The sequence below is a fragment of the Epinephelus lanceolatus genome, chromosome 4, assembly GCF_041903045.1.
Source record: "Epinephelus lanceolatus isolate andai-2023 chromosome 4, ASM4190304v1, whole genome shotgun sequence".
Lineage (NCBI taxonomy): Eukaryota > Metazoa > Chordata > Actinopteri > Perciformes > Serranidae > Epinephelus > Epinephelus lanceolatus.
Window position 1 is genome coordinate 38,056,036 of NC_135737.1, and position 141,252 is coordinate 38,197,287.

General features: G+C 41.7%; 3 protein-coding genes across 8 annotated transcripts; 2 read left to right on the forward strand and 1 right to left on the reverse strand.

Annotated features, from left to right (window-relative positions):
* The first annotated feature begins 16,520 nt into the window (after nucleotides 1-16,520).
* Nucleotides 16,521-51,017, forward strand: fli1 (Fli-1 proto-oncogene, ETS transcription factor). Of its 6 annotated transcripts, none has more exons than XM_033631212.2 (10): nucleotides 16,521-16,715; nucleotides 18,525-18,636; nucleotides 28,944-29,155; nucleotides 29,477-29,628; nucleotides 30,673-30,876; nucleotides 39,088-39,156; nucleotides 45,849-45,908; nucleotides 46,785-46,844; nucleotides 47,519-47,566; nucleotides 47,739-51,017. In XM_033631212.2, the coding sequence occupies exons 2-10, from the start codon at nucleotides 18,571-18,573 to the stop codon at nucleotides 48,266-48,268; spliced, it is 1,401 nt and encodes a 466-aa protein (XP_033487103.1). In that variant the 5' UTR covers nucleotides 16,521-16,715; nucleotides 18,525-18,570; the 3' UTR covers nucleotides 48,269-51,017. The 6 variants fall into 6 exon arrangements, with proteins under 6 accessions (XP_033487103.1, XP_033487102.1, XP_033487104.1 ...); XM_033631211.2 differs by having other exon boundaries at nucleotides 16,524-16,715; nucleotides 29,474-29,628; XM_033631213.2 differs by having other exon boundaries at nucleotides 16,525-16,715; nucleotides 18,525-18,609; nucleotides 29,474-29,628.
* Nucleotides 51,018-52,907: 1,890 nt separating this feature from the next.
* On the reverse strand, nucleotides 52,908-60,175 carry LOC117260144 (ATP-sensitive inward rectifier potassium channel 1). Its single transcript, XM_033632045.2, has 2 exons — nucleotides 60,058-60,175; nucleotides 52,908-54,927 (listed from the first exon to the last, which is right to left on the reverse strand). The coding sequence occupies exon 2, from the start codon at nucleotides 54,907-54,909 to the stop codon at nucleotides 53,788-53,790; it is 1,122 nt and encodes a 373-aa protein (XP_033487936.1). The 5' UTR covers nucleotides 54,910-54,927; nucleotides 60,058-60,175; the 3' UTR covers nucleotides 52,908-53,787.
* A 13,666-nt stretch (nucleotides 60,176-73,841) lies between these two features.
* kcnj5 (potassium inwardly rectifying channel subfamily J member 5) lies at nucleotides 73,842-104,227 on the forward strand. The gene is made up of 4 exons (XM_033632226.2): nucleotides 73,842-74,016; nucleotides 89,096-89,178; nucleotides 91,381-92,254; nucleotides 101,839-104,227. The coding sequence occupies exons 2-4, from the start codon at nucleotides 89,116-89,118 to the stop codon at nucleotides 102,222-102,224; spliced, it is 1,323 nt and encodes a 440-aa protein (XP_033488117.1). The 5' UTR covers nucleotides 73,842-74,016; nucleotides 89,096-89,115; the 3' UTR covers nucleotides 102,225-104,227.
* The last annotated feature ends 37,025 nt before the right edge of the window (nucleotides 104,228-141,252 follow it).

Below are 141,252 nucleotides of genomic sequence, written 5' to 3' on the forward strand. Positions count from 1 at the left end.
GTGTGATGATAATGACAATGGCTGATCTTCCTGTGATGTTGTCATCTGTGGAAAAAAAAAACCCCATCTGCGCCTGTATGTGTGTTACATCAGGCAGAGGTTTGTTTTAAACATCATTTGTTAAAACATATGCGTCAATCACTTTTAAATAAATATCTCCTGGCATCCCTGCATGGTGAACCTCTGAAATCTGGCACCAAACAAAGCTAGGACGAAGCATTTGAAGAACTGTCGCCGTCAAGTCAATTTGTTTCAGGTCTCGCCAGAACGCACCTGAGAAGCATCTGCTCCTTGAATATTTATTTACTGTACATCACTGACTATCATATCATCCTCCAGCTCATAACTCCTAAGCCCAACCAACAGCCAGTGCATGTGGGACACTGATTAAAGCTATGACAGAAAACGTTGACCACTCTTCTGCGAAATGAGAAGTTCCCCCTGGTACGACGTAAGATCTACATCCACCTGCTCTGATAGGGGTTGGTGATAACCAGGTAAGAGTGTGAAGGGTTATCTATTTGCTTATTTATCGCTTTATTTGTTTATTTATTTCCATGCTGCAAGGTCGCAAGCTTTCCGCTGCATTGCTACCTAATAGCATAGAGTGCAGTCTGTCTCTCCTTCTCTCTATCAGCTTAACACTCAACACTTGCGAGTCATCTGAAACACCTTGTGACTCCATGATAATTCTGTGACCCCAGTGCAGCATTTGTTTGAATTAGAAAGTGCACGGTTCAATCCTCCTGACAGCCACAGCTCTTAACAGTAAATCTTAAAAGTCTCAGAGTAAGGAGGTGTGTGTGTGCGTGTGTGTGTTGTGTAAGAGTGTGTGTGTGTGTGTGTGTGTGTGTGTGTGTGTGTGTGAAGAGCTGAGGAGGGGTGGGTGTGGGGGTCAAGTCCAAGGTGAGAGGCGTGAAGAAGAACCATAAGGGGCTCAGTGGCAGGCAGCCTGCATTTTCTCAAGACCTCGTCTGAATCCCTCGCCGCTCTGTGGGCCTCAGCACCCCGGGCCCCCAGGGGACACAGATGGGCAACACGTCGAGGGCAAAAGGCGAGGGTATGACTTATTGCCATGTGGAGAGAAAAGCACAGGACGCGCCCCTGTGATGGGACCAAATTGAATAAAAGCAGGGGGGATGAATGCGATCCAGATCTTCAGCCGGTGCCCCGGCAATGCTGTTTCAGTTAGCTGGCTCACCAGTTCAAAGGCGAGGCCCTCGATACACTTCTGCTCCGCATGAAGCCACTATCATCACGTTGGCCCCTTGCCTTTCACCTCCCCATTATGGTACCACCTTTTTCCGATCAGAGCCTCCATCTATGTGCTGGCTGCGCTCATGTTTTGCATTAAACAGATAGTGAACGCCTTGCCATCGCCACCAGTAAAAGCCATCAGTCAAAAAGGGCTGCGGGGGTTTATGGTCTTCACCATAACTCGCTTAAAGTCTTACAATGTTCTCGTAGTTTACATCAGCTCTGAATTAAACAGATATGGTTCCATTTCTACCTGTATATCTGGAATATTTAAAGAAATATCTAGCAGTGGGGACTGCAGCTGAAGCTTCTCCAATGTGCCAAGCTTGAACTTCCAGTTAGAATTCCTTTAGTGTTTATTGTTCAGGAGGTTTTTAAGGAGCCAAATCATCCACAAGGGTCTCTTCCTTTCTACAATAAATGGACCAGGGGTCTCATTTATAAAACAATGCGTAGGATCCATACTGAAAATGTATGTACAGACAAAAGCCAAAAATGGCGTGCACCAAAAATATTCGACAATTGATACATTCAGGCTTCCACCCCACCATCTGCATTGCCAAGTTCCCGCCTTCAAAATGTTCGTAAGCATGGGTCAAAGCTTCTCCCATTAAATCTGTTTTTATAGATCACAACTTTTATGTGGGAAGTTGTGTACACCTCTTTCTAGTCTCGTTTTAAATGAGACCCCGGGTGATTAAAGCAGGTAAAAACACTGAAGCCGAAGTATCCGCGGAGGTCCCTTCCTCTCTACAACAAATGGAACTAGTGATTTAAACAGGTAAAAACAGTGAATCAAACAGTTTTGTGTTAAAAACCAGTGGTTTTCTGACTCTGTTTGTCTCGTCACAGATAACTACAGTGGCCGACTTGAAAACGCAAATGGCCCGATCTAGAACCAGTGTTTGATTTGTCCATTCTGGGCTACTGTAGACTCCAAGAACAACTCATTCAACGGCTCATTCTAAGGTAATTCAAACAAGATAATTCTTATATTAATATACGCAAAAGAAAACACACTTTTTATATTATATCCCATTTCTACCAGTGTATCCCTCTAAATCCTGCACACTGGAGCTTTAAAACAATGCTTGATGAAATTATCCTCCGTACTTCATTTTTGTCATATTTAACAGTGTCACATTCCTCAGCTAAAACCACAAAGTGTTTAAAATCTGGACCATAAAACCTAAACTCTGAAAGGTGACAGAACGTTTTCATGACAGGTTCATTCTCTACCTTGAAAGATACAGTATCTGGAGTCACGCAGGGGTCATATTGCTTATCCTTGCCATCTGTTCAGAAGTGACAATCCCACCATACACTGCTGCATTCAAACCCCATCTCAGATTACAGGAACATCTCAAAGTAAACACTGAAAAAAAGGATAAATAATTTGATGCTTGAGTTTGTTTTACGTCCGACCCAAAAGGAGCAAATATGCTTTGAGACATTAGTTCTGTAATTCCACCAATTTTTTTTTTTTTTTTCGTAGATGAAACACCAGTAATAATAAATGGGACTGTCCTGTAGCCCTTATGTTGTCTTTATCTTGGAACATTTGATGGATTTCTGTCAGCCAAATGCTTTATTTAAATCAGCACACCAAACCATACTGCTGTCTGTCCTCCACTGGTTTCCTGCGCCTTGATGAGCAGCTCCAGACTGTGAATCCTTTTGTCTCATTTTCTCATTTTGGATCTTCCAAAGATAGCGCTGACAGGTGATATTAATGGTCTTTTATTAGCATCGTCCTGATTGCTACAGATTTTTGGAAGCAAGAGAAAGAGGGAAAGAGCAAGAGAGAGTAAAAAAAGAAAGGAGAGAGAGAGAGAAAATGGAAGTCCTCCGCCCACCGCTTCTCACAGGAGATCGCCTCTCTCTTTGATAGCCTGCCCGAATCTGTTCCCCCCATAGAAACTGCCCTGCAGATGTTGTTGCTGTATGCTGACTACAAAGAAGGAGCCCTTTATGAGAAGAACATCTATTTTGGGCCTCAGTGTTTCCGAGCTGTGGTGCTCAGTGAGAGAAGCACGGGCCTAATCTATGTGCCGCTGAAAACTTTGTTTTATTCCCTGCCCATGGTATTTTTAGATTAAAGCCCAGTTCTAATGAATAAAGTGAGGATGTAATATTTTATGACAGTATCAATATGCCATCACCGCGGTGGGCTTGGGCCTGAAAAAGCCAGCGTTGCTATTGGCATCGGCAGAGAGAAAGAGGGGGAATATGGGGCAGTAACCTCGGTGAAATAAAGAACATGGAGAGGCCTTTGTGTCAAGCCTGACTAGATTCATTTAAAAGTGTATGTGGTTAGGACTCTCACCCTCTCCCACAGAACCGTGACTTTGTTGCACTGTTGACTGTGAGGCAAAGGTCTTAGGGGCAATATTAGCTTTTAATATTATCTTTAATTAAAGCACCAATCCCTCAGCCAAGTTGTCCAAACAGTCCTAAATAGACCCTGTAAATCAGACAAACATCCTCAATATTTGATGGGTCGAGAGTGTGCACTATAGCCTCCAGATGGTTTGTGTTTCTCAAGCGTTTCACAAGGGATGGTACGGGACAGCGATCTTCTGTTCCGAGTGTGCCTCTTGACAGAACGAGTTCCTCCAAACCACATGCTGAGTCGCTGGATTTCTGCCTAGGTCGCTCTCCCTCTCCTTTTCTTTTCTATCTCCTCTGTGTGTGGGTTTATCTGTAGGCTATGTGTGTGCATATGCTGTAGCTTTTTGTCAGTCAATGTTGTGTTTAATTAATGGCATGCCCACGACCAACTGATTCCGCCATTGAAACGAACACATTTAGCATTTTGTGCAAAAAGCCAGCAGAGCGCACAGGACAGCGAGCAGTGACAGATCCTGGATTTGCATAATTTTACATCATACTTCAAAGACTGAGAGAACAAGTGTCCTTTTCATACAATCTTTAATAAGTGTAAAGCTAATGTTGCTTGGCAAAACAACGCCCTTACGCTGATCCTTTATGAGTAAAAAAAAAAGATGAGTGTAGCAAGATGAAAGGAAAAAGCAGGACGAAGAGGGAGGGAGAGAACGAGATGCTGAGTCCAACATGCCCCGGTTGATAAGCAGCTGGACTGGCGCCAGAATACTCCCCCCAAAACATACTCACAAACACCCCACCCAGTGGCCAGCTTGACCCCCTCCTCACCACGTCCACACACACACACACACACACACACACACACACACCACCACCACTCCAGTGACGTCTGCCGCTCGCTATTCCTCTTCATTAGAGTTCCAGAACGAGATGCTTGTCATGTAATTAGCAGAGGAGGTTTTCTGAATGCCTGTGTAACACACGCTCTCATTAGAGGAGTGAGAGAAGGCTGGAGTGAGAGCGGAGAGGTGGAGAGGCAGGCCTGGGAGGCAAGTCGAGGGAGAGCAATCAGTGAGACAGATGGGGAGAGAGAAAGACGGGGGGTGGACACAGAGAGGGAGCATGCCAGAGAAAAGTGTTGATACCAGCAGAAAAAACTAACATGATGAGGGGCGAGATTTTTGAGTTGAGTGCGCCAACTAGGGACGTGAGTGACAACTACTTGGTCTGGACAAAATTATAACGACTTACCTCAGTCAACTGGCAAGCTCATCAATATTCAGAAAATTTGGAACAGGCATTCAAGCTAGCCTTCGCCCGGTTTTCCTGCAGTGTCATCAGATTTAAATGTGATGATTAATGAGAAAAGTGAACGGAGATAAAAGGACATAATAAATATAATGCATCTGCTGTAATACTCTGGCTATTTTCTACAAAGAGCTGAAGATGATTTTAGTAGTTTTCATCCATTAGGCGGCATACACCTCTTACAGTCACAATGATTACAGCTCTTTAATCTGAGTTCACTTTATGTGAGAAATAATTAAGGACCTGTTTGAGGACCTTGTAGTATTTCAGTATTTCCCCAGTCACTTGTTGCGAGAAAGAGGTATCATTAGCTCCACTTCACCCCCGTTGTGTTCACACTGATAACAACATCAGCGCGCTAGTAGACCTGTCGGCTTTGTTCAGTTCATCCAGCCGGTGATGAGGTGTGTGGTTCAGGCAGCAGAGGAGGGCTTATCAGGGTGATGAGAGTGAAGAAGGAGCTGCTTGTCAGTGACTGGTTTTCAACAGAGCCTGCATTGTGTCCAGTGTCTGGTCTCCTTCCCTGCCTTACACACTTCTATTTCAACATTACCTCCCTACCGCCAGACCTGGATCATTAAATGTCTAAAAATATATCTTATGATTTATTTTTTAACCCACCAAGGTGACAGATGGGTGGCACTAACTTTGAGTAAATCTAAAGAAAATATTACCAAGTCCAAGTTCCAATTCTGAAACAAATGCTACAAGCTGTATTTACCTGACCCACGTCTGCACATGGTGCCATGCTATTGTTCCGACAGCCCAAAATTCTGAAGCCCCATTTGTCTGAAAAATGTTCCACTGGACTGAAAGACCATTTGTCTAAAAGCCCATTATCCCCAAAACAAACTGCCATTTCTCTGAAGTCCCGTTTCTCCAAAACATACACACACCCTGCATTTAGTCTTAGAGTGGCATTTGAGCCCCTGATCCCAGCTCTTTTCGCCGACCCTTCAGGCTGTTTGGCAGCAGCGTTAGAGCCACCAAAACCATATGTTTTTCACTGCCCCGTCCCTGTTTTTATAGCAACTTCTGTGCCACCAAATGTGGGTGTTTAAAGCCAAAACATGATCTTTTCCTAACCGTGACCAAGTGGATTTTGTACCTAAACCTTACCACACATCTATCACAGTGTTGTTGACAAATGTAGAGTATTTGTGATTTACAGAAGTGTACAACTCAAACATGTTTTTCTGGTGGTTTTTCAGTTCAATGGGACTTGCACGAATAGGGCCTCAGAACTTTGGGCTGTCAGCACAGTGGGCAGTACCTGTATTCCCAGCAGTTTAGAAAAGTTATTCTCACAAAGCGACACCTCAAGACGTTTCTAAGACACTTTTACATATAAGTAAACGTTTCCTCCAAAATTGCATGACTGGCATTTAGTACAAACTTGTTGGTAACTTTTTATTTAATGAAACCTGTATCTTTAAAGTCTTGTCATGCCATCATATAGCCTACTATTTACAAAAAAAATGTCTCTCCCCTAGATCATCTAACATGGTCCATATAATGTGTGATTCTACTCACCATAAATCCAGCAGTGTGTGCTTGTTTGCTCACTGGCATCCTTTCTCAGTAGTCAGATGTCACTGGTAGCTGTTTAACTTTCCCAGTTTAACAAAGAAGTTTAGCTCAGCATTTTGCACAAATGTACAAAATTCATGAGTATGCTACAAACATTGTGTCCTCTGCACGAGCATGTTTGTGTAACAAGAAGAAACAGCAACCTGGAGACTTCTGACTTTCTTTAGCAGCTCTTTTCTTTTCTCTACACCTCATCAGCTTCACAACAACACTTCCTTGCTCTTAACTCACATGTGACTGAAGTAACCAATCAGAAGCTAGGAGGACTTATGGTGCGTTCGTTTTGTACTCGGAGGTCGGAAATTCCCAGTTCCCAGTCGGAAGTTTAAACTCGAACGCACCCTGAGCTCGGATTTCCAACTCGGAAATTCAAGATGGCTGCCGGTCACATACATAGTGAGTAACCACTCTGCTAAAGTACTGTTTATAGCAATTTTATCTTATTTGTTTTACATTAGGTCAGCCTCATCTGCGGCTTTCATCAGTTGGAGTGCACGATGGTTTTGAAGCTGTCTATATTCCGAAAGTGCAAGGGCAACAAAGGCTTTCTTGCCGGCGTCCATGTTTTTTTCTGACTTTTCCACCATTGTCAACTAGAATGCAAAAACTGTTGTCAACTCGGAGGTGATGTCATTCCCACTTCTGACATCCGAATACAAAAGGAACGCAGCATTAGACTGAGGTGACTGTGAGGAAAACCACAAGGTAGATTCAGCCTGTTATTGTAACTGTTTTAAACTTGCTGCTGAAAATATTTAAACATGTAAATATGTAAATAGTTAACTGTGTAAACATTGTACATGTGTTTTACTGCATTAACTCAAATATATGAATTAACTTAACATCAAAAGTTCCATGAGAGCATGTCGAGGTCTGAAGGCCCTGCCACACCAAGCTGACGGTTGCCATCGGTCAAAGTTGGGCAGTTCGTCAGCGTCTGCTGACCTGGATGGTGCGGTGTGTGCCCCTCGTTGACCCCTGTAAGCTTTTTGTTGGCTGATTCAACATGTTGATTTGCTGTTGGCAATAGCTGAGCCCATCGGTGAATGAAATCTCTCTGATTTGCAGTTCAGCTCAGTGTGTGAGACAAGAAATGGAAGTAAGGAAAGTAATCAAAGGGCTAAAGTGAAGTCAAGGTAAGGCTCTTCTTCTTTAGCCACTGAGCTATTAAGCAGAAATATTTCATGATGGTTTGTGTCACTGTTCACTGGCGCACAGAAAATACGCTACATTCTTTCAGTATTGTGATTGTGTTGTTGATGTGCTAACTGGCTAACTAATGTCAAGATGGTTTTCCGGTTTCCTTTTTTGAATGAGAATAACAGACTTCCGCTATCTGCTGGTGTGGACAGATATTTCCTCTCATGCATGCACAGAACGTATACTGGTTAACCGCTGGCTGTAATCTTTGTGGTGTGTTCATGGGCACCTTTTTTGGCTGAGACACTGCAATGTCACGCAACGCAGCAATGAGCCGTTATCACCGCTAGTTCTCTGGTTTGGTGCGTCTGGGCCTTGAAAGTACTGGAGAGGACAATCACAGACTCCAGGGAAATCCATATCAGATCCAAGGGACTCAGGCCTTCCCAGTGAAGAGAAAGTTTTTGTTTTGATGTATTAGATAAATTTAATCATGCAAGTTCTCCAGAAACATAGGAAAATATGCTTGACACATTTTGTCACACTGTTGTTTCTGCTAATTGTGGGCACAGTTTCTGTTCTATGCAGCAGAGCAGAGCTGAGGGCTGACCCAAATTTCTGGGTCATCAGAAGACCCTGAAATATAAAATAAAGATAAAGATCAAGGATTGAAGCCCTCTGGTGATGTGAGCTTCTGTCTTGAATTTCTAGTTTCTAGTTTCTTATCTGCAGATGGATGACCAGCTACTGAACCTCTGTGCAGCAGATGTGTTTTACAGCATGAGATACAACAAGTTGATGCAGCACTGATGTAGAAGATGGGTTAAAAACAAAGTCTACTGCCATTTGCTGTTTTTTTTTTGTCTCCCATGGACTTTCTCTTCTAGTATGACTTGCCAGTAGCTACCCTGAAGGTCTATTGTGGAGAACCAGGCAGAGCCCAACAGAATTAGTGCAGGAGGAGCAGGTGTAGCTCGAAATGGTTTAAAGTAGTTCCCTTTAGGAGTCTTCCACCAGTTATGTGTCATCAATGTAGGATATTGCACAACCAAAGTAAACTCAAGTGGTGGCAGATCACACTGACTACTTGCTAGCTTTTATTCTTGTGTTACGGATATTTGGTTTAAACAAAAAAAACTAGCATTGGCCAGCTATTAATTAGACAACTGCACGCTCTTTTATTCTGATGAGTTCTCACTTGACTTCTCCATTGTTGCCTTCTCAGTCCTCTCTGTCCAGCCCGTAGAGTATGACAAAATTACTAATATGGTCACAGTTTTACACTTCAAACCTGCTACTTTGTGGTTCCAGCTGGAAACCAACTTTTCAGGTTCCGAACCAATTTAATTAACTCGTTCCATGTTGGTGGAAATGGGGTATCACTGTTAGTTAGCAAAGACACATCACAGCAGGCAGCCACCTCATGTCCTTTTGGGTAATAGAGGAATTTTCATGTCCCACAGTTGCAATATTTTGTTTTTGGGAATAGAGAGGGCATGGTGTTTTCCCAGAAAATCCCAACGTAATATGAATATCTGGCAAGCACCTCTGAGAACTTCCTGCTGCCACACATGTTTTTCCGAGTCTGATTCAAATGGGTTACTTGCTTAGTATGTCCAGGCACTGTGAATCAACTGAACGAGCTGGCACAGAGGAGACAGGCGGTCATGGGGTGTTTTTTTTCAAGGCTGGATGAGGGTTTTGAAAATCTTTGCATAAAAATGAAGCCAGAGTGAGGAGCTTGACATCAGTTGGCCTAGGACCAATCATAGCTACCTTCTCAGTAGGTAGACCCCATGTTCTCTTTACCCATCTTATCAATTTTTGATTGTGTGGTTGGGTCCAAGCTGGCAGCAAAGCATCAGAATTTTTCACCATCTAATGCATTGTGGTCACAGTTGGGGAACGGTTTCTACAAGACGGGTGATGTCTGCACTCTACACATCCAAACTTTACGAGGGCAAGCATTTATAAGGAAGGAAAGTCAGGGTGTACTTTGGCCCAAAAGGTTCTCTGATGTTCTACTTTACTAAATCATAGTCTCTCTGGGCTAAAGGAGAGGAAAGCTGTGCCAAAACAGAAATGCAGCTTCAAGTAGGCAAGTAGGGAGGATGGAGTCCATCAACGCAGACAAATCTGCATCAGGTCAAGTCATAGCCTGCACTGCCACGTCGATACACAGCGATAACTGTCTCTTTGGGGTCTAGATTGAGATTCTGTCTCCTCCACTTTCACTCCCTCTCTATCTTCCACCATCTTTGTCTCTGTCTCACACTCATGCGCAAGCAGCCACGCAATCTCTGGCCCATCTCTCATCACCACTCTCTGGCAGGGTGGTGTTTCTTTGTTTCTCCTCAACTTTTCACTCCCGGTCTCATGCACCGATTCCCATTTCCAACCGCCAGCCGCCCCGACTCACCCACACCTCACTCACCTCTACTCCCACTCCCACCTCTTACTGTGCAGATACAGGGTTATTTTTAGAGTTCAGTTGATGGTTTAAGGATGTTAAGTCCACATTGTACCATGGACTTTCGGGGAGGAAACAGGCTGTTTCTCTTTTTGCCCCCTATAACCTCCATTTCATTTCCTTCCCTGCATCCTCTCTTTCCTTCTCCGAAGCCCTCTCTGCAAAACACCCCCTTACTAACACACTTTTTTTTTTTCTCCCATACCCTAGCCTCAGCCTCTCTCTAACCACCCGATCATCGACACAACACCACACCACCGCCATGCTCTCACCTCCCTCCTCACACCTACACAATTCTCTAATTTTCTCGTTCGCCTTCTCGTCTTCTTTCTCTCACTTCCTAGCAGTGAGCTGTTTTTCTTCCTCTACATGCAATCTGGGCCTGCCATCATTCAGAATGCTCACCCACTCCGCTGTCTGTCTATGGATGGAAGATGCTTTCAGTATGGCACCTCACAGTGCTGTGTTACCGAGCATTGCATTATACAGTTTGTGATGTACAGAACATCCCCCCCAAAAAAGAGTGCACGCACAATACTGTATACAAGAGTGGTTAAATTTAGATTCGACTTCCAGGCTGTAAATGCAACTCTGGTTTTGCACAATTTTCAATGGATGTGCTAATTTCTGCCAAGTTTTAAATAGCTTGAATTAAAGATATGTATTAGAAGGTCTCAATACAGGAATCCTAAAGGTCCAAATCAAATGACCTCATGGGAACTATTATTTTGTTTAACTTGAGACTGTTACAGTCAGTGTAAAGGCTCCAGGGAGCTGATACAGTAAAGATGACGATGCCCAAATTTCATATTTTAGCAAGTTTTCGTCATTGATTCACTCAGAGGTTTGAAACTTACTGAGAAAAGTTTGAAGCACAAGCCTGACATGGCACACTTCTGCTATCACACTTGTTTCACAGCTCAACTCTGCCCTCTATCACTGGATCTCTGCAATGCAGATACAGTACATTATAAAGCATCATGTTTAGCAGTAGCATGACACAAGCCAAAACTAAATGTCTGCTTGGCTTTGAATTAAAAAACATAATCCTGTTGTGAAATTTTGATGGGATTTTTGGACATTTTTCAGTTTCTGTCACTTTGCCAAATTGAAACACAAATCTCTGTGCATTCTTTCCCCAAAACACTACCTGACATATAGTTTAATCTGTTAAGGTCTCCTGTCAGAATGCAGTCAGAGAGCTGGCACGGCCACCTACTGGCTTCTGTGCGTCTCACCAGCCATCTCAAATAGCCCTCACCATATGTTAACACTTTACTCCCCAAATATACCCATGATGACAGCGTTGCTCTGTCTCTTTAAGACCCGGCGTGGAATGCTGTGGTTTTGCCTAGGCGTTTGGGGTAGTGCCCTCACCCACACATAAACACAACCCTAAAAGTGACTGTGACTCACTCTCCTTCTCACTGCTCTTCCCTACTTTCATTCTCAGATGCCTCCTTATCCTCGTCCGCTCGGGTGAGGATGTTTCTTGTGTTGTTTTGGCAGCTTGGACTTACATTCTGCTTCAGTTGAGCTTTAAAAAAAAAACAACAATGTCCTATCCTCCTCCTGGCTGGCTCTGAGTCAGAGCACGGCAGCATGCGTATGTTTCCTGTTTCACATGTTTGTTTGTGCCACAGGTGAAATGGGAGGGTGCTGTTGTTGTCTTTGGCCTCAGTAACCCCACAAAGCTTTTTTAAGCTTCAGATGGTCCAGAATAGCAAACAAACATCTTATCTCAAAGATATTTGTATACAGTATGTCTTTGGATGAATCACAGCTACAGGTATCCTAATGCAAACTAATGTTGAAAAATGGTTTCTCTATAGTCCTAAACACTTATTAAAAATGAATCACCTTAGCTAATTTACACAAAAAAAGGTTGATGATCACAGCCTGTTCATAATGTCTCCCATTCTAAACAAAAGGGTACCAGAGTCCTCAATGAGCCGCTTCTAGCTTGAGCCAGAGAGCCCTCAAGTGGTAAGAGTTGGCATTAGCTTTCCCTATGAATAGGATCAATAGGCAAGCTCCCTTTATTAGATCCAGATTTGACCGTCTGAAGGCACAGATGAATGATTTTTGTAGTCTGGTGAGCAGCCCACATCGAGTTCAGCCTGTCAGACATGTCTGGGGGGACGTGGGGGAGGAATAGAGAGACGCGGGCCTCAAAAGCCTTGAGAATGCGGGACAGGGGTAAACCCTAAACCTGAGAGCTCAGCCCGGGCTAGCAGCCTTCCAGGGAACAACACTTTTCTTATTGAGCCAGCGGGCCAGACCCAAATGAGAGGTGACAGCATATTCATTTCACTCAGTGTTTTTCTTTAAGGGCTTTTTAAAATGCTGCTGAATGATGAGCGGTCAGTGGATTTATAGTTCAGGGGATGATTTAGGCTTTCTAAATGGCACTGCTTTCCTCCTGCTCTGCTTTTTTCCACAGGAGCAGTCATTTTCAGGGGCTTTATTTCAGCTCCATGTTGTTCATGTAGGGATGACTCCCCCTGGCAACCGAGATTGATTTAAAATGTAAAGTGAGCACCTTGTTTCCCATGCCCAGTCTGGACTACAGGCAGGGTGTGTCCACACTCACAGCTGAATTGACACAAGATAAGTGGTCTGGGAAATCCATGTATACACCCTGCAGAAAAGAGAGATTCACAGTATTTTGTAACGTTGTGAAAAGTGAATATATGGCCACACACTGTAGATGCATAAAGCACAGACACACACACTAACCACTGACCTAAATACACTCTTTGCACTTGATTAACTGCATACCAGAACATATTATATATAATGATAACATGCATTTTGTCTCGACACCACATGTCCCTTCCACAAACATCCACTCTCCCAAGCTCTCATCTCCCACAACCCCTGAGGGCAAGAATACCAAGACTGAACAGATGAGGTCACACAGTGGACGTATCAGTGGTTAGCTCTGGACCTGATGAGTGGCAACACATCAGGAGGCATTGGGAGGTCGTTAATTTATAGGGATGCTATTACCTTCATAAATGCTTGCCTCATAAAATGACTGCCTTGCTTTAATTTAATACTTCCCCTTGCTAATTATCACCACACACACACACACACAAGTGGACTGCTGTCTGCACTCTGTGTGAGCTATTTTCAATGGACAGGCAGAGTTCTGATAAGTTTCTTTGAATTTTGTTGTTGGGAAGTGTTAAGTAAAGTTGGGAAAAACATCCCAAAACCCTTTTTATTATTCTCCTTGCAACAAAATAAGTTTGTCATATGTGTCAAGAGGGGTGTCACAGTTGTGTTATTATGACTATCATGGAATACATGTCCTTGGTTACATCTTTCAAACTGTAATTAAACATGTAAAAATGATACAAATATCAAAGAGAGAAAACTTCTTTTGAACATGAGCCCTGTTCTTACATGCTGTTCCATGTCTGCCCCATGACTGCCTGGAAGCTTGCGTGAAAAGATTTGATACTCTGCCCTGCCTTCCCTGGTGCCACACTGCCATTTTCTCTCTCCCCAAGGAGTAACAAAAAAAGTGGGGCTGGAATGGGACCGATCTCCATCTCCAGATCATCTCTCGGTAGCCCCTTCGACTAAATAAATAACTCATTACAGTTCAGAGTAAGGAGCTTCATTTACTCTAGGCGATGTAATCGCAGATGTCTGTATGTTGCCCACATCATCTCAAATACAAGTGTTTTTGGTAGAGTCCCAAGAGAAGGAGCTCTGAAATGTTAACATACCAGCGAGGAAAGACTGGCAGAGGACTGCATATGGGAAGCTGTTGATGGCAGATTGTTTGGCCTCGCTGCGCAGGAGGATTAAGTTTGCTTTATAAGTACAGAAGGAGATTCTGTTTACAACAAAATAAAGGCAAATGCATGCTAAATAATCACGCAAAACAATTGTTAGGGATTCTGGTGTAAGCCTTTTGCAAGACACATTATCACCTCACGGCCACATTCCACATTTTAATGTCAATACCATGGCAAAAAACAAGAAGTCCTGGATGGTGCAAGGCTTGATGAAACAACCAGACAGAGGCATTTGCAAATATATTGTTTTTTTTCACCACATTAAAAAGCACAAGACAGAGTGTTACCACACAGGACAAAGCAATCAGGGCCAGAACATTTAGACAGTTACAGCAGATCTATCCAACAACATCTGATAACTGACATGCTATTGACCGGGTTCACATTGGTCCTTTGTGAATTTGAGGGCCAAAAAAAAGGCCTTGATTGTTTTTGAAAACAGAAAAAACAGACATGGGTCACTGAAAGTGCTTAAATTAATACTTTTTTTGTCAATTAGAAATTCAAGATATTATGCAGCACAGTTAAGAAGTGTTTATACAAACAAGCCTATCTCTTTTTTAATTATTGTGAGCGTCTGTAAAGCCTGCTGCTTTTTATTGTGAAACACTCTCAGCGATTAACCTTGATCCATGTCTCAAAGTGTGCAGTGTTTGGTCCTGGAATTTGGAAGAATTAGGCCTGGAAAGTCATTGAAAAGCCATGGAATTAGGTGTGTAAGATGGTTGCTGCTATCTGAGGTTACACAAGTGCTAATAATGAAACTGCAAATATTAATTAACTTAGTTTAGGTCTAGTACTGCAGCCACACAACAGTGGATGCTATTTTCAAACAGTTATATCCAAATGCCTGACTCTTCTTTGTCTTGTCAGTGCTGATTTTAACAACCCCTGATTTCCGCTCATTCTAAATTCCTTTTACTGAAATAGATCTAACCTAATAAGTGATGCCATCAATGCTTATGGCACATTTAAGAGTGAATTCTGGTGGAAAATCTTGTGAGGTTCCCCTTTAAAAGCTGGCTTTGGGTAAATGGTGACACTTAACTGTGTCTGTGTCCCTTAAAAAAATAGTTTTAATATCAGCTAATATGATACAACATAATATATTTCTTTTCTTTTTTTTCTCGAGCATTTAATAGTCGCTGTTCAAATGTGTTAGAAAACTTCTTCTACTGTATCCTGAGGAAGGCAACACAGCAGGCGCATGAATGCCATTTTTCAGTAAAACGGATGTTGGGATATCCGTCCATTGTTTCGTGCTGGGAACACTATTATCAATGTTGTTGTTTTTAATCATTGCATTAGGAAGCCGTGCCACAAACAGAAGGTCTAGCCGGTGATGAAAGACGACCTTTTTACCAGATGCCCCCCCCCCCCCCCCCCCCGCCCCCCCCCAAACACTGTAAAAAAAAAAAAAAAAAGTGAAGTCAGTCAGTGTAATATTTCTTCTTAGGGCTGTGCTGTTTTTATAAGTGATTGTTTTACATAATGGAGTGTCGTTAGGCTATTTGATTTCTGCCAAACGTTTCCAGACCTTTTTGTTATGGCTTTACCTCAGTGCTTGACAGAAAATATCACATGATACAAAGTAATCATGTGCAAGAAAAATGCATCTTTTTTTTATAGTGGATCCTTGCTACAATAGGCCTAAACCTCACACTGATCTTCTGCATGTCTTGTAGGCTCTCCAATGCAAAGAGAAAAAGTTCCAGGGGCTACTTCTCTGTTTCACTTTGGTTGCTCTGCGTGAAATAGCGACCTTGATGAGGCTATAAAACGCCATGGTTGGGCGACTTTCCTCACCGTGAATTGCCCCACATCCTTTGAGGGCGACTCTTGGTCGAAGATGAGGGCGAGCAATGTAAAGGAAATGAAGTTAGTGAAGTGAGTGGGGTCAACTGAGCAGGAAAAGGCAGAGGAACTCGTGCTGCTGGTTGTATTCCTGCGGGAACTGTCACCATGAGGACAGACAGGAACACGAGTGAACATTGCAGAGAGTGTCCTGAGTGGATGCTGCTGGTGACTATTAAAATGTATTGTGCTGGGTTAAAGTCACTACAAATGTGTGTTTTCATCATCAGTGTAACCGACGGAAATGATGGTTCATTGTGCATGTAGAGGTGTGAATATTAGGGAGATGTGTTTTCTAGAAACGCCTCACATCAAGTTAGATCCTTATGATATGGTATTTGTCAGTTACAGTGTTTTCTGTAAGGGCTCATTTGCAGAAGGAAAGTGATAGAAAGTGCAATCACATTTCTTGGATCAAAATTTGTTTTGCAATAATGTTTGTGGTGCATTTGAGGTTCTCTCACTGTACACAGAGCAGTCTACCCACATACACCACCGCTGCTAAGATTTTTTTTGCAGTGTTGCGCATGAACTTAATCACAAATTAAAGTTAGTAACTGTTTTTTAAAAATCTGCAAAAAAAATCTGAAAATCTATTTTACTTTTTTCCACGCACTTTGCTCCACCAAAAAAACTTTTAAAAGCAGATTTATGACGCTCTTTCTCTCTCTCTGCTTTCCCCTATTTCATGCTTCAGTGGCCTCACACGGCAGGCAAGGGGAGGTTTTCTCTCGCTGCTCATTGGTCGCAGGTCTCCCCATCTCAGCCAACATTTCCATTCATACACCCGGCGCTCCTTTTCAGCCCCTTTTCAAAATAACTCACTGTCATCATCATTGGAAAACGGCGTTGCTTGGACGGGACTAATTATTTAGAAATTGACGGAGGGGTGTTTAGATCGAAAATTAAAGACCAAACAACCGACACACGAACGACAGGTGAGTGAGAAAAATACCGTCGTGTTTGCTCAGGATCTGCTCAGGCAAACTCTGCAGGGTTTGGTGTGCATGCAGGAGGACAGTAAATCATTTCCACTTGTTTTATTGCTTTTGTTTATGCGCAGTCACATTGTAAAAAAAACTATTTGCACCTCAATCGTTTCGGAATGACTCCGATGGTGAAATGAAACTGCAGCCTCCATCTCAGTCAGTCTTGCTGTTAATGTTTGTCTTATTGCATCAGACTTGTTTTGTGAAGTTTTACTTTATTTAAGGTGAGTTATGTGTGAGTTTTGCAATCGAAAATACTGCACTTTTGTCAACTCACCTCTGCAGAATGGCTATCCATGTAGGTGCTTAAGGGTATATGTGAGGAGAAAAAAATGCAGTGCGTATTAGCAGAAAATCAGTTGGCTCTCGTTTATGATGGATAACAGCAAGGTAAGATGCTTAAAATGTAACACTAGAGGGGTCCCGGCCCACGGGGCTGTCTCGGAGGGAGGTTCACGCCGTTATTCACCAGTCCTCCTCTGCTTAATTGGCTGCAGATGCGGTATCCTATGCTCCTTCTACCGCGTAAGAAATTGGATGCATTTGGGGAACTTTATGAGGCGAGCCTTGCATTTGCTGCCTGCAGGAGCCGAGAAGACAAAAAAAAAACATTGGTCCTCTACAAGTATTTAAACCGTGCCACGTTCATATATAACCCCCTCTTCCTTGGCTAATTTATCATGTGGCAGGAATTTAGTGAAAAAAAACGCGCTGCAAAAAAAAAAATAGTAGTGCTATTAAAGTCTTAATCGTGTGTAGGAAGGTAGAAGTCCCTCTGTGTTTTTTAATGTTTCATTTTTCCATTTTTTTGTTGAATTCCGCTGTCAGGTATTGGCTTCAGATCACAAGAACGCGTGATCTGCATCCGCCACTAATTACGCTCAAATGCAGAGTGGGCTCATGATTGTATATTTATAATCCTAGCAGGTCAGAGCACACATGCTACTGAGCAGGAGAATGATGTCCCGTGGGCACTGTTAAGATATGTTGAACTTTAAGTGATGCGTCCTCATTGCCAATATAGAGGTCCATATACGCTCATGTTCTTTATCACAGCCATTTGTGATGGTATATACCACCGCCTTCCTAATAATTGCACAGGGAGGGAAGGGCTAAAGACACCGTCCTCTAAGTGCCCTTTCACCCCAGACTTTGTAAGCTGCACTTATTAAAGCGAAAAGTGTTTCAATATGTGGTAAGCTTTAGGGGAAAACGTGATGGGGGTTGGGATGGGGCCCTCTTCTTCTTCTTCTTCTTCTGCGTCTTGCTGCCCAGCTCCTATTGGGCGACTTGGAGTCATTCATCCATGTTGCCAGTAGGTTAGTAGTGGTGTAGAAGTTGGTGTTGTTAATGTACTGACAGCAGTAATTAAAACCTACCCGTATCTAATACCTGTGACCACTCTGGAGAAAAATGAGGCCGCTATGGATGAATCAAAGGATCATGTGTGCAGTCAGACATACAGGAGGGGGGCATTAAGCAAATTTGACTTGCCCTTTATTTTGGTGGAAGTGGTAACCCATATGTGGAAGTTCACAAAACCCACGGTTGGCTACTTTGTGGGTGTTTGCTGTGCGGCAGGTAGCTGTCAGGTGTTAATTGAGGTCTTGATGACAACAAGGAAATGTATTTAAGAGGTATTTTACGCATACAATTTAAGCAGACTTTCATTAAAATAATACATGTACAAATTAAATTACATATAATAATAATAATAATAATAATAATAATAATAATAATATTTTTTTCTTTTCTTAGGGCCCATTGGACACTGAGCACCCTTGGGCCTGTCTGTCAAGTAGACATGTTTCAAACTGTCCCTGACACGTCGTCTTACGTCAAGGTAAGACACCACCGTCTCTTCGATCAGGTAATGTTGGAGGGACAAACTTTGGGGTCCTTTCATTATTTTTTCAATCAGGTTGTGAGTGTCAAGTGCAACAATTCAGTTTTATTCTGAGTGTTTAAAGCAGTTATAAGTGTATTTTATTATTTGCATTAGACTCAAGTTGAATTAAATGTTTGGGTGATTTTATAAAAGAAAAATAAAAAGGACTTTCTTCTTGCAAAATTATATTACAAGTTCAACACCTGTAGCTTTACGCAGATGCCAGGCTTGTTGCATTTGATTACCACCTTCTTACTTTCTCCTCTAGTTGAGAATGTCTGCATGTTTATGCTGTAAAATCACTTGCTGAAATGTGGCTCTGCTGTGGTCGACCTGAGGTGCCAAACTCGACTTCTGTCGATCTCTTTGTCTTCAAAAAATGCTGCTGTTATGGCTCATTATTATGTCTGACGTCATGAATCTGTCCCCCTGTCTCTCCGCTCCCTCTCCCTCTCTGCAGTCCAGAGAATGTAAATAAAGCAAACAGCGCACATCTGGTTTTCACATTAAAAAAAAAAAAACCTGCATGGCGTCACATATGGCGCAGCGTGAATACCTGCAACTGCTACATATCACAGGCACTGAAACTATTAAATATTTTATATAAAACCATATATGACTACACGGTGTGTAATGTCAAGTTCAATGTGCACTTTTCTCGCAGTTGTGTCAGTTAATTTGGCTGCATGACGTTTACTCACATCCATCATCATAATGCTCTGACTGCTCGGATTGTGCCTCATTAAAATGAGCCATTGTGCAGAGGCGGGCTTTGGTAATATCTTCATAATCAAGGTATTTTTCCAGGGGGTGACTTGTTAATGTTTTGAAGACTTATTTGCCCTTTGAATAAGGGCTCTTTTCATCCAGCCACAGCGTTTGTGCCACTGCAGAGAGACTCGGCGTTTCAGGGGCTCAGAACAATTCCTGATTTGTTGTGAGAGAGTTGAATAGCGCGGAATGTTTGAGGAGAAAATATGCTTTTCAATGCGTCTTTCTGCTCCCTAAAGAAAGTCAGGATGTCAGTGAGGGACAAACAGAGGTATGGAAGGAGTTAACCTTTAATTTGACCGTGTTTGCATCTCACAGCTGCTTTGACTTGCTCGGGAGAGGCACACTAACTTATTTCTGTTTCTTCTGATTCCAATAATGTTATTTTTTTATTATGCCCGGATTCGGGGTTAGCGTGTATGTTTTGCGTGCAAGTGCTGCACTCACTGGCTCACTCACACTCAGGGAGATATTGGTCAGAATGTGGCACGCCTCAATACAAAATTTAAAGAAATATTCCTCATTCAAGCGAATCCACGGCCCAACATTTGGTTTTGTTTGGTTAAGGCCAGGCGAGACTGGAACTCTCCAATAAAAATAAATCTCAAATTAATTATGGCCTAGAGCGAGGGGCCAGACAGTTCGTGCTTATATGTGCTGCAGACTCCACTTTTTGCCCTCAGTATTTTGACTCGGGCTGTCTTTTAGCCGAGGGAGTAGGGATGATGTGAATACAAGTCTGCTGTCTAATAAACAGAGAAGTTAGCAGGCTCATGTTGACTGGGACTATTTCTTTTTTGGAATAACATTCCGCTGAAAAGTTTCTCACAACACTCACTGGAGCAATTTCCCACCTCAGCTCTGATCACATGGATTGCTCATGTGCAGCCTTAAAGACTGCACTATAAAAATATTTTTTAGAAAGTGCAAGGAAAATATCACATGTTTGTTTACCTGTTTTAAGAAAGTGTCAGCACCTTGGCATGAAACAATGCACTCAACACACTGTTAAGATAAAGTGCCTGATTAAAGAAGCCTCTTAAAGTTTATGCCCCCCTTTATATCCCCCCATTTGACAGATTGTTTTCACTTGTTAGGCCTTAAAATGCTTCACTTTGTCTCATTATCCATATACACTGAATCTTTGCGATCTTTCTATATGCTAAGAAAGAAAGGCTGGGCCTAACAATTGCAATGCTGCTGAACATAAACTCTGTATAGTGTCCGCCCACCTCTGGCTGGTTGCCCCAGCGGAGAGACAGAGGAGCTACTGGCTCGTGGTGTAAGGAAGAAATGTCTGGCTGTCTAGTTCCAGCGTCAAGCCAGATGTTCTGTGGTTCACTGTGTAAACCAACTTGCATCTGTTTATTGGCCTTCCAAAATGTTTGTTACCGCTGTATTCATTATGGTCTTGGTAGGTCCTGGACCCCCAGTCTTCCTAATGCGCCCTGTGAGTGGGGTGGCAGGTATTTTAATGCAGAGAGGCAGAGATCTTGTCTGAGGCGAGCTGCTGGCGAGATGGTGTTTGATTAGAAAATCAGACTTCTCAGGGAAAAACATGAGGGTTTTGTGTCATTTGAAAAGCATCCTGGAAATTTGCAGGAGTGTTTCATAACACTGCATTTAAATTATTTACTCAACCAAAACTAAGTTTGGAAGTTAAAACCTGATGACATAAATCCAAAGACGCACATTATGGTATATAACTAAGAAAGAATGGGGTGTTTTTAAGAGATGTGGTTCTATTACAGGTCATAAATCCCTGTATGGTGAATCACCAGCTTGAGGGCACATCTTAAACACCTCTTTAATTTGCCACCAGTTTCCCTAAAATAAAATGCATATATGAAAACCTCAGACACTGGAATGTATAGAGAGAGAGGGAGAAAAAAAAGAAACCAAACCAGTCACTGAAGAGTTAAACAAGGTGTCTCCCTTAATTACACGAGTCTGAACTGGCCTCAGGCAGGAGAAGCCTTGACCCTTAGCAGGATCCAGATGTGGTGGTCCCTAGGGTGGGGGCCCTCAGCCCCACCAGACCCCCAAGTCGAAAGCAGACAGGCCGGCCCTGCTGTCAGTCGCTGCGGCGGCGCAGTTTCTGTTTGGCCACTTTCATGACAGCACTTCAACACTGCAAGAAATATTCACCATCACCAAGGGCGTAGGTTTTGATTCAACATTTGGGGGGGACATAGAAGAATTTGGGAGTTTTGGGGTTCCTCCATCAAGAAATCATGAGAACAAACACTAAATTTCCTGCAATCTGGTGAATTTTACGCATCATATTTTGCATTTTCTACATTAATTTATCATGTAAATGTCTTTAATTTCATCTGCTACCATCACGTTTTTATGGGGGTACATGTTCTAAATATATTGAGGGGTGCATGCCCCCTGCCTTCTCCAGAAATCCTCATCTATTGTCATCGCCATTTCAATTAAATTATATTCTAAACATGACAAATACTGGTAGTATCATGCAAAGTAAAGTCGTTTCTGATCAAATGATTTTCTCAATACTGCTGGAATGATCGGTATTACTCTGAGGAAGGCTACTCAAGCTTGATAAAAATCTTTGAAACAATTGACATAATACAATCTGGGTTAAAGTAGATTTGCTTCAAATCTCTAAATCTAACTTGATAACCAGATTTGTTTTATTTGTCTTCAAGAAAAAATGACACTGAAATGCAGAATGTGCTGTAAAAAAATGGAAGTTTCTTGCAGTGTTATTGGTCTGCTCACGTTCAGAGCTGGCTCCATGTCCCGCATCTGCACTGAAATTATGCTTGAATTGATGAGGGCAATTTCATAGGGCAGACGAAAAGAAAAAAAACTATGTGGGGGTGGGGATTAGGGGATTTCTTTCTTTCTTTTCTTTTTTTAGAGCTCGAGCGAGTAGGAGGAAAGGAGTGAATAACAATAGCAAACTCAATAATGAAACCGATAACAAAAATAATAATATTTATTTTCTGCAGTCCTCCTTTTCAAATGTGGCTTTGTTGACGCAGGCTGCGTTTCATCCATTCAGTCCTGCGCGGAACAGCAGACGCACACGTGTAGAGCAGACCCTCAGACTGTAGTGCGGTTAGGAGCTGAATGCTTGGCTTTTATTAATGGTGTCTCAGGAAAACTTCACAGAGAACTGTAACAAAAAAGACAAGGTTGCAACAGCTCCTGCCATAGGTGTTCAGGTTTCTCTCCTGCTCTGATTTAGAGCTCCATCAGCAAGTCCGAGAGAAACATCTGTCCACATTCAAAGATAAACTTTATTTCACGTATCACTTTCACTATGAAATATAGGATAAAAGAGAGAATAGGCTGATTTACAGAGTGATGGAGGCATGGCCAGATGCAAGCCCGAAGTGTGTAGGCGTGAACCAAAAGCGCTCTAAAACACTGGATCACATAACTTAAGAGTGTCCTGCGACAAAGCTCAGACCCGAAAACCCTCAGTTAAATGTGTGCAGAAATATTCATAAATCGGACAAATAGTAAACTCTTCCACGCCATCTGTGACACTACTGGGAAAGCAAAACACACAAGCCTATTCTACAACAGGCTACACAGCAATGGCTGTGCACAACGCAGGCAGTCATCCTGTAAATATTTCCGAGCAGAAAAACATAACAGTGGAGCGAACACTCAATTGTTTTCCCTGCTTATCTCTCTGGGACAGTATCCTGCTTTTTTGAAGGCAGGGCTTTCGGTGACACACAGCTTCCTTCGCAACCTTCTCAACAGTGGTGACTTCACTTCCCAAATTTAGAGGAAAGAAAAAACTCAATCCGGTAAAAGTGTCTCTTTCTCTCCGCCACATACCGGGGGCTGGAATTAATTCAGGAGCGTGTCATGTTTGGGATATTGTCGGGGTCCGCTGAAAATTGCGCAAAATGGACGGAACTATTAAGGTAAGGGTGGAGAACGGGGTGTATGAGTTTGTGGGAGACTGCTTTTTCGGAGTTGCGCCTCCTTTTTTTAAGCAATGGGTTGAAATGCCCCTGTGTGTCGGTCTGTGAGCTGGGACCTCCAATCTGACGACGATGAGCGGCTTTTTTCTCTCGGTCTGAACGCGGTAACCAGATTTCCTTCTTTTTCCCCTTTCTTTGAAAGAATCCACTCTCTTTTTTTTTTCAATAAGCCGCCTGGTTGTGAGGACACGCTACGGTGTGGATTCAAGGCTAAATCAGAGTCACGCTTTGGATTTTGTGGACCAAGCGCACAATTACGCACGTCTGGAAAGGCAAAAAGGAGTGGCTTTTTATTTCAAACAACCAGCTGTTGTAACTTGTATATAGGTATAGGTAATCCACGAGTTCAACGTTTTTGGTTTAGTCTGGGCAGCGGGGATTGAGCAATAGCCCATGACTGGATGTACCGCTGGATACGATGTGTCGAGCTGCGCAACAGCAGTGTGGCACATCGCCCGGCTCGGTCCGAAGATCCTGTCGTGGGTCAAAAAGTATGGTGGTTTGGTATTTACACAAGAAATGATATCTCTGTCTTTCATCGTTGCTGTTGGTTATTGTAACGTCTCTCCCTCCGTCGCACAGAGAGTTTTGTCAAAGTGTAAGAAAAGCTGTCATTTAGTAACTTCATGCGGTAACTGCTCAGTTTGCAACACTTAAAACCCACAGACTTCACAATGATACCTTGGCTCGCTTTTTGTGTAGTTACACAACTATTTTGAAACGGTATGTTGGTAGTCAAGAGCGCTGGTCTACATTAGCTTTGGCTACTGGCTCCCGACAGTCAAATTCCAGATGCATTATGGCTGCAGCCACCAGATGTTGAATGGCAAGTCCCTGTTAGTTCACCCTGCGACGCGTTCAGTCTGTGTCCTCCGGTTAACAAGTGTAAGCTCGGAACAATGCAGCGTCTGCATTTGCTCTTATTGTTGCTGAAAAGTAAAACGACATGTTTTCTTTTGGAAATTTAAAGTGGCGGGTTTGTGGCGGCTGGGTGTGGTGTGAGTTTGGGGAGAGTGTAAACGTTGGCCAGACTAAAAAATGTCAGGCTGCATATAGTCACTTAAATCCCGTCATTCAGCGCTCACAGCGCTGTGATTGTTTTGTTATATATCGGGGATGAAAGCCACGCTGCAGGAGGACATTAATGTCCCAGCCTGGATGTTTTTAACAAAGCAAGAAGTTTTGACAATTAATGTAATCATAATTGAATCCTTGGGTGTAAATGACTGGCTGCTAGCTGCATTCATGCTCGGTAAAAGAAAGGAAGGGCTCTCTAGCCATGAGAGCTTCCTGCTGCACACAATCTTTTCCTGACAGGTTTCCTCTTCCTCCTTAAACAAAAGACAGGAATGCCCCCCTCTGGGTGGCTCCTAATGGCTGTGTGTGAACGCCAAACAATCACACGTGTAGTCTGGATGTGGAGCTATTGCATGAATCCAGTGTGCTCCAGACGCGTCGTGACGCATTTGGAGAGATAGACGTGGTTGATGTAAACAGAACAGAGGTGGCTCCCAGCAGGTGTCACACTCACACAATGCTTATAATAGTGCCTGTAGTTTAACAGCTGAGTTATGTTTTAATTGATGTTTTTTCCCCTTGGCTGTACAGAAAGATATATTACAAAAATAGAATTTGGATCCTCCTTATGCTTTCAAAAATGTTTTTAAAAACTAAATAATGTTTTTTTAGGCAGAATTTTCAGGGTGTATGTTTAGATATGGTCCTCTGGGGGGAATTAATCTAGATTGTTTAAGAGTGGAGAGTTATCTGTGGACATTGTGAGACAGACAGAAAACAGAGAGACAGAGTGTAACTGTGTAGCTCTCGCGGGCAGCATGTGTGTGTTCCCTGCAGATACTGGAAAGAAAACATAGGCAGTGGTCTGTCATCCTTTCAGCTTCTCTTCACGAGAGTGGTGTGATCCTATTTTTAAAAACCCTCTGCAATCTTGATAGGCACACACCACTTGCCAATCATGGTTTCTATTGCACAGGCTGATATGTCACTGTAAATATAACGTGCAACAGTCTTAATAGCTCAGTAAGTCCTTATCGGGCTGTAATGAGACATTCCCTCACTCTTCTACACTTTATCATCCGCAGACGAGCTGGTGTGCTCTGCTCAGATAGTGAGTCCTGCTGCCAAATTTCAGACTATGATGGATCCACTGATGAAATCACTGGAAAATCTAATTCTGGCGAGATGGTTAAATGCTCTGGAGAGGTTCAGCTTCTTTTTTTTTATCCACCCATTAACCTGAGGAGCAGTGCCTTATTGAAGTGGTACATATAAAAGTTGTTAAAAGACAAAGTTGACTAACTGAAGACAAATTAAACAAGATATTCCTCTTGTTTAAGAATAAGTTTGGCTTTTCAATCCATTCCTCACATTAATACAGTTAAACAGAAGTTAGGTGCCTTTTATTCCAGGGTGTCTGCAAGCTGTCAACTCTTTGTATCTACACTTTATGTTGTGTGGACACAGACAGTAGTGGGTCTGTGGTATTACAACAGAGGGCACTATAGTGCAACTACAAATTAAAACCTTTTTTTTCCACTGCAAAGGTCGCCATAACCTGAGATGATACACAGCAAAGGCCTCACATGCCACTTTCTTACATCAGTTTTTATGCACAGCGTCTGCGATGGTTTCAAATATTATTTAGAGTGATTTCAACTTTAGTAATTAAGGAAATGTGCAGATTGAGTGGCTGCTAATCAGCACCAAAGTATGCATGGTTCAATATTAGGACAATTCTTACTATAGAGATAATCCTGTTATTTATAATGAAATAAATGTATATGCAATTCTATTCATATTTCTTGTTTGAGAACTCAGATTTACTCAAAGCATGCAGCATCATTTCTTCTCTTTACATAGATAATTTCAAAGTTAAATCAAGAGTCATTTGGTTTGTGTTTATAGTGTATGAAGCAGCTATATCTGCTGTAAAGATAGCCAGGCTGTGATTATTGTATTTAAAGGAAATTAAATGTTAACTTAAAGGAAAGTCAGTCAAAATGGAGTTGGTGAAAGAGCATTCTTGCCGTTCATGGTGACCGTAGTGTTTTAGTGTATGCGCACATTGTCACAGTCAACCTCTAGCTGTATAAATGAAACCTTGTGCCACAACAGAGACATTTATCATCCAAATAGGGATAAGTGAAAATGCTCAACTTGCATGAAATGTCTTTGAATGGAATGATACTGAAGTTATGTGAGATCACGAGGATTTAGCTTTCATAAAAGCAACATTCTAGAGAATGCAAACGGCTACATGTTGGAAATACTGATCAATGAATATCAAGTAGCATTTTCCCCCTGAAGCAGATATGTGGCATTTTGGAATGAAATAATTCAGTCCTGGGGAATTAGACACGTCTCGGTCTAAGCTGTGCCATCAGATCCTATCAGATCCAGATGTGCATCAGACCCGAGCCTAATCCCCAGCAGAAGCATATGACTGTAACGATTTCACTTGATATTCTGACTTGCTTATTGTTTTTTTCTTTATTTGTTTGTTTGATTGTTGTTCACAATGATGGATGGAGCAATTATAACAAAGCCTGACTGCCATTGTGTGCCAGCTGAACGTTGCCTGGCAGCGCTCTGAGATGGTGACATTGCCCGACTCTGTTCACTGTCCAACACTAAGCTGTGACATCTGTGTGTTAAAATGTAACTCACCAGGTACACAACCCATGCTTTACTTTCAAGACATTACACGTGGAGCATGTTGGAAACCACGTAATATCTTGGCCAGCCGCGAGTTTCTGCGTTTGTTTTCTTTAATAAACTTACATTGCTCCAGCTGAGCCACAGCAGAGGGGTCAGTGTAGCCGTGACCCCCCCTGCTTCTGTTGGGTCTTCAGCTGTGGAGGGAAGCCTGACGCTCAGACAAGACAGACACATCAGGGCATGACGGGGGACTTTTAGGTCTAATGAAGGAAGATGATAGGTGAGAGAAAATCATCACACAAACAGGAATATGGAAAATTTAGTGCAGAATATTTTCATTACAGTCAACGAGAGAATCTGAGACGCTATTTTCAGTTTTATTTGTGAACCTGTGGGTCATTACTGGTGGAACCGCTGTGCGTGTTGACTGATAATGTCAGTAACCTAGTGCCCTGTTGGCGCCCAAGCCTTCAACTCTGTCTTACTCCACTGCGGGCATGTTTGAAGTCACCCTAACATCAACAGGAAGCTACAGTTGCTACGTGGGCTGTGTACACAAACTACTTAGGATGCCAGACTGCGATATAACCCATAACTGCACATAATTGCTGTAAACAAAAAAATACACAAGAGATTGAAAATTTGACATCACAAGTTTCCGGGTAGTGTCAAATGAAAGACTGGAGTTGCATCTGCTCATGTTTGAGCATTTGTTTTTATAATTCTTTATACAATGACTATGTCTCACCACTTGAAATGGTTTGGACATTTTGGAGAATACGCCTTTTTGCTTTCTTACCAAGAGTCTGTAAAATATTAAACTACAGCCACCAGATGGTTAGCTTAGCATAGGGAAACAGCCCTGTGTTGATATAATATGATAATGTGTTAATTAGTGAGTTTTAGAGCTGTTGGTAGGTGTATTTTGTTCCAGTTGGATGGAGCCAGGTTAGCTGTTTCCACCTGCCTCCAGGCTTTATGCTAAGCTAAGCTAACCATTTGCCGGCTGTAGTCTTACTTGAAAGGAATGACCTACCCTCCCAAATAGCCACTTGTATATCAGATTCTCACCCCTCGTTATGTTAAAGAAAACTTTGTGAGAAAGTTTTCGATGAATTAAATATCACAATCTCTCAAAATACTCCTGCAGTATAATCTCATTTATCTAGTTGTATGCTCAGTGCTTCCTAAACAGGCGACTCTTTCTGATGGCAAACTGAATGGAAAGTGAAACTTTATCTATGCTCTCTTCAGAGCCAGACTCCATTGATGAAAACAGTAATTTTACCTCACTGAACACAGGAGCTGCCGGTGTACCTCTGCCTCAATCAGCCAATTTGTTTCTGCTACTGTGTGACTTTGGCGTTTCAAAGGGTGCATTCAGATTCATCAAAGTCACACAATAGCACCAACAAACCACTGATGGAGGCAGTGGTAAACCAGCAGGTCCTGTGTTTTAGTGAGGTAAAATTGATGTTTTTGTCAATGGAGTCTGGCTCTGGCTGGAGATTATACTTCACACGTTGTGTGAGAGTGTTTTGATATAGTTTTACTGTTGTTAAAAGTGGTAGTGTATGAATTAAAGTTATCAAGGACAAGGACTCACAAATCTAGCATAATACAGGGTGAGTAATTGAAATACAAACGGTCATTTGGAGGGTGAAGTGCTCCTATAAAGCGACACTTAAGTGTGGTATGAATCTTCTTATCTAACTCCCTGAAACAAAGCAAATAAGCCTATTTCCCAAAATATCAAATTAGGCTATTTCTTAAAAATGTATTTTAGTTAGGATGGCCTATGTACGATTTATTCGGAGTTTGCTCGCATTACCAATTTGCGTACCAATTATTCACTCCTTCCACCTACAGGAGGCGCTATCAGTGGTGAGTGAAGACCAGTCCCTATTTGAGCCTCCGTACGCTGCTGCTGCCCCTCTCCCCAAGACAGATATGACTGCATCTGGCACACAGGACTACGGCCAGACCCACAAAATCAACCCCTTGCCCCCACAGCAGGAGTGGATCAACCAACCAGTGCGGGTCAACGTCAAGAGAGAATATGAGCACATGAATGGATCCAGGTATGGCATGACAACCACTTCCTGTCTCTTGTATTTTTTTAGTGTTCAGTCAGTTTTTATGTATCGTTTTTAGGTGTATTAGACATTTAGTGTTTATCACTACAGCTGCTCCTATAAATGTTGTCATTTGTCTTTCAACAAAATGTTTCTTTACCACATCTGACTTTCACTTTTTGCCTGTAATGCTAGATAAACTTGGCCAGCGCAGGGCTTGAAAATCCCCTGCCAAAGTCAATGAGTGGAAAAGAAAACCAACAACACCCAATTTATCTGCTGATAATATTTTTACAACTTTCTTGTATGTGTGTGTTTGTGCAGCAGGGAGTCTCCAGTGGACTGCAGTGTGGGTAAATGCAATAAGCTTGTGGGGGGTACCGACGGGTCTCAGATGAACTATGGAACCTACATGGATGAGAAGAATGCCCCTCCCCCAAACATGACCACCAATGAGCGGAGAGTCATTGTACCAGCAGGTATGTAATAATAATGAGCAAACATATCTGACATGAGATGGAGGAGGTGGATAAGGTTGAGTGTGTCGTAAAACAGTGTATCTGAATATTTACTGCATATTTATACAGGTGCTAATTGTCCTAGGTGTTTCTTTGTGCTGCTGCTGTTGCGATTACAGACAGAATCACTGTTCTGTTTTGGTATAATTTTGCCAATGCTGTAAATTTTTTATGAGTCCCATTTCTATTTAGCTGGTTTGTGGGGTAAAGCATTGTTCCAACGTTTTACATCACTCATGGGAGCACAGCTGAATGCGTGCAGGTAGTGATGTCTGTTTTCCTGCCAGACCTTTATATTTCTTCACTGTTTACACAATTCTGAACTTTCAGAATGTGAAATAACACAGTTCACAGACTAACAAGTGCAGTTTCGGGGTTAGAGCCTTTAGAAAAGCAATTTTAACACGTAAGTAGATTACGTTGTTACACGTAAGCCGGAGAGCCAAAGAGAATGACTGTACTTTCCAAAAAATGAGCACATGTAACTCATTTAATTAAAATCGAATGGAACCTTGGTGAAGTTTCCATTTTAAAGGCTATTCAAGTGTTAGCTAAACTGGTGCAAATGTCCACTCATCTATTAACCTAATGGAGCTCCACATTGAGGCCACTCCTTAACCACAAGCGGTAAGTTTAGGGTTTGGTTTCCAGATTGGCTATGCAGTGTATTAGACTTGTGTCAAGTAGTACTTTCAAATACAATGCAAAATAAACTACACTGTTTGAATCACATGGAGGAATTTCAGAGTGAATTCTCTCTGAATGATAACACGAGTCATCTGGTAAATCCTATTCATGTGGTTAAAACAAAACAAAAAATATTTACGAGTAGCTGAAAGAGGTCTGCCACTGAAACAAAATTCTGTTTCCAATTTGTTCACTACCCCCCTCCTTTTACCTGAGTCAGATACAAGGCTCTCCCAGCCGTCGTCCCTGCGTCTTTCCAGAAACTATTCTTATGGAGACAATAAACTTCCTCTCTCTTACTCTTCTATCTTCCTTCAGACCCCTCATTGTGGACCCAGGACCATGTGCGCCAGTGGCTAGAGTGGGCCATCAAGGAGTACGGCCTGTTAGAGATTGACACAGCCATGTTTCAGAACACAGACGGCAAAGAGCTCTGCAAAATGGGCAAGGACGACTTCCTCCGGCTCACCACCATGTACAACGCCGAAGTGCTTCTCTCTCATCTCAATTACCTCAGGGAAAGTGAGTACACTTTTTTTTTGCAATTTTAAGGATTAACAGAGCAGTGTGTGTAAGATTTAGGGGGATTTAGTGGCATCTAGTGGTGAGGATTGCACATTGCAACCAGCTGAAACTTCTCCCAGTTAGAATTCTTTCAGAGTTCATTATTCGGGAGGTTTTTACTGGAGGTCTCCTCCTCTCCAAAACAAATGGACCAGGTGGTTGAAATAGTAAAAACACAGAAAATAAAGCAATTTCACATTACAAATCCAACGCTACTCAACTCGTCAGAGACTGTTAGCATAGCATCTTGCTAATGTGTGCTCACCCTTTGCCTCTGATAACTTAAGATCCAGGTGTTCCGCGGAGGTCTCCTCCTGTCTAATGCAAAGGAACCTGGTGATTTATGCTGGTTTAAACACTGAATGATAATAATAATTCTTCTGATGCTGCTTATTGTGTAAGGTAACAGAAACATGGCAATCCTTATATTCAGGTGATTATACACGAAAGGAAACATACATATATTCTCATATTTTATTCCATTTCTGACAGTATATCCCCTTAAACCCTATGTACTGGATCTGTAAGAAACAAAAAGGTGAATCAGCTGGGTTAGTGGATGAAAATTAATTAATGGGTTATTCGAACAAATTGCCAGCCAGCAATGGTTTTTTGAATTGCCAAAAAAATCCCATCTTCCGGTTCCAAATGTCTAGAATATTGGTTATATTTGGATTTTTTTACATTAAAATGACAGTACGAGGAACATAATTTTAGTGAAGTGCACTCTTGTTGAACATCCTGCTGTTTGTGCTTAAGTCAAAGTCTGCACTGGCTTCCATCTGTGCCAAAGAATGGAAGTGAAAATCAACTTTTAGTCGAGACACAAGCCTCTTTTCATACACTTTTCTCTACTTCTGGATGAGAAGTGCAAGTGAAAAAATGCCAAACCCGGGCAAACAACATGACACTTTCTTTTTTGTCACCGCACTATACTCATATTACTGTCAATAAACAATGAAATTGCTTTTACTGGAAACTCATTTCTCCATAATGGCTACCCAGCTTTAAGCAGAGCTGTGGAAACCGAGGGGGTTTCTCTCCCTCCTCGAGATAACCATCGACTACATCCCCCCTCTTGACTTTGCTGCGCCTTATACCACATGGTCCAGAAAGATGAAGCCCAGGTGCATTGCCTCAGGAATCACGCTAGGCCCGTGTGTTCAGCACAGCAAAGAAAGTTGATCTGCAATTTGCAATGGAGGCAACTAAATTTGAGCCTCTTACCTTTGAAGAGTTCCTCGGCGCAATCCTGCTTCATATGTTTCGGCGGGGAAACAAAGCCAGTTTTCTGAGACAGTATGCAAATTACATTTTGATATAAGATATAACATCTGGCATGGCTGCTGCTCTGAATACACAGTGAGCGTCTGGTTCAGACAATACGTACGTCTACTGTTTACTGTAAGGAACAGCGGATCAGGAACAATGTGATTGTTTGCATATGGAGAACAGTTTGTCCCTTCTTTGAATTCTTTGCATTCTGTACTTTAAAATAGTTAGAGCTGCTTCTGCTGCGGCTGCAGAATATCATGACACCACGTTGGGTGGAGTGACTGATGGCTCAACTAAATTTAACATTACTCCCAAAAAGTTGCGATGGGCCTCCGCGTGATGTAATGGGAACTGTATTTTGTGGGTGTCAACAGTTTTCTCTGAGCACGGCGTCTGGGCAGAGAGAGATGCTTGTCATGAGTATAACAGCCTCATTGTGCAGCGCTGCAGCGGGTGGATCTGTCTGACCGCCACTGGGCACACTCCGCAGAGCAGTTTTCATTATGGCCACTGGCTGCGCGACTTAGCCACGGCTTAGGCGTGCTGCACCGCGACTCTGCCCATTGCTGCCCTTTTTTTGATTTAGACCTTGTGTGTTTTGGAGACAGAGGAGATGTCTCGGGAATCCTCTCCACTTGCCAGTTGAAATTGCTTTGGATCCGTTCCCAACAATCAAAAAGATGAATGCTACCGTCCCGTGCCTGGACTGACTGACCTGTTTCAGCTCTCTGAGAAGCGAGCAGTATGCGATATTGACACTGGGAGCCTAAGGGCAAGAGGAACCATGTTAGTAAATGAACGTCTAAGGAAGACTGAGAAGGAGGAGGAAGAAGGTTGAGGCTTTATGCAGACCCTGCAGGGTTGATGATTTGGAAACTAAAGCCGCTCTTTCGTTTCCCCCCGCAGCACAAACAAACACAATCATAGACGAAGAGTAACCCCGTCCAGAAAATAGACCTCTGGCTTCACTCACGAGAGTTGGAGCTGAGCCGAGCTTCCAGAATACAGAAAAAGAGAGAGCGAGGGAAAGACTGAGCCAAGCCCTGGAAGTATTAGTGATTACAGGTCATATGATGTCTTCCTCCAACCCCATTCACCACTCTTATTACCCCCCATTCTTCTCCAAAAAAACAAGACGGTCCAAGGGGCTACTGCAATCATTTCATACACATCTGTGTGCATCATGTGTGTGCTTGGTTCTGTTTATTGAACCTCTGATTAACATTCCTCAGAGTCATTAAGCCCTGTACGTACACTCGGCACGGGGCAGGGACACACTTCCCCACCCTACAGCCATACCATAACAAAACATTCCTGCCACGTCATGCGCAGAAATATCACTCAGACACCCACAATGGTGCAACCGCGGGCACAATCTGAACATCTGTCTGGCTACCCAGCTGTTTGCAGTAACAAGGGTAGTTGCCCATGCATTATTTTGGCCTCATTGTTGGTCACTTATCCAGATTTTTATAAGTAATGGCCGCCCGCACCCCAATGTGCTTTCAATTTGGGGTGCAATTTGAGAATTTGTTCAAATTAGTCTGTCAGGGAGGGACCGCGGACTGTTTGCTTTATCGCACCCATGTAGGTCGGTTTGATACCACATGTGCTGGAAACGGAGCGGAGCAAGAAACCTCAGACAACGAGAGGCTGTATCCTCCGACACACAGAGATGTGAGAAGAGACAGGAAAAAATGAAAGGGGAGTTAGAAGGGAAAGAGCACAGAGAACTGAGAGCATGTCTGCTGTGGATCGAAAGAAACATAACAGCAGAACGTGGATGAGGACGTATATCCTTGACTGATAGATTTTACAGTAGTTATTTGAGGACATGGGCAAGAGGGTGTGAGCAAGAGAAACAATTAAAGACAGCGAGTGTGAGGTTGAAAAAAGAAGTCGGAGGGGGTGAACTACTTTTTAAAAGTGCGTGGAAACGGTCAGAGGCAGTCATGATTGAGTGTCGTTGGAGAATAGCAATAGTTCTGTTTCCCAGCTGTCGCCGTTGCTTGTGTGTCTGGATGGATTTACAGTGAGGGAGTCAAGACAGAGAAAGAGAGAGGGAGAGAGTGATAAGTCTGGGCTTCTGCACTGCTGCTGCTCGCTCCAGAGTGGGGGACATTCTCGAGCCCTCAATAGTTTATACAGACCATAAACATCTGGGCTCGAAGGCTGAGTAGGGAAAAAGGAGGTCTGGAGAGTTCGCTCACTCTCTCTCTCTCTCTCTCTCTCTCTCTGTCTCTCTCTCTCTCTGTCTCTCTCTCTCTCTGTCTCCCTCTCGCTTTTCTCCCCTCACAACATTTTTATTGAGCTCCCCTTGCATTAGTTCCTTCTATTGGCAGATTATCACTGGTGCACAGGGGCTCAACAGTCTGGCTCTGCGCCCTTTACTGTTAGCCGTCTGCTGTTAGCCACCATTATGGAGCAGTCTGTGGCTGCTTATGTGACTACTGGGGTTCAGGCACTTAGCACTACAGGAATTTATGTACATATCACATTAGCATAAGTGGAGGTGGATAATAAGCGGTTGCTATTCATGTAAACACTGAGATGAGCTCAGCTGTAATTGAAGATTCTGTAGCTGCTCAGAGGTGCATAATGACTGCACTCGCAACCCAAACGCTAGTTAAGAATGTTGATATGGGGCAATTCTGTGACATGTTGAAGTTCAGTCAGTCTGCCAATTCTCACTCCCAGGGCATCAAAATACGCCACCCCCGTGTCACTATAAAGATGGACTATTTAGCGTCTGTATGCGAGGCACTGTGCTTTCAACAAACTCCAATGTCATTATTACACATTCAGAGAAACGGGCATAGATTTAAGAGAGCAAAAGTCCAACAAGGAGCTCTACCCAGTAGACTGGTGTTTGTGTGCTGTGTGAAACTAAAAGTAAACAATGATTTATTTTGTTGCATTGGTCATTAGTCACAAGAGCTGACTCACCGAGTAACATCAACAACGATCTTTATCTCGCCCTTACTAAGTAGTTATGTTGCCTGAACCCAACCGTCGACCCCCTCTGAGTCAAGATCTGCTGACCTTCTGCATCAAAAAACAATGCAAAAGCTGCCCCTGCCAACATTATAGTAACGCTGGAGACGAGATCACATTGTTTTTATCGTTAATCCCAAAGTTTTGTGAAAATTCTCTCTACACACCATTCAAACGTTCGATTTTGGAGTGCTGCGTCCAAACATTTGTGTAACTTTAGGAAACTGACAATCTGAAATTTACACCCACTTCATGCAGCGATTAGTCTTAGCCTATTTTTTGAGGTGGGAGAGGCAGCAGGGTTTGGCCTCTTTTTTCATTCTTCAGATAACTATTTCTGGGACTTTCCTGAGCATTAGCTTAGACAGTAAAACACACTTGGCCAGAGTTAGGGAGATTTCAATTATGGTCCTTATTAGATCATCAAAAACAACGTTGAACACACACATTGTTGATCGACCCTCCGCCGCAGCTTCCCCACTAAAAAGATTTGTTGAGCTCTAACGTCATCACTCTACTTTGTCCTGTCATTTTAGTAATAGAAACAAACAATCCATAATGTCGTTCTCTGGTGTGGGCGAAGAAGAATGAGAAGAATTAAAATACGTATTGGATAGCTCTACGCAGCAAGATTTATGTCCAATGCCAACATTTGGTGCCAATGCAGGAAGCAAGGCAGGAGGCAAAGCAAAGGTCATGGTGTGAGACAAGTGTGTAGCGTCCAGTCTAAATGAATATTTGCTTTAAAGCCAACAAACACTCAAACAAATCACAGCCTTTCCTTAACCTTACCACCTTACCAAAGTTTTGTGCCAAAACAAAACCAAACCTTAACTATGGTGGTGGCAGATTAGAGTGTAAGGGATTCTGGCTCTGAACTCTGAAACGTTTTGATACTTTGGAATTTTGTGGGTCGGTGTGTTCGCTGTCTTACTGGGTGTTTATTGAGAGATGGATACCAGTTTGATCCCCCCTGAGTTCATTGGATATTTCAGCCTAGCACAGGGACTGGAGGTAGCCTTTGTAGCTGGTCTGCTAACATGGAGGTGGTACGCCTACATTTACCCTAGTTTTGTTTGGCGGTTGGAGGTTTTCCCATTTGTGACCTTGGTGTTCCATACATTACTCCACGGCTCAGTCACATTTCGCTTGACTTTCTCTTCTTTTCTTTTTTTTTAACTCATTAGCAGTTTACTTCTTAAAAGGTTTTCTTGTTTTGATTGTCTGCCTGGGGTGTGAGCGTCTTCTCCTGTAGGGTAATCAGTGGTTTAGTGGACGTTGATGAGATGGATGTTCTACTAGGATAATGGGTAGCTTATAGAGGAGGAAGTGGGTGTATTATCCTATATATTCCAATGGCTATTTGGCTTATAGGTGGGTATACTGTAAATGGCCAGAACAAAAGAAGTGGATATACCCCATATACCTGCACATACCCTCCACTACTGAGGATAATCAATGTTTAAATCTATTTCCCTGGTCTGTGCTTGTGCATGAAGCTCACAGTTCGTACAGCAAAGAAGACAACAAGCTGCTGAAACACAGCTGGACACAGTCTGTGGAAATACTGGATTTAAATGTTTGTATCACTTGGGCAAAGATTTACTCATTTGAGTTATTCGTAAAGTAGTGTAAGTTCAAAACAAATAATCAATTCAGTTTTTAAGTAACTTCCCCAACGCTGCTGACAAACAGTGCCGCTTTGACAGCAGGGGCGTCAGCTGAAACGCTCATGGGTTGTTTTGGAAGGCAGTGACAAATAATCATCTTTGGTTTGGATGACTTGCTGGAAATATCACTCGTGCACTATGAAAGGCAGGCGGTGGTGCTACTAAGTGCAGCTTTATCCTATAGAGCTAAAAGGATGACTTGCTGTTGGCTGGAGCCTGTTTGCCCCCCTTTAAGGTGGCAAGATGCCTGAAACTGTGTGACTGGGACCCTCAGTTTGTTGACAAAGCCCAGACCACATGTTTGAGGCAATGGTATCATATGGCTCTGCAGAATAAACAGCAGGGGCCCGACGGAGGTCAATCACAATGCTGAACGAGCCCTTAAAGATCTCACTATTATGGGCGGGCAAAAACTGGAGGACAGGGCCTTTTGAAATAGCCATCAGTCATAGGAAGGGGAGAAAAGAAAATTGTTTGTGGAGGTTATGTAATCTAACAGACTCTGAGCAGATGTGACTAGAGAGGGAGAGAGAAAGTGAGGGTCTTAAAGACTGAACACTGGCCAGTCCTCCCACTGTGCTGTCAGATTACCGGGACATGTTTGTTTTCTGCAAGAGGAAGAAGCCGTCCAAATAAATAGGCACCAGAGCCAAGACTCCCTCCACGAAACTGTCAGCTGTGGTGTCTCTCCCTCTCTGCACTGCTCCCTCACTAACTCTCACTCTCTGTCGTACAGCAGCCCTGAATTTCTCTGTGGGATGGTTTGAGGTTTTCTCAGCAATGCTGCCTGTTTGCCTGTCTGGGTCAGCCCACATATGTGGCACACAGCAGGAAAAGGGTTAACAGCCCCTTCCTCCTCCCTGCTTTCCTTCTCCTTCTTTTTTCTGTCTGTCTGTTCATCTTTCTCTTACACGTTCTCCCTCATTCCAAAGCGTTTGGTGGCTCGCTTGCCCCTGTGCGCTTACACTCTGCGTGTGGAATTATTTTTGTACGGGGAGCTGCGTTTGATTGCTGTGCAGGGACCCTGCCTCATACAATGGCTCCCCTGTTCTGAGGCCCCCAGGTTTCTAAACTAGACCCAGAGCCTTGGGGGTGCCGTGGAGTAGGTAGAACCAGGAGGGGTGGGGTGTTGGGAGGTTAGAATACATTTGTGGAGCACCCCGCTCTTCCCCCCTCTAGCCACCCCCTAAAAAAACAGACCCCTAGTCTGCCACCATGGGCCCCTTCATCCCCCCCAACCCCTACACTAGCAGCACAGCCAGTTAGGTAGAGATCTTGCATCCAATCTTAAGAAAAGCACATCACAAACTTAATTCTGCCTTGGAGTTTTTCTGTTATTTTGCCTCATTCAGAAAAGCTATCTTCCTTACTCAGCAGCTCTCCACAGCCATCTTAGCGCTAAATCTTAACGCTCCCCGTGCAGTAGCCGCTCTTGTGTTTTCTCTGTGCATTTTTGGCTCTGTTTTTCCACTCGCTGATTTATGCCTGGGGGCAGCTAAAATTAAGAGAGCATTTTGGTGCCGCCCAGGGTGCCTGTGTAAGTGGAGGAATGCAGCACAGAGTTCTGCTCCATAAGGTGAAATGAATAGGCGGCCATATGCAGACTCTTGCCTCTCTGACTTTATTATTCAGGAGTTGGGTTTGCAGTTAAAATGCTGACAGGCTACGGGTTGTTTTCCTCTTACATTTCAAAGACTGACCGTGTGCTGAATTTAGTTTATTTCGGACTAGATTTATGTGTCATGAATTATTTTCCTTCTGAGGTGATTTTTTTTTTTAGGACAAAACATGAATACAATTCAAGAAATGAAAAGGGCTCTGTTGTGCTGCCTCACAGTAAATGAGCTGAGCCTTTTACTGCCACCTGGTGGCCATTGTTACATCCTTTGAGCTTGGTCACAGAGTCCAGGGTAGAGGTGCACTAGGGTTACTCTGAATTACAATTACAGCTAATTTATCATGATTAATATGCAAAGTAACACCTATAAATATTCTGCAAGATCTCTTATTCTAAACAAAACACTAATGTGAATCCAAATACTGATGCTGATCCCTATAAGTGCAGTCATGTATAATGTGTACTGGACGCAATCTATGAAAATGAGCATACCTCTTATCCAGGTTTTTATATACTGGTTTTGGGTGTATTATTGTGTTTATGCATTACAGGACTGTTGGATGAGATATTGTTTAACCTTACTATGCTCTCTTTTGTGTCATTTTATTACAGGTAGCTCATCATTATCCTACAACACACCATCTCACACAGACCCATCCCCACGCCTGGCTGCCAAAGAGGGTAGGAACATTTGTTTAAACTTCTCTGTGCTTCATCCTAATATCTATCTGTGTATGTGTCTGTTTATTTTGTATTAAGGGAGCAACAAAACACACCCTAAGACAAAGAGACGAATGGAAGGCAAAAACAAAGAAAAACAGACAAGAATTTAAAGACCATAAAATGACAGATTCTGCGCCACAGTACCTGCCACCTTCAGACGAGCAGATACGCACAGATCTAGCACGCACACATCCAAAGCACATGCAGTCACTGAGTGCCTCTGACAAAGCTCTGTGCAGGTGCACCTTTTGTGTGGTTGAAATAATATGAGCCAAGCTGCTACAGCAGGCCGGGCTATTCAGAGCCGCTACCTGAATGCTGTGACGACACGTAGTAGCTCAGAGGGGTGGTGTCAGAATAGAGGCGTATTAATAACAAGACAAAAGTGGCAGCAGGGGCAAGAACAGATAGTTAATGTGGCGATTGTGGGAAAGAAGTGGGATGTAAGACGTGTGAATGAGGTTGTTCGTTAGAGCGACAGACATCAGGGACAGGTGCTGAAGCAAGTACGTGTACGGTAGACGTGGCAGAAGAGCTTGATTGGCTACTTCAGACCAGACTGGAGTGGAAAAAAATGTGTGTGTGGGTCTCTTCTGTGTAGAGTGGCTGTATAGTGTATGCTGGATGAACTTTTGTCATTGTATTGAACTTGCCACCTCTGTTCAGTTTGTCCTTTTAGACATTTTGCACTATAAAAACCATCTTTAGGAGTTACACTGTTTTTATGTGATAAATGTCACTATACATTTCTGAAATTTGGTTATGAAATAAGCAATGTAGTATACAAAATATTCTATTTTTCAAACAGGAGGAAAAATGTGTGGATTAGTTATGGTTATTTCATTTGTTTTAAACATAAATCAAATACTCAAAAAATTAATTGAATGTATTTTTTTATTTTAGTCATTTTATTTTATTTTTAATTTAATTTAATTTAATTTAATTTATTGTATTTCTTTTTTTTAAATTGTATTTATTTCTTTATTTTATTTTATTCATTTATTTATTTATTTATTTATTATTTCTTTCTCAAAAGGCACAAATAGGAAGAATAGGTACCAGCTGACCTTATCTTGACTTTTGTCATGGTTGATGAGAGCATAAAAGCAGCATTAAAATGGACTATTTGTTTGTGTTGTTATCACGTGAGCTGCATGCTGATTGCTTCTCAGAAGGACCTTACCATTACCGGATCAAATTTGCTTGTTCAGTCTATGTTTTCAGAGAGAAATCTGTAGTAAAGTGTAAATACAGCGGTCAAATGAGACCTGTTGCAGTGTTGGTAATGTTGTACCAGTAGAATCTGTGCAAAAGCAAAGCTGAGTTTCTAAGAACAACGCCCACTGCAGCTCTGGATGATTGCCTCTTTCCTCTGGATACCTTTTCACTCTACAAACATTATTTTGTGCTGACACAACACCAGCAAGGCGAAGGCTGCAGTGTGCATCTGTATCGCAAAAAAAAAGTTACACATCCTTTACATCGGCTATACGGTGTCACCACCAGAGACAGGAGAAAGGACTGCAATAACAGTGATAGCCGTGCTCACAGGATGAGGGGCCCTATCAAGGCAGGAGGAGAGGAAACACAACGTCTGATAAGTGTCCGAAAATGCCCTCTGCCTCTCTCTATCTGCCTCAGTGGTGAGCGTTAGCAGGCCGCGTACTTGTTCTCGCCCTGGCTTCAATACCAATAGACCAATGGGCAGGCCAGATAAGATTCTGCTCAGTCACCCCCGACCCTGGTCTTCCTGGTTCTCAGAGCCAGGTATTTGGACTGGCAGGAATACAGGGTCACTCCCTTCAACAGTATTTCCCTTTCACAAGAGGTGACTTCTATTATGGGCTCCTGTAACACTGACTGTGCCTCTAGTCTTGTCCCATGATCGCAGTCAATGAACGGCGGGGTGACTTTCGAAGAATTGGGAGGTGAGACTGATTGAAATTAATCACTTTGTTGTGAAATATTTGTTTTTGCCCATAAGTGTAGATTTCAAGGGGGACGCAGGGGACCACCCCCTAGCCATTAAAGTAGCAAGGGTCTTTTATTTTGACAAAATTAAAGACATATCCATCATAAATAAATGCAGAAAAGGAACAAATTAAGGCACAAAAAAAGGAAATTAAGCGTTTCACATACACCCACATGCATGCACCCCCTTTGTTTGCACCCTAAAATGCTAACCCCGTTAAATGTAACTTTCATGCAAAACAATATGAACAGGTGAGACAAGATGAAAAGGAAACACATCAGAGTTGGAGCTGGTAGTTTATGACTCAACAATAAAAACAGTCTTGCTTCAGGAGAAGCCTTTATCAACATTTTCCCAGATCCACACCGCCAGATGTTCAAGTTCATATTGCCTTTCGAGAACAGTCAAATACCATACAGGCTCTTTGGGGTAGAGTAAGCACGAGCATGCAGCAGGAGACAACCCTTAATCTGCTCCAGACTCTGTGGTGTAAAATGCAATGTTATGAATAAAAGAGAGCATATAAAACACGGAATGCAGCAGCTATGAAAGGATGTGTGTGTATGTGTGTCTGTGTATATTTAAAGTCTGTGTCTAGTATTTGCCTGTGGATAGGCATGTCTGTGTGTGTGGGTGGGTTCCTGCATGTGTATATGTGTATTGTTTGAGGTATTATCTTGGTGTTAGTTTGTACATGGTACAACTTTTTTTCCCTTGTGCTGACTCTTGGTAGCTTTTTCAGTTTTTAGTGTCGCTGCTATGAAATTTTGGAATTTAATAATGCGCAGGAAGGACACTCATATTCTCCGCCACCTCTCAGTTACCGTAGAGAGGTGATGATTCACCTCTATGAATACACTTATTTGCAGCCAAGTCAAAGTTGCAACACAACTTGTACAAACTGTGCTGCATTTACGGTTTTTAATTGTTCTTTTTCCATTTTGAAATTCAAGAAAATAAGTAGATTAAAGATGCAATAATGCTAATGACATTGCACATAGCTGTGTGAATATGTTTATGTGCAGCAGCGTTGCAGTCCCCCTGTTGCTCTGAGCATTTTTCCATAGATGCTTCTCTGTTCTGGTGCACCCACTGTCTCCACACTGTGTCTAACTCCTGTACTTTGCCATCATTCTCCTCCTCTTATGGCTCCTTCCTCACACAGATGGCTTTTAAAGCACCTGTATTACGGGTATTAAAAAAAGTTTGCCCTGTCTGGGTCTCGCTCCCTGGCTCAGACTCTAGGTTAAAAACAGTCCACAGCTCCACTCTCTCACTCACCCTCTCCCCTCTTTTCTCTGTCTATCTCACCCTCTCTGCACAGTTGTTCTTTCTCTCCCACTCTTGTCTCCCGCTGCCTTTCTCCGTCACTCTCTATGTCTCTCTGCCTCTCTCTCCTCTCTATGTCTAGCTCTCGGGCCTTGTTTTGACTAACTGGTCCTGCAGTCTAAGTCTCCCAGGAGCGTGCACCACACCCCAGACCAGAGTGGAAACTGGCTCAAGTCGCAGTCGAGCAAGGCCTGGAAAAATGAAGGAGGGAGGGTGGGGGGGAGGCAGTTCTGTGTGTGCACATTCAGGTCTGTGTCTGCATTTGCGTGGCTGGATCATCCTGTGTACCCCCGACCACTTGGGCTTTGTGCATTTTACATCTGCTGCTTCTTCCGTCTTCTGTAGGACCGCTTCCCTACCTCTCACTCAGTCTGATTAAACCCAGAACAAAGTGATTATTATTACTGGTGAAAACTTTGACTTGTCCATATTCAGGCTTATAGCTGGTGAAAGGAAAATTGTTTCGGAGGTTAATGTCATCTGCTGCCAACAACAACACCAAGGGTAAAAGATGTGGATGAGCACTTATTACTGGGCATGTCCTCCAGCCCATACCAGACAGTAGCTGGGTTTGCTGCCATTGTTTTCTTTTCAAATTCCAAAGTTGTGTTTCGTCTGACTTTTTTTTTTTTTTTTCATTATTTTTTCTCCTCATTTTCTCTTCTCTCTCTTTCAAGCCTTTCTCATGCACTTGGTCACTCTGTCTCCATCCTCATCTGTCTACTTCTCAATAATCTTTTTTTTCCAGTGACTCCCTCACCTTTTCTCTCATCTCTCCTTCATCCATCTCTGCTGCTCCCCCCCGCTACCCCCTCTCCTGTTTGCAACCCCTCTCTGCACGTATGGAGGTAGCCCCGTTGTGTTTTTTTCAGGGTGGTGGAGAGTGGGGGGGGGGCAGGCGGTGAGTAGAGGGGAAAAAAGGGCCAGTAAAACAAAGAGAGGTTGTCTGCAGGCGAGGCAGGCAGGAAACGCAAGTCTCCCAGGACTCTCCCCCAGTCACTGCTCCTTGGCTATCCTGCCGGCCCACACCAGATTGAACCTGACAGCCCCGCTGAGCCACGGCAGCCCGCTTGTTATTTGTCCCTCTTCTCCCTCTTTTTGTCTTTCCCACTATTACGCTCTCCTTTCTTTCACTCTTTTGATCATATTCTAATTTATTCACTTTTCTTTTGCTTTGTCGCGAGCCCACATCTTTCATTTCACCTCATCCATATGCTTTTGCACCATCACTTGAATATCCCTCTTTTCAGTCACCAGTTTCAGTCACCAGACCAGTACCTTTCTTGTGGGCTGCAGACAGGAATGGCCCCTTTGCTGAAACGTTGAGGGTTAAAAGTTGAAAAGTTAAAAATTAGTGAAGAGATCAAGAGGTCCCTTAGCAGCGGGAAAACAAGGCAACAAAACATCCTTTGAAAGTAGCACATGAAGTGTTTTTACATTTTCATTTGAAGATTATGAAATGAGCAAAACAATGAAGCACTTGTGTGGGAGGTTACCAGGCAAACTTCAGTTTCATGGGGTGCACAGAGATTGTAATCTAGAGTTTAGCTGTGCTGAAAAAAAAGAGAGTTTGTATAATTTATTATTTGTGGTTTATTTCAGGAAAACCAAGCTGTCAATTTGTCCTGAACCACAGGAGGGCAGTGTTGCACAGTGTTTAGAGTCGGCCTTACATGAAGTAGGAGCTGATGATGAATGCTGGTTGATGTCAATGGAAGTTCCTCTGGTGTGGCTGTATGAGCTTATTTGGGTCAAGATGGCACACAATGTCCAAATGTGTTGCTGCAGTAAGATGATCATTTTGTGTCTGACACATTAAGGCGGAACAAGCATGCTGCTCTCACAATAAGTCATCTTTAAATTTTGTTTTGCACACCAAACTGATGGGCTTTTCAAATAATGAACATAAATAAGATCAACAAAGTTTAGACAAATACAGGGACATACATTAGAGTGAATTTGCTGCTGTTTTTTTCAATGATTGATAGCTTATCAGCATGTGAGTTATTTGCACCAGTGGAGAATAATTTGCAAACACATAAATATTAATGTAAACACCTACACACACACACAAATACACACGGAATGCATTCAAAGTCTGAGATCAACACACTCACTCGCTTCTGAAATGTCAGAACATATTCTAATAATCTATTCAGATTGATAATCATGCATATTGTTAAAAAACAATGCTGCAGTTCACACTTTTTTCCATGTTTGAGATCCTGTTGTGCTTCGTATTTGTACTGGTTGTACACTGGCCAGTTACCAATAATTAGTAATTTCCACTTTCTCGCAGCAGGATTGAGCCTCACTCTTTCTCCTTATCTGGATTTTCGGATCTAGGGATTCACACTGAAGCTTGCTTCTCAAAAATTCAGCCAGCGCTGATGGGAAATGGGATTGCCTCTTGACCTTCTAGCTTGCTTATCCCAGCAACAACCTCTGTCATCACCATTACACTGTCTGCCCTCTGGGAGAAACTGCTGAGAAAAGATTTGCAGGTCATGATAACACTGGGAATAGCATGTTGCACACAGCATATCTGGCTACAAGATGCGTCATATTTGCCTGGATTCTGGCAACTGATGGAGCGGTTTTAGCCCGCAATAATACAAACCATCAAGGGTGCTGGCCAGGTGAACTGTGAGTGTACCTGGGTGTTTTTGAGACATTGCCAGGGGAAGAATACATCCTGTGTTTTATCTGGTCGTGTCAGAGTGATTGATTGTTACTGGAAGCTGTCCAGCTTCACACTCTGTCAGGTTTGAAACGCAGACACACAGCAGGTAGAACTCATGCAAACTGGGCCAATTTGGCTGTTTGTCAAGGTTTCATAAAAGCCGCTTGTGCAGGGAGAGGGCTGAGGGTGAATATCATGTGCGTGTATTGTCTATGTGTGTGTGTGTGTGTCTCTGTTGTTCGTTAATTTGCATCAGTCCCTTTATTTGTGGTCAGAGTGTTGCAAGCTGCTGTGCCAACTGTACTCTGTTAAAGATTGTGCCATCTACATTTAAACCATCACAGCGAGCCAAACAAAACCTCACTGCCATGTCCAGATATCCTGTGAAGAGCATCTAGAGCCATGAATGAATGATTTATTGATGCCGTTTGGCACTTCTCCCCACGTTTTTTGCTTTGACAGTTGCAGCCCTGCGATAGGTTAGTACACATTTAGACAAGACTCCTACTGTTATGACAAACAGATAGGACAAATTAATAGATTTGGGTTAGGGTTAGGGTTAGGGTTAAATACAAAGAACTTGGGTCAGACAACTGCAGATGTAGATCCACTGGTGGATGCGCTAAAATACACTCAAACATCCCCTCTTTTCTGTCTCTTTGTTAGACCCTTCATATGATGCTGTACGGCGGACAGGATGGTCAAACAGCATGCACAGTGGCAAAGGTGAGGACACAGAAATCATTATGCACTGACTAGACAATACTCATAGGGACGTATGCTTCTAACCTACTGAGAGGGAGCATGGCTCTACAGCATAATGTGTCAGAACTTTATCATCTGTGCAGGTTAAAACACCCAGATTATTTGCAAAGGCCGTTTAACCAAAGTCTGCATCACATTAGAACCGCTTCCAACATCCACAGAGTCTAGACGTGTAGGTCAGACTCCTAAAGATTACAGCTTCTCTTGTCAGAACAGGATCACACAGTCAAAAGAAATCAGTCCAGCCATTGACTACTGCCTTATTTACCTTGGCCCTCAAGATCTGTAGCCTGGTTACAGGGCTGTAATCACCTATTGAACATTGGGGGAGCAACCGTTTCCAATCGACGACTTCTGCAACCCAACCCGCAAGGGAGGCCTGGGCGGGAAGTCTCCCCTGAATATATTTTTAGAAACTTAACAGCTAAACAGACCATTATAGTGTTTTGAGCAAAAGTTTTAGATCAGGAGTACCATGAGTGCACACACCATGATTTGTTTATGACCGTTTTCAGTGCCGTGTTTTCATAGGACATTTTTAATTACCTTTTTTCGTAAATAATGAGACAGCACTGTAATTGACATTGATTGTACCTACCCACAGCAGTCGAGCAACTGCCGGGGTACAGTAACGCCACTTGCACAAACTACGCACAGAGCTGCAGCACACTGTAGTATAAGAACCAGTAGTTATAATCATGACAAGTTGTTAAGTCTGTTTATGTTTATGATTACATTTGCTAATGATATTAATCAGTGCATTGATGGTCTTATCTGTAGCCACCCTGCTTTTTATGTCTGCCTATTGACTTCCACTGACTGCTGCTCTCTCTGCAGGTTCACCGGTGGTTACTCAGAATGTGACCAAGTCCACTGAGCAGCCCAGAGCTCAGCCAGGTAATGGCGTGCAGTATAAACACGGGGGAAAAGCTAGTTTGTCACCATGGATATCAGCTTCCCTTTGTACGAGTTAGCTTGCTGAAATAAATCTCTGACGTAATTATTCTATGTCCACAAGAAAGCGTATTCTCTAAGATCCTGAAATGTTGCAGGTTTTACTATTGTGTTGTTTTAAATTGGTTGTAGCTAAAAGCCTAATGTGTGAAAGCAAGTAAGCACAAACCAAGACCAAGTTGTCACAGTTCAGAAAAACACAAAGCCATCATTTACAAGTGGTACGCCAATAATTTAATAATGGACTGTTTGGAGTGCAGTTTACCACTAAGCTGTGAGTGTCTACAAGTGTTTCTCGGTCACACATCTATTAGCATGTGTGATTGGTTTTCCTGGTCAGCTAATTATCTGGAGGAGCACAATAATCCAAACATGCGAATACATAATGCTCTCTTTTTTTGTCATTGTTTTGCATATTTTGTTTTATTTACTCAACCCTGAAATGTGATATTAAAAAGAAAAGTAATAAACAGGAATTTTTAGATGATAATTATGTTAAATCATTAGCTATTGCTTCGTGATGTGTCTATTTTGACACTAATTAGTGTGGGTCACATACCGTTATATCACCACAGTGATCAGCATGTAGACTAACAAAGCTCTCCTTTTGTCAACAGATCCTTACCAGATTCTGGGTCCCACCAGTAGTCGCCTAGCCAATCCAGGTGAGATTTTGAGCTCGTTCTTTGTAGTGTGTCTGCTGTGAAAAGGCAGTTGTCGTGGAAGCTTCTTAAAGATGTACTTTTATGCAGGTCTTGTTGGGTAGCTAATGAGAGGTGGCGGTGAGAATGATGATGCTCGTGGATGATCATTGTTTGTGTGTGTGTCCACCATCAGGTTCAGGCCAGATCCAACTGTGGCAGTTCCTCCTAGAGCTCCTGTCTGACAGTGCCAACGCTGGCTGCATCACCTGGGAGGGCACCAATGGCGAGTTCAAGATGACGGACCCAGACGAGGTGGCGCGGCGCTGGGGCGAGCGTAAGAGCAAGCCCAACATGAACTACGACAAGCTGAGCCGTGCGCTGCGCTATTACTATGACAAAAATATCATGACCAAGGTGCACGGCAAGCGCTACGCCTACAAGTTCGACTTCCACGGCATCGCTCAGGCACTGCAGCCGCACCCCACTGAGTCCTCCATGTATAAGTACCCTTCGGACCTAGCCTATGTGCCTTCCTACCACGCCCACCAGCAGAAGGTCAACTTTGTATCCCCGCACCCACCGTCAATGCCCGTCACCTCCTCCAATTTCTTTGGACCCACCGCTCCGTACTGGAGCTCGCCCACTGCAGGCATCTACCCTAACCCAAATGTTCCCCGCCACCCTAACACCCATGTGCCGTCCCACCTGGGTAGTTACTATTAAACACCCTACTCTGACCATCCACCACCCTTTAAAACCTCCCTACTCCCACAATAAAGTCCAAATTTGCTGACCTGCACTCCCAAAGACGCCGAACCGATGAAGACTGAGTTGACAGAGGCATTTGTACTCTGAAGAAATTTTGCTCCTATATGAAGGATGATAAATTTGAAGGAGATTTTGTTTTTGTTTTTTGTAAGAATCTATAAACAACTGGATGCTACGGTCCATAATGGAATACTACTTACCTTTACCAGACTAGCAACTGTTTATGCTTTTTGGACGTGAGTTTCCTGTGCCTTTCTCTTTCCCATCCTCCCAGAAAGCTGCACCTACAAGTGTCCTTTCCAAAATCTCCCCAAACCAAAGCAGGGCAGGAGAACAACTCAAGTCTGTCTCCCTCTTCACCATGCTACAATACCAGACATGGGCCTATTATTTATGGGTCTCAATCTACATCCTCCTCAGTACATTATGTACATTACCCTTTAAAGCATCTGCCTTTTCTGCTTGTCTACGGCCTTGCTGGGGTTTCTTATTCCCACCACTAGCCTCGTATTTCCACTGTGTCTGTCTGCTTGTCTGTCCATCTGCATCTTTTTATGTGTGTGTGGAGAGTCTTCTGGAATTCGCTGGACAAGGAGGAGCTCTCAAAGAGATGGACTTTTCTCAGCACTGAATGAAATTTGGCAACTGGAATATGCCATTCACAATTTTATTTATCCTCCAAACTGGAAGGCTAGAGAAGAGTTAAATGCCGGAGAAGGAAGCGCTGTATGTTTTGCTGACCTGGGTCAACTCAGTTACTCAAAATGCTTTCTGTGTGTTGCGTGCGGGGGTTCAAGATGGGCAACGTGTACAGTTGACTCGACTGTGCTGGGGAAGCTGAGTCAAGATGTAATTGAAGTAATTTGCAGCAATAATTCAACCCAGGTCAGATGTTTTCAGGGGGCCACACACTAGGCTATTAAATGTTTGCCATGTTGTTGCCTTTCAGCCATGCCATTTCCAGATGTTTTGTTGCTCGACCATGTCAGTATTAATGTGAATGTCGTCTGGTTTGTGAAACACCCGTAAAAAAGGGATACCCTGCAGCAAAGTCAAAATTTGTCAGATGTTTTCATTTTGTTTAATGAAAAAAAATCTTTATTTTAAACACCATGGTTGCTGCACACGTCTGTGTCGAAAACACGACAGTACCTTTTTTATTTGCAGATGTGATGATGTAGATGATACCTACACCATAAGACTGTATGTTGCTTGGATGTTTATTTTTATCCAAAGTGCCTTACAGTGTATCCAGTTTTAGTACACAGCATAATGAGGAGCCTGACCCTCAAAGTGCCTTAACTGCTGTTTTATACCATATGTTTCCTATTCATTATACACAAAACAGAATTACATTTTAAAATGCATACAAATTTACGTAACCACCATCTCCATGCTTTACCATAAATCTGACAATTTTTGATTTTGAAGTGCACTCTGTCAATAACGACTGCCACAGTGTCTCCTTCCTCTTTGTAGGCCAGTCAGGACCATATAGGTCAGCACAGAGAAGTGACTTAGCAGTAGGTCATGTTGATAGACAGTTAAGTTGCATTTCACAAGGGCTGGATCCTAGTTTGAGAGCAGCATGTGTGTTTGAATGTTAGTTTCTCACTGATCTGAAGCCCAGCAAAATGCACATGAATCTCAAGTCAGGATTTCGTCATCGTGTAACAGTATCATGTCAAAACATATCCGTCTTCAGGTGTTCAAAGCTGTTCATAGCAAAAGTATTCTTTTAGAGTAACTGAAAATGGACACTTGAAAATAAATTACTTGGAACTGAGTAGTTTATCAGAGAACAAAACCAATAAAGTATGACGAGATGAAACAAAGAAATCCTCAGATTCGCAAACGCTGTGCGTTTGTCAGACCTATTTTTTATTATTTTATAAGCATCAGTCAACTAGGCATTAAAGCAACTTACTGTATAAATTATGCAGAGTTATTTTCATATGTGACACAGTATAAAAAGTCAAGAGAATTAATACGAGTTGACCTCGGTCAAAAATGCAAACCTTTTAAGTCCATTTCTGCTAAGTAGTTTGTTCAGCATTTTAAGCGTTTTTATATCTGTACATTTGGGCAATACATTTTAACATTTTTTTTGTTTTCTTGTTATTGTTATTATTTCTGAATAAGTGCCTAAGTGCCTTTATGTGCACAAGGTATTTTCTTTGTATTCCCAAAACCACAAATGCCTGCTTGAATCATAATCCACAGCCAGGGGATTCCTTTATTCTATATGCAACATGTGATTACGATGGATCTCTTCCATCGCGAATCATGTTTTATGCCAAATAACCCTGAAATTGATAGCTTTTCCTGTGCATAAAATAATTTCAGGTATTTTAGGCAAAACAATACAAACAGTATTAATATCCACAACCAGCTTCTCCTGAAAGTTTATAGCTTTAAAAGAACAATAAAAAGGGAACTTGTAATTTGTAGCATAAAGAAATTATTCTATTGTACCCTTAACTGTTTCACAAGCATTATCAATGAAAAGGGATCTGTGCTACTTCGTATATGCAATGTATTTTGGATATCAAATATATATATATAGATATATATATTGTGTATAATTTTACAATTAACCAGTGTATTATTATTATTGTCATTCCTGCAATGTATGAAGTAATACCTTTTGAAAAAGGGCTTTTGTATAGGAAAATGTGACAAAATAAATGTTTTTACCTCTCAAGTCATCTTTCATTGCCTGCCTGTGGCTCCAAAACAACACAGAGAAACAGTCTTCTTATTTATTGTGGGTAAAATGAGCGCGTCTCGGTTAGAAGCCATGCCTGTGGCTTCACCAGATGAAAAAAACACAGTCGCTCTTTTTTTCTAGGCATTTTGAGAAGCCAGATGTACCAAAGTAGTACACTCATGATAGTGACCTGCACATTGTGCATGATACTTGTCTCCACTGTGTCAAGGTTTGGAATTTCTTGTGCCTAAACTTTGTGACAGATTACTACACATTTCCAAAGGGTATAAGTTACATTTGTTAATTACACATACTTTTGTGCATAGCTTGCATTTAGCTGGAAATATTTATACCTGCAGGTAGAAAACAGCTCTTCTGCCCCTCCTCGTTTAAGGCAGGTGTATTTGTATCTGCATCAAAACAAAATGTGCATTAATTCTAACAAAACAATCTTACTTTTTTTATTGTTTACTGATGCTGAAATGTGCCTTTTCACCAGGAGTCACATGTGTTTTACTGAGACATTAAGAGGCTGTCACAGTTTAGGCAACTTAATCTTAATCATCCTGGAAAGGTGTGTTATCAGATTGGAATATATTCAAATTTATGCACAAACTAACCATGACAAGGTACTACAGAAATGTTGTGTCCAATTAAGAGAGCATACACTCAGTTGCTGGTTTATTAGGTACGCCTAATGCAGTCTAATGCAACAATATACTGCAATAAATCAAACCTTCATGAGGGGTGTAATGTTCTTTTTTATTTTTAATTCTTTATTTAACTTTATGATCATCGAAGGCTGGAGTTTGTGGCGCTGATGAATTATATTGTGCTATACTTGGAGCAATTATTTTTTCCCACCCCAATTATAGCATATTAATGATGACAGAATTAGACTGTGTTAGTTGTAGCTGGCTATACATGAGAAACTTGCAACTGAGTTTAATTTAATTTAATTCAAATTATCATTTCCAGTGGGAAGACAAGGGTGGAAGGGATAAGAGGGTCAGGAAGTTGCACCGCTTTTACAGGCTCTCTTTTTGCCATAATAAAAAAAAAACAGAGATAAACTGGTTTAAATCAGGAGATCATACAAGGCTGCAAGCCATGCGTGAGGGAGTTGAGTGTAAAATTACTTTAGAGTAGTGTATGTATTTGAAAGTCTCCTCAGTGTTTGTTTCTTTGCGTCATTTAAGTCTCTCTTTGTACGTTTCAAATGATGGGTGTTGGTAATTTAACAACCAGTGGGTACGCATACAGCTACAGCTTTGCAAAGGGCTCTACTTTGCATGAACCATGTGGACAAAAATATGCATCACAGACTCAGTGAACAGCCATAAGGGGACAGTTACATACTTTTTTTAAAAAAAATCTGAATATGTCTGTGAGGCATGTATCAGCTTTATGCTGCTTAGTCATTTCACATATTTCTCAATAATTCTCACCCTATCCCTGCGTCACTTGCCACAGTAACATCCCTGGGTGCAGACACACACACATAAGCATATGTAATTCATCAGAGAGGTCATAGCGGGAGGTCAGCCTTAACAAAACCTGTTAAAGCTCCATGCTAGCGTACAGTATGTGCTGTTATTTCTTCAAATGGAGAGTTCTGGTTTCATGTTCAGAACCTGCAGGCAAAATACTGGGCAGCAAGCAACAGTGCTTATCTCCAAAGCACTTCCACTCTGTTGTGTTTGGATCCCTGTTTGCTGTCAAAACTTCACTTTGTTTACAGATGAAGAGCTGTGATAGGGGTTGGCACCTGTCATTACGGCGCTTTGACCTTTTTGATCACAGTCCTTATACGACATTCGGGCTTGGTTAAGGTGGAGAATAATGAGGTGACACAGACATTTTGTGAATGCAAAAATAGCCTTTATTTCAGTGTATTTTTCCCCTGAGATCAAATACAAAAAAGACCTAACAAAGAGAATTGATTTCCATACTATAGTCAGTGCTGCATGCAGCCATAATTTAAGTGTTTCCTGAGAGCTTTGTTCTCTCACAATGTCCTCACTCAAGAAGAAAACCACAACTGCATCATCCAGTGTTTGAAGAGAGTGGCCCCTGAGCCCAACTCTTTGCTAGTGCCTCGGTGTCTGAATAGTTAAGCATACTAATTGTTCAAGTCCAAGTGTCTCTTTTTGTACAGCAGCCTATAACAGCATGAATTATTTAATGAACCTCTTAATCTTTTTTTTCACCCATGACTAAAGCATGGCCCTCAACACTGGTTCCAAGTAACTGCAAGATTTATACACAGGACAATACATTTGCTTCGTTTTTTCTGCCTCTTAGTAAACCTGATGTGCAAAGCCAGAGGTAAATTAGAACCACTCATCTTCATTTAAAAGCAAAGGCACATATGTACCTACAACCCATGTGTGCATGTGTGAGTGATTGGGAAAACTTTCTGTTTCTGTTGTTGAATTTTAGCCTCACCATCTTGCATGACCTGACCTCCCTTTAGAAAACAGGTTTTATTCTCGTCAGCACAGTGGCAGGTGTGGTTTTACATACAAATTGCTCACAATAAGTGTCCTGACCCACAGACTGTTTTATCTGTGTTAAATACAATAGAATAACAAATAAGTAGGTTTTCTTTACTTCATATTTAAATGCTACACAATGCGCTGTCTGCCATTAGGTAACCCCACCTGCCTCCAGCACCTGTTTGTCCATTAAAGACTTTGTCAATGAGAGACATACGCCTCTACCAGTCTCAGTTTCTACTGTTCATTACAATGTATCAATGATCTCACATCTTGGTGACATTGGGAGGGTCACTGATATCGATCACCTCAAAACCGTGGTTGTCACGTCCATCTCTTGAGTGATGATGATGACCCTTGATGTTGTGGAAACAGTAGGCACAGTGTGCAGTGGCCACTGGCACCACCTTTGAGAAGTTGGAGAAATCTACTCTGTACTTGCCCTCTTTGCTTCTGGAGATGATAGGCAAGAAGTTGTAGCCCCACATGATCTCCTGAGGAATAAAGGATGTCCGGACTTGGCAGGAAGAGCTGGTGGACTCTGCGGTGCCATCCAGGAAGACGACCAGCTCAAACTCTTGCTTGTGGAGCGTGTCCACTGCCATCTCAAAGAAAGGGCTGCTCTTGTCGATGACGTGGTAGAGCGTTAGAGGACACACGAAGAAGAGGTTGTCCTTCCCATTATCCACCATGAAGTCAATGTTCACCTGGTCCATGATGATTGTCTCCCCGTCAGGTGTGTTTGTTGTCCTCAGCAGCTTGCCATAGATCTGGCTTCCAATCATCAGGGTCTTGCGCAGGTTGGCCACTCTGATTGACAGGGCAAGTGAGCCATTTTTGGGGCTGATGACAGCCATGTCACTGAATGTGATGGTCTTAGCCCTCTTTTTGGGTAGAGAAATTTTTGACAGGATGACTCCACACATGAAGCAGTTGATGATGGCTCCAAGGAGGGATTGGATGATGAGAAGGGCCACAGCACCTGGGCAGAGAGGGGTGAGCGCTCGTCCACCATACCCAATAGTTGTCTGGGTTTCGAGGGAGTAGAGAAATGCTGTGGTCAGTCCTACGACGTTATCAACACATGAAAGGTGGTCATCTGAAGGGTTTTGCCACGTCAGGTCTCCATTACTGCGGGCAATCCAATACCACAGCAGGCCAAAAATGAACCAGCTTAGGGTGAAAGAGGTGATGAAGATGAAGAGGACAAAACGCCACCGGATCTCTACGAAGGTGGTCCAGAAGTCAGCCAAGAAGGATAAGTGTTTGCTGTACTTGATGTTTCCGTATTCAATGTTGCAGCGGCCATCTTTGGTCACTAGCCTGGTCCTGCGGCTTTTTCGCTCCACCAGATAGTCCTGCATACGTTTGTGCAGATATCCAAACATTTTCTACAAGCTCACAACCTGTAAGACAATAAAAAAGGAACAACATGTGACAACAGAGCAGAAAACTTGTCATTAAGCTGTGTGAAACTACAAACAGCTACTATACACTACTTCTTAAAAGCAATAACAGTCTACTCAGAGCTGACCTTGCAGATCTGACACCACACATGGGACCCCACTAAATTTTTCCAGTCAAAACAATGGCACAAAATGCCTATTTATAGATCTGCAAGAGAAATCAGAGGCAAAAATGCTGATAACAATCATACTTGACAAGGCTTTTTACCACAGTCGCCGTCCCATTTAACCAGTCAGCCAGTCACAGGACCTCTCAAACTATCAATCATCCTTAAAGACTTTAATTCACCACAATCAAACAGCAAAATGTCAAGATGACATTGGCAGTCTGATGCTGAAAAGGAGGTGTAAAAAGGGGAATATGCAAGCACATATTGTTCTGAGGACAAATGATGTCCAAGCGCTGTTGGTGGTGTATATGCAACAACATTAAAGTTGTTCAATTATTTAATTTGGGGTAATTTTTAGTATCAAGACAGCTAATTTCCAGTAAGCATGTCCTCCATCTCTACACTGTGTTTCCTGTTTTCCTGCTCCAAATGTTTTCTCTCCTTCCTGTGGTTACTTAGCTGACTGTCACTGCGGACTGCGCATGTACAGTCTCACATGTTCCAAGCAGCTCTGTCCCACTGCAGCTTTAATCCTCACTGAAAGGCTATAATCCTGTATGGCTGCAGCACTGCAGTGAGACTTGAAGTTAATGAGAGAAAAAAAAGTTTCCAATGAAGTGTAACACACAAGTGCTCCAAATAAACTAAATCATTTTGGTCCCGTGCAAGTGTCTCAACACAAGGATCCGCTTTGTTTGCAAGGTTTCAATGCCGCAAAAATAAATGTGGCATTAAAATAATTTGGGCAAAGCCATACCAGAGGGCCAGCTGCTCACACATAACATAACAATTTTTGACTTTATACAAGCTCTGAATTCTCATAACTCCAGTGCTTGATGGATGGTAACTGGCAGTATTGGCTTTACAGAGGTTTCCAAATAAGTATGGCCTCTGTTCTTGACAAGTCATGCAAACTACCCATTTGGATCATGGCGTGCTTGTTAGTGAGTGTGAAGTAGTACAAAACGATCAGTGCAGCGAGTTTATGTTTTTGTTTTCAACTCCTGAAACCTCACATCCAGCAATTTTGCCAAAAAGAAATCTGATAATCGCACTGTGTTGCGTGTTAGCAAGCTTTGATCATTTTGGAAACAAACCTAGTCATTCCACACCTAATCATTAGGTCAGCATGTTTTCAAACCGTAACAAGATACGTGCTGAAATAATTTCAGGTATTTAGTATTTTAATTGTATGTTTGACAAGGTGCCCTAAATTATTGCTTTGCATCAGAAAACAACTTTGGGAGTGGAACTGACAAATGGGAAGAAAGTAGGGCTCCTGTGAGTGTTCATAATGTAGTGGACTCACAGCTTTAACTCAAAAAGGGATTAACTGTCATGACTCAGAGTCAAAGCACTTCAACCATAAAAATAATCACAGTTAAAATCACAGTGTACTTTTAATAAGTCAATCAAAGACTAGCAATGACTGTACTGTGTATGCAAAGGGTCCTTGTGATAAATGTTCTGCTCTATTTGACTTTGACTTTGATTTTTCCCTTACACAGACATTTTAAATGTGCCTTTAATGCTACTCATTGACTAACTGTATTGAGCCATTTCTTTCTGAGGTTGATATTTACTAATAACATAATTTGCAACTCTCAACATGCATACAGAAAGGCTCACTCCATGGCAACGGCACTGACTAGCATGTCTGATGATTGGCTTAGAGAAATTGAAAAGAAAAATATGGTTGGTGTTGTATTTCTAGATTTCTCAGCCGCTTTCGATATAATTGATCATCATTTACTACTAGAAAAACTGTCCTGCTATGGATTTGAGCAGTCTGCACTTACTTGGTTTCACAGCTATCTATCAAACAGGACACAAACAGTGTTTTTTAATGGCAGCTATTCAGGAACCAGAACCACGACATGTGGAGTACCCCAAGGGAGTTGCCTTAGTCCGTTATTATTCAGTATTTTCACAAATGATTTACCGTATGTACTAGATAAAACTAACGTAGTGATGTATGCAGATGATTCAACTATATACACATCAGCACCAACTAATAATGGATTAGAAATTATTATAAATAAGGAACTAAAAGGTGTGGCTGAATGGGTTAAAGCAAACAAACTGGTCTTGAATATATTGAAAACTAACTGCATGATTGTAGGGTCAAGTTATAATATAGATAATAATCCTGTATTAAATATTGAAATTAATGCTATCGTTGTACACCAGGTACATGAGACCAAACTTCTGGGAGTGACAGTAGATAGTAAATTATCATGGAAAAAACACATCAATAATATGATTGTAAAGATGGGGAGAGGCATATCAATTATGAGGAGACATGCAGTTTTTATGACCCCAAACATCCTGAAAACAGCAATTCAATCATTAATATTATCATATGTTGACTATTGCCCAGCAGTTTGGTCAAATGCCACTGGAGACATGTTAAACAAACTACAACGTATACAGAAAAGAGCTGCCTGCACAATACTCAAATGTGACTACCGGACAAATATCATCTCAGTGCACAAGAAGCTTAACTGGTTGTTGGTCAGAGACAGGCTGTTATACTCACTGATTATTGTTATTAGAAATATATCTGTTTTAAAAACACCTTTTATTTTGTTTAAAAACCTTTCTTTCAGTGCAGAAAATCACAAATACATCACCAGGCATGCAGCTGTAGGAAATTTTACAATACCTAAAGCAAGATCAAATGCAATCAAACAAACTGTTCTGTATAGAGGTATGAAAGAATGGAATTCATTGCCTAAACATATCAAACTCACCACTAACATAAAACCATTAAAAAAATTAATAAAATTGCATCTATTACAGTAGGAATAGTGCATTTATGTATGTGTGTATGCATATACATGTGTGTATGTGTATACATATATATAAAAGATGATAGATATGGTAGAATAATGCAGACAGGGAAAGTGTATGTTGTTTGTTAAATGTGTATGTGTATATGTATATATATGTGGGTATGTGTATGTGTGCACATGTGTATATATATATATATGTATGTGTGTGTATATGATATTGTAGTATAGTATAAGTAGATATGTATGGATGACATGATATATAGTGTAGATGGATGTAATGTGTGTATATGTATGAATACATATAGTATATACGATGTAATGTATCATTTAATATATATGGTGTGTTTGTATATTGTACATCCTTATATAATGTACATTGTATAGGGATTGGGATATGGTATATGGTATATTTCATAATGAAGAATGGATATATAATGTATAATGATTTGCAGAATGTATTAGATAAAAACACTGTACTGGATATAGTTTGTATAATCGAGAAAGGATGAGACACAAGTGAGGAAGTGTTAGCTCACTTTGCTCTTATTTAGTTTTATTTCTATTTTTTTTTGGGGGGGGGGAGTGTAAAGATCACTTCGTTTTCTGTTTAATTTTGCCTATAATGTTTTTTATGTTTTCTGATTGTATTTAGAATTGTCGGACCCCAGGAAGAATAGCTGTAGTAGTACTGCAGCTAATGGGGATCTTAATAAAGAACAAAGAACAAAGAACATGTCACAGTCAAAATAGACTAGCTCAAAGCAGAATTTTTCATAGGGGTGGCCAGATGGGGTGACTGACAATCTTTGGGTGGCACACCAAAACCAAAAGCCATAACTGTATTTCAGGTTAGCTGAAAACTATGTCAGTATGAGAGGTAAGGAATCGCATTCTGATATACTTTGGTTCCTTATTTTACAATTAATGTCACAAATTATCTGTTGTGCATATACCAACACACTGAACATTTTGAGATCCACAACAATCCTTTTTTTTAAAGATATTTTTGGGGGCATTTTAGCTTTTAATGGACAAGACAGACAAGTGTGAAAGGGGGAGAGAGAGAGGGAGTGACATGCAGCAAAGGGCCACAGGCTGGAGTCGAACCTGGGCCGCTGCGGCAACAGCCTTGTACATGGGGCGTCTGCTCTACCGCTAAGTCACCGACGCCCCAATCCACAGCAGTCCTGTTTTAATGTGTTTATGTATCTATGCATGTTTGGTGATTCAATGTCCAATGTCATTTTCTTAAAAAGACAATTATACAGCTTTAATTTGAAGGGGTACATTGGTTGTAAGGAACAAAACACTTACTAGGACTTCTACTTCTCGAGTTTAGAGGAGAATCGTGAGAACGAGAGAACGCATTTGCATTCAGATATCTTGAGGCAAGAGTTCAAGTGGCTCCTTTGAAAATGGTCACGCCAATTGTTCCTTAACCAGAATCTAGCCTAAATTTGTAGCGTTACTTAACTGTCTTCACAAGAAGCTATGCCAAAATGGTTGATACCAATAGATAGCCTAACTTGTCTAGTTTAACATAACACCACTACTTTCACACTCAAATTATCTTTGGTATATCGGAGCAGAAACAAGTAAACCAATAGCCAAATGGTGAAGTAATGGTGCTGTCTCTGTTGCATTAATTGCACCTGAGATCCACAGATGATCAATATTTGATTTTACTACTTTTTACAACCTGCCCACAGTACTTCTTTTGATTCTAATGTTGCAGATATTTCAGGCTCATCCTAACATCAGTTAATGAATATCCACTTTCATTATTAGAATATTAAAAGTGGCTTGTGACTGTTACATAATAGCAGCTACAACAGGGGTTAGGCAATACTTTGGATTTTAAAGGGAGATTATTGGTATAAGTCTTTAATGAGCCTTAATGCTTTATTTCTAGTCAAAGTTTTCCTTTCTCAGTAAGGTACAAACCAGCTTTATTAGCTAATAAAGCATAAAGGAAATCGAAGGGATCAATTCATTTGCAGACCCTTTCCTTTATTCATTACTTATTTATTTTAGAAAACAGTCACAGTGACTATCCTATGCATCAGAAATACTCACTGCAATATTTTCATGCTCACCATATTCAATAATGTGTTACAGCTGAAATGAAATATACATGAAAGTGAACTTTAAGATTTCAAACTCACCTCTGATTTAAAGCAAAGTACTCTGATGCACATCCGAGATTGATCAATGGCAAAATCCAGCTCGCTCTTCCCTCCTCTCCGTCTGTGTCTTTCTTGTTCACAGTCAGTTGAGACAGTTTAGGTGTGTCCTGCTCTAATGCCTGCTCACCAACACCTGTTTACATTTATACTGTCCAGTCTCGGTGTGCTGGAATCATTCAGGTGATGTATACGCCCACAGACATATCAGGTGCCCCTCCGCCCCCAAACACACACAAAGACACACACGCATACCCTTCCCCCGGCTCTAATGAGATGTTTACCCCACAGACGCCTGGCACTAAGGGCCAAGCTGACCTCTGTCAGCCACACACTCCCAGTGCAACAGATTTGCTCTGGCTTTACTGGATTTACTGATCTATTGGTTGTTTCTTTTTTTGTCGTTGCGATTTCTTCATTTAAGCTTTTTCATCGTTGCACTTGCTCTAGAAAAAAAAGTGAATATTGACAATGTAAATGCAAAACCTGTATGAGATGTGTCTGTATATGGTTCCGCTCCTCTGTGTCTCTATGACGAACACACTGTGTGTTATTATTTACTGTAGATACACTTTTATTGGCACGTGTGGCGGAAATCTTTTTTTTTTCCAGCACATATCTGCACGTGAGCTGCAAGAATGATTAAAATCCTCTCTGTTCAACACCTGATATAAAGTTATAATAATCACAATGTCCCTGGAACACTGTATGTTCATGATAAAGAAAAAAATAGGCATATAACTGCATGTGTTCCTCCACGTCTCTGAAAATGAACTCTATGAAAAATATGTTGAACACATCCAGGGCACAACGTTGTCACCATGAATCAAACATCAGGGCTTCACAGCTCAGCGCAGTATAGTTGTCTTCCTCCAAGCAACAAGCACTTTCCCCTCTTCCCCTCTTCCCCACAGCCACAGAGCTGTGCTGTGATGAATTGTGGGGGGCATAGAACATAAATAGGTGATGGAGTGTGTGCTGGAAATTTCTGTAACAAAAGCGTCACAGTCAGTGTCTTTCTGAGGTTTATTGCAGCACTTGCAAGCAGATAGTGTCACCCTCAACAGAGTCGCAGGCTGAATGAGCATCGTCTCATATCTCACAGAAGTTCTGTAATGCTGAATCTTAGATCCGTCTTTGGCTTACTGAGGTTATGTCTTATCACTGTCCTTCAGATTGTTATAAACTGTCCAGGGGCACTTCTTCAACAGTTGCTTTCCTGAAAAAAGCAGGTCAGGTCACTCAGTTTCAAGCAAAGGTTACAGATTGAGAATAATCAACCACAGCAGCACATGATTACATACTCAGGATGATCATTCGAACGATGTAATAACATTTTCAGTACAGAGTGAAGACAAAAGAGGCTGCAGAGATGGAAAAAGAAGAGATCCAAACAGATATTTCTCCAGGATCAGCCAGGGAACCAAATCACTTCATGAGCCCAAGATATTCTGAATGCTGAGGGGAGAGAAGGTTTGAATTGTGATGGGAGTCATTTTTCAACTGTATTGTTCGCAGCAAAAAGTGACAGAAAAGGCTGCAGTATTAGCTTACATGCTGCAGAATGTGCATTCTGTCGACAGCCACAATACATAACTGTTGACACACAACAAGATTTGACTCACCTCTTTTTGTTTTGTTTTTTCTAAATTCACGCTATTGTAATGGGATGACAAGCCTTTTGTGTTCAAGCTGTTTTACTCGAGAGGTGATTTGCCTGTTTGTTTAACCAACTCCCTCATTTTTATCTCCTTTATATCAGACAAAAGGCTTGCCAGTAGCCACCAGGCCACATAGCTGCACTGATTGTCGGGCTGGTTGAGCAACTTAAGAGCTGTGGAGGCTGCGTTTGATTGACAGCAATGGAATCCGAGACAATTGCTGCCAATGAATAACAATGACACAACAGCTACAGACAAGTCCTACAGATGAGGTGATGCTGTTTTACTTCATAAAATTAAAATCAGCACCCTCAACAGAACTGATCAGCAACACCCGACAAGTGCTCTTTTCAACAATTACAATCACTGAAATCTAATAATAACACAAAATGCTCTAAACAATGTCATAATCAGATAAATAATTGTGGTTTTATGGACATGACAAATGTATGCAGTGCCTTTTCTCTCTGACAATTTTGTGGCATTATTTTTCTTTTTATGAGGATACAAGAAAATATTATTTTAATAGTCAGTCAGAATCTGTTGAAATTGCTAAAATTTAACAAGTCAAAATTTCAATTTAATGGGCAGATACTGAAATTGTTGATGACTGTACATTACCTGTTTTCATTGCCTGCTACAACCGCGTTGACATGCTCTGTGGCATGCTAACAGATGTTTGTTTGACGAATAAGAAATGGACCTACATGTTTTAGACATCAGCACTAAAGTGCCTCTGATAGCTAGATGTCTAACAGTGATAGTAAACAATGGTAGTTTCACTCCACATTGGAGCACTCAAATGAATAATGCTGATTTCTGTATCAGTCTCTGGCTATAAGCTTCAGGGCAAGAGGTCGACAGTGGTCAGTCAGTATTACCTGCTGACTTTCACTACCTGTGGGGTGATAGATAGATGACAAAAAGATAACTATCATCTTTAGATTGTGGTACATGTGCCATTTAAGTCCTTTTAGACCTCAGTGCCGCTTATGATACTATTGATCATTGCATTTTATTAAACCATCTTCAAGAACTGGTTGGCCTCCAGTGCTCTGCCCTCAAGGGGTTTGCCTCCAGTTAAACTGACAGGACTTTCTCTGTTAAGATTGGCAGCCTCTCCTCCTCTACTGCCCCTGTCACTTGTGTTGTACCCAAGCGGCAACCCCCAGGGATGACGAGTGAAGCCAATGCAAAAGTGCCAAAAACTGCAGTTTGTTGAATGGCCATTTGAGGCAGGCTCCAAAAGTGAGTTAATCCCCATAGACCCCCATGTTAAAATGCTCAACTTTACAGTAGAAATAAACATGTTTACAGCCTGGTACAAAAAATGGTTTTGGTCTCTATAGCTAATTTCCCCTTTCATGACAACTGTACTTAAATTTTATTAAGGCTTAAAGTTGCACATAATTAAGGGCGTGGTCACTTTGAGTGACAGTTGGCGCCATCACAGGTGGCTAACTAGCCGCTGGCTGTCTGCTAGGCTTCATCTCAGCTAATTCGCAAGTCATTGAACCTGACCTCTCAGCCATGTTTGTGCCTTTTGGATATTTTGTTTCGTGAGGGAGCTGGCACCAAGCGGCAGCATGAGCGGGAGCAGCCAACACCACAGGGCTAGCCAAAGTAGCGTAGCTTGTTAGCCTAGCTTGTTAGCCTTAGCTAACTTAGCAGCTTTGTTGCAAGGTGGGCGTGTTTAAGCAACCAGGCTTCATTTGGCCCGCCTCTTTGCCCATTTTTGATTGGCAGGGAGTTGGGCGGAGTCAGGCACTGCCAAGAAGGCTACGGCCAGAGCTGCCTACTTTGAGCTTCAAACCCGCTCCTCAGAAACCGATGGGTGACGTCACGGTGACTATGTACATATTTTTATACAGTCTATGGTTGTACCTCAGACTCCTATCATAGGGTCAATTTTATTTGCTTTATGTACATCCTTTAGACTCTGTCTCCTGCAAGCACAATGTCTCCTGTCATTGGTATGTTGATGACACACGAATATACCTTTCATTGAATCCGGGGGATTCCAGCTCCATCACATCTATCCTACCTCCAGTTTGCAAATACATATGAGATATGCACTTCAAAGCATGTTTGTGGGAGAGAGTAGATTCAAAAGGCAGAACCATACTGCATAGACCATGAACAGTGTGCCAGTGTGTCTATAAACAATACTAATTCTGGTTTGAATAACACGTGTTTCACTGTAAGTCCCAGTCCACCAAAACCAGTGTACACAGAAGTTAGGAAAAGCACTCTGTTTTCATTCAGTTGATGATTTGAATTGATAACACTTCTTAGACAGGGAAATAAAGACCAGAGATCCCTTTTTAAGAACGATAACACTTGACCGAGGGCTTCCTTTGAAGCTGTTAAACATTCAACATGTTGTCATGACCCTTGAATGCTCATATCCTGTCTCGCTTTAGCTTCTTTGTGGCTCCTTTTCCCCAAGCCATGATTATAACTCTCCAACTTAAACACTTGCACACGACTTAGTCTGTGAGTAATTTGCTATGAGAGGAGTCACTTTTAATGATTTGATTGGGCTTTCTTTTTTTAAAGCCTTCTCTTGAAACTGTCATCTGACTGTTTCAAAATGGAGAAAACAATCCATTGCAGTCCGAATTAATTATGAAATGTAGCCTTGAGCACTGGACTAAAACCTTTTAATTAAATCTGGTGTGAATGGAAATGGAGCCTTTGTTTTAAACTTTTTGATTAGTGATTCAGGCTTGCTATGCAGCACAAAGTGTTAACCGTCGCTATGTGGCTCCATACTTCATGATTTGCTTCAGCTGACATGAATACATCTATACTTTAGGGATAATGGTTGTGTGTGTGTGTGTGTGTGTGTGTGTGTGTGTGCACGTGCGTGTGCGTGAGCAAAAAGAGTGGGGCAAGGGGGATGGGGGATACGCTGATGGCAGACATTTTGCTGGGTCATCATGTCACTGAGCATTCATATTCCATATCCATCATTCTCAGAGTAAAAATGGCAAAGTGCTAAATGCCAAGCATTGCAACTCCAAGCTGTGCAATGTGCTTGTGAAGCATTCGCCTCTTGTGATGATATGAACATATGCTGCGAAGCATTTCTCAGAAGATGTCAATGCACTCTGCTGCGGTAATGTCAGTGTGCATTTGTTCAAGACCATCTTGTGTGGGAAATTATGAAATGTAGGCATGCAGAATAAAAGCATGCAGTAGTGATTACAATCTTAGGATTTGTGGGTCCAGTTTTGATGCCTTTGGCTATAATATGCATATGAATAGAGGTCTAAAGACGAGGACTTGGGCTGTCAGGCCTGAATGAGAAGCCTGGTCAACAGGGTTTGTGGGGATTTTCCACTAAAGGACATGCACCTGCTTGTCCACTGACTACTGGGCTTCATCGAAACAAATGGATTCTTTTATCATACTTCATCCCTTTTAAAAAGGAGTATGTCAACACTGTTTAAAAAACAAATTCTTTTGATTGAAAAAATATTTCTGTACACACTACAATGCAAAAATAAATTCAGCTGCAGTCTCCTTTCTTTATGAAGATAGTTAAGTGCACAGGCTAATGTTGAGATCTCACCGCTGTTAATTCCCCTTCGATATAAGTCACTCAAAGACATGAGTGATGCTCTGGACATGCAAAATTCTTCCTTCCACTCCTCATCGACAACAAGCCCACCCTGGAAACTGTCCCACCCTGTGCTGGTATGACCAGGCCTGACCCAAAACTGTGATTTCTGGCGGACCACGGACACTGGGTGTAGCAGATGGCTCTGTTTATCAGTTAAGTGGTACAGCAATACTACGTTTAAGTGTAAAGTAGTGATTAGACCAAACAGTGCTAACAAAACATAGACAAACCAGTAGTCCACCTGTGTTATTGTTTCTGTTGCATGTTCATTACATAACCCGGAAATGGGTAGCTTTAGAACTCTGAGTTCCCGTGTCTTAATGTCAGTGGGTGTTTTGAATGGGTATTGGATTAGATGCCTGAAATATGGTCTATGGTTAATGCGAGCGTAGGAGACTGTCATGTTTTGCTCTACAACATAAAATATGTCAGTAAATATGCCTCTTGTTAAATTTTGAAGCTGTCATTTGTCTTATTATAAAAGGTATTTGCTAAGTGGCTAAATGAGGCTACAGAGTGTCATCACACCGATCACAGCTTCACAGCCATGCTGTGGTGGTGATGTTAAGTCATGCGACCACAGTGTAGCTCCTTTATAGCCTAACATTGGCTTTTTACTGCTGGTAATTGCATTTGTGCTTCAGAAATCATAAATGTGGTGTTCACTTATGAAGATTACCTTGCTGAATAAAACTCACATTTTTTTCTTAGCCACAGAGCTTATTTTCTGCAGTAATCCAAATTTCAAAGGAAACATCTTGTTGGCTTTTTGTCATGGGAACCCGAGCGATGGAAACCTCCAAGTACAAGTAAATGTCATCCATGCAGCACTCTATAGTCATACGCAAACTGAGGAAATGATCGCATTGTTTGGCAAATGTTCTGTCCACACAGATACACAGTGACTGGAGTTTTCAAAAAAGAAACCTGCACCTTAGAGGGGGTTTTAAAAATCGTACTTTTCGTGACCTGAAACTCCATTTGCATGTGGACGAAAGGCCAAAACAAGGAGTAAAATATATGTTTTCAAAAATATTTGTATATGTGTAGACAGGGCCTGTCGTAACCTATTTTAACTTCATCAGCAGATGGCTGGGATGGGACTGCAGTATGTACAGTAGGCAGTGAAGTGTAAGATGAAAAGCATGGCATAAACACTGAAAGCGCAGCCGGGCTAGATGTCTTATGCAGGGCTGCGGGGTGATGCATTTCAGTTATTTGTCTCTTTTGTTTCTTGAACACCAGGGTGTGATTCTATCTGCCCTGTGGCTATGTGTAGAGATAACGTGACAAATAAGAAGCTTGGGATTCACAATCAGGAGTGTAATTTGAAATAATCTTATTTGTATCTTATTTTTGTGACCAAATAACCTGGATTTTATTTTGATGTATGATAGCAATTAACTGTAAAGGTGTGTGAACTCTATGTAGAGGGTCTTTGGGGAGCAATTTGGAGGTTCCCGAGGTCACACAGGGATCACACATGTATTTTTGTCCTCTGCACAATATTCTCAGGTCACACTGTGATCTTGTCTTTCTTCTTTTTGCTATACAGACCACCACTCAAAGGATTTTCGCCTGATTAAGGAGCAACGTAGCCTGAATAAGCAACTCAATGAAACGGAAATAATACGAAACCCCTCTTAAAAGCTTAAAATCACCTCTCTCACTCGCCCTATTATTCTTTACTGCACTGATCTGCAGCAGCAGGGTTAGCGGCATGTTTGGAATGAGCGTTCAATTTTTGCACGAAGTAAAGTGACACCAGGTGACAAAATCCACAACAACACCCTGACCTATTGTTGCCCTCAAGGGATTTTACCTTTTTTCAGTTGTGGATACAGCCCCTATATCACATTTCATGTATTTTCGCAGCTCTTTATCCTTCTTTTATGACTGCTTCATTATTATTTTGTGTGTGTGTGTGTGTGTGTGTGTGTGTGTGTGTATCTTAATGACTGATATTCTCCAAATGAAATTAAAAAAACTGGTGTTACAAAAACTAATCGCTGCTTTGCAATGGTTATAATGATGGTCTGACAGAGATTCCCTGCATATTGAAATAACGCTGTTAGAAGAGAAGGTGTCTCTAAACTTGCACTTTTACACCTCACATGAATGACTTGGAGCTGGAGGGTACAAGAGATCTCAAAGATCTTTCTGCCTGCAGGGATGCTCAGAAGGTACAAGACACTGTCTCTCAGCAAGAACTCCCATTCTCCCATTAGAGGGAGAAGGTTGCTCTAAAGCATAAATGCCAAAGCTTTTTTTTTTTGACATTGATGGACTGAAGTATAGAATATACTATAGGAAAGGGCAACGGACTGGAACAGTCAAGTGGACTATCTGATTTTATGAATAGGCATTCTAAGGCTTTACAACCTCAAAGTGTTTCCCCAAATTATTGTTTAAAAATAATTTTAATTAGATAAATTAGTAATAAGTCTCTCGTGCAGTAATCAGCCCTGCTAAGGACTGAGAAGGAGGGCGTGCAATTCCTTGTCTCCCCAGTTGCTCATCTTTACTGTAGTGTCTGGTTTGCGTTTCCCTCTTGCTACTAGTACTAGTTGCTCATTCCTGCTATCAGCTGTTTCCTGTTTATCCACCGCCACTGGGTCGCACGTATGGCGTCATCAACAGCTCCTCCCGTGGCGGAAGGGCGCCTCGTTCTTTTTAAACCAAAAAGGTTCCGCCAATATGTCTACCCTACGAGGTGGAAAATTGGGCGCCTCGGATCAACTCGCCAATCCGGCTATGTGTGTCTAAACGCTCGCAGCTTGCCGCTGGCAGTGTAAAAGGGGCTATAGGTTAGGTTTAGGAAGAAAAACATAGTTGGGCATCGTAAAGTTATATAGATTAGGTTTAGGCAAGGAAAGTCATGTAGGTTAGGTTTTGGAAAGTAAGGTGACGCAGGTTAGGTTAAGGCAAGTTAAGCTACATAGGTTAGGTTTAGGAAAAGAAACATGATTGGGCGCTAAATTTACATAAATTAGGTTTAAGAAAAAAACATAAATAAGGGTTAAAGTTACATAGGTTAGGTAAAGTAAGGTTACATAGGATAGGTTTAGGAAAAGAAACATTATATAGGTTAGGATAAGGTAAGTCAAGTTATGTAGGTCAGGTCTGGAAAAGTAAGGTTACGTAGGTTAGGCTTTTTCTAAACTTGACCTACGTAATGTTGCATAGGTCAAGTTTAGGAAAAGAAACATAGCAACAACATATCTTAAAATATCTCAAAGTTCATTTAGTTTTACATAGTCCCAGACACCAGCTCCCTGGAGGAAAGTCCTGTGTTTGTCCCATCCAGTGCCCCAACCTGCTTCCTTACGCAGACTTTCTTCATACGGGGACGATTATGTGGATTACACACGGATTACTGGCTCATTATCATGTGTTATATCAAGATTGTGGTGCATTACTTTTCATGGGTATACATTCGAACAATACATGAGAACAGCCTGACTGATGTTAGTCTGCTCTTCACCAACCCACTACTAGGCACAAGACTTGAAATAAACTCAGCATATTGCAAGTGATGACTAAAATCAACAACAAAGCAAGAGAAATTAAATGTTGAGTTTTAAGTCTGAAGCTGAAAATCTACTTGGTTTTGTCAGAACTCAACATTTCTATCAGCCACTTACTGCATGTACAGTACAGTAGCTCTCACAGAGAGCGACCAACAGTGAGATGGTGCTTCAGCCTGCTTCAGACTGTCAGTAACTGATAGATTGTGACCAATAAAAAGCGGCAATCTGCTGTCACTTTTACAGCTTGTGCACCATCGCAATGATTTCCAAAATGCCTCAGATCTGGATCAGATTGGATTAGATAGTGTTTAAAGTCCCCAGGGGCAATTTGGTTCGCAAGCAGTAGTCAACACAACTAAATAGATAAACAGAAGACATAAATACATTCAACATACTTAAGATGTCATCATGATAAAATTGCATTGAGGCACTGAGCTAGTCAGTCCTTTGTTTAAGTGGAATATGTTACTGTACAAGCATTCACTCCTACATTCAGAAAAGCAAAGATTTATCCGTGTAGTTGGTACCTTAGGTTCTCTAGCCACTCATCCTGCTGGGGGTTACAGGGGGCTGGGGCCTATCCCAGCTGACACTGGGTGAGAGGTGGGGTGCACCCTGGACAGGTCACCAGACAATCACAGGGCTAACACATAGAGACAGACAACCAGTCACACTCACAGTTTAGATAACATAACCTGCATGTCTTTGAAGTACCTGGAGGAAACCTATGGTCACCTGGGGAGAACCTGCAAGAGAACCTGTGCTGCCATATCTGCTGAGACTGTCACTACATTCCCATATTCACACAGCACTAAATGACACAGATGATCCATGAAAGAAGTCATATTCCTCTACCTACTTTATTGCCCTGTCATATTTCCAATCTGCCTACTCTATTGCTTTATGGCACACAATGTATTTCTGTGAGGACTAATGAATATCTATCTATCTAATGGTCTGGCTGGTGCTTGGTACTTTGGTCAACTGTATCCAACATGGGGGCTGGGTCACAAGCTTTCTAATTTTAAGATAGGTCACAGAAGATTCTAGCAAATGCCATTAGAAGCAGAAGGAAGAGGAGGAGGAACGTGGTTTATTCACAGATAATGTCTCATGTACTCATTTCAGAATATAGTGAGAGGTTCAGCAAACATGACACACAGTTATTTTCATAGAAGTTACCAGCTGTAGCTTTAAGGATGCCCCTAAGATAGTTGCAACAGCTAAACTTCCTCCAAGCATCTGAGTATTGGCCAGGGATTGAGTTTCATTACTCTCTGCTGTATCTCCTTCCTCCACATGGTGTCACTGTGTCTGGACTGTGGTGTCCAAGCAAGGATCAGTGACAGGGTCTGTTCACCCAGTTCAAACTGTAGAATAAAAAATTATGGTTGTTAAGATTGCAAAGTATTCTAATAATACCCTTGACTACTCGGTTCTAAATTAAAAGCTATTTTCCTGTGAGCAAATGAAAAATAATCCAGGCTTTGTAGTTGATTCATGTCAGACCTGCCATATGTAATTACATTGCATATAAAGGTAAGTGTGTCAGTTTGAATGGTGCTTGAGAGTGTTTAGTGGTTACTGGGTAAGGTGATGTACAAAGCCTGTGTCGATCTGCTTTATTTTAAGACCTCCAGTGTTACTTCAATGTTCTGCGCACAAGATAAAAACATGCTACAGTATTTCTAAATTATGTATTCACATATAACAAGCACAGCGCTGGGCTGTAGAGCTTCACACTCACATAATTTATAATTTAAACGTTAATAGATGTACTCATTCCTTAAAGTTAAGCTTCCTTTTAAATGACAGTGCATGAATATAAAAAAGAAGGAGTACATAACGGTTGCTGCTGTGCTCCTAAATATGCGTTGTCTTCTATATAATAATGTGCTGGTCCAATATGTTGCCACGGATGATTTGTTAAAGCTGTGCCATCTCCCTCAGATAGATTGTTTAATAATTTACACTCTTTCTATTGCAAATATACCTTGCCTCCTCATGCATGCACCAGTTCCCCATGCTATTAAATGCCAGCCTCCTGCTCTGCTCTTTGTGTAATGCCACATGCAAAACAGGCACTTGGTTGAACAGTTAAATATTTTAAATAACACCATACATGGTGTACCTTAAGAGCAGCTTTAACTCCTGCATTTCTGCTAAACTATTCATGACTGACATGTGTGTCACATTTGTTCAGATTCTTATGGAATATCTCAATGCACACTCTGACGCGCACAGTCAGACACCTAACTTCCTCCAGTATGCCCTTGCAGTGATATGTTTACGGGGGTTGTCCTCTGATTTCCATCCCCGCTCCTTCTTGTTCCTGGCTGCTAGTAACAATGCAGTTCATCGCAGTGCCATAAGCTCTGACAAGAGGATCAATCAGAGCTAATGAAGCCTGGGAGGAGGTGAGAGAAAGCGAAGAGGGATGGAGCTAAAGGGGGAGTGAATGGGGGGAGTCAAGATGAGGCGGGGGTTTGCTGAAGGAAAAGGAATACCAGAGCCAAGGGAGCAGAGGGAGGATTAAGAAAAATGACACTTCCTCCTCACCTCCTTACTCCACGCCACGAAGGACTAATTCCTCCTTCCTCAGTTATGACCTCTGAAATGATCATTTTGTTCATGTGATGGCCATGACCTGACAAACACTATCGACTGTGAGCTGCTGTTGCTGCTTTGGACTGATGCATTTTGTGTGAGAGTTTACACTGAGCCCTGATACTGCTATCCCATCTGAACTGTTTCAGCAAAATAGGTAAATCTATTATTTAGACTTTGTATTTCCATTTAACAATCTCTACTTGTAGAGATTCAAGTCACAGATTACATGTGATGCCTATTTATTTTTTTTTAGTCTGCAGGAGGAAAACCAAGAATAACACATTCCCACAGTGATATAGGGGGCCGGCTTATTTCATATGGAAATCTCTGCACTGATGAATATTAAATCAGACTCAGAACATACACCTCGCTGTTTGTATGTATTAGGCATCTTCATTCTGCAATTGACCTTAGCAGGGAAATCCAAATTTCATCATTCTAATGGATCGTCCATTGAATCACCAATGAAGAGCCTATTATGTTGTGTTACCCACACCCTTTAACATTACGCAAATCAGATGTCTAATGATGTACACTGTGCACAAGTTTCCTCCAAGCACTTGTAATAATGAATGTGCCAAAAAGCTTTATTAATGTGTGATGTGTGATTAATGTGAGAGAGTCTACTGAATGGATTTCACCACAGGATGAACAGCAGAGGCAATAAGGTGGAGGGAGGGGGCTCAGCTTTGATCAATAATGGTGTAACCTCAGGAGGGGAAATAATTACACATGCCCCGGATCGGAACCACTAGGGGCTGATCCACACGTAGGATTCACCGAGCAGTGCCGCCGAAAGACCTGGATTTTTACAATTAAGATCACCAACACTTTGTGATCACTGCTGAGATTAGCAGCGCCACCTCGGGAGCGAGTGTAAGCGTGGCCCAGAAGTCGTATCCCTCAGCCAAATCCCAAGCTTCTCATTACTGCAGCCTCACTCCTTGATGTTCCATAATCCGCTGTCATTGGCTCCCCTGCTGGTCGAGGCTGGGAAAAGAAGGAGTATCTCCCAGCCATCTCGCTGTGCCTCTGCGACTCGGTAGGGGGGGGGGCACATGCAGGAACAAAAAGGGGGCTGCAGAGTCATAAATCTCCTCCCAAACTCAATGAGGGAAGTACATGAAGAGCTTTTCTGGTGATAGCTGCTTCTGTCGCTCCTCCCCCACCTATCATCGTCTCCCTATCTTTCTCTCTCATTCCTCTCACTCTCATTACTCCTCCTCTGTTATGTCATGTCTACATTCAATTTTCTCTATGCCTAACAACATCTCAATGTCAGATATCAATCCATCTGTCTGTGTCTGTCCTGTATGTCCTTTCATGTGCACACTGTTCCTCATGGCAGTAAGTGAACAGAATTTAAAATAGGAGGGGGGATAAATGAGCCCACGCACTTCATTCTGCTGCTAAGCTTTTTACTTTGAACCGTGCCTTATGAGTACACTGCTCATTGTCATGGTTGATGCCATGCTAACGTGGTCAATTTTCTCTCAATTGAGGTTATTCAAGAGGCATCATTTCCAGTGTGTCAAGAGCTGCTGTTACAATTCATGTAAGGAATTAAGTGAAAGTGACACCAGAGCTGATTTGTAGGCTACCTCTGAGGAGAAATCCTGGGTCAAAATGTCCCTTTCCCCCTTGTTATCTCTACCTGACTGCCTTTCCTTTGTACTTGCTCCCTTTTACCTCATCCTTTTTCACGCTTCTCTCGTACTTCTTTGATACTTTCTTCCTTTCCTGCTCTTTCTTTGTCTCACTATGTGTGTGTGTTTTTTGCCTGAAGACTCTTTTCTCTGTTATCACTTTATATCTCTCTCAAACCCTTAAGGCTTTTTCTTCACCTGCAGTTTTAGAGCAACTGATTGTACCACACTCCTCTTCACCATTACTCTTTCCTTGTCTGCACACCCAGCACACACACACTCGTCCCTGTTTTCCTGCCTCACTGTACGCTGGACTTTTCTGCACGAATTTTGTCCACACGTATCATTGCCTTTGCAGCAGTGATAAGGGAGCCATGTGGTGGATGTATTCACACACACATACACACACGCACACACACACAGATGCTGATGCTCTGTGCAAATAGGCATAAACAAACACTCTTATAAAGGACAAATCCTGAGAGACAAGAGGTTCAATCTATGTGTGGAAGTGAAAAGCGAGGAGCACTGAAGAGAGCGCACACGCATATTTACATCCTTTGCATCTCTTCTCTCACCCACTTCGACTCTGTCTCTCTCTCTTCCTCTCCCCCTCTTTCCCTCAGATACACACACACTCGCACACACACACACACACACACATACACATGCACAGACAGACCCCCCTCTCACACAGGAGTAGATAGAGAGCGGTGAAGAGCAGAAGGAGCTGGGTGGCAGAAGAGAGGCAGGAGGGCTGTTGTTGATTGAACAAAGCCAGGAAAGGAGTGCGCAGTCCTGGGGAGAAGAGCAGCTGTGAAATGCCTCGAAGGGAGCCTGCCAGCAACTCCTGCAGAGACCTGAAGGTAAGCCTCGTGCACCGCTGATGGAGAAAAAGCAGAGGACGAGACAGACAGGGGAAGGCAAAAGAGGAAATGGGAGGTTTTTAAAGCCGCTGATGCATGGTACGACCGTGGCTCCGCGTCCAAGCTGCCTCCTCTCAATTTGTCTGTGGATGGCATCGCATGCTGTGATTGCATTATGTGTTTCATTGCACAGCCACAAATCCCATCTGGAGTGGCTTGCCAAATAAAAAGTCTGCATTACTTGAAGGAAAACTATGAGCGATCAGATAGCTGGAAACAGGGAGACAAGGAAGGATAGCACGAGAAGATGTGAGACAATGCAAGACACTGTGAGAGCAGGAGAGCAGGGAAAGGAAAGTAATGATGGGAAAAGTGGCTGGATTACCCTCCTCAGCATCACCTACACGCTTTGTCATCACATCTCACCACCTTTATCGTATGTCAGTGCAGAGATACATAATGATCGCCATGCATCTACTTGCCCTCATGGCGGGGGCAGGGTATTCAAAAAGGCAATGGATCTCTCTGACGCAAGCAGAGAAATGCCTGTCAACACTCCTGATGTTTGTGCATACTCGCTGTAGTTCTCTCAGTGCAATGCAGGAGTTTTACAAGCACAGCAGCAGCAGGAGTCAATGTGCATCTATATGTGTGTTACTGTAAGTGCGTGCGTGTGTGTGAGTGTGTGGAGGAGGGGGTATTGTACCACCAACACAACACATTGCAGTGCTTACATGCTTATATACCATCAGTGAAAGCGGAAGATAAAGGTACTGATGTGATATAGCAATAGCTGTTGGCAGTGTTTTCATGAATATTGTAGGCTACACCAAAAGCATTGAGACAAAATCATTTATATTGATTCCCTTGAAACACTCTCTCCGGGCTGAGGATTGGGTCTGCTTGCTTTAATGTCTGATGTACACCACTATTTTCTCCTGTACTGTACAGTAGCTCCAGTTCAGTGCACTCTGCAGGATCTGCATCTCGAGAGTTGTTGCTGTAAAACTTTGATGACAATGCAGTGGGCTTAGCAGCCACATTAGTCAAGCGCAGCTCCCCCAAAGCTCTTGTCCTTCCTGGTATGGTCTCATCAGGGAACGTCAATTCAGCATCAAGGCGGCGAGTGGACCCAATCATCATTTTTTAATATCTATTCTCCAGCACACCGTGGAGTAATAATAGGTACAAGCCATCTCTGCTCTCATTATTTTTTTTCTTTTTATATGATACATTCTTGTCTTAAACCCATTGGAGCAAAAGGGAAAGGCCAGTCTACTGGCTTTGCAGCTACCACCATGCAGCTACCACAACCCTGCTCATAGCTGATTGACCCGTAATTAGTTACTTAAAGAGTGTTGGGGAAAGCTTAAGCTGGTACAATGTAATAAAAATAGGAATAATAATAACTTCATTTATATAATGCTTTTCAAAACAAAGTTGCATCATCAAACAGTTACAATAAATACCATCAGTTAAAAGGTCTAACAATAAAAGTGAGTTTGAAGAAGAGATTTAAGTTTGTCTGCCTGAGATCATCAGGCAGGGAATTTCTGAAGGGTCCGGACAGCAAAGGCCTGGTCACCTCTATATGTCAAGATTTTGGAACCATTACTTAAGCCTTGCTGGGTGCTCATAGGGAGATAGCTGATCACAGATACAGGCAGCAGTTTGACCATTCAATGCTTTGAAATCAAGCCGTAAAATCCGAAAAAACAATTCGATATATCACAGATAACTAGTGAAGGTTAGCAAGGATCTGTGTGATGTAGTCACTTCTCTGAGTACGAGTTTAAGTGCTGGCAGCAGTGTTTAGTATAAGCTGTAGTCTTTGGATGTTTCACCTGCTGATGTCAGAATACAGTGCAGTGCCGTAGTGAAGTCTGGGGGAGATAAAAGAATGGATGACCTTTTCTAAATCTGCAGAGGAAAGGTATGACCTGATCTTAGTTAAATGTCTCAGTTGGACAAAGCAGGGCTGCACTACTTTTTTTTTTCTTTTTTAATATGATAAACAAGGCACTCAGACTGGTGGTGAGATTGTTAATGCTGCTAGTGCAGTGGATGGGGGCGTTTTTATTACTATCTCTGATTTAAAGTCATTCAATTGCAGACTGGACATCCACTTCTTAATTTCAGTGAGGCAGGACATAAAACAAGAAATATCTTGAGTGCCAGGCTTGAAAGCAACATACAGTTGCATATCATCTGCATAGTAATGAAAGTCTATACTATCTCAGTGCATGATTTGCCCCAGGGGTTACATGTCTATGGTAAAAAAAGAAGGAGGGGATCCAGAATAGAATAGAAAATGAACTATGCTTGTAACAAGCAAAGATTGACATGCCGTCCCTGTGCATCCAAAACTGGTGCTTGAGGGGTGCCTAGAGCCTCATCATTGAGCAACTGACTAAGCATTGGTAATTGACAAGTCTGGACTGAGGGTTTGTTTGATTGTCAGGAGATGAACAAATCTAGAGCCACATCACTGATGCCAACAATAGTTTTAATGTGATTAATTACAGTGAGACATTGTAGTCCACTGTGTCAAAGGCTGAGCTGAGGTCAAGGAGGATTTAAATGAAGCTGCAGGCCTGTGTGGGTGGCAAGCAGCAAGTCATTAGAGAGCTTGACCAGAGCCGTCTCAGTGCAGAAAAAGATGGTTGTTAGTATAAGAAATCAGTTGATGGGAGATAACTTGTCCTAGAATTTTTAGCTTACAGATGGGTTGAGAGAAGGCATCTGTGAGAGGGGGTAAACAGTGACATGCAGGGGAAAACACCAGTAGACAGAGAGCAGTTAATAATGGTTGAAATATCTAAACCAATCGCCTGAAAGCTTTTTAAAAAGAAAGGTGGAAATACAGTCTGAAGGGCAGGTGAGTGCTCAAGAAAGTGGAACAGGGCATTCCAGAGTTGACAGAGAGATTTCTCAGAAGTGGGTTAATGTTGAGGGTGGGCAGAAATCAGTGTCAAGCTTTCTGATATCCATGTTCATGTGCTGCTGAATCTCCTTCTTTGTCATTTTAGTAATTAAGAAATGCTTCAGATATCTGGGGAGGACTCCTCTGGCTAGGCGGGGGAGCAATAACAGAGTTGATGGTGTTTAATAGGACTCTGGAACATGACCCTGTTTAGTAATCAGTTGTTGTTGTTACTGTGATTGCACACTGATAATTGATCATCAGATTTTTAATTTCTGCTCTGCTTTTCTGAATTGTCTTTTTTAATCCCTTATGTCTTCATTCAATGATGGCAGAGTTGGAGAATTTAACTTTTTTTTTTTTTTTTTTTTTTTTTTAAATCTCACCTGAGCTACAGAATCTAAAAACTTCATGCAAGAGTTATTAAAAACTCTGACAAGCCCCTCTGCAGCAAGGCTCTGGTATTAATTGGTTTAAAAATGTGTTTGAGGCAGTAAAAGTATTTAGGGGAGTGGGAGTGAGTCAGTGTGGGGAGGAGGGGGTCAGGAGAGAGGAGTGGGACCTGGAGGAGCACTGCCTCATGATCAAGATTGCAACCAAGTTTTCATCTTCCACACAGAAACCATAGGAGAGCACAAGGTTAAGTGTGTCCTTTGAAGTGGCTGGGATGGCTAACATATTGGGTAAGATTAAAGGAGTTGGCTGTAATATTTAGTGGCATCTATTAGTAAAAATTGCTGACTGAAACCAGCTGCAACTTCTCCAATATGCTAAGTATCAACTCCCAGTTAGGATTCCTTCAGTTTTCATTGCCCAGGAGGTTTTTAACAGGAGCTTAATTATCTGTAGACGTCTCTTCCTCTCCGAAACAAACAGACCAGGTGATTAAAACCAGTAAAAACACTGACTAAAGCAGTTTAATGTTAAAAATCTGTGTTTCTCCAACACTGTTTGGCTAATCGCAGATGGGCCACTAGCCCAGCACCTGCTCATGTGTGCTCACCATTTTTCTCTGGTAATTCAAGATCCAGACGTTAAGGTTGAGAGAGAGAGGTCTCCTCTCTGAATCAAATGGATCTGGTGATTTAAAACAGTACAAACACTGAATAAAGAAGTTTCACATTAAATATTGGTGGTTTTTGAATGCCATTCGGCTCATCACAGAGGGGCTGCTACCAACGGTGGCAAAGCGAAAACACTAAAATGCAAAAACACGAATGGCCCTATCTTGAGCCAGTGCTCAGTTTATCCGCTCTGGGCTACTGTTGATACATGACGTTACAACATGGCGGACTCCATGGATGAGGACCTGATCATCCGACTCATTCTAAGGAAGCAAAACCATGACGATTCTTATGTCCAGGTCATTATACACTTAAGAAAATTCATTCAATTATACTCCATTTTCAGCATTCTATCCCCAACCCCACACATTAGACCTTTAAAAGAACAGTTTGACTAAATTCAAAGCAAATGAGGAAGAGGAGGGCCAACAAACATGGATATTAAAAGCACAAAGACTAAGAACTCTGTCATACTGTAACATGATGACTCATAAAAGGTCTGAAAATTCCTGAATAAAACCAGAAGTAACTTCGGGGGGACTGTAGATTAAAACACATAAAATGAGCAATTTATTTTTGTAGTACTAAGACTCTCAAAGGTGGAGAAACAGCCAAGTGAGACTGGAGAACAACTAAAATCAAGTGTGTGTCGCTGCAAGGCCGCCCCCTCAACCTGTCAGTTTTGGGTGATGGAAAAATAAATATTCTGGGTGTGATGACTCAATAGCAAGCGTATATTTATTAGGATTTATCCAAGACTCTGTGATGATTTAAAAAAAAAAAAATCAATCTTGTTAGTCATCAATCCTGGCAGATAAAAGACTTATTAGCAGGGGATCTTACGTTAAGTAAACAGATAAGCGCTGATTCAACAGCAGGGACTAGAGAGCTGGTTTTAGGTGTAATGGCTTTTGATAGATGGCCTTGGTGCTCTCATTGTCACCGCAACTCAGCGTTATGTACCTTGCTCCCATCCTGCTGGGTTATTATCCCTGTCTTGATCTCACTAACAAGTGGACAAAAGAGGGCAAAGGGCAGATGTAATGCTCCGCAGGATCTTAGGAAACTCTCAGATGAGAAGACACTGTGAATAATTAATTGGATCTGTTTATTTAGTCAAGACTGTATGTCTCTGGGGGATGTAGGGAAAGCTATGTTCTTCAAGCAGATCCACAATCTCTAATACCGCAGCAGCGCATTTGTGTCAAGAGCTTAGCCAGGCGTGAAGATTTTTTTTTTTTTTTTTGTATTTAGTGCCCTGGAAAATGTGTGTGCATGTCAGAGTACTGCATAAAAATACAGTATTATTTTTTTTTTTGTAGGGCTGTTGATAGTACATGAAGATGCCTTATTTATGCAACACCGCTGAATTAGTTGTATATATGCTCCTTCAGTTCAAGTTTGTACACTTGAAAAATAACTTTGTGTATAATTTAAAAGCCATAGCGCTGCACTTTGTGACCTGTATATGAATACAATCCAATCTCTTGGTACTTGCATAAAACAGCATAAAATTTCCTGCACAATCTTGTCGTACCCCAAGTAAAATGATTTTGTTTACGCCCTCATAAATCTGTAACCAATGCAAATTCAAGCCTCGATGTCTGCTGTATTTCAAAGTGTCACCTGTGATGCGTATGTGTCACATTTATGGTGTGTCCCACTTACCGTTTCCGCAACAACTTTACAATGTGTGTATTTCTCCTACAATCCTGTCACACATAAAGTTGATACAGTACATGGAGCTGCTTCTGCAAACAAACCTTCACCTTCCGTTTGGCAAAGAGGTGACTGTTTCAGAGATCACCTCCTGTCCTAACACAAATGGACATGAAAGTGTATACACATGCACACCCCTCTACAGTGCCTTGTCTTTGATAGGAGACAAAGGCAAAAAAATACAGCTTGCAGGCTCTTGAGAGTTTGATGCTGCCAGTGGTGATCTCAGACTCTGGGGGACCCGGGCAAAGAAGCCCATCGAGACCCCCCAACATCCCCATGTGCCATATTTCCTTCTCTTCTTGTGCTTTTCTCGTTTCTGGTGACCAAAAACGTTTCATTAAGATGACGGTTACACCTTAGGTATGACAGTTACAGGTGACTGACTGCTCTAATTAATGGTACCCTATTTAGTTATCATACAGAGGCTAGAAGGGATCCCACTTAAGCTTTTATGGGGCAGCAGTGGTGCACTGTATAGTGCCATTATGGGAAGTTTAAGAGGGTTAATAGTTGTCACTGCAAAATTTGCTAATATTAGTGGCAATCGGGGACGTTTAATCAAAATTTCTGGGGGTCCCCAAACCAGTGGCGGCTCCTGGTCTTTCAAACAGGGGAGGCTCAGTTTAAGTTTACATCATAAAATTTGTCATATTGTAGCAAGGCAGTAACTTATAAAAGGAACATTTAATTGAAGCCATTTTTCAACCCCACTCATGCCATAGAACCACAGCAAAACACACATCACAGATTTTCAGATATTGAAAATGAACTATGGAAATAAGGAACTTCGGACGGCACTCTGTCAGAAAACTCCACTTGCAAATATCCACATGGGACTGAGCTCGGTGTGTATTTCCAAAGTGCTGTCAAGCACAAAGGGGTCCAGCCTTTTAGACAATTCCTCCAATCACCATGCATACACCGAGCGTCCTCTCCTACCTACCGCTCCATTAGGCCCCAGGGAAGCTGAGCCTCCCTGGAAGTGACGATTTTGTTGCATTTATCCAAGACCGTCTCACTTTGCTGCATGAAAAAAACCTGCTCAGCGCTGTCTCATAGGAATGCTTGGAGGCTCCGCGTCCACCGTGCTGACAAGGTCGCGTTTGAAAACTGGTGATTAACAGCTGACGTTTGAGCATCATAGTCATGATGTGAAACGCATCCTAGTGCACGTTTAATGCAATGTAAATTCTTATTTTAATGTGAATTCAATAGTGCATATTTCGTCTATGAAATTTTAGGGGAAGTTCAGCCTCCCTTGTTGTCTCAGAGCAATCACCCCTGCCCCAAACGTTTGCTTGGTTTGCCTCTCCTGACTGTGCACCCCTGAATGCAGCTGCCCTCTTTATCTGTATAATCATCAACAGTGGAATAAAACTGGTTTTGTCGGGTCACCTTGCTCTTAGTGTCTGTGAGTGTGCTCATCTGCAGCAATGTTTATACCTTTCAGGTAATTTGGAGGGAATATAATCTCTGTAGCAAAACCCACGTGGTTATCAGAGAGACTGTTCATTGTATTACATCACAGATAACATTTCTGACAGCTCTGAAAATACATTCCAGTATACATGTCCAGGTTAACTGGCTCTCAAGAGTCTTAAAAATGGTTTGTGCTCTTATCAGTCAGCAGTGATGTTATGTGGAGTGAAATGGAAGTTTTATAGTGTCTCCTGCTCCTGGCTTAGCCAGTGGGGCTAAACTGGCCTTTATCTGGACTAATTTTAGTAAAGGTGGATCCCTCGTACTATTCATGAGGACTCCTTTGTTACGCATGGCAGACAGTGGCAGAGATGTGTCTCCTGTCCAGCTGATAAGCATTCAGGTCAGGCCAGTTTACCTAAGTCCCATTTGGGTATATGCTTATTGTGTTACAGGATTCCTTTAGTGTATACACTTGTTAATATCACACACCATACATGCAGGCTGACTTGGGAATTGTATAGTTTATTATATGATGAAAAAAAACACAACAACAACAGCCTCTTTAATTGGCCAGTATAACAAATGCCCGTAAATATGATTTAGTTACATTAATGCAGACACACTGGCAGCTCAGCTAAATGCACTGTGCAGAGTGATTCATATGGTGCAAGGACAATTTAGCAGCACGTGCGATGCAAATAGAGGACATTCATTATATGCATACACTCCCATTTGAGCATTTGAGAAAAAGTGATGCTGTTTATCACTGCAGTATCAGCTGAAGGACGCAAACACGTTCAGGTCTCCACTACCTCTGGAGGTTCTTTTTTGACAGGTTTTACATAAGCATCCATGAGCATCCGTCACCCAGGGGAAGCACATCGCTGTAAATCTGCAGCTCATTAACACAGATAGAAGACAGAAATACTGTATGGTTAATAGGGTCTGTTAAGTGACAGCTTGGATTTTTAATATCCTTATTATTATTTGACATTCTTCTTTATTAAAGATCATTTTTTTGTTTGTTTTGTTTTTTGCTGTGCACTTTTCCAACACCAGCTTGTAACATCTCCACATCTATTCACACCATGTCATCCACTGTCAGCAAGGGAGGTTTAAGCTCATGACTAAAGCTCACCTTGTCTTAAAATGCACTGAGCACAGAGTGTGTTACTCAGCTGCTTTTCCAACAGGCTGGTCTGTGGATTTTTACCATGCATGTAGGGTTGTAATCTCATTTCATTCTGACTTGCTATGTGATGACTATAGAGAAGGAGGCTCCTCAAAGGGACAAGCACGGGGACACAGTGAAGCATGTCAGGAATTCCAATCAAGACCATTTGACCTTTGGCTCCTCCAGCATTTGCCATGCACTACCTTGCTCTGCAGCCCCGCCCCACTCTGCTCACGGCCTCCCATCCTGTCCCCTGTTCCCCTATCCTTTTCAGTGAAGTGAAGCAGAGGATTAATGGACCGCGTGCAGGAGAGTGAGATCAAGTTTGATGCAGAGGATTTGTATAAGTGGGTTTGATTTATAAACAATTAACAGATTAGTTTGTTATATTATTGTAAAACCACATATTAAAGAGATTATTACACTCACCTCCACACTGCCCTCTCATTCCGGTTTGTTCTTTTGCTCAGCCACCATTCCCTTCTGGGACACAGCAGTGGCACAAGGGATCTGGGATCTAAGGCAGTAAATCATATCAAAGGCCTGACACAAACGCCTGATAAGACGAAACAGGGTGTTGGGGAGCATGCCCAGCCACCCCACCTCACACACCTCATGTCTCTCTCCTTCAGTCTCTTTCCATCGCATCTCTCACTCTGCAGGCCAGTGTGGTTGAAGAGGGTGTTATTTGGCTCTGGTAGGTGTTGGGTTTCAATCCCATCCAAGCTCCACTTAGCAGCATTTTGAAATATTGGCTATCACTTAAATAAAAAAAAAAAAAAAAGTGGAGAGGCAGATCTGAAACGTGCAGCAACGAAATAGCTATTCTTGTCTCGAACAACTGCACTTTTTTTTTTCTAAGCGTGTGTGAAAAATCTACTGTAAGAGCGGGATTAAAAGAGGGACAGTAAGAGAGAGAGATGTGTGAGTGAGTGTGTGTGTGTGTGTGTGTGTAAGAGAGAGAGAGAAAGAGTTGGACATATCATTAGGGAAATTGTTTCTCCAGTGTGAGTCGAATGTCTCGGTGCAGCAGTGTCACTCCAGAGAAGGTCATCCATGAGAAGGACACAACTGGATACACTCAGCTCACTATCGGGCATAATGGGAAAATGGCGAGGGAGGGATGGTATGAAGTGTGTGTGTATGTGTGTGTGCACGCATGTGTGTGTTTGCTGGGCCTGGAGCCAAACTAGCTGGGGACGTTTTTAGTCATTTGACCCGCCCGACCTCAAAGTGTCATAAGTGAGCAGAGATAGGGATGAGGCCATGTTATTTTATGGGCCAATCTTAGCCTGGGACATAATCATGACAGGCCCGGTAACCATGACTCTTTGCTTTCACTCAAGGGTAAGAGTGAGGGAGGGTTGGGAATCAAGGAAATAGAAAGTTCTAGCACATCCATGGCCAAGGAACAGAGACAGCAGATAAGCTCGAACAACTGTACCAGTGTAGATATCAATCAGATGCAGTGATCTGGTAATTATAGCCGCTGTTTCAATACTTTAAAAGCTCAGTTCTGCTGCAACCTTTGTCTTCCTTTTTTCCTTCCTCTTTTACTCTCCCCTTTTCGTTCTTTTTTGCCTATTTTTCTCTGTCTCTCCCGTGTCAGCACTGTATTTGATGAACCGACAGAAAACTGCAAGCTATGACCTCAAAATGTATGGATGAGTGCCCACCAATAGTTAAATTTGTATTGTAAACGAAGGCATACTGCTGAGTTTGCAACATCTCACTGCCATTTGTAACCCTGTCATGCTCAGCGGCAGGGTTACAATGTAAAAGAGGAGCAGGGAAAACATAAGCACTACTGTCAGGTGACAGTACATAGAAGGGTTACTAATACATATATATATATATATATATATATATATATATATATATATACATATATATAATTCTGCTGATATCTGTTTTTCCTGAAAAGTTAACAATTTAAAGATAGAAAGCAGCATTCTCAGCGTTTGCAAAAACAAGCACGTCTGTGCAATTTTCAAACAGGAAACAGTGTTCTTCCACAGGCTAGAAAAGCTAAATTGATTACCTCTTTATAATGGGTATAAAAGGTAATTCACAGAATAAAACTGTTTACAATTATGTTGATCAAGTCAGAATTCGAATTTGGGTAATTAATCCATTGCAGGGGCTTTATTGGAGCAGTGATTAGTATTGATAAAAACCCTCTCTTGGTTCAGCTACAAGCCAGTCCTTACCTTTCCGGACTCAACGCAGAGCTGACACTACAAGTTTTGGAAGTTCTGAAAATGTAGAGAATTAAATCATGAAGCTAGTTCTGTTCAGTACAACACATGCCCTTGGGGAAAATTATAGAGCTTTCCACAGGTTAGAAGGATAAGAGCCACATTTTGCTGTGCTCTGTGCAGATTATTGTTTACGGCATGCAGCGTCAGCAAATAAGGAAAATATATGTCCTGTGGATATCCCTTAGGAAGCAAGTTCTCTGGTTTACTAGTACCCCTTGGCTTTAAGCACAACAGATGAGTGCTCTTGTTATCAGGACCCAAACACAATTCAGCCTAAGCATCCTGTCACTCTTCCAGTAACAAGATAAATGCTTGTTACCCTCTTAAAGCGCTAAGATAAAACACCCCGCCTGGTATCCATGTTCGAACACCTCTCATTTGGGCTTGTTGAGTCGGCTGCTGCGAACAGACACCGCAATCACAGCCTCGCTGAAAATACACACAGGTCTGGAGTTCACAAATCTCCAGGGAGCCATGTTTAATTCATGAGAGAACCTAAAATGAGTCCGAAAGCGAGACCTTGCAACCCTTTTAATGTATTCAGCAAGGTTTTTCTGAGGCTTTGTGTGTGTGTGTCCCGCGCCTCTGCTGTCCGTCTGTCTGTCTTTCCCCTGCTCAGATGCCTGTCACGTCACTCTGCCCTTTGCTTTGGACCATCAATGTCAACACTTCATTCCTGTGTGGATCTGATTTGTGACGTGGTCCTCTCACTTCTCCGCTCTCGCCTTTGCATTCCCTCTCCTCGCTTGTCAGTGATCAAATAGAGTAACATCAAAGACAGATGACAAAGAAATGTCACATGTTGTTAAGGTCAGGAACCAGTGGCAAAAGTAATTTACCCATGTTCTTTGGCTTGGTTTGTTACAAGGCCCCTGTATATCCCTTGTTCTTTTAGCAAATTAAAAGTAGTTGATTTTCAAACAACACCCAGGGGCTCTATAAGTTAATTGCCTCTTGTGGAGCTCCAAAGGTGTTGTAAGATTGCTGCTAAAATTAGGGCATTATCTGAGGTTCCCCCCACACACTCACACCCCCACTCCCCTCTATAACTACAGCAGTGGCTGTTATTAAATCCCACATCATTCAGGAGACATTGAAAGTGTTCCTTTTCTACTTCTCCCGTCACTTTGGACCTCACATAACAGATGTTTAAAAATACCTGTTTCGGCATACAGCCCAGGAGCAGAGAAATACTCTTTAAAATCACATCACACATAGTGTAGACTGTCAGCACATCACCTAGTCACTCTGGTGGAGCTAAAAACAACCACAAAGATACTATGTACACTCATTTTATATTAGATTAAATGTAAAGTATAAGAAGCGACTGGATTTTCTGTGACAGTAAGTATTTCTCTGTATCCAGCTGATTAAGAAACAATCGCTGCCTCTGATCTTAACGGTGGTGTGGCCATGGTGGAGCAGCGTGAAAGCATTTTGTCTTTGTATATAGAGAGTTGTGTGTGTGTGTGTGTGTGTGTGTGTGTACATATGTGTCTACATGTGGGCACATTTAGTTGAAGCAACTGGCGATGTTGGCAATGACAAGCGTGCTCTTTGGGAAAATGACACCGTTTAAAACACTGCAGCTGAGCCTGCTTCATTGTACAGGCAAATTAGCCAACAGTGGACACTGGGTCATCTCCCATGTGATGTTAGCAGCTAATCCTTTACTTGGGTCTTCCAGCAGTGAAAATGCTGCACATTTATTATGCTGTCTTATTATGCCTGTCTACTGGGGGCATACACAGTGCTTGGTTTGTTTGTTTCGTTTTTCCTCTCATGGTTCAACGTGACCTCATCCCTACTCTGCATAATTTGATGCCTGGGCAGACGCGCCCGGCATCACTATAAAGACACTGGTTGAAGCCTTTAGCGTTGTTTCTTGATGCAGAAGGGGTCGGCAGCAAGTCACATGAGTCATGTGACCCAGAGGGGGTCATTGATTAGGATTAGGCAGCAACACTACTTGGTTATGATTATGAAAAAAACGTGGTTAGTCACATCAGTCAACTCATGTGACTAAAACTGGCAAAAAAAACTCAGTGGTGACTTTTAGTTTCACACAGGACACAAACACTGTGCTCCTGGTCAAAGTCCTGTGCTTGTTGAACACAGACTTTTGTCCATTGCTTTGAGCATCTAATATTGACATGTATGGGTTTATATTGGAGTTGGGTGAAAGCCTAGTGTGTCTCATACAGATGCTAAAGGGTGCTTCTGGCGTCCTCATAGTGACCTCGAGGACACTGCCCAAGTGGCGTATTTGGAAGCTCTGGGAAAGAGACCAGGCTGCATTGTAATCATGTACTTCACTTGATAAGGGACTGCCAGATGGATCCAGTTCTTCTGGCTTTTAAAATGACTTTTTTCCCCTCATGTTGAATGAGTTGAACTTCAAGTATGAAACATTTTTACATTTATTTGTTAATATTTTACTCAGTATGGGTGTATTTTTTACAGGGTAAGCTGCAAATTCATCTGCCCGTCATTATGTTTGTGAAGGTGCTGTGTTCAAGAATACGTCCACCCTGTCTCCCAAAACACAACTGGCTATAACTGATTTATTTAGCTTCCTGGAAGTGCTACTTTTTTGCACCACATAAGTGTCTGTAACACAGTTATCAGTCCCATTTGCAGACAGCTTTAGGCAGAAACTGTCTCACTGTAAATGCTTAAACATTACCCATGAAAAACATCCTTCAGTTGCTACAAGCAGATATTGTATTGCAACTGTGTGTACTGTTGGGAAGGCAAAATAAATATAGTGTGAGACCAGTCTACAGTCATGATATCAGTTCTGTGAGGCTGTGCTTAAGCATGGTGGTGCTTTGAGCTAATTGCTTACATTAGCATTCTATATGGCAATGCTAGCATGTTGATGTTAAACAGGTACAATGCTTAGCATGTTCACCATCTGTGTTGCTAACTCAACACAAAGTACAGCTCAGGCTCATAGGATTGCTATTCGTTTTGAGGGTCTGAATCAAATTTTGACCTAATAATGGAACTCGAAACTATACAAATAACCATCTACGGAGCATGAGTGTAACAAATTTAATGGAAATTCATACAATAAATTCAGTTCAATAGGTCTTCCAGTCTGATCCACAAAATGTCAACATAATGATGGTGCTAGAGGAAGAGTCATATGACCACCAGAGTCATCTTCAGGGGACTACGAACACCTGTAGGATATCTAATGGCAATTCATGTAATAGTTGTCGAGATATTCCAATCTGGACAAAAGTGGAGAGACCAATCGGCTGACTGAGAGATTGTTGTCATGCTGCTAGGCTGGCGGAGTATATTGTTTTATTATGTTGATAAAAAATGCAATCGAGGCAGGCTGATTTATGTGGAACGTTCTCAAGTAACACCACCATTGCTGTGGTGGGAGAGTTGAACTGAACACAATTTCACTGATAGTAAAAGCATTAAAGTTGGATTGATGACACCTGGCAATGGTTCCTTTTGATAGATGAAAATAGAATACACTGTGAATATGGTATATAATCAAATCTTTTGACAGTCCATCACATTATAAATGTAAGAGAGCAGTGTTGTTGCCCGAGCTACCATTTATCTTCAGACTGCGCAGTCTTGCATATGATTAGCATTCAGTAGCTCATGATTTTTTTTTTTTTTTTTTTTGCGTTGATTTTGTGGTAATATGTGAGTGTATAAGTGGAATTTTATCACAAAAGTATGGTCTCAACACTATAATTTCTCACTGAGCAGAGGCTTGAGAATCTTGCGCTTGATTCTACATGATTCTCGTTAAAATTGTCCAAAAGTAGTTTACAACTGAGATGCCATAGCAATGACAACAGCTTCCACTAACTTCCCTGTGCAGTATATATTATATCTGTATAATAAAAACCTTCATGTAGACTGTGCAGACAAAATATTACAACCAATAGCATCAATCAATCAATCACTTTATTTGTCCCCAGTGGGGTAAATGGTTGTGCAACAGTGGGATGGGTACATTTAGCACACACAGGGCACATAATACAACACTAAGACCAAAAAAAACATAACTACATAACATTTATAACATAAATAGAAATGCAGACATTTGACTCTATGGAGGATTTTACCTTTTATAGCTCATCGTTCAAACGGTTCTCCTGGGTTTCTGTGGGCTGTAATCACACTGACCGGCAAATATTGACATATTGATAAATTGGAGCCATTTCAATGACAGGCAGAAATGAATGTGCCCGGGGGTTACACTATACATCAACACAACATTGTTAGTGAGATGTAATATATGTGTAATTTATATGGCTTAGGGTTGAAAGGTTGAAAGCACTAATGGATAAAGCTTGTGTAAGTGCTCTGTACCTTTGACCTTTATTCTGTGTTGAAATGTTCATTTTAAAAAATGACGAGTGAATCGATGCTCAGTGTGCTGCTGCAAATGACAACAAAATGCCTTAAATAGTTTCAAAACGTGTGTTTTACAGCCTAAATTCAATTGACTATTGTACTTTCTCGTGTCTTACAGGTGTTGCGCTTCAGCTGAGGATGGCAGGAGACTCTCGAGTCCTCATGGACCACAACATGGAGATAGGAGTCACACCTGCACAGGTAAAATGCACAGCCACTACCAGTCAAACACTGTAGTGATCATGAAGGTGTTTCCACAGTGGGGCGAGAAAGCATGACACATGAGAGAGATGATGTGAGAGAAAGAGGCGGCATGGTGATGGCGGCTATAGTAGAGAGAGCAGAGGATGAAGATGAGATGGAAAAGATATAGACTGATTGGTGGGGACAGAGCAATGTGTGTGAGAATGAAAACCAGACTGATTGCTTTCAAGAATGGGGTACCAAGGAGGATAAAAAGGCTGTTTGATATACAGGAGATATGCTCCACACATACTTTATATATTGGGTAAGCAGTACAGATTATAGATCAAGGCCCACAAATCAAACCTTTTTCTTTAGTTCACATAAATATATAGCTCAGTTTACTTGCCAGCGGAGATAGAGGGACAAGAAAAGACACCCTAGTCACTCCCAATAACGGATGGTGTAGTTGCACTGGGTATCTGTCCTGATTCCCCAGCTGATTGGAACTTACGCTGCCTACCCAGGCGCAGCCAGAAAGGCTCAATGAGAGAAAACACCCACCACTTACCACTGCCACACAGAGAGAAATAATTAATTTGTTTATCGACCATCACCCCCACACACCATATTGACTACAAAGGCCAAAGATTGGGTGGCACTGGCGGTGACAGCTTCATCTATCACTCAATTAGCCCCCAAAATAAATGGGCCTATTTTAGCTGTCTTTCCTTTAAAAGCTGTGAAGTAGTGATTAAACACAACTTAAAAAAACAACTGTGTACATTAACCGATCATTTCAGTGGAAAGTTTCACTCTTAAAAGAAACGGTGGACTGAAACGGTGTTCCAAATCTATATTTGATCTAATGTCTCTGAGCGTAGTTAGTAATAAGGAAGCCCATTGACATTTGGTGAATGCATCGTCATCAGGCTACTAATTGCGATGCCGGTCAATAAGCATCGTCTTTCAATTCTTCTTTGTCAAAACGTTCCTTAAACTGGGATCACTTCAAATCAATATGTGAAAACTCAATACTGCACATGTAGGCTTGACCGAGTGTGTACACAGGACAGCAGTGAAACAGCACCTGGCATCTCCGAGAAAAGCCTCCTGAATAAGCTGTCTGACAGATTTTATTATCCGGGTCTCTGCAATCGAAGGCACTGCAAGGATATTGTAGTGCCTTAGATTATGTCCTTCCCCGGTTCAACTGTGAGAGTGATCGTCTTGGTGATAGAGCAGAAGAGCAGACGGTGTAACAACAATAGGACGTAACTTTTTTTTTTTTTTTCCTGGTGATGTGAGCATGACTCTACAGAGAGAAGGATCCCAGGTGTCCTCTCAGCAGCAAGAAATGCAGAGGGCACGAGAGCTGTTTTCTTGCCTCAACACAACATATTTCCATTAACAACTTGGATTGGAAAGTGTCAGTGTGCTGCCAAAATGTCCTTGGTCTGTTTGAAAGGTGCTTTGCAACTTTGTCCTCCTGTATTTGTGTCTTTCTGTGTACCAAAAAGAGGGACAAACAACTGCCCTCTGCAGGACTAGAGTGCTGGGCTGTGTTGCAGTCATTGTTTTTCAATAACCCTAAATATTCTACAGTATTAGATCCTGCATGTGTGTGCATGAAAGCCAGTTTCTAGATAAGTGCACTATGTCTTTTTGAGGATGCCATAAGGGTCTGTTGGGGAAGGATTGGAGGATCTGTTCCTATCCAGGCCTGCCAATGTCCCATAGGGTGTGAGGGGAGGGAACACAAGGGACAGGGAGGGAGGCAGAGCACAGCTGTGGAGCCAGATCGCCTCGTTGGAGCCGAGCCAACATAGACAAAGACCTGGGCGTCCTTGTGTTCTTGTTGTGTCCTTACTCTCTCTTTCTCCCTGTATATGTGTGCATACAGTGACACCTACAATGTCACTGTGGAGCAGCACAGAGCAGTGACTTTATAACGGCTCGTAATTTTATTTGCCTCCCCCCCAGCAGCACAGAGCAGTGTGGTTTTTTGGCGAGGCTGAAAGAAAATCTCATTAAAAAGGTTAACACCTACATCCTCCAGTACAAACTCAATACAGCTTTAGAGAAAATATTAATGAAAAGAAATCAAAGTGGCTACTGTAAAATACACCCATGTGGAGAAAAGCTTAAATTGCTACTCTTCTTCTTCCCTCTTTCTTTCCCCTCATTTTGCCTCTCTGTCTCTGTTTATTCTCCCTCTAGGTGAAGAAGCTTCCTAAACACTTACGGGAGGCTCAGATCTCAACAGAGCGAACCCACTTGATATCTGACCCAGCGAAGAAGCCACGTCAGCGGTACGTGCAGAAGGATGGCAAGTGCAACGTTCATCACGGAAACGTGCAAGAGACCTACCGATACCTCAGTGACTTGTTCACTACGCTGGTGGACCTACGCTGGCGTCTTAGTCTCTTTATTTTCACCTTGGTGTATGTAGTCAACTGGCTTTTCTTTGGCTTTCTGTGGTGGCTGATAGCGCTCATCCGTGGGGATCTGCTGCATGCCGATGAGGAGGGCTGGACCCCCTGTGTGGAGAACCTCAACAGTTTTGTATCAGCCTTCCTCTTCTCAATTGAAACAGAGACCACCATTGGGTACGGTTATCGCGTAATCACAGAGAAATGCCCTGAGGGTATCATACTGCTTTTGGTGCAGGCCATCCTGGGTTCCATTGTTAACGCCATGATGGTGGGCTGCATGTTTGTCAAGATCTCACAGCCAAAGAACCGCGCCGAGACTCTCATGTTCTCACACAATGCTGTCATATCGGTGCGAGACAACAAGATGTGCCTGATGTTTCGGGTGGGGGACCTGAGGAACTCTCACATCGTGGAGGCATCGATCAGGGCAAAGCTGATCCGCTCGCAGCAGACCAAGGAGGGGGAGTTCATCCCGCTCAACCAGACTGACATCAACATCGGCTTTGACACAGGAGACGACCGGCTGTTCCTGGTGTCGCCGCTTATCATCTCTCATGAGATCAATGAGAAGAGCCCTTTCTGGGAGATGACACTGGCACAGATGGAGAAGGAAGAGTTTGAGATCGTGGTTATCCTCGAGGGCATGGTGGAGGCCACAGGTATGAAGCGTTGGGGGGGATGATGAAGGGACGGGGTAAAGAGACAGATCGAGGTGGAATGGCAGGACAGATGGGTGATGGGTGGATGGATAGGGAGAGACAGAGATTGATGAAATGTTGGACGCAGGAAGGGAGCTGAGTGGGAGGGATGGGAAGATGGATAAGTGGATGGAAAGAGAGAAGAGGCTCACATGGAAAGATGAATTGCTTAAAAGGAGGGGCAGGAGTGAGTACCTGTAAGTGGGGCAGATTGCAAAAGATAATATTGTAATGGATGGAAAGAAAGAGAGACTAACATACTAACAGATCATACACTCGCTAAGTGAGACATAAATAATATTAATGCATTTCACTTCAGAGTTAGTACAACTTTTAATGTGGATTTTATTATTTCAATGATTTCAGATGTTTTTGAGGAAGGTGGCAATGTTTCTTTCATTACCTCTACAACTGCAGTTTGAACTTACACACATTTTAAAGTATTTGTAACTTCAGCTGACGCACTGAAAGCTGATCACACCACAGCCGCCCTACAAATGTTTCTCTGTAGTCACTGCAGCCCGCATTTCCACTGTTGCTACTTCAAGGTGACGTCTCTGATATTGTTTATTTCAAAATGAATGAAGCGTAGCTACCCACACTGCTGGTCTGTGTTTTGGGTAAAGGCCAAGCAGTCCTGAAAAGCGCTCCAGGCTACTTGCATTAAGGAGGCAGACATCACCAGGTGTTTCTGTAAAGTTCCACAAAGCTCTTGTTTCCCGGCATGAGGCTGTATTCAAAGCTGCAGAGGAAAATGCAGCATCTTCAACTCAGCAATCAAAGTGAGATAACAGCAGATTGTGATGTCCATGTGTCACACAAAGGCGTTTTCAAAAACACTCAATTTATGATATTCAAAGCTAGTGTTTTGTCATTTTTAGAAAAGCCTTGTATAGAACATCAAACTGCTTGTCATTCATAATTATAATGAGGTGGATACAGGAACCTTTACAGCATGATGGACCACAGCTAGCTGTTAATATGCCGTTCTCATGTGTTTTCTGTGGGGTACTGGCTAAATCAAGTATTGTTTATATGCCCAAGCTGCATTGTTTACTGGCTTTTGTTCAAAGACGGATTACAATCCACTCATTTTAAATACAATGTATTATACATGCTACCAATTTACTTTATTGGTTATCACCATACTTTGCATCAGTAAATGAAACACAGGTTGATTAAGAGCGTTGAGTCTTGTGCACACAATTGTCTTTTTAAAAAGTCGGACAAACGCCCAAGCTCCCTAATGCGATCAGGCATGGCTTTGCATGCATCTGAACATTTCTGCTGTATTTCATTTTTTATTTCTTTATTTTTTTAATTTATTTTTCCTCTAAAGCACCAGTAGTCATCATGCTTCCTGCTCACGCTGCTGGATACTTGACTCAGGCATTAAATCACCTTTTGCTTCACCGGTTTAGACTATGGCGTCATGCAGGGGCTATGTTGTCATCGTCCTTCACCACTAGGCAATGGACCAATCTTCCCCTCCCCCCACTTTCTTGCCCTGTTAACCTTAATGAGACTTGTTAAGCAGGTAATCGAGCGTAAGCCGGGGAGTTAAAGGACAGCTCAATTACAGTTGTTTTAACCCTTTTCTAAGCTTTTGCCATCATAACAGTTGTGTTCAAATTTTTTTGTCATCTTTAACTATACTTGTATAATACAGTATTGCACCTGACACACTGAGAAGTAGGGATAGTGCTAACAACAAATACAAGACCCCAAACTGCTGTATATTTCACTATAAATTTGAATGCTGAAGTGAAATAAGAAACTTGCTATTTTCAAAGTCATGAATCTGCTGTCACTGTTGTTATGTGTCAATTAATGGATGGCCAATGCTGTGGTCTGCTTTAAATCTGATCCAAAAGTAAAGTATATTAAGATTTTCAAATTTCAGAGGTAGTGCCAGGGCAGAAATACAGTACAAAGATTGTTTACTCTTTCCTTCTTTTTTTTTTAATTAATTTTTTTTTATTGGATAATAAACATTCATGGCTCAGATCAACTCATTATTAAACAGAATATTTGCCGCATCATGATTTGGATGCTGCCACAGAGTTTGGAAGTGACAGATGAGTGGGCGGTGAAATGGCTTCATTTTAATGGCTGGCCATCACTTGTTTTCTCTGTTGACATCCAGCCTGTGGTTTAAAGCATAATTGTGAGTCAGGCTCTGGAAATCAACAACAACATTTGTTTCTCAGGCACTCCCACAACGTTTGGGATTAAAAAGTAAAACAAGTTGATGAGTTGCTGAAGAACAATCTGCCCTCCTACTTGGGGACACAGCTTAATTGCACTTATGAAAATATATAAAATAGATTAAATGTACAGTATACTGAGTTACATTTTCTGTTAACGAACGCAGAACATTTGCAAAATGTCACAATACTATTAAGGTATGTAATTAAAGTTCATATCCATAATGTTTTAATATATATCATATTTATAATCTGTATCATTAAACACAATTTATGTGCAAAAAAAGCATGTTCACTTTTCCAAGGGCTCGGTCATGCACATATTGTGCTGTGCATGTAATTTGCAACAGAGAAAATATTGCAGGACTACTGTACCAAATCACATAGTTTACATTTTCATGTGCTGTAGTGCCACATGTCTATTTTTTCCACACAGCAATAAATTTATATCCATCTGAACGTTTTATTTTATTGCTAATTTCCTTAAATCTGCCATTTATCACTTCCACTTCCTTTTATTTAACGCATATATGTAAGTATAATCTCAAAAAACAAGTATAAATACAAGAATAACAAATAATGGAAAGCTACAATTTACTCATATGTGCAGTTTGCTGCCCAGTGGCCCAGTCTTTTTAATTAAAAACAAAATGCCATCAGTGAATGCACATTGTTTAAACATTTCAAAAGTGGTAAGGCATTTCCCTAGATGGAAAATGTGTTATTCATTTGTGGACACTTAAGCAGCAACCAAGCTGTATTCTCTGTTATCACAGTTGTCTACAAATAGCCGAGGGATGCCTCGACTCAAGATGATAATGCACCCTACTGTATATGTATATATTTAATATCTAGTCTTTGCTGTAGAGCCCTTTCACAAAACCACCAATTTAACTAATTGTTTGGTGGCTTTTGAGATGTTGTTCTATTAAATGAAGTGGCTTTATATATTTTTTTAATAAAACATGATGATGCTGCAGTTTATTGTATAATCTCTGGTACTTGTTCTGCTGAGCCAGAGGCCCAGTCATGTGCGTCACTGCCGACAACAAACCTTGTTTTCATTATTGAAGGGTCTCTGAAGATAGCAGGTTTATGGCTGCTTTGTTTCCCGTTTCCTTTCTTGTAAATTATTTATACAGAAAATAATGCTTGCTCTATGCCGTCATGCAAGATTAATAGGGAACTAATTTGTTTTGACACCAATAATGTTGAGGTAGAAAAAAAAATAAAGATAAACTCTAACTGCTGATAATCTGTGACCAATATTTTTTTTTTCCTTTTTGTTAGTTATTTAGTTATATACAATACAAACACACTGTTATTGATGCAAAGCAATAACAAAATGGCCTTGGTCACAGTTTAAATCTCCCAAGTCAGGTTCTCTGGTTCCAGTATGACATGTTCTACCCACTGGCAAGGAAAATAGCGCAGTGGTAGTTTGGAGCTGGAAACGTTAATGTGCGCCACCTAGAGCCAATAATAGCTTCTGCAATTATGGCACCTCCACGCAATGTGTTTTACTGCTTTAGTTGTGTTTGTTTGATTCTGCCAGCTGCTGTTTATATGCTAGGTTTCTTAATTAACAAATTATGGAAAGCATTGCAAAGTGTATGAACTTTGTTCATTCATTCATTAATATGCTTTGTCACATCCGTCAGCGTGTGACATCGACACCAAAGCGTCTCCAATGTAAACCACAGCAACTTGGATGGGTCCAACAAAACTGTATTCACATCCAGGAGACCGCAAATTTGAAACCAAAAGTCAATATTATTACTTATTTTCAGCAAAAACATTTTCTTTTATCTAAACCTAAACTCACCAAGAACATTTAGCAACTTTAACTACATGTGTATTTTTATGTGAGTAACTTAGATGCACTAAAAGATGCTCTGTGCATCACTATGAAACACTGAGGAGTTTGATCAAGCACGAGTATTTGATGAACTAGGAATGTTGAGACTTTTTTATTTTCATTTTGTATCTCTCAAATACCCCCTTTTGTCAGTGATTTCGACATCAGGCATTGGCACAAAAAGGCACCTTTCAAGGCGGTATGATACGCTGTCAGGCAGCGTCACTTTGTAACGCCACCAGCAGTAACGCAGTACAGAAAGCTGGAGAGTTCTTGTCGGGTAAATGGGAGGGGAGTGGAGGTAGATGGGTCAAAAAGTCTTGGACTTTTATGTGGGAGCCTGTTACTCATTTTCTGTGTGAATGTTGAGCCAAACCATGATGCTTTTGTTGCCTAAACCCAACCAATTGCACATGTTTTACCTATGTTGTGAGGTTTTTTGTTAAAAGACTGTATGCATGTAACAAGCAGAAACTGTACATTTCCTGTGAAAGCGGAGGTGTTTTCTGAAATGACAAAGCATTTAAGAACAGATGTAGGAGGATCCCTCGTACATCATATTTAGACGTGAAAGTCCACTGAAAAAGTGGCCATATTTAAATAGTTGGAATGAGAAAGCGTTGGTTGTTCCTAACCAGATCTCACTTGTCTAAAGAAAGAAACAAGTGTAAATTCACAATAGCTGTGACCAACTACCTCACAAACACTTGTCTCTGGTACATTGACAACCGGGTCGTGAGTTATAAAAGGGAATGTGGCAACAAAAAAAAAAGTGTGTGTATATGTCCATATCTCTTGTTTGTGTATATCTCCCCTTCTCCCAATTTCCATGATTTTTTTTTTGGATCAATGAACAACCAATGAACAGGACAGGACGTGGGAGCATTTACAGAAAGCCTTGCACCTCAAAGCATAAGGGCAACCACTAAAAAGCAACAAACAAGACACATGCACAAGACCTTGACATTACTTTGCTCTCTAACTGAGCTCCTGTTGTGTTCTCTCACATTACTGTACTTTCTTATGAATCTTTCTTTTTCTTTTGATATAAAACACATCTCTGATCCAAAACAAATGGACAGCAACATGTTGAGTACAATAAAAAAGTTGAGAAATTAAAGTTGACATATTATATACGCTCTGACCTTGTCACTGCCTGGATTTGTTTAGGTAAACACAGCAGACATTTTGGGAGTTACGATAAAAGTGTTCCCTGCAGGGAGACTTAGTCTGCAGGTGGATGCTGGGATGGCGGTCATAAGCCATAATGACGTGCTACATGAGAAGTGGCAGACACACTGACACACCTAAATTGAAAGCAGCCATTATTTAAATTATTAATGCACCTGTGTTTGATAAGTCAGTCTGTTGAGAGACAGGTCTGCTGGTTACAGAGTGATGACCTCATTATTTCCGCTTCTTCAGGCATGCATCATTTACAGTGAAAGTTCATGCTGGTGCTTTTGCATGCTTTATCCTGTTTACTATATTTGAGTTGAAAAGAGTTCTGGCTGCTCTCATTGCTTAGATGAAGCTAATCTGTGTGTGAGTTTACATGCTGTGGTAATCCCACAGCTTTTGAAAAGCAAGAAGCTAACAAACTCACATGTTCCCTCTCAACACACCCTTGTGTTGAGTTACGCCGTACTTTCAAAGTTTAAAAAATGAAAAGAAACACAGGACAAAATCAAGGAGGCTGCTCTGTGTCTGCATGGCAGTGCGATGTGTTCATGTGCCGGTATGAAGATGTGTACATTCAAAAAAACCTAAGGCTTGGCTGCCAAACATCAGTGGATTCACAAGCTGCGTTTTTCAGAAAATGAGAGCCATAAAATTGCGCAAGCACACACGGCTGTCATGACAAGAATAATGTGAATTCTGTAACCTCTTTTATTACAATGGCTGCTGCTCATCTGCCAAATGTCAAGTCTTGAAGCACATGAACACATCACAGCACAAGTGTCTCCTACGCACCCTGCAGCACTCTGTTTCCACCAATGTATAAAACATAAAAATGGTAGTTTTTTTTACAAAAGATGCAAGAGGAAAAAAAACAATCCACTTCTTTGGAGCCAAGTGCTAAGCAGTACAGGAAGCACATTACCATATATGCTACTGTTGGTGGTGAAAAATGGAAAGTGTGTCATCAAATGTGGACAGTCTGTAGTATTCCCATTACCTTAGTTGTATTAGAAGAATGTGTGTGTGTGTGTGTGGGCTGGCACTTTTTTGTTGTTTGTATTTCTGAAAAATCTAATCCCTCAGGAAGTACTACTCTTAAGTGTTTTTTTTTTTTCATAATCACAACCATCAATACTATACCAATGCATCAGCAAAATACTGTAGCAGTGTCTGTGAAAAGTCTCAGTCATCCTGGTTATATAACATCTTGTATCGAGTCGAAGGCACCTGGACTTTTTAGCTGGGACAAACCTTAATAAAATGACATAACTGGGTGCTTTTAAATGCTAATAGGACAAGATACTAATAGATATTCACAACACAACTTAATGTATTTGGACTCCAAAGTCTTAGCTAAACTAAGAATTTAAAACCAGCACATCAAACAACATGCCAACACCCTTAAGAGGCACTATAGAAAATCCTTCTCATAGCGACTGAAAGACGCTATATCGTCTTTGAAGATCCCGTCACAGAAATAACAAACATTTCACAAGTTAAATGTGGAAACTAGGCCACTCATATCCAGAGGGAAAGCTGAAGAAAAGGTGCAAAAGCCCCTCCTACTGTGACATTAGACACCATATCAGTTTGGCATCTACATCTATTTTAGAGCACTTGCTTGATGTTAGTGGTGATGTTATGCATTTGCAGAGACAGAGCATTATGTAACTCAACAGCTGGGTGAGCCAAGCATCTATGGTGAGTTGGATGTTGCCAGTTTAAAGTGATACACCACCCAATATCTGTCGTCTTCAGCTCTTGACAGGTTGCTGTAGAGTATTGTGACTGTGCTTAGCTTATGACCACTTTAACAGCTTGTTAGTCAAACTTGATACACCTGTGTGACCTGGTGCTGGTCTTGTGAAAGCAGAAAGCAGTGAGTGAGAAATGGAAAAAGAAGCTGAGTGCTTCAAAAGCTGTGTTTCCAAAAAGCTGATTTGTATGCACATTTTGACGCAACGCATTGGTAAAACTGTATGGAAACCGCAGTTCCTTAATTGCGTGCAAAAGTTTTACCTAGGTTAGGTTTATGCAAGTAAAGTTACTGTGGTAAGATTTAGGAAAAGAAACATGGTGATGATGTACCTGAAAGTTAGTAAAAGTTCAGTCACAATTCACACAGTTGCAGACACTGGTCTCCTGGGCAAAAGTCCTGTGATTTGTGACCCATACAAAACGCCCCAGCCTGCCTCCTTATGGGGACTGCTTCCCTCTTTACTCCTGTCAGCAGATTGGACACATGATGACATTCTTACCAAATATATGGGCTATACAGAAGTTATTGGCTCACGATTACACAACCTGGTCTCACTCCTAAGTTGTCAAAAACTGGTGCTTGGGCAGTTTGCGGTGTATGACACTGACTTTTAATGTCAGCATGATCGGCGGCCAGTTGCTGTTCTAGTTGAGTGGCATTTGGCTGCATCAGGGGAAAAGCAACAGGACAAGAACCAAAGTTAAGGTGGCAAAAGTCCAAGTAGGGTCAGTGGGAGAGGTGGTGGATGGGTCCAACAACCATGGGCTTTCACCCGGGAGAGGGGTGGTTGCGTCCTGTAAGATTCTAAAGCCAAACCCTGTTCTTTTTTCCTGAACCTAACCACATGTTTTTGTTGCCTAAACCCAACCATGTGTGTTTGTTGTTGGAAGAAAAAAAACGTCACTTTGCACTGTTGAAGTAGTGCGTTTATTTTGAAATCGACTGTATGTAATCAATAAAACAGAAGTGTAGTTTGAAAGAAGACAATGCATGTAACAGGTAGAACTTGACATGGTGTCCCAGAACGTCAACAACCAACGTTGATATATGACGAGGTGGGAGTGAGAATGTGTTGGCTACTCACATGACTGATCAGCTGTTTTCTCTGTCGGCATCTTCCCATGCATCAGAATCATTGTCTTCATCTCCAGGCAGCATGAAGCACAGCCAATATTAGTTGACATGAGAGAACAATTATAACTTGTCCAGTAGAAACAACGCTCCTCCATTTGGGTTAGATTGCCAAGGTGACTTGTTTTGTTCCCAGTTTGCAGCCCAGTCTTCTTCTACTTTGTTAACTGGCAGATTACAGCCATGCGTAAAGCCTATGCCGCCAACTTCTGACCAATCGATGCTTTGCAGGGCCTAGTTTCTCTGCTCCATACCACTTGATGGAAACGTGTCTAATTCGCATTTCTTTTTGCAGCATTTCAGAAGTTCACTTGAATTCCCTTGCCAATAAAATGGAACAGCTACAGTTCTGAATGACGTTTCTAATTGAGAGTGTGTAGGGCTAGTTAAATTCTGGCTCTGTGTTGCACATGTAGTGCTGTCAGTCTCCGTTTCTTCCCCACCTTTCTTCTTCTTTCTTTACAATCCAGGCAGGCATTTGTACAAGCGTTAAAGGGCAGCATACATGTGTTTTTTTTTTAATAAATATTCATTTTACATGTCATTTATGCTAATGGAGAATACACAAGGGAGAAGAGAGTGGCTAGCTTGCTAATAACTAATTAGAGTGCCTCTTGGTACCGCTAAAACTAAGATTCATACATTACAATAACAATGGGCTCTCTCTGTTGTGATTAATCGTGTGTTTTGCAATTCTTGTTTTGGTATTTATTTCTTATGTGTGATATTTTCACAGCCATTAGCTATATTGCTAACTGTTTGCAGCTCAGTTTTTTCATGATTTTACAGCTATGGTTCAAATACAAAAAACTAAACAAATAAATAGCAACACATTTCCAAATATAGATGTGCAATGTGTCAAAATTCACATGTGCCATGACCAACATGAGCAACACAGTGAGTAATATTTAAATTCCTTCAGTAAAACTACATATTTAATTAAAATTACCAGAGGCCAAGTCTTTCTCTCTTTCCATTTCCAAAGCAAGTGCAAAACTGGGCTACCAAATGTGCTATTTTTTTCCTGACGTGCTTATTGGCAAAAACACACCTCAGAAAATAAATATTGACACATTTTACCATTGTGTGTGAATTCTGCATGTACTATATCAGCCAAGTAGCTCATACTTTCCAAACAAACTAAACCTTTCTATTTAGATCAGTTGTGTTTCCAACATTATTGGCTTCACAAACACGCTGGAGGTTTAGGAAAAAAAAAAAGTACTGTGCAGGTCTTGGCCCTGTGTGTGTACAGATCAGGTATAACTATGAATAATTTACTGATCCTGTCTTTCTTTCTCCTTACACCTCTCCACCTCTCCATCTGTGTGTGTGTGTATATGTTTACCTATCCACACTGATTTGGCGTGTGCATGTGGACACGTACGCCTATCCATGTCCGTGACAGGGATGACATGTCAGGCACGAAGTTCCTACCTGGACACAGAGGTGCTTTGGGGCTACCGCTTCACACCAGTTCTTTCCCTGGAGAAGGGCTTCTACGAGGTAGACTACAACAACTTCCATGATGTCTACGAGACCAACACCCCCACTTGCAGTGCCAAGGAGCTAGCTGCTAAGCTTCGGGAAGGGCCACTATTGCCTCAGCTTTCCATCCTCAGCCCTGAGCCCAAAATGCATACTTTTGACCCTCTGAACCGCCTGTCTGAAGGGAACCCGCTCAGCCCGGATGACGATAAGGAGGAGAGAGATTCAGGGGGTGACAGAGGAGAGACAAATGGCTCAGCTGCTGCTTTGGAGGATCTGCCCCTTGCTGATGGACTGCCGGACTGATGTGACTAATAACCCAGGATGGACTGGACAAGAGGACAGGACAATATAAAGCTTCATTTAGTCAATGGCCAGCTTGTTCCTTTGCAATGTTTGGAGATACAAGACATCCTCATGCAATACTCCTCTACTAGTGTCAATCTATAGTATAGATTGGTTTTGTAGACACGTAAGTACACATACACAGACACACACTTACAGTATCTATATCTACACTTAAAGGTTGGTGGTTCAGATTGTCTTTTTATAATCGTAACGACCACTTACTGCTGTAACGGCTCAAGTTGTATAATGTAAACTTGAGCTGAAACTGGTAGCCATGACAGAGTACCATGGGCTTATTATGGATACTCCAATATTCTCATTTTAGAGTGTGTTGATTCAGCTTCATTTGAACAGAGTATCAGTCTCATAATTCAGCTAATGTGTCCAACAGCAGCTTCTGAGTAGTTACAGAACTTTGTTATTGATGATTTTTTTTCTTTAAATGTGGGAGATTATAATTTCCTTTCTCTGTCAATGTTGTTCTTATTCTATGTCCCACGCCCAGTTCACCCAGGAGGAAATGTATAAGGCTTCTAGTTTGTATAGGCAAAGTATGAAATTGTTCTAAAAAAGGCAATGTGCACTGGCAACCATTATCCAAATTTTGTTCACACCTTCCTCATGGTTGTACTGTCGTTAATACCCACATTGTGTGTGTCTGGTCATCTCCACAACGTACTAGGAGCCTTGACCCAAAAGAAACCAGCTAGTACCTCATTTTATACTCATTTTCAGGGTTTGAAATCAACAATAAGAGCTAGGCAAATGCTGGTAAATAAAAAAAACTGTATGCTAACTGATTATTTTAAGATCTTTTTGACTGGTTAAAGATTTAATTCTGCTTCCTGCTAAAACATGAATTCCAAGTCTTTTTCTTGGTAAGTAAAGCACAATTTCCCATGAGGTGACTCCACACTGACCCGCACTGTACGTCCCACCCCCCACATAATGGCTGATGTATGTCAGTCCTAGTTATAAGTGGCATTCAAATGTAGTTTCAAATATTTATATTATATGAGACATCTATGCTGAACTGCTATTTGAAATGTTCTTGATTCTTATACACCACACACATGAATATTTCAAGCGCTCCACAAGCAAAATGAAATACTCAGTGTATCCTTTTATGTTTGTTTTGTTGGTGTTTTAAATATTAAAAAAGACATCAAACCTTGGTGTTTTTTCAGCTGCATAAAAGTTGAGTCTACTGAAGGTAAGAGCAGGTTTTCTGTCTAATCTTACGAGTTCAATATCTGGCCAGCTCATCACTGGCAATATTTGTCATCTTTGTAGTTATTTCCTCTGAACTTTTCACCTTAGTTCACGTCATGATTTGAAGTCTTCTTTGTCCACAAACACACACACACACACACACACACACGCTTGGTTCAATCTGCACTTTGGCCCTGCTCCACAATCCACCCCTGGGTCTTTTGCTTGATATAGTTTACGGCCCTTGTGACGACTGTTTTGGAAGCCGACACTTGTCCTGTGAGAGCCATAGCCTAAAGTATTTTTTGACTTTTCTTTGAAAGGACACATGTCAGAGCTTGCATGCATGAATCAACCCCCTATGCGTCCCATTGCTGAGTAAGTTTAATACGGTAAGAAATACAGGGTATTTTCTAGGCATGCAAATTATGAGATTTCTACGATATATTATCAGATTACGTATTAATATTAAATTATTATTTATGGAAAGAAAAATTCCTAAAACTTTAAAATCTCCCACTCTCCAATTTAATGTTAAATTGTTATTTTTATTTGATTTGATTTTTTTTTTTTTATAACAGAAGCTTGTCCAATCAATGTATTTATTTTTACTGTGACATTTTAGCATCTTACTATGTACTCCATTTGCTAAACGATACGTTTGTCATTAGCGAGAGATCATCTTTCATTGCTGGAATGTCATCTGTTGTCTGTGTGTTCTCATGGGAATAAACATAATATGGCCTAAAGAACAACATGTTCCTGTTAGATAATGTGTGCATGCATGAGCGAGTGGATGACAGTGTGTGAGTGTGTAATTATTTTGCACATAACTTTGCAACTGAGGATTTGAGAGTACCTAAATTTACCACGTGTGACGCTGCACTCCATCAGCTGTAGTGTGACAAAATGATAATTTTAACCCGTGGCTCAGAGTAAAAACAACTGTGTCTAACATGCAAGATACCTGAAAACTGGATTAGTTGTGTATTAAATCATGAAAAGGAGACTATTATCGGCACTGAACAATCTTGTCTTGTACTGACGCTTGAGGCTAAAATGTTTTATGCACACAAGGGGAACAAACATGAGGGATAACATCAAGAAGTTTGTCACCTCATTTCCGTGTCTAAATTTGAATTTATCAATTAAAATTATACAGCAGCAAAGGACACATCTCAGTAGCAACCCAAACCTTCCCTGTGCTAAACCCTGAAATCTAACAATAGCTGTCCAAGCCTTTAAAGCCACATAACCAATGGTTTCACGTGGATTAACATGATTGCAGCTGCTGGAGTCCTCAGGACCTTAACAGCATCCCTGAGTCAGCTTTGTGTGTTAGGGGACTGCTATTACACAGACACATGCACACACACAGGAAGACACAATCACAGAAAACAGCCGGCAGACTGATTAAGAAGGCCACCACAGCTATTAACTAGCAACAGAGAAAACGCTGCAGAAGTCACAGGGGTAATCACATTTATCCAGCGTCTACAGAGTACAACCAGTCCGAAAATGAAACACGATGTTACATTTGGTGGGCAGTGTGTCATAGAAAATCACTGAATCACAGCAATGTGCTGTCAAGGCTATTCTTGTCCAAGCTATTAAATTTGGGGAGCGGGATCGTCAGCAAGCTGACAGTCCCTGATTCAAATCTGAATAATGTACGATGATGAATATAATGCATCCATTGAATGGTGCATTGAAATAGGTACCCAAGGCAGGTGCATGTGGGTGAGCAGGGGTGTGTGTGTGTGTGTGTGTGTGTGTGTGTGTGTGTGAGAGAGAAAGAGAGTGGGAGAGACACAATCAGTCATCACAACCTCAAACCAACAGCCCACATGACTGCACAATAACACCCACAACCACACAACAAAACACAAATTTGTCCATTTAAGCGTTTGCCAAGTGAGATGTGCCCCTATTTTACGAGAATACTATGAAAGAAAAGAACAAAGAGATACATTTGCTAAAGCTGATGAATGGCCCCACACCAACAAAGTAACTAGCTATTGTTCTTTCTCTTTGCATGGCTAGCTAATACTATTCTCTTTCACCTTTAAATAATGCATGCTCGTGACGAAGAAGGAAGCACATAGGTCATTAACAACTGTGTAGTCAGAATAAAACATCCTGCACAAGGAAGAGAATTATAGTCGCAGGAAAAAAGCAAGTGGGAGGAATTTTACTCCGGTACAACACACTAGTGTAAGCTGTTTCCATACTTGCCCCATCCTCAGACTCCCCTTATAACTCCCACACAGAGGGAACACACAGACACAATGCAACTGGGCACACTGACGCAACATCCACAGATGAAAAGGAGATCTACCAAACCTCATTGTCTCCTCTTTAGCAACTGTCTCCCTGCTGAAATTATATCATATTAAGTATTCAAATATCCTCTTACATGGTACTGTAATGGTCCCCCTGTCTTCACTCTCTCAAAGCTCCCCCTGGATAAAGAACACTTTATGTATGTCATTTGTTTCTTTTTTTATTTTTGAACTTTGTAATTTAACTCTCCTTGTGCACTTATAAAGCACTGTTACGTTGAAGCCTCTTTTCCACATTCATCTCCATGTGCAGCTCCGCGCCGCACCCCATAAGACCTGGTGGGTTCCTGTGAATCTCCCTCTGCACTGTTTGTCTGCACAAAAGTGTGGCTGTGAGCCTCCAGGATCCAGCAGTGAACACGTTACAAAGCCTTATGTAATGCTACTTCACACAGAGCAAGTGAACCAATCACGGGAAGGTGACGCATTTCAGTCAGCTGTTTGTTCATGGGGCAGGTCAGTTAAACAGTTTTAGAGATGTTAGAAATTTGGGTAGAACAATACTCAATATAGGAGCTACTCATCCGTGCACATTTGTCCTAGAGCAGAAACGCTGCATGCTACCATACTGCCATGTGTTAACAACATGCAGTCTCACACATATCTTGGACTGTCTTGTCATGTGTGAAGACAGAAAGTTCACAGATAGTGGCTTGAAGTAAGAAAAGAGAAAACCATTAGCATTGCCAGGCAAGTCTGTTTGGGTCTATATGAAAGGAGCTTGATAATGGATTTTTTTCCTGGAGTTTTGAATGGAGCAGGCAGACAGATGCACAGACACAGAGAGAGAAACCTTTGCCTTTTCCCAGCCAGGAGAGAGAGGTCTGCCCTTTGATGTGTTTGGACGATGGCAGCCTTTGATGAGGATTTCTATGGCCGCAGAGTGGCTGTGGCTTCAAATTAAGCTGGCTGAGCAGCTTCTCCTGCTGAGAAGCACAGGCAGGCAGCACAGAGAGCACAAGAATACTGTCACTACGCCTACCTCTCTCTGTTTAGTCATTTTTACACATTTTTCCTCTTTTAAGCTTTTCCCAGTCATTAACCTCCCCTGATATTACTGATACCATGCCGTCCCCACATGCGCTGTAGTCGCCCTCGGTTTTCCCCTGACATTCCCAGTCACCTGATTACCTTACACAGCAGCACACCTGTTCCCTGTTCCCTCATTATCTCCCCTGCATATATACCAGCCTTCTGTCCCCAGTCATTTGCCAGATTGTCTAATGCACTACCCAGGCTTAGCCTTCTAGCCTTTGTTTCTGACCACAGGCCCGTGTCTGCCTCTTGCTCATCTGTTTGCCCTGGCTGACTGATTATCTGTTTCCAAACTCTGCCTTTCACTTCTTACAAAGTAGTTGATTGCTTTCAACTGCCTCTGAGTCCTGCTTTTGAGTCCACATCTGTGCGCAGAATCGTTACAAATGAAATATTTTTGCTTGCTTTCTTGCTGGGGTTGTGATATCACTGGCATGTCAGGCTGTTCTCAGGCACTGTTCTTGTCTTTTCCTAAGAAAAGTAATGCAGCAAAATTCATTCATATCCGATGTCATCATGAGACAGTAATTCATGTATAATCAACATATTTACGAAGGCTGTAATCATGTCACCAATGCGCTGACGGGAGTAAAGAGGGACACAGTCTGCAAGGATAGAGGTTGAAGTGGTTGATGGGTCACAAAACACAGGACTTTCACCTGAGACTTTCTTCAGGAGACTGCAATTTGGAACCATGTGAACACTGAGTTAAAGCAACACTTACCTTTCTGGAAATTTCACGCTTTGTTTGTTAAAATGGTATTGATAAGCTGATGACACGCTAAAATGTAAGTGAATTCCACCAGGGATAAAAACTCATAATTGTACCATTCTCATATGGTTCTAAGAAAACTCCGACCAATCGTGCAATGATTGGCCAAGCATCCTGTCTGTCCTCCCCACATGGAGGCCTCCAACTGATGTAACCGCATTATCTTCCTTGTTTGTTGCCAGTCACCACTACTATCTAACGTTAGCGCTTACATTATATTATAAAACTCATCAGTCATCGCTGACCCTGGATAAGTTTCAAAACTCTGGGGTTGCATCTGACTGTGCAGGACAGGTAACGTTATGTTTAGTTTGCTTCTAATGTAACATATAATGTTATATGACAAAGAGCATCCAGTTGCTAATGGCTAACATTAGCCTACTGTAGCGTAGTCTCTGAAACATTAACGTTATCTTCCTTGTGCTTTTCCACTTACTAGTAACGTTAACGCTGCTATCTGACGTTAGCACTGTAACCTTATTCTAAAACTCATCAGTCATCACTGACTCCGGTTGAGTTTTAAAACTCCGGGGTTGCGTTTGACTGTCTTGGCTGTAACGTTACACTCACTCTCCTCTTCCGTGTATCTAACGTTACTTTACCAACGCCTACGTCTATCATAGACGTAATGAGGACATAATGGAGGAGGGGGGAGTAGGCCTTTGGAGGGAGGTGGAGCTGCAGGCGGGAGTTGTGGATGTTCACATTTTTTCTAAGTGCTGTGTGAAATGCAAGAAAGGTAAGAGTAGCTTTAACTTAAGCCCAGTTCAGACCAAAGATTAGCGATGAGATGAGTTGAAACATGTCACTACATGTAAGTACTACTACAATGTGCCACTCTGCAACAAACCTTGCCGGTTCACACCAGTGCAACTAGATGAGAAGGTGTATCATCTCTATGCAACAACTCTCCGTACTTCTGTTCTGTTTTCCAGCTTTTCAGGCTTATTTTGTGGCTGAATATAATTTGTAGCTTCTTAAAATATGAGTGAGGATAGTGATAGTGAGATAGGCTACTGGCTACAGCTGCATTTATAGTGATGAAATGACGAAAAACAGAAACAAACGAGCATCAGATGGACTGTATTCATAATAAATACTCTACAACAATATAAATAACCATCACCAATTACATAGTTGTTGAGAATGTGTGTGTGTGAGGGGGCAATAAGTACATACAGCGAGCAGCAGCAGCCACCCACCGTCCCACACCGGCACACCTGAGGACTGAAACAGAGGGCTCAGCAGGGACAAAGCATCTGCCGCAGCAAGCGAACACGCCGTCTGCGGTCATTTTGACTTGACCAGCAGACTTCACTACAAGCCGATTGGCTGTTGAAACAGGTGACGTGCTTCAGGTTCCAAAACCAACCGCCAGTGATTCGACCAGCTGAGTAGCAGGTGAGTTGAGCTCAGACCGGTCAGTTCACACTGCTGCAACTTTTCTCTGCAACATTCAGAAATGGTTTCGTCTCGTCGCAAATCTTTGGTCTGAACTGGGCTTTAGAGTCATTTTAAGGTATGTTGCCACCATGTTTCTTTTCTTAAACCTAACCTCAGTGTCTTTACTTGCTTATCTGTAGGATGTCATACAAATAGGTATATGTGCATTTTCATAGGATATCACAACAACTGTTGTATGAGGATATATTGAGGATCTCTGTCAGGTAAATTTGAAGCTGTACCACCATTAGCTGGCTAGTTTATCAGCATGAAAACTAGAAATGGGAAAACAGCTTGCCTGGCTCTGTCAGAAGGTGACAAAATCTGCCAACCAACACATCCAAAGCTGTGAAGTTCTACAGTATATTTTTTATTTAACATTACATTTAGCTTGCTTATAACTTCCATGTCGTCATATATTGAAGTGAAACAACGTCTAACAAGTTGCGGTATATTCTCTAGATAAAAACAAAAATTACATACCTGTCGATTAGGAAAAGGGCCAACTCGGGATCAGTTTTAAAACCTTTCAAATCTCTCAGCTCTCTCCACTTGGTGAACGCCCGACCGAGGTTGACACTCGTTTGGGCTCGAGCCCTATCACTGTCCCATTTAGCCTTCTTCTGTTCATTTTCTTTTAGATGGTGCTCCTTCTTTATCCGCCATGACATTGAAAGTACAGCCAAGTCCTTATAGATACATCTGGTAAAACTGTTATGTGTTCAGCAATGCCTGTTGCGTACCACTTACTCGAAGAACACTCTCTGTAAACACGGCTCTTCTTCTTCTTCCCTCAATTTATTGGCGGATCGCAAACAACTTCCAGGTGCACACGACCACCTACTGTGTGCAATGTGTCCGAAATCATTCACTACTCCCTACTACATGTCATTGAGCCTGTTTCTTAAATCGTACTCGTAAACACGGCTCCTTCTTCTTCTGTGGTTTAATAGCTGCAGGCCGCTGCAGGCGTGCAGACTTACTTCTGCCTCCGGGTGCCGTTTTCTGGTTTGCTGACTTCCGCTGTGTCCAACCCAAGCCAGGCTACGCTAAATAGCCATATAGAGAAAGGCTTTTTTGTCGCTGTTGGGTTCAAATAAATATGCGGATCTTCAAGGGGAGGTGATACGAGCTAGGGACAGTTTTATGAATGGTAAAAAGTTCTGCACAGCTGCTTTAAGTAAAATTAAATAATGCCCTTTGCTTTATGTCAGAAACTTTTGGGACTGTAATTTCTTTTAATGGTCTGTGAGCCGATTCTGTCACCACAAGTCTCGTTTAAAACTGTACAAGCCAATAGAGCAAACAGAGCTGAATTAATTAACACTGACCTTTTAGCATTATAGTCAGCCATAACTTCTACGTTAGGCTAATACTGCAGTGAAACATGAATTGAATTCAGAGCTTCTGCATGTGGTGGAGAGAGGAGTTTGTAATCCACAGCCACTTTAGGAGCTTACTGACTCAACATCACGGCACAGCACAGAGCAATGCAGCAAGCGCTGGATGCTGTGATACTTGGGATTTTGACAAAACGGAGAGATTATGGTGGAGGTTTGTTTACTGTTTAGTATTTCCTTTGCTTTGCTTTTAGATAAACAGTGCAAGTCTGGGGGTTTTGAGGAGGAGTTAGTGGAAGGAAACAATCAAGATAATTGGGAAGAGGACATTTTTCTTTTCTATAGCCTACGCAGATTTTAATCTCTCTCAGAGGTGTTAGAAGTCTGGATTCAAAATAACAGATCCTTTTTTACATAACTGCACCATCCTGAGACCATCGTTTTAGTACCTCCCATTTTCTGGAATATTATACAGCCAGTTATGACATGAAACATTTTTTTTCTGTCTCTTATCTAAATATCGCACTGGTAAGTGTAGGGGGAAAAAATAGGCTGTAACGGAAGCGTGCTTTTGAACTCATGGTGGATTTAAGCCCTCTTGAGAACCATTTGAATGTGTAGGAGAAAGCGAGTGAAGTCTGTGAGATGTGAGAGATCCCACATCAATAATAGAGATAAATCAATAGTTCCACACAATGGCTCCAAATGAAGGCATCGGTTAGCTTTGTCTGGGAGCTCTGCTACCAAGAAGCACTTTGTTCTAACGGGATTTTTAAGCCTCCGCAAGACCTGCTTTGTGTGCTGGCAGTGGGGTTTATAGCAATATTTAAACTGTCTGCCATTCAGGGAAGATGTAACCTTTTCTGTATGTTTAGTGGAATGCAAAGAAAGCACAGATGACAGAGACAGATAAATGCCTTAAGACGCTGTAAAGGTTTATTGATTTAGTAACACCAGAAAGTGTCTGAGTCAATACCCAAGCCAATGAAGCAGCCCACCTTTTGCTGAGAAAATCATACAAATTAAATTATAGTAGGCTTATTCATGTTTTCATTACTCCCCACAGTGAGGTCAGTGTATAATGTTGCAGTTGCAGAGGCAGAAACTGGCTTCACTGGTGGAAATCATCACATCACATGAGATAGTATAAGTGGTTTTATGTGCATTTTATAGAGAAAATGTGTAAAGTAACCCACCGAAAATCAAATGAAATTGTATCTTTCACAGCATAATGTGCACTTATGCAGTTTGTCTGTAAAAGGCAGCTCTGGGAAACCAAATTACCTCATGCAGAGATAACTTTGTACTCTATATTTATCTTTTCATTTCTCCATCCCTCTCTTTCTCATTTTCCGTCCATCTCTCTTGCTCATTGAGTAGGTAACCCTCATGACTCCTCTCCCTCCTACGCACCAAAACAATACTAGAACAGGAAAGAGCGTTGTCAGGGTCTCACCTACCTGTGGATGATCACCGCAGTGCACACACACACACATTGCAAAATCTGCACCCACATGATTAAAATCCGAGTAATTTAAAATGTATCATGATGTGGCTGTTGAGAGATTTTTTAACATACCCAAAGTATCACAAGAGTGTCTGTCACGGGGTCTGAAACAATGGATCAAAAGAAAGCTGCCTACAATTATTTGCTTTGTCATGCAGCTAAAATTGCAGTACAAGTGCTCTCCTGTGCCTCTGGTGATGGGGAAGATTACAACAAAAAAATTTTAATTTCCTCCACAAGCTCCAAAATATCACCCACTTAATGCTTTGAAAGACTGTGTTACAAAATACAGCACTCTACCAGCTGACAGAGCGAGTCTACCGCCAGCCAAATCCTTGCCTGTTAAAAGACATGCTCAGTTATTACTCATACCGGCATATCACATCGCTCGTACAGTACGAACACTGCCTCACTTCAACTTCTGTGGGCTGTTTGGGTTTTTGAGAGAAATATCAAATATTTATAGATGTGACTAAACTATGCTGTGCAGAACTGTACGGAATCGAAGCATTTTCAACCAAGGCTATCGTCTCCTTTGGGTCCTGGCATTTACGTGCATCTGTGAGCTGCTTTGTGCTATAACTCTTCATGCATAAGGCAGTCATCCTTTATGAGTCATACTATAATCACATCAAGCATATACCGTACTACACATACATTACTGCTGTTTCATACACATTCACAGCAGGCCACTGACGAGTGCACCGCTGAGGGAAACACTCCTCACATCTCGCCTCCTTTATGCAAACTAAGCCGATGATTCTCAAAGACTCTTGAAGTCCCAGAAGCTTTATGCATCTTCAACACGTGCTTCCTTGTCACTGCATGTCCTCCCTCCAGCCAAGCTAGTTGTTTTGCCTGTGACCTTTTAACAGATTCCCCTGGCATCGCTGCAGCCTGCAGTCATTTGCAGTGTGCTCCGTCACAAGCAGCATAGTAAACGTTTCCAAAAGGGTCATAAACTGTATGTCAAGCATCAGAGGCAAAGTGTTTGATGATTTTTATACAGATTGTGCATGTTGTTGTCATGATGGAATATTTCAAGGGTGAAGAATCAGTAATATGCTTCCCACACACGCTGTGATTTGTTTGTTTGCCCTTCAGCATTGGATTAGGACTATATTTAGACGAATGAAGTATGCTAATGAGCACCTAGCTTCTGGAAGGCATATCTGACAGCCTCCACCACACGCTCTGCCAAGTCCATAATCTTTACCCCAAATCCCTTTTTTCCCAGCTCCTATTTTTTCTTCTCTCTATTGTGATCCTATTGTTAAAATGGAGTTACATAACATATGTAAGGTTTGTTCACATGGATATGGGTGTGAAGGGTGAGGGGAGTTCTCACGTTTACTAGTTACTGAAGTGCATCTTAATTTGACACTTAGCCCCCTGAGAAACAAAACTCTTGCGTAACTGCGGCCTCTCAGATGGAGATAAGAAATGTGTCCCCGGTCAGAACAGTGCTGACTGTCCTGGTGATTAATTCTCACACTCACGTACCTTTTCATGTTGATTCCATGATCAGGCTGTTGAGTCATGTCTCTTTCATGTAATCCTCTCATGGAGGGAAAAAGTTAAAGTCTCACTGCTCACTCAAGACGTCTCATCACCGCAGACGGGTTTTCTCGTTTCATCTAAAAATAATTAACCTTATTTTCAGAAGCAGTTTTCCATCAGAGAGTTGCTACTTTGCTATCTAGGCTAAGCGGTAAGTGCAAATAAGCAAGGACAATCATGAAGCCTGAAAAAATCATCAATATCTTCAGAATCATCCATAAAAGCTTAAGATGAGGAGGTGTTCATTGAAGGAAGAAAGGAAGAGCTGTTCACTGTTTCTAATTAAGAGGAGCTCACAGCATTCCTAAAATCAATGGAAGTTATTTTCAGTAGTAACCCTTAAAACCCCTGACATCAATACACTGTAAGCATCTGGATTAGTCGGGGAAAGAGGGAAACTTGGAAGGAATCCAATATTAAAAATCCAGAATTAAATATATTTTAAAAAGGTGACACCTTCTCTGTTTGAATAGCACTTCTATTATACTGTCAGACAATAAAAAAAGGATCCACACATTCTTCTTCCTTGTTTAAACCTTGGTTTTGCCTAATTAAAGTCTGAGGATTGTGTTATAGTGAGTTCAAGTGATGGAGAGTGTGTGGCACTCTTTATTTGTTTGATTTTTAAATTGATCTGTAAAATTGGTTTAGTTCTGCTTTAACTACCTAGCTGACAATAAGAAAAATGAAACTTTGGATTCATCAAGCTCAAGATTCAAAGGTCCAGTGTGTAGGCTTTAGATGGATATATTGGCAGAAATTAAATATGATAAAATATATGTTTATTTTAGTGTATAATAACCTGAAAATAAGAATCCTTGTGTTTTCATTACCATGAAATGAGCCATTTATATCCACATCAGGAGCAGTCCTTGTCTCTGCAGATCCCCATGTTGCACTCCAGTACCACAGAACAGACAAACCAAGCAATGACTCTAGATAGGGCCATCGGCATTTCACATCAGCGCCTCTAAGACGAGGATATTGCTAAAAAAACTTTTTTTTTCTTTTTTTTTTTTTACATTAAACTGCTTTATTCAGTGTTCTTACTGGTTTAAATCACCAAGTTTGTTTGTTTTGGAAAGGAAGAGAGCTCTGTGGATAATTCAGCTCTTGGTTAAAACCTCCTAAACAATGAACACAGAATTCTAGCCAGGAGAAATTTCAGCAGGTTGCAAACTGCGATCCTCACTGTTAGATATCACTAAATCCCCCTAAATCTTACACACTGGACCTTTAAATACATTGCCGCAATTTGGTGCAGCAGGGTCAACAGCCAGGTCACCTAACGACAAAGACAGCAATGTACATTTTGCAAATCACAGATACGCTATTGTTACATTACATACAAATCTTATTGTTTCTAAAGTGACAAAGTTCTGAGAGCATAAGCTGCCTTTGTCATCGGGAGGTGGAGGGCATGGTGGATGTCATGATGCCTGAACAAGATGGCTGCCAAGCTGCAGACCAACAAACAGCAAAATGTTACATTGACATTGCAACTTTTCCAGCCATGATTGTGCCACCAAAGTTGGTTAATTTAAGAAAAAACACAATCATTTCCAAAATACAACCAGTGTTTTTGTGCCTAACATAACCTCATGTTACCCACAATGCTGCTTAAATGTAAATCTTCAATATATCAACTACATAATAACTTATTATATATCCGTGGTTTGCAGAAATGCCAACATTTATTTTGGTATTTGGGTTGGGTTCAAAGCTGATCACAATTTATATCTTTGTCCTTTCCTTTCTCTTTAAAAACTCAGGGAATCTTTAAAGCTGAATTGCATTTCCATCAGCACTTCTTTTAAAAGGTGGTAAACTGTGATCACGCCACACTCTGTTGTTGATCTTGTGTGAGTGAAAGCAATAGCCTTGAAGTTGAACGCAGAGGTGTCAGGCATTATGCAGCAAACTTGCTTTATGCAATAGGCTGTGTGAAAGCAAATAGCACTTGAGACACCTGAGGCCGTGTGGAACAAATGAGGGTCAACGAGGCTTTCTTTCAATGTCGGCTTTTCAAACATTTTGCATACAGTAAGTCCCCATGATTCCTAACTGCATGTTAGTTTGTCAACGTGATGCCGGAAATGGAGCATGCAGCTATAGTCTAAATGTACTTTGATGACAGTTGTGTATGCCAAACAATTCAACCTTTGCTGTGTTTCTCAATTTTAGCACAATCTCCCAGCTACACTTTATTTCATGCTTTAAGTTCGTGGTGCTTTTAATTGTTGCACTTCTTATCAGCGAGTGCTGCTTCACAATGAGAGATCAGTGTTTTGGGAATTCTGTGGATTTAGTTATTGGTTTTTGCCTCAGGCAGTGATATGCCTGGTATTGATTCTTTGGGGGGGTCACAATTTGATTACTTTCAGTATTATTATGTGGCGCTGCAGCGCAATTTGTAATCCTGAACATCAAATGAGTCAGGCAAAATTTATGCTAAAAAGTCCTCAGAAAATCCTCAAGGGTCACTTGGCTCAGCAGATTAGGCCGTTTGCAGGTCTATCAAGTCATGCAGGCCCAAGTTTTGACATTTGTTGCATAATGAGCCATCATCCCTCATATCTCCTGTGCCCACACTCTACACCACCTAATCAAGCAAGAATCCCATGATAGCAATCTCATGATGGCTCTCAAGAGATGATGAATAATGTTTAGTGAATCCTTCAGTTCACTGATGTGCCATTTATTAGCATGCCACTAACATCCTGATGGGCTGTAAAATCAGCTTTACCCTCTCAGGATGTTATAATATGTTGCCCTCCTGACTGACACCTTTACAGCTGATGAGGCAAGGCGCAGTCTGAATTAAAGAATGTTTTCCAATGAATAGCAATTTTTACTCTCATGCTCAACATTTTGGGGAATATGCTTATTAGTTTTATTGTCAAGGGTTTAAGGTCCATTGTGTAGAATGCAGGGGGATATACTGGCAGAAATGGAATATAATATAATAAGTAAACGGACTGAACTTGTATAACGCCTTTCTAGTCTTCCAAACGCTCAAAGCGCTTTTTACACTACAAGTCACAATCACGCTTTCACACACAGGTGGCTGAGCCTGCCATATGAGGTGCCACCTGCTACACAGCTTTAACACACTCCCACACCGACGGAACAGCCATCAGGAGCAATATGGGGTTATGGATCAAGGATAGTCAAGGATCAAGGATACTTCGACATGTGGACTGGAGGAGCTGAGGACTGAACTGCTGATCTTCCAATAGGTGGATGACCTGCTCTACCTCTAAGCCAGAGCCGCCCCGTAAGTTATCTTTAGTGTATAATCACCTGAAAATAAGAACTGTTGTGTTGTCTTTGCCTGAGTAGTAGTTTATATCTACGTAGGGAGCAGGTCCATTGTGGGCAAACCAAATACCAGATCGGGCCATTCACATTATGTATTTTCATGTCAACCACTGTAGTGAGCAGGCCCTCCACGACAAGCTGAACAGCGTCAGAAAAACAATTATTTTTAGAGAGAGAAGAAGGCCTCTGTGGATAATTTGGCTCCTGCTAAAAACCTCCTGAACGTCTAGATCTTAACTTATTGGAGCAAAAGATGATCACACATTTGAAACTTTGTAAAGATTTATGAAGTGAAACTGCATTATGCAGTGTCTTAATCACCTGGTCCATTTGCTTTGAAGAGGAAGAAACCTCTGCAGATAAAAACCTCCCAACAATGATCACTGAAGAAATCCTAAGCGGAAGCTCATGCTTGGCACATTGGAGGAGTTTCAGCCAACCCGGTTTCACCCCAAAATCGTGTTTGGGAAGTTACTTGCAGAATTGGACACTGACAAAAAAAGCCATCTGCCTGCTGCCATTATAGTTTACCGGCGCCCATTGGCATCAGGGGGAAATGCGGCAGGACAAGTGTGAAAGTTAAGGCAGCGTAAGTCCAAGTGGAGTGGATGGGAGTGGATGGGAGTGGTGGTGGATGGGCCCAATAAACTCTGGCCTTCACCCAGGAGAGCGGTGTTCACGTCCCGTAAGATTCTAAAACCAAACCCTGTTCTTTTTTTCCTAAACCCAACCACGTACTTTTGTGGTCGTAGGGGAAAAAAACGTCAATTCAAGGTGTTGTACGTTTATTTTGAAACGGACAATATGTAAACGTTAAATTTCCCGTGAAAACAGAGGTATAATTTAAAAGAAGACAATGCGTGAACCAGGCAGAACTTCCAACCAACGCACCCAGGGTACCTTGCACGTCGTATCTGGACGTGGAAACTCCATGACCAAACATCAAAATGTGATGAGGTTGGAGTTAGAATGTGTTGCAATCTGCAATCCTCACCACTAGATGCCGCTAAATCTTACACACTTCTTCTTCAAATGGGAAGATTGATATTACTTTTATGCATGTACAACAAATATAGCAGCTCGTTAGCTTAGCTTAGCGTAAAGAGCTACAATGTATGTTTTGGGGTTTTTTACTCATTTTGTGTGGATTACACAAATGCAATAAAAACTGTTACTTCGTCAGCTTTAGAGGAGCTGGTACACACTGTTTTTTACCATCAGACAGAGGACCACCACTCCTGCTTAGCTAACCAACCTCTGGTGGTAGCTTCATGTTTAGTGTACAGACACACGAGTGATATTGTTCCTCTCATCTAACTGAAGAAATAAGTGTTTTTGTCCCAAAAGGTCAAAATCTTTCTTTGAAGTTAAGAAAGCACATTAAAATGGGTAAAGAAAATAAATGGGATACAGCAGTGCAAAAGCTGCGACTAGATTTGTATCCATGTGATGATTTTAATGGGGCTGAAAAGTTTTCAGTGCCGTCTCACTGATCCTGAATTGGAAAACAGCTCATTACATTCATAGCAGTACTTAAAAACATATTCAGTTTGTGACAGAAAAATTGGTGTTTTTGGTGTTTCCACATTTTTAGTCCTTGTAGATGTGCGCTCACCGTGGCGGGCAGTCCTGGCCTTGTTTGCATTTGTGCCTGTCTGTGCATGGCTGCCTGTGTAAGTGTGTCTGTGCATGTATTTATGCGAGGACTCAGCTGTAAAAGGCCTTTAATTAGGATTGGACGGCTCCTTGTATTCTGGGTATTCTCAGCTATTACACAGACAGACCTCCTGTGGGATAAGCTCTCCTAAATTAGAAATGAAGAACTTCTTTCACTAAGGTTTACTCAACCAATCCGCGTATTCATCAAAGGCGTCATATTTGCCACGGTCATTGAATGTCATGCATCTGAGACAATCAATCAAACAAGTCATTCAACTCCAGTTTTTTAAATTAATCTCCAATAAAAGATATTGTCTTACAGTTAATTGCTTCAGCCTCTGTGCTCCACTAAGGAGGCATTCAGAGTGATGACAAAGCAACAATGTGGTTAAATGATAATGCAATTTGCAAAACACTATTGCTCCATCTGACAAATGCCCCTTGATGGCTCTTGTTAATGTCATTAACCACACATATCCCGGCAGGGTAGATGTTTCGGGTGAGGGGCTGTCAGCCATCTGCAGGGTGACAGCATCATCAGGAAAATGTCATGTGACTTGATGAGCACACGTGAGACCTTACTGACAGCGTGTGACACTTTTTTTAGTGACGAATGGATTTGAAAAGGACAGTCAGCACTTGCAGGAAATATCTTTACTTACTGCAGAAAAAATGCAGCACCATATTGTCTGTAGTGCTTTTTCCTAACAGCAAGATTACGGGAAGATTATGGGAAGCAGAATCCACAATTGAGGCTTTTAACTTGCAGTGAACATAAAATCCATTCATATACTGCTTTTAGACAAATGTACAATATTATGATACAAAGCTCGTTCCTAAGACTTTGCTTTTTTTAAACTGTTTCATGCTTTAAGTAAGTAAATCCACTTCTGAGCTGATCACAGACCAGACCAGACACTTTCCTGCTGGCACAGACAGACTCATCACATAACTGCCTCGGCTCCTTCCAGTTGAAAAGGTAATACCCTCCATCAGCTCAGTCTGCTTCACTCAGTGTGCCAGCGCTAAATGGTTGAAATTCATGCCCACTTATAGCTCTGGTGTGATCTGCCTTGCAAAGGCTCCATGGCCCAAGAAATATAATTTCTCAACCAATTTATGCAGACGCTTCATGGACAAAAAGATTTATATCTAGAGGGAAACACTAGTTTAAATTATTCAAGCTGTAGTTTTTATTGAAAATGAACTGTGTAAACTTTCATATTAACATAAACATGATCAACTATGCATCTGGGTTTGCCTTTGCCTGCAAATTGGCTTCTAACGTTGCATTTAGGTGGACTGTAGATGTTAAACTAGTTTAAGTCTGAAATCTTACTATATAATGACGAAAACTCTGTGTCTGTGTCTCTGTTCCACGTTTTTCTCCTCACTGACTTGGTCAATCCATGTTAAATTTGGCACAGTGGCAGAGGGTCATGGGAGGATGCGAATGAAGCAATATTACATCAATTGGCCAAAGGGGGGCGCTATAGCAACCGATTGAAATTGCAAACTTTGAATGGGCATATCTCATGCCCCGTATGTCGTAGAGACATGAAACTTTGCGCAGAGATGCCTCTCCTCATGAGGAACAAATCTGCCTCAAGAACCCATAACTTCCGGTAATATAGATTTTCCGCCATTTTGAATTTTTTGAAAAACACTTAAAATCGATCTCTTCCTAGGAAGTCTGACCAATCTGCATGAAACTTGGTGAACATAATCTAGGGACCAATATCTAAAGTTCCCTCTTGGCAAAAGTTGGAAAACTAACTAAAACTGAGCTTCTATAAGGCAATGAATATTGCGGAGGGCGTGGCTCATCACATAAAGGTGTATAACATCTCAAGGGTTTCACCGATCACCACGCAACTTTGTAGGCATATGACCACACATAATCTGAGGGGACCCCTCCATTATTGACCCAATCAAACAAAATGGGGGCGCTAGAGAGCTAATTTCTCATCTAAGCCTAACTGCCATATGGATTTTTACTAAACTTGGTAGGTATGTAGAACAGGACATTTGACTGGAGAAATTTAACTCTAACTGGCAACTGGGTGGCGCTATAACAACAGAAAAATGCTTAAAAATGGCTAAAATGTGACCGATCGCTGTGGCTCCCCCTGTGGCCCAATGTTTTGGTTTTTCTTCTAATTTTTGGTTTGAGTTTGAGTTTATTTATTTAAAACATGGACAATACATATTAATGAACATATACATGTAAATATGCAAGATTATAGCCGACAGCTAATTTCCATCTTCAGTCCCTTCTGCAGGTTGATGTCAACAACATAAGATAATAAAATCAATAAAACAACAGTAACAACAAGTAGAACAGTTAGCCTTCATGGCCAGTATGAGCAAGAGGAGTAATTACAGAGAGAGAAAACGTGTCCTTGAAAACACAATAGGACAGAAAATAAAAAAGAGAAGCAAGAACAATGAAACAGTATAGTGGATCATGAAACATACAGGCCAAGGGTCAGGGGACCATACGTATTTCACTAGTGTTAAATGCTAAAATTAGATATGAAAGGGCTGATTAAAGTGCAGAGTGCTGAAGTGTTAAAGTGTTAGGTGCGTAATTATATTGCAGATTGCCCGATTGCACAGTAAATATAAAGTGCTATTTTAAATGCACAATACTCAATACATATTACATTAATTAAATACCAGCAATGGCAATTATATGATACTGGGAGTACCCATTTTTAAGAATATAAAGTGCGTCTTGCCTTGCACGTAGCCCTAATACCTAAAAAGTAAATAAAGATATAATAAATAGTGAAAATGTTAATGGGGAAGAGGGAGTAGTAGTAATGATAATAAAGCAGTGATGTTTATGTATGTACTCAGTAGAAATTGCGGATGGTACCCCAACAATTAGCTAACATTAAACAAATATACAAGTTTAGGCACGTTTGTGGCAACAGTGTTGTTCTTCCAATAGCCAAGCTTTAAGATGTTTGGTAAAAGAGGTCAGAGTCGGGAGTTCACGTATTGTGTTTGGTATTGAATTCCAGGTATGAGAAGCACGAACAGAGAAAGTGGCTTGACTAAAGGCACTCTTTCTAAAAGGAACTACACAGTCACCTCTAGAACCAGCTCTTGTTGATCTGTTTGAGGTTTTTTTTCACAAATTCTTGTAATGGAGGAGGTGCTTTGCCATGGAAGATTTTGTAAATCAAGATAGCGTCGGTGTATTTAACAGTGTTGTCCCAGCTTAAGCGCTCATGTTTTTTTTAATATGTGACAGTGATGGTACGTTTTTGGTTTTTTATCCAATACTTTCAGAGCTTGTTTATAAACTGTTTCAATCGGCTTTAGTGTCGTCTTACAGGCCAATGCCCAACTTGTTACACAATAGGACATGTGTGACATGATCATACTATCAAAATACAATTTTGCTGACTCAAGAGTTAGATTGTTTCTAATAAACCTAAAGTTAGACAAGGTAAACTTAATTCTATTCACAGTGTTTTTTATCTGTCGTTTAAAAAGAAGTTGTGAGTCAAGAGTGATTCCTAAGTATTTAAACTCTTGTACCACCTCAATTGGTTTACCTTGCACAGAAACGTTGGGATCACTGTCAGTATTTGCTCTTTTTGAGAAGTACATACACACAGTCTTGGATACGTTCAAGTATAGTTGGGATTTCTCAAGCCAGTTATACACATTTGTCATAGCATCTGTCAGTTCTTGTGCAGCGTGTTTTTTATCCTTTGCATGGACATACAGAACAGCATCATCAGCATACATTTGGCAGGTGACATTCGAAGGACAACAACTTGGCAGATCATTTATAAACAAACTGAAAAGCAGTGGACCTAGCACTGACCCCTGCGGTACCCCGAGATTGTTGTTACGTGATGTTGACTTCATGTTCTGTATCCTAACACACTGTGATCTTGCAGATATGTATGATTCAATCCAATTCAGAGTACTTGGGGAGAAGTTAAAACTAGACAGTTTGGTCAACAGTATCTGGTGGTTAATGGTGTCAAACGCTTTTCTGAGATCGATGAAAACAACACCAATGACACCGCCTGCATCCAGCTTTGATTTTATGTTTTCCAGAAAGAAGCAAACCGCCGTCTCAGTAGAATGATGTTTTCTAAAGCCAAATTGCATCCTGTTCAAGGTACAGTACAGGCCAAAAGTTTGGACACACCTTCTCATTCAATGCGTTTTCTGTATTTTCATGACTATTTACATTGTAGATTCTCACTGAAGGCATCAAAACTATGAATGAACACATGTGGAGTTATGTACTTAACAAAAAAAGGTGAAATAACTGAAAACATGTTTTATATTCTAGTTTCTTCAAAATAGCCACCCTTTGCTCTGATTACTGCTTTGCACACTCTTGGCATTCTCTCCATGAGCTTCAAGAGGTAGTCACCTGAAATGGTTTTCCAACAGTCTTGAAGGAGTTCCCAGAGGTGTTTAGCACTTGTTGGCCCCTTTGCCTTCACTCTGCGGTCCAGCTCACCCCAAACCATCTTGATTGGGTTCAGGTCCGGTGACTGTGGAGGCCAGGTCATCTGCCGCAGCACTCCATCACTCTCCTTCTTGGTCAAATAGCCCTTACACAGCCTGGAGGTGTGTTTGGGGTCATTGTCCTGTTGAAAAATAAATGATCGTCCAACTTAACGCAAACCGGATGGGATGGCATGTCGCTGCAGGATGCTGTGGTAGCCATGCTGGTTCAGTGTGCCTTCAATTTTGAATAAATCCCCAACAGTGTCACCAGCAAAACACCCTCACACCATCACACCTCCTCCTCCATGCTTCACAGTGGGAACCAGGCATGTGGAATCCATCCGTTCACCTTTTCTGCATCTCACAAAGACACGGCGGTTGGAACCAAAGATCTCAAATTTGGACTCATCAGACCAAAGCACAGATTTCCACTGGTCTAATGTCCATTCCTTGTGTTTCTTGGCCCAAACAAATCTCTTCTGCTTGTTGCCTCTCCTTAGCAGTGGTTTCCTAGCAGCTATTTGACCATGAAGGCCTGATTCGCGCAGTCTCCTCTTAACAGTTGTTCTAGAGATGGGTCTGCTGCTAGAACTCTGTGTGGCATTCATCTGGTCTCTGATCTGAGCTGCTGTTAACTTGCGATTTCTGAGGCTGGTGACTCGGATGAACTTATCCTCAGAAGCAGAGGTGACTCTTGGTCTTCCTTTCCTGGGTCGGTCCTCATGTGTGCCAGTTTCGTTGTAGCGCTTGATGGTTTTTGCGACTCCACTTGGGGACACATTTAAAGTTTTTGCAATTTTCCGGACTGACTGACCTTCATTTCTTAAAGTAATGATGGCCACTCGTTTTTCTTTAGTTAGCTGATTGGTTCTTGCCATAATATGAATTTTAACAATTGTCCAATAGGGCTGTCGGCTGTGTATTAACCTGACTTCTGCACAACACAACTGATGGTCCCAACCCCATTGATAAAGCAAGAAATTCCACTAATTAACCCTGATAAGGCACACCTGTGAAGTGGAAACCATTTCAGGTGACTACCTCTTGAAGCTCATCGAGAGAATGCCAAGAGTGTGCAAAGCAGTAATCAGAGCAAAAGGTGGCTATTTTGAAGAAACTAGAATATAAAACATGTTTTCAGTTATTTCACCTTTTTTTGTTAAGTACATAACTCCACATGTGTTCATTCATAGTTTTGATGCCTTCAGTGAGAATCTACAATGTAAATAGTCATGAAAATAAAGAAAACGCATTGAATGAGAAGGTGTGTCCAAACTTTTGGCCTGTACTGTATATGGACTGTTGTTAAGATGATCTACAATTTGCTCCACTACTATTTTTTCCATGACTTTGGAAACTGCTGGAAGTATGCTTATCAGTCTGTAGTTGCTGGTTATTGCAGGATTACCTGACTTAAAGACTGGTGTAATGACAGAGCACTTCCAGGGTTCAGGGAAGGAACTTTCGTTTATGGATTTATTTATAATAGTAGTTAAGGGTGCTATGAAAGATTCTTTGTGATATTTTAGAAATGTTACATCCATACAAAATGCATCTTTGGCTTTAGAGCTTTTGAGGCCACACACAGCTTTATCAACTTGTGACTGCGACACTACGCACAGATTAAGAAAGGGTTTGTCGGCGTTCAGTGGCATTGGTGGGTGGTATTCTATCTGGGGGCAGGTGCTTCGAGTCAGTTTTTTAACTGAGTCTATAAAGTAATCATTCAAAGTTATTGCAATGTCCCTTGGATCATGGATGACTTTCTCCTCTAGCTGTAGCTCCCTAATTTCTCTGTACACTATACTATTTCCCGTCAGTTTTTTAATATTTGTCCAGATCTCTTTAGCATTTCCTCTTGCAGTACTAATTATATTAATAAAAAAATTTGCTTTTGCAAATTGAATTTCCTTTACCACTTTATTTCTAAGAGAAGTAAATGTCTGTCTATCATTCACCCTTTTCGTTTTAAGTGATATTTTAAGAGCATGATCTCGTTTTTTCAGTAATGTCCATATGGTTTCATTCAACCACGGGAGGTGATTCTTTTTTGATGGTTTTGCTTTAATTTTACTAGTAAATGCAGACACTGTGTCTTGGATAACAGTCATGAATACATTACAGTTGTCACTAACATGATTATGGGTGAGATAATTATCCCAGTTGATATTGTTTAGCGCCTGTGTCAAATTTGGAATCTCCCTCCTCGGTACTCTCATCTGCTCAGTGACTAAGTCATGGTATGGTATGCTGCACATAATCACGGAAACTGTCAGTGTGTCATTCTGTCAGTCAGTCATTCTGTCTGTCCCATGTTTTTCTACTCACTGACGTGGTCAATCTATGTAAAACTGCACATAGGCATTGAGGATTGGCATAGGTAGAAGGTGACAAAGCTACCAATGGGTATGGACTAGTGATACATATTATCAAGAAACAAATCCAGCGGTTATGCCAGGCAGGACTTTTTTTTAAAAAAAAAAAACCAGAAAACATCTGCGTTGCGGTAGACCGTCTGCATCTGGCATCTGTTTTTTCACCCCCTGTTATGGTACAGTGCATACAGTACAGATGCTTCAGCCTCAACCTAGATCAAAATGGACAGCAAATCAAGCACGACAGGCACTTTGCTGCCTCGGGGTTAAAAGTTTCCGCTCTATCCAACAAACCTTTAGTGTTAAGGCATGAGGATGCATTTGGTGTTTATGTACTATTTCACTGTATCACTTCCCTACAGTGCAAAAGTAAATCATGAAACCAAAAAAACAACTTTTCTGTAAACAAGCATGCCTCATACCCCTCTCCTCTGTGAGAAAGTCCACAAAATGATGGGGAAAAGGGGATGGGGAGAGACATTTCAGAAGGGACTATTGAATAAAGTGTCTACTGGCTGTCAGAGTCAGTCTTGTGTAGTTCACTATATGCACAGCATGACACTGACACTCCACTACTCTCTCTTTAGTTCAGAGTAACTGTCTGTCTCCTCTACTCGGTCTGACAGCTGTGTTTAAGCAGAAGTGTCAAAAATGTTTTAATAATGGTAAATAACTGCCTTCTAAGGTATAAAAAAGAACAATATCTGGTATATCCTCATTAAGAAGCTGCTGTCTTTTTTAAAGCACATAATTGACTGCTTGCTTCCCATCCAACCGGCCTACTGCTGTAAATGCTTGCTGGGCTGAACTGTAGAGCTGAAAATGCTAACCTCCCATGACACTATCATTATCTGGGCCGGAGCCCGAGAGCTCTGTCTCATTCACATTTTAAATTCAGTGATTCTTTTGACACCAGCATCCCTCTAACGAAGTCAACTGGCCAAAGAAAAATGACAGCTTATCTCTAGTTTTCTAATAGTGGTCCTCCCATTCTAATTCTAATTAATGGATAAAGCAGCCACAGCTGACAGCAGCCCTTTGATGTAGGGCTATCAGCACGTAATATGCCCCCATAGCTGAGTTTTTATTAGCCAGTGTTTTGATATAGTGAGCTGAGCTGAGGTTAAGGGGCTCCGTTGGTCCTGTGTCACTGCAGGGAGCCTGTCTAATGACCCTGATTCCACCCTCCACTCCATCCCAATCTCATACACCTCATGTGTTGATGATCATCCTATTTTCTCCATTTTCATCCTCCTCTCAAATTTAGTCTTCCCTATTACATCCACAGTGAAACTTTCTGTCTCTCTGAAGTTGTGTTTCTCACTGACAGCTGTCAGTCACATGCAGGCAGATGGTAGCTTATACTGAGCCCAAATAGAAATATGGGACGTCTGAAATTCTGCACCAGTGCCAGCTCTTCCCACCAGTTACACTTGGCTCTGAACTTATACTGTAGGGATATTAAATGTAAAAGCATTTGCATGTTCAGGTGAGGTTTGATGACCCCAGAAAGAACTACAAATCTTCCTTGTGAATTGTTTTGACTGTCTTACATAATCACAGAAGTATTCAATCAAACGGGTCCCAGTCCAAAGTCGTCGAAATCAGATGTGTGACGAGGTCAGAGTGAGAATGTGAATATTGCTCTGAATATTATGCACCAGACTAGACTGATTATATCTTCTACAGTAATTTATTGTAAAAGCGAAAGACATTCAAACATGCTGTCTTAGGATGATGGATTTAAAAATTAAAAATAAAAACTCTCACCTAAAAACTTCAAATTAACCTGTTTAAGCCCTCATCTGCAATATTTAGTTGTACCCAAGTGTAAAATTGAAATTCATGTTTGTATCCTGCAGTTACCAATGCCAAGTAAAGCCTGGACATGTCTACCTGCTGGAGAGCTGTCTAAGAAAATATCTCATTGATCCTCGCTGCTCTATATATCTATTTTTTACAGCGCTGAGTCTGGCAAGGTTGCCAGAATACAGTGAAAAAGCTAGACTAAAAACAGTGCTGTAAAACAGACTGACACCTGAGGCAGCTGCAAGGAGAAAACGCACAGAGATGTGGTACGAAATCAACGCTCATTTGACGCTGATAGCGTGTGCCAACATGGTCCTCACTGAAGGCATTGCTCTTTTAATGAGCCAGGCTCTGATGCTGGTACTGGGTTACTAGTGCTAATGACTACCCATGCTCCTTCATGGGAAAATGCAGAGCTGGGGGTGGAGAAGGTATTTTTAAAATGAGAATCTGTGTAATGCAGCCACACTACAGCATCGTTATTTTAGAAGGGTTTTACAGGCTTTCGTGAAACTGTCTGCGAGCAATTTTCACATTCGCTCTAATGTGGAGTACCAGGCAGTGACTGTTTCCACACAGGATAATGTAGAGATTTACGGCTCAGCAACATAAATGGGTTGCACAACACAAATTAGTTCTAGCATAGAGCTTTGTTGCTGCTTACATGCAATGGCTGCACACAAAAAAACAATGTCCTTCTATTTCCTTTTGTGTAGTGCTGGCAAAAAAATTAAGAAACAAATCTGTTTGTTTGTTTTTGAGTTTGTCATGTGGCGGTACTAGACAGCCAACACACGACTTGAGAAATAGCACACTGCAGATGTCAATTTAAATATATATGAGAGAAAGAATTAGACCGGATATGAAATTCCACTATGTTTTATTTTTTGGATTAATTTATTTTAATGTATTTAAATGCAACCCACGTAACCTAATCCTACTCTACATTGTAAAAACTGATATGGTTTTGTTCATTCACTTTGCTTCTGCTGAACTCACTCATGCTTCTAATCATTTTTGCTCAGATGGTTTGGTGTCATGACTGTTTTTGTTCAGTGTGGCTCCCTGGTTTTCTCCCTTTTGTATAAAATGGCTTAGCACCTCAGAGCGTGCCAAACTCGCCGCTTTAGATACTTTAGGTAGTCATTAATCTCTTATTTGTGCTACATTTTTGATACAACATGCATAACTGTTGTTGGATTTTTGTTTATTAATTGGAACTTGTGAGAGATTGCCTGCAGTAGATTGATTGGGAAACTAGGTAGCCATACAAAGGTGGGTTGTACGCACTGATAGGCATGCAGAGTTACCTGAAAAGATTATTTTTTTTATACATAGGATTTGACAGCCATACCATTTTAATGAATTTCACACATAATTTGGTTAGGATCGGTGGGTGTGCATTGATGTAGCCATTATCTCTGACTCTTTTCCGATATATATTGAGTAATCTTTAGAGCCTTATACAGCACTGAGGGACAAATGTGCTTTCTTATAGCTTTAGGGTGTAATCTGTCCCCGGCCCCCCCATCCCCCCCACAGGAATTACACGCCTGGGTTATATAGCTCGTGGCCAGGCCTAGTTCTGCCTCGAGGGTAATCAATTTTTAAAAAAATATTCTAAAATTAATCAGTAGCCAGCAAAAGGAGGCCAAGATAAATGCAATGTTTCCTTGAAATGGTGAAGCCTCGAGGCTGCATTTTGGACCAGTTGAGACAACTCTGGCTTAGACAGGAATAAATAAGATAAAAGCATGGTTACCTTTCGTGAGGGCAGCAGAGCATAAAAAGGTCGTATCTCTGAGATATTTCTTATATTAAGAGGACAAGGCTTTTACAACCACTGTAAGTGGAGCAGCAAAACAAAGGTCTGTATCAAATAGGTTTAGAGCAACAAGCATTATGAATTGTCGTGATGCATTACATGTCCAGGGTGAAGGATTTAGGGGGAGATATCAGCAGAAATGGACTATAATTTTATGTGGGTTTTCTTTAGTTTATAATCCGCTGAATAAAAGAATCGTTGTGTTTTGTCACCTTAGAATGAGCCGTCTATATCAACACAGGGAGCTGGTCTGAAGCTATGGAGTGTGCCATGCTGCATCACCATGTTTCTAGAGTAGCCCAGAGTGGACAGACCAAACACTGGCTACAGATAGCGGCATCCATGTTCTCAAGTTGGCCACTGTAGTTACTTAGTTTATACATTTGCACCGACTTCGTCACATATTGACATTTTGGTCACATATGGACGTTTGTGGACGTCCACATATGACGTGCAAGGTACCCTGGGTGTGTTGGTTGTTGACATTCTAGGACAAAGTGTCAAGTTCTTTTCTTTCAAGATACACTTCCTGTTTTCACAGGAAATTTTCCATTTACATACAGTCTCTTTCAAAATAGACGCACCGGGAATTGACGTTTTTTTTTTCCTCCAACAACGAACGCACATGGTTGGGTTTAGGCCACAAAAACACATGGGTAGGTTTAGGAAAAAAGAACAGGGTTTGGTTTTAGAATCTTACAGAATCTGAACACTCTCACTCTGTTATCCGCTCTCTCGGGTGAAAGTTGGAGTTTGCTGGACCCATCCACAAACCACTCCCGCCCATCCGACTTGGACTTTCGCCACCTTAACTTTCTTCCTTGTCCCACCCTATGACAGCAACCAATTGCGTATTATGCCGGCATTAAAGGACACCTTCTTTTGTTGGTATCTGACGCCGCAAGTCACCGCTCAAGCACCTCATTTCAACAACTTTGGAGTGAGACCGGGCTTGTTTCTTCAGTGTTTTTACCAGTATAAATCGCCAGATGTGTTTGTTTTGAAAAAGAAGAGACCTCTGCGGATAGTTCAGCTCCTGGTAAAAACCTCCTGAACATCTGGATCAGAAAAAAGGTGAGCCTCATCATCAAGCGCTCATCGCAGACAGACCAAACAGCGTAGGAGAAACAATGATTTGTAAAGTGAAAATGCTTTATTTGATGTTTTTACTTGTTGCAATCTGTAATCCTCACAGCTAGATGCTACTATATTATCCTAAATCGTACACACTGGAGCTTTAAACCCCTCTTATCTGGTGTTCAAATAAGGAGAAAATCAAATCTGTCTATTGTCTAAATAATGAACTACACAGCTTCATGCTAAGCTTATTTTCCTTATGTTTTTATGTTCCAAGTGGTTTTTGGACTTTAGAATCCCAGGGGGTTATACTATTCTGTATAGACTGTATATACTGTATATGCGTGCATGCATGTGTGCATGCATACGTGCATGTTCACCAATGTGAATGTGTGTGTGTGTGTGCATGCACATGTCTATGTCCATGCTAATTAATTGGGACAGGAACCAAGGGAGAGTGGATCTCCAGCTGCTCTTCCCCGCCTCTGTACCCCTGGGTTAACTCTCTCCTTTGAGACCAATAAACACGCATGCACACACACACGCACAAACACACACACACACACACACACACACACACACAAGAAATAGAGAAAAAGAAAGAGAGAGGATGTTGGTGGGAGGGAAAGAGAACAAGAGGTTAAGACTGACAGAGTTTAGAAGAGGCAAAATGGGAGTGAAAAGTGACATTTGGAGCTCCGCATAGACCACTGAACTTGCTGTCAGAATCTTATTGAGAAAACAGCCCCCAGGATACTACTATGGGAGCTTGGTACTGAATACAAATCTGCAGTGGACTGTCAGTGCACACTTCAGATGAACAGTGATCAGTGACACTTTGACTTTGGCAGGCCATGATAACCAACTGCAAATATTCATATAGCACAATGAAGCATCACATTTTCTTGTGGTGATGGTTATGAACACAGTGTTTGGGGATTAAAACCAATATTTATCTATAGGCACCAAAGCTAAAGCCTTCTGACATGTGTGTCATGTGGCAACTAGTGAAAAATGGGTCGACACTGGACAACTCACCCAGGTGTTGTACGGCACCTGATCCATGTGTCTGTCAGTCATGCTTTGGGAAACATGGATTGAACACAGGTTCTTGATGTTCTTTGCATAGAGAGTTATAAGTCTGTCAACTCTAATGTAATTTTAAAACTAACTGGGACTGACACTGACAAGCATGTCACACCAGTGAGGGGGTTTTAAACTATCAGAGACTAAGACTGGTGACAACTCAGTTGGTAAACTGACAGCTCTCACAGAGCCACTCGCACTAACAACTAAAGCTAGGTTCACTCCTCACGACTTTCAAAGTCATCAGATTGTCAGGTCTTGCAGTCGTTATGGTTTTCACACAACATGATTTACTGGCAAAAGGGGGTCACACACTACAAGATCCTATACCAAGGGGAATCTATATCATTAGACAACACAAGATAAGATATCTTAGATAAGACATAATACTCATACCCATAAGATAACCATAAGATTACTGTAGCTCAGGGGTCAGAAGCAAAAGAAAAAAGTGATTAAGTACAAAACAGGGTAAAAATATTTCAAAAATACAAATGAGATTAAATAAAAGATAAAATCTGCATACACCATCTTCTTATACAGATACTGTCCATGATTGATAGGAGCACAGGTTAACTGTAATACACACATGGTGTGTAGCATTTTTACTGTGAAAATATAGACATATATCAATATTATTGCACAGCAAGTGGTAAATATTTCGGAGTAGGAAATTGCACAGGAATGTAGCTGTCATGTAGTGAGCGGTTAGTGATGGAGACCGAGACATCAACAGTGTTACATTATGTTTTGCTGTCTTGTTAAAGAGTCTGACTGCTGTCAGAATGAAGGACCAGCAGTATATCACTCCTTCTTGCACTGTGGGTGTCACAGTCTGTTTCCAAAGGCCCCCACAGTGCCATGCAGGGGGTGAGAGGTGTTGACCACGATCGACGTCAGCTTGGCTAACATCCTCCTCTCACCCACCATCTCTGCTGAATCAAGAGGGCAGTCTAATACAGAGCGAGTCCTCCTGACCAGTTTGTTAACTCTTTTTCTGTCCGTCTTCATGCCTCCAGCTCCCCAGTGGACCACTGCGTAGACACGTTTGTGGATGCAGCCACAGTGTCATAAAATGTTTTCAACAGTGCCCTGTACACTCAAAAGGACCTGAGTCTCCTCAGGACATCCATGTTGTTTGACCAGTCTAGTGTATTGTTGAAGTGAATAGCAAGGTATTCATACTCTTGATGGAGGAAAGGCTTGGGTGTCGACCTGGCCTCTAAATGTCCCAGATCCCTATTTGATCGAGTGCCTATGAGAAGTTCCGGTACCACACCTCACAACACACAGGACTCAAATGATCTGCTGCTAATGCCCCAGTGCCAGACACCACAGGACACCCCCAAATGTCCTGTGTCAATGCCTTGATGGGTCAGAGCCAAAACCAATCTAAGGAGGCCCTAATAAGGATCAGGGGTACCTCTGGGGTACTAGCATGTCCCACACATGCTCAATCAGATTAGAATCTGGGAAATTTGGAGGCCAGGTAGAGGCCTAAAATCTTTGTGAAGTTCCTCAGGCACCCATTAGGGTGCCAAATGCCAGGAACCAAGGTTTCGCGGAAGAATATTGCATTGTAACAAGATGATTGATTAAATGTTGTCTGGGCGAGTGACCCATAAAGAGTTTGAGTGTCTCAGGCTATGCAGCCTGTATGCATCCTATCTGACGGGTGTTGTGGTGTCGTCATACGCCCCTTTAACACTGCCTCTTCTAGGCAGGAATTTGATGCCAGTATGCTGCCTCGCCGTTCTGTATAAAAGGAACCATCACAAAATGGGGAGAGAATTGTCTTGTCTTTAAGACAGCATCAGATGTAGTAACAGTGCCAAAATGACCTCTGTATAAAGCTAAGCTAAGCTGACAGGACAGGATCATGGGCAACGTGGGTGCGACATTTTGACAATGTGCTATATGTGCAACTTACCGTGGGAGTTTTAAAAAGTAGCTGATAGCGGTTAGCAGCTAACTAAAAAACAGAAGAACAGCAGCTAAAAATATCTGAAAAGTGGGAAAAGAATGAGGTCTGGGAGCTTCGTACCCTCTGAACAGAGGATGAGATCAGCTGCTATTTAACAGGGAATACATGATGTTATTGCCATGTTAATGCTACTGTTATTGTTTATAAAGTGCTGCTGACGTGTATGTTATATGTCACACTAGAGGCAGATGCTGTTGTGTTACATGTCACGCCTGTCACGTCTGTCATGTCTGTCATGCCTCTTTTGCTTCTGCAATGCCAGCATGCTGTCTAAAATCACATACTGGTGCAGTATGATGTTTGGTTCTGTGTAAACATGCAAAGGCAGCATTAAGAAGGGAATTCGTAGCGGCCCTGTAGTGTGATCTCTGTGTAAAAAGGGCTATACACTCTCTTGGTTCCCCCCACCACTGCTATGCTGATGATACCCAACAATTCTTGTTATTTTCCACCATCCGACATGCATCATTGTTTACTTGACCCATATCTCGAAGTAAGTGTCAAAGCACAACCAAAACTTGGCCTCTACCTGGACAAAACTGACCTTGTGTTCCTTCACGTAAGAGGATGCCCACACTAAGGTCTGTTAGCTGACAGTACTGAGGTGATGCCTACTGGGGAAGCAAAGAACCTGAGTGTGACCCGAGATGGCAAACTGTCATTCTCAGCAAATGTGAAGCAGTAGAGTAGAAGGATATGGCCCAGATGCTCATTCAGGCATGTAGAAACTCAGAAGGTAACTACAGACAGTGTAATTAGTGTGTATGATGTCATAAATAATGTATTTTAAAAAATATATTGTAATTCTTTACCTATAATGTCATAAAATGGTGCATAAATTATGTAATAGCTTTCAGCATATTTTAAGCAAGAAGGCAAGATGGACATTTACTGTTCTTTCATAACCAAGACACCAAGGTTAACTTGTTACCACTCTGGAGGAATATATAACAATTCACGGAGTTGCAATAATCAGCTCGACTGGTAGGGTACTTGGTAGTATTACTTTAACTCTCTGAACTGAAAAATTGAATATGTCTCTACAAGAAACAAACTGCAAGACCAGTTACATCAATCTGTGTTTAAATGCAAACACAGGTTCTCGGGATTCACTGGTGCCTGACAAGAGAAAGTCACCCTTTCATCATGACCCAGAATCACAGCATCAGCAAAGGCTGTCTTGTAGACACCCAAAACATGATTCATTGTTGCCTCGCTTCTTGTCGTGGTTACACCAGGCACAACACATTGCAGAGCGTTCGAGATCCTTGAGATCTCATTGACTTATTGAAGCCCACAGTTTCTTCTTGAATCCACCGAGATGTAAAGCCATAATGTTGTATTCAATTTGGTGCCTCACGATAAGAAGGTAAATAGATTTCTAGATTTCCCAGTGTGCTGCCTCTCCCCCCTCTCTCTCTGTAACATAAAAGCAGACATTCTCTTACCAAGGTCTTTTTCATTGCCACGAGCCAGCTTTAGCATAGGGCCAGCTAATCCAGGTCCTGTCCCTCATCTGCTTACTGTAGCACTTTTTCTCCCTCTTCAACAGGATGAAATAAATTCAGATGTGTCAGATGTGGTCTCCTTTTAAATAACCTGTAGGGAGGTAAAATACAGCAGGAGAGCGGACTACTAAGTATGTGTGGCCCTTACTCCACTGAGCGTATTGATGTTACTGGCTGGACCCCGACTCTTATTTAATCATGTTTGACAAAGTGGGGGGTGCTGCCATTTCTTTACAACTGCCCGTGCCTTTTATGGAGCAGGCTAAAAAAAAAAGGAGGGGGTTAAGTTCACAGAAATCAGCAAATAGGGCAAGTAGATGGGCTCCACTGCTTCTAATGGCAGCATCATCTATCACTGTCATTTAAGGGCTCAGGGAGAAGAAGGCTTAAATCACTTTCAAGATAGCCCCAGATGGCTAAAAGTGAGCTTACAGCAGAGTGAAAGTTTTGCTCTCCATATATATATATGTGGCAAAACTGAGATAGGAATATGGGAGATAAATACATAGAGACGGCGGCTGTAATGACAGCAACATATAGCAAATACTTGGTTGCTAAGGAGTAAAAGGCAACCCATATTTTGTAATGTCATTTCGCCCATTGTGGCATCTGACAGAGCCAAAGTTTGTTTAAGATAAGAGGGAAAACTTGTGACATTTTCACTGTCAATCACCAAAACAGCATAAAAGCTGTGTACAAAATAGACACTCCCATTACCGCGACAGTGCTGACGAGTGGATTTTGCAGAGGAGCTCTTTTGCCCCACTCAGAGTATTCACTTATGAATATCATTTAGACAGGGAGAGAAAAATCATTCTGAGGTATTATGAAACCATCCACTTCTTGCGGTATTTTTACATTGTTTTGTATGGTCATTACTGAATCCTCTGTATTACAAGCAGACAGGGAGAGGGAGAAAGAGAGAATTGACCTCTTGATAACGTGGGTGGGCATTACCACATCAAGAGGTGGTTGACAGATACAAAAGGCTTCAGCTTATTCCAAAAAAGTCGATTGGATATTGAAAAAGCAGCAACACGTTATTATGTAAGTGCACATTACAAGCGAGAAAAACATTTTTCCGTAAGAGAGCCATATGCCGCTCAATTACACAAAGCAACTCTGAGGCAGAAAAGGATGCAGAGAAAAAAGTTTGCCTCGACCTTACAATATCAACACGCATGCAGTCTCTTATTTATCTGTATATAACAATAACAGTGAAATCCCACGCAGCACGGCAGAGCCCATCATCACTCTTCTCCAACCATTCGTCTGGATTTACAGTCAACACATAGCTGATGAGTGAAGTGCTCCCATGTGTCAGCAAGGAGGAACAAATACTCCCAGTGAGCCATAAAAGAACAAGAAACATAAGGGACTGTCTCTGCATACCCTGCTCGTGTCTCACATCAGTCACATTGTAATGTACAGTAGTGTACAATTATAATACAAAACTATTCAGTTTCCTTTATGATGGCTTCGGCTATCTGTATGAAGCAGTGATGTTATATAAACTAGATATGATAGATGAAGATTAATAATGAGTACAAATTGAACATTATATCCATCTCGCTTTCTCCAGCTCTCCTCTCCCAGAGTGAGGAGGAGGCAGCGTCTGTCCTCCAATAGGTCAACTCATAATGTACTGTATGCCAATAGCTCTGATGTAAATTTTTTATCAACTAATGTGGAGGTGGAAGGTCTAAACTTTTGAGGCCTGGGACTGGACTGCAATGTTGATGTTTATGACTGGTTTCATTGAGGGCAAAAAAAAATGTTTCTTCTTTACATTTAAGCTATACTTTGTGAATACAAGGCTTCCCAGTTTTACATTGAGACTATGTTATTAAGGACTGCCTCTGCTGCCCAAATTAAGAGGCCAGCAACAACTGGATCACTTCAGACGCTTCGACGTGATGCTTCGCTGCCATGAGAGCGAGCAGTAACTCAAGACCAATGACGTTGAGACGACTGCTCCACTCTGCCCCCTGTGGTCATCCCTGCTGAGGCAAAGGTTTCATTTATAGACGATGACAAGTTTGACAACATCTCATAATCAGTATCCCGCGGGATCCCACACCCCCACCCAGTCTCTCTGCTGGGACTTCTCACTGGTGATGGGCATCGCAGCGGGCTTCCCCTACTCTGGCTGCTTACAAACTGGGTGTGTTGGGGCTTTTCGCTCACTGTCTTGGAATGACATTTTGTAAATTGCAAATGACACAATATGGTGGGTGCATGGATTTTAAGGAAATAATGTTAAGTATTAAGACTTTTTAGCAGTTTAACCATTTCTCGAACATTAGTTTTATTGTCTTTAAATTAGGGCAGCCAAAATAACGCATTCATTTTGATTAATTAATCAGAGAAAAAAATAACGCGTTTAAAAAAAAATTAACGCTAATTAATTATGTTCCGTGGTGACCTCTGGTTCCATGCATTATTGAAGGCCATGGTGGCTTTGTCACATGATGGAGGCAGAGGGTTGCTTGGCCCAGATGGAACTGTTGATAGGAGCACCACTCTCTGCAATTTCTGCAGAAAGGAATTTTTGTGCCGTCGGAGCACTTGAAGCGTGAAACGTCAACTCAACGTAAAACATTTAGCAGTAAACCCAGAGGCCCGAGCTAGCACAGCCTCTGATGCTAGCGCTAGCAGCCAGCTTCGTTAAGCCACACTTGACCAGGTGTTCAGACGCAAACTGAGCAGGCCTAACCGTGACCGATGAACTAACTCCGTTGCAAATGGACAGGGGGGCAATTGTGTCCAAAATCCAGCAGCTTTACTAAGACACATCTGCCAAAATTACTTTGACTTGACATTTTTTAAATACTTTCAAAGCAACAGTTGATATATGCGATTAATTTAGATTTATTAATCACAGAGCATTTAATTAAATAGATTAATTTTTTAATCGCTTGACAGTCGCTACTTCAAACACAATTTTAAGGTTTTAATCAGTTCTCAAAAAATTATTATGATCTTTTTACCATATAACAGACTATAGATTTACTATGTTTTAACTTGAAACAAACTGTGATTATATTATCTTTTAATTTAACCTTGTATTCTCATTCAAATCTCATCATAGCCCACACACCACCTGATGAAGCAGTAACAAACTCATTAAATAAAAAATACCCTAAATGTCTCCACAAACCCTGCACATCCACATCACTCTGCCACCACAGTGTGGAGCTGCATTGTATTCAGGTCATGCAGCATGTGTGAGGTCCTTTTGCCATCTCCACTGACACAAAATAAAATAAAAATACTGGGTCGTGTGTTATAGAGGAACAGTACACACTGCCGCCTCCAGTCATCCAGTCCTCCAGGACAAGCAGACAGATGTACCAACAGACTGACAGACAGAGTGGTGCCAGGATGAAAAAAAAAAAACAAAACTCCACCCTCTTTGGCGCAACAGAAGGAGGACAGGATTGTCTAGTCACACTCCATGTGTGGAGCGGGATAACCGTCTTATGTGGCTTTGTGGTACAAGCAACCTGGAGATCCGCACAAGGAGCCAGAACAAATCGGTGCATCCAAACACACAGAAAATATACACAGTGTGATTTGTATTCCGTACTGTCTTTGGAGGTCATTCAGAAATGACAGGAAATCACCCGGCCTATTCTCTGACCTCTAACCCCTGCTCTGCCATGGCTGGGGCTCAGAATGTGTCATCTGTCTGTCTCACTGCCTCAGCACACAGATTGTTACATATTTACACTATGTGTTTCTTAAATCAGACGTGACTTGCCTTAACGCTAACTTATGACTCAACGTGCACTCAGAGCAGGTCCTGTTTCCTCCAGTGTTTACTCCACAGTGACTTTATGTCTTTGTTACAGCATTTATCAAAAGAAAAATGAACATAACCTTCATAAGACCCGATAATAAAACCGTCATTCAAACCCAAATTTACATCCTCGCAGCCCACACTCATAGCGTTTCATAATTCATTTTTAATGAGTACACAGCAAAAAACAAACACTGAGTTCACAGAAAATGCTCCTTTGGCTGCCTGTGAGGAAACAATGATGGCGTGTTAGCCTTTAAATCAGCTGAGTTGGCTGACCTTTTGGGCTGTGCAACAGATACATGGAACCACTTAGCATAAAGTGTTGCGAATTAGTGTGTTTCTATTTTTTGTTCCCGTTTTTTTTTTTCACTCTGTTGCTATTTTTGACAGCTGTCCTTTTCAGTTACGGAAGAAAACTGTGCATTACACACTGCTTCTTTTTTTCTCAGCCCAAAGCCTCTCTGCAGGGAGGACTGGATGGAAATCATACTGAGCGTCACATGGAGGCAGTGCCCACATGAGAGTCAGGAAAAGGGGCTTTATGAAGGAAAAAGCAGAACTAGCAAAACTCACACTGGAGAAAAGCAGCTTATCTTTTTCTTTTTTTTTTTCTTACCCTCACTCTTCTTATTTCCTACTTATTCTCCTGGTTCCCATGGTAGTGTTGTGTTTTCATGAGCACCTGACTCACGGCAGCTCTCTGGGCTGTGGGGGAGTTATCAGTGAGCCAAGCCAGATGCCCTCTCTCTGGGTAGCTGGCTGCATGCAGTACTGTACCTCTCCTGCCTCTTCCCACACAAACTGTCCGCTGGACTCCTTACACAGACACAACGTAGAGCCACATTGTGCGTCTTCTTTTGTTTTTAACAATGATGAGGAAAAAAGAGGCCCTGGGTGTCTTCGCTGGATCTCTGTGTACCTGATATCAAGTCAGTGACTCAGAGTAGAGAGCCGACACCAGCGATGCTTCTCAGGCTTTTTTGGCTTGTGGCACCTTTAATAAAGTGTTTCGGCTACTGATCCTCTTTACACAACACTCACTGCATAAACATTTCCACTTGCAATGCGTTTTCATCAACCTAAATGAAATAGAAATGTGTATGACAGTATTGCAGGGTGTGCAACGTCGTCGTGTGATCTATGAGAGGATGATGACTTCTGGAAAGCAAGTGTTTTAAAGCAAGATATTGCACTGGCAGCCTAAGAGCACTGTGCAGAGAGCAGATGGTGTAATGAGATATGCTGTAATAACAATCTTACTGTCAGAGCCTCTGCCTGCATGAGACTGCACTTACACAGTGGCACAGCAATCATCACGGGCCATGTATTTTTCTATAAAATCGCTGCTTTGTAAAATTACAACCAATGCATACGGGGTCATGGTGCACCGGGGGTCTTCCTGAAAGTTCAAAGCTATGCATTTCAAATGAATCTTATTGTTAAGTGCAGCCACAGGCTCATTTGGTCACTATAGCATACATAAATGGGCTTGTAGGGCTCAGTTGGTACACCACAGTTTGATCAGTGCCAGGGTTAGGAGTTTAATTCACAGGGGAGCTACCCAGGCTAAAAATATGCACAGTCACTGTACCGTAAGATGCTTCAGTTAAGAGTACTGTACATAACATGTTCCTTCTGTAGCATACTGAAGCACACTGTGGACTTTGGGGTTCAAAGGTGTGCTTACAGTACAATAGATTCTTCTGAAAAGTCTGACCTAATTTTCAGTTGTCATATAAACAGCCCGCAGATTCACACAAATCCTGTTCAATTATGTAACTCCCTGTTGTGTTAGGGATGTGAACACAGCCCATCAAGCGTGACATGACTGGGCTCCGTCTTCACCACTTTCCCCTGTGTTGTTTGGAAAACAAATACATATCAAAACCGCAGCTAATTCACAAATTATGACCAGAGAATACAGGCAAGGTGTTTTCGGTGTTTGTACGGAAAACCAAAAACACCTCAGAAACATGTTGAGCTTGTGCTTGTGTGCTTTTCTAGACACGTCTGAGAGCATGAGGGGGTTGAAAAAGGATGGTTTTACAGTATGAGACAATACCCCCTCCACACATAATGGATAGCTCTCAGAAGTGAAATGATGAGCTTTAAATGGGCTGAAAGGGATGTTTTGTTTGTCAGATTGGCTTTCAGTGGCAAGAAAATCAGTTAGTGCCAACAATGGACAATTCTGGTGAAGTGAATACGAAGGGTAGGCGTATGATTGTGGTCTCTACTCCGCTGCAAACAGGATTCCCCTCCGTATCAGCAGTATGCAGGCAAAACACACGGATTTAGGCAGAAGAGAACACACAGCTGAGCTAATGTGCAAGAGCAGAATTAGTGCATTGTAGTAAAAACACCCCATTCATAGCAATGAGTTCGGCTAGCGTATTAGCTGACGCTGACACATTACATCTTTCTTTCATCTTTCTTAGAGTCTGACCTTGAGGAGAAAGTCTGCATCACTATTCAGAACACACAATACACTCTGGTGTGCATCACTTGAGATTTTCTCTCTGTCAAAGAACACATTCACACAAGAATCTATAGATACATACTTTTGTTATTATAAGTAGTAGTAGGCCAGTAGCTGTTGTTGTGGTAGTAGTGCTGTGACATCATTTACTGTAAACCCCTGTGATTGAAAGCACAACAAATGTCCCGTGTCATTCTGATCTCAGCTGATGAACTGGACCCATCACAGCTGACCACCATGTGAGAGAGCTGCGTTTATACATGCCAAGGGCACAACTCCATTCATGTCAACATTAACAGAAGGCCGCGCACACGAGTAGAAACCGTCATTAACATCTATCGCTGCCGGCAAATGTATGT

Bases quoted from the DNA above. Each gene is read 5' to 3' on its own strand.
- kcnj5 (XM_033632226.2), top strand. From the start codon at position 89,116: ATGGCAGGAGACTCTCGAGTCCTCATGGACCACAACATGGAGATAGGA. The intron at 89,179-91,380 runs GTAAAATGCACA...TTCTCCCTCTAG, and splicing joins TAGGAGTCACACCTGCACAG to GTGAAGAAGCTTCCTAAACA. The intron at 92,255-101,838 runs GTATGAAGCGTT...TGTCCGTGACAG, and splicing joins GGGCATGGTGGAGGCCACAG to GGATGACATGTCAGGCACGA.
- fli1 (XM_033631211.2), top strand. From the start codon at position 18,571: ATGTTTCAAACTGTCCCTGACACGTCGTCTTACGTCAAGGTAAGACAC. The intron at 18,637-28,943 runs GTAATGTTGGAG...TTCCACCTACAG, and splicing joins ACCACCGTCTCTTCGATCAG to GAGGCGCTATCAGTGGTGAG. The intron at 29,156-29,473 runs GTATGGCATGAC...GTGTTTGTGCAG, and splicing joins GAGCACATGAATGGATCCAG to CAGGGAGTCTCCAGTGGACT.
- LOC117260144 (XM_033632045.2), bottom strand. From the start codon at position 54,909: ATGTTTGGATATCTGCACAAACGTATGCAGGACTATCTGGTGGAGCGA.